At 32.6% G+C, this 144,179-nt stretch overlaps 1 protein-coding gene and 1 long non-coding RNA gene across 4 annotated transcripts; one reads left to right on the plus strand and one right to left on the minus strand.

Annotated features, from left to right (window-relative positions):
- Positions 1-7,323: 7,323 nt before the first annotated feature.
- Positions 7,324-93,620, plus strand: LOC143246322 (calcium-activated potassium channel slowpoke-like). 3 transcript variants are annotated; one of them, XM_076492856.1, is made up of 28 exons: positions 7,324-8,314; positions 27,557-27,618; positions 43,277-43,297; positions 50,263-50,359; positions 51,091-51,202; positions 51,589-51,740; positions 52,765-52,932; positions 54,275-54,366; positions 56,449-56,559; positions 58,163-58,268; positions 59,245-59,397; positions 60,765-60,920; positions 64,584-64,696; positions 66,384-66,542; positions 66,869-66,945; positions 68,705-68,755; positions 69,749-69,820; positions 70,885-70,914; positions 71,623-71,773; positions 72,299-72,388; positions 75,163-75,343; positions 75,738-75,962; positions 76,699-76,882; positions 84,388-84,489; positions 84,908-85,038; positions 85,361-85,555; positions 86,605-86,772; positions 88,866-93,620. In XM_076492856.1, exons 1-28 carry the CDS (start codon positions 7,943-7,945, stop codon positions 88,944-88,946), a joined length of 3,612 nt encoding a protein of 1,203 aa, XP_076348971.1. In that variant the 5' UTR covers positions 7,324-7,942; the 3' UTR covers positions 88,947-93,620. The 3 variants fall into 3 exon arrangements, with proteins under 3 accessions (XP_076348971.1, XP_076348972.1, XP_076348973.1); XM_076492857.1 differs by lacking the exons at positions 68,705-68,755; positions 69,749-69,820 and having other exon boundaries at positions 7,326-8,314; XM_076492858.1 differs by lacking the exons at positions 43,277-43,297; positions 68,705-68,755; positions 69,749-69,820 and having other exon boundaries at positions 7,326-8,314.
- On the minus strand, positions 59,818-70,978 carry LOC143246323 (uncharacterized). Its single transcript, XR_013025915.1, has 3 exons — positions 70,964-70,978; positions 60,771-60,909; positions 59,818-60,323 (listed from the first exon to the last, which is right to left on the minus strand). It is a non-coding gene; the product is annotated as an uncharacterized LOC143246323 (long non-coding RNA).
- Positions 93,621-144,179: the final 50,559 nt, after the last annotated feature.

A 144,179-nucleotide genomic window follows, 5' to 3' on the forward strand; every position in this document is an offset into this window, starting at 1 on the left:
CCTACCACAGGTATCGAAACCCGGTTTCTAGAGGTGTAAGTCTGCAGACATGCCGCTATGCCCCTGGAGGGCAGTGGTGGTTGAATAAAACTTTGACTTTTTACTTATTATTACTACTTACTTGTCCTGTTTTAAAATTGAAAACCAACATTATTTGAAATTTTCTTGAAAAATCTCGTTGAAAGAATGTTAAAAGATTATTTCAGAGCGTATTTGACTGAACAGTTGTTTGTTTAATATAGAGATTCATGTCATTAAGATAAAAGATGAATAGCAGTTTGGCCTTCTTTAATCTATTAAAGGCCGCACGCTAAAACCTCCTGAATAAAGGTGTAGAAGTAATAATCTGAAGTATTTTAATCAAAATAGTATTTAGTTTAATGATAACTCTACGAAGAAAACTCTTCAAATAGTTCAGTGAAAATACATAGAAATAGATAAGACACATATTTACACAAAATGAATAGAATGATGCGTCTTTTTGTAACATTCACACACCGGCTTCTTGCATAGAATACTTTTATTCGTCAGTTACTATAGAAATTATTGTGTAGTCATGTAAACACTTATGGCCACTTTACTTTTGTTGACACGTAATTAGCAAAATCGATTCATCTCTTTTTAATGTAGCCATTTTGACCAGTTTTTCCCGAACTTATTTATAGAAAAGCGTGTTGCTCTAACGCGAATAGATTTTTTTTTTTTTTTGCCGCTCTATAATCAGTGAGAAGAAAATATAATGATCTAAACTATGCTCACAATCGGGTACATTGATCTATCATTGTACATTCTGGCCACAGGTGCATGAACCTGTCACCAGATGGAACAATTGCGTGAAGTAACACGCCTCAACAAGAAAAGATGGGTGTGTAAGTAGAGATCTGGTCGACACATCCTGTAAGTTATAAACGTAAAGAGAAATAAAATACTAACATCAGTAGCTGTTTCAAAAGTTCTGTTCCTATTGATCAATTGGAAATCAATGGACCAATCGCCACCAACTGGCATTATTAAGTGTTCTGACAAAACTCAAGGTTGCTATGTTGTAATGCTTTTCAACTTTCTTTATTCTGGCTGTTGTAACGCATGAGTATTCCCATCAAAATATAGATGTGTATTATTTTATGTAAATAACATTGATTTTCCCATACATACAGTGTTAACATATATATATATATATATGTCATTATAGTGTTAGTACTTGTTATAGTTTTTACTAAGTAAACTTGCGTTAATAATTAATTTAATTTTTTCTTCATTTATTCAAGTTTTATTGAGTGCAAAAAGTTTTGCTTAACTAGAGAGATTAGTGACGTGTTATACGCGTTTTTCAGAAGTTTTAATCTTTGCTACAACATACAGACTTTTTCTGATCTTCGCTACAAAAGCTTTAAACAGTTTAGTAGGCTTATAAGTGCACTGTGAAAAACCATGTTTTCTGTGAATAGTAAGTGTTCTATAACTTTTTAACTTTCATAATTTGAAGTTGACCACAAACTTAGGTGAAGAGCTATGACGAAGATCGCGAGTATTTTAGTTGATGATCAGTGTTGATTAATGACGTGAAATATAATTTCCTTTAGACGATAAAATAATCCTGCCGTAACAAATCAAAGGCGTGAATCTATTTAATTTCCTTTTGCTTATAAAAAAAATCCTGCAGTAATAAAAAATGTGCTTGTGTTTTTCTTATAGCAAAGCCACTTGAGGTTATCTGCTCTGCTTACCAAGGGGAATCGAACCCCTCCTCTTAGCGTTGTAAATCCGTAGTCTTACCGCTGTACTAGCGGGGTGCCAATAAAAAAAATGCATTCTAAATTTATTAGAATCTTCTAAAGAATTAATACAGTCAAAAATGGATAATTTAATTTATATATATATCCATATATTTTTTCATTTCATGCAATTTTATGTCTTCATATAAAAGTGAAATGAGATGAAATCAACTTATTTGTCAGTTTCTAAGTCAAATATCATTCACGTTATATATGTATATATGTATGTGGATTTAATGACACCAACCATTTCAGATGATCTGTTGCTCTTAAGAATTAGATTTGTAAAAGACGTACACATTTGTGGAAGTACACATATTACCAGAATGGTTAATACTTAAAAGGTAATGAGAAAGACTGGTTGGAGGAAGTTGATTGCAATAATTTCTAGCTTTTCGAGTTATATTAAATGATTGCAATAATTTCTAGCTTTTCGAGTTATATTCATTGATTGCAATAATTTCTAGCTTTTTGAGTTATATTCATTGATTGCAATAATTTCTAGCCTTTCGAGGTATATTCATTGATTGCAATAATTTCTAGCTTTTCGAGTTATATTCATTGATTGTAATAATTTCTAGCTTTTCGAGTTATATTAATTGATTGCAATAATTTCTAGCTTTTCGAGTTATATTAATTGATTGTAATAATTTCTAACTTTTCGAGTTATATTCATTGATTGCAATAATTTCTAGCTTTTCGAGTTATATTCATTGATTGTAATAATTTCTAGCTTTTCGAGTTGTATTCATTGATTGCAATAATTTCTAGCTTTTCGAGTTATATTCATTGATTGCAATAATTTCTAGCTTTTCGAGTTATATTCATTGATTGCAATAATTTCTAGCTTTTCGAGTTATATTCATTGATTGTAATAATTTCTAGCTTTTCTCGGGTTATATTCATTGATTGCAATAATTTCTAGCTTTTCGGGTTATATTCATTGATTGCAATAATTTCTAGCTTTTCGGGTTATATTCATTGATTGCAGTAATTTCTAGCTTTTCGAGTTATATTCATTGATTGTAATAATTTCTAGCTTTTCGAGTTGTATTCATTGATTGTAATAATTTCTAGCTTTTCGGGTTATATTCATTGATTGCAATAATTTCTAGCTTTTCGAGTTATATTCATTGATTGCAATAATTTCTAGCTTTTCGAGTTATATTCATTGATTGTAATAATTTCTAGCTTTTCGAGTTGTATTCATTGATTGCAATAATTTCTAGCTTTTCGAGTTATATTCATTGATTGCAATAATTTCTAGCTTTTTGAGTTATATTCATTGATTGCAGTAATTTCTAGCTTTTCGAGTTATATTCATTGATTGTAATAATTTCTAGCTTTTCGAGTTGTATTCATTGATTGTAATAATTTCTAGCTTTTCGGGTTATATTCATTGATTGCAATAATTTCTAGCTTTTCGAGTTATATTCATTGATTGCAATAATTTCTAGCTTTTCGAGTTATATTCATTGATTGTAATAATTTCTAGCTTTTCGAGTTGTATTCATTGATTGCAATAATTTCTAGCTTTTCGAGTTATATTCATTGATTGCAATAATTTCTAGCTTTTCGAGTTATATTCATTGATTGCAATAATTTTTAGCTTTTCGAGTTATATTCATTGATTGTAATGATTTCTAGCTTTTCTCGGGTTATATTCATTGATTGCAATAATTTCTAGCTTTTCGGGTTATATTCATTGATTGCAATAATTTCTAGCTTTTCGGGTTATATTCATTGATTGCAGTAATTTCTAGCTTTTCGAGTTGCATTCATTGATTGTAATAATTTCTAGCTTTTCTCGGGTTATATTCATTGATTGCAATAATTTCTAGCTTTTCGGGTTATATTCATTGATTGCAATAATTTCTAGCTTTTCGGGTTATATTCATTGATTGCAGTAATTTCTAGCTTTTCGAGTTATATTCATTGATTGTAATAATTTCTAGCTTTTCGAGTTGTATTCATTGATTGTAATAATTTCTAGCTTTTCGGGTTATATTCATTGATTGCAATAATTTCTAGCTTTTCGAGTTATATTCATTGATTGCAATAATTTCTAGCTTTTCGAGTTATATTCATTGATTGTAATAATTTCTAGCTTTTCGAGTTGTATTCATTGATTGCAATAATTTCTAGCTTTTCGAGTTATATTCATTGATTGCAATAATTTCTAGCTTTTCGAGTTATATTCATTGATTGCAATAATTTCTAGCTTTTCGAGTTATATTCATTGATTGTAATGATTTCTAGCTTTTCTCGGGTTATATTCATTGATTGCAATAATTTCTAGCTTTTCGGGTTATATTCATTGATTGCAATAATTTCTAGCTTTTCGGGTTATATTCATTGATTGCAGTAATTTCTAGCTTTTCGAGTTGTATTCATTGATTGTAATAATTTCTAGCTTTTCTCGGGTTATATTCATTGATTGCAATAATTTCTAGCTTTTCGGGTTATATTCATTGATTGCAATAATTTCTAGCTTTTCGGGTTATATTCATTGATTGCAGTAATTTCTAGCTTTTCGAGTTATATTCATTGATTGTAATAATTTCTAGCTTTTCGAGTTTTATTCATTGATTGTAATAATTTCTAGCTTTTCGGGTTATATTCATTGATTGCAATAATTTCTAGCTTTTCGAGTTATATTCATTGATTGCAATAATTTCTAGCTTTTCGAGTTATATTCATTGATTGTAATAATTTCTTGCTTTTCGAGTTGTATTCATTGATTGCAATAATTTCTAGCTTTTCGAGTTATATTCATTGATTGCAATAATTTCTAGCTTTTTGAGTTATATTCATTGATTGCAGTAATTTCTAGCTTTTCGAGTTATATTCATTGATTGTAATAATTTCTAGCTTTTCGAGTTGTATTCATTGATTGTAATAATTTCTAGCTTTTCGGGTTATATTCATTGATTGCAATAATTTCTAGCTTTTCGAGTTATATTCATTGATTGCAATAATTTCTAGCTTTTCGAGTTATATTCATTGATTGTAATAATTTCTAGCTTTTCGAGTTGTATTCATTGATTGCAATAATTTCTAGCTTTTCGAGTTATATTCATTGATTGCAATAATTTCTAGCTTTTCGAGTTATATTCATTGATTGCAATAATTTCTAGCTTTTCGAGTTATATTCATTGATTGTAATGATTTCTAGCTTTTCTCGGGTTATATTCATTGATTGCAATAATTTCTAGCTTTTCGGGTTATATTCATTGATTGCAATAATTTCTAGCTTTTCGGGTTATATTCATTGATTGCAGTAATTTCTAGCTTTTCGAGTTGTATTCATTGATTGCAATAATTTCTAGCTTTTCGAGTTATATTCATTGATTGCAATAATTTCTAGCTTTTTGAGTTATATTCATTGATTGCAGTAATTTCTAGCTTTTCGAGTTATATTCATTGATTGTAATAATTTCTAGCTTTTCGAGTTGTATTCATTGATTGTAATAATTTCTAGCTTTTCGGGTTATATTCATTGATTGCAATAATTTCTAGCTTTTCGAGTTATATTCATTGATTGCAATAATTTCTAGCTTTTCGAGTTATATTCATTGATTGTAATAATTTCTAGCTTTTCGAGTTGTATTCATTGATTGCAATAATTTCTAGCTTTTCGAGTTATATTCATTGATTGCAATAATTTCTAGCTTTTCGAGTTATATTCATTGATTGCAATAATTTCTAGCTTTTCGAGTTATATTCATTGATTGTAATGATTTCTAGCTTTTCTCGGGTTATATTCATTGATTGCAATAATTTCTAGCTTTTCGGGTTATATTCATTGATTGCAATAATTTCTAGCTTTTCGGGTTATATTCATTGATTGCAGTAATTTCTAGCTTTTCGAGTTATATTCATTGATTGTAATAATTTCTAGCTTTTCGAGTTGTATTCATTGATTGTAATAATTTCTAGCTTTTCGGGTTATATTCATTGATTGCAATAATTTCTAGCTTTTCGAGTTATATTCATTGATTGCAATAATTTCTAGCTTTTCGAGTTATATTCATTGATTGTAATAATTTCTAGCTTTTCGAGTTGTATTCATTGATTGCAATAATTTCTAGCTTTTCGAGTTATATTCATTGATTGCAATAATTTCTAGCTTTTTGAGTTATATTCATTGATTGCAGTAATTTCTAGCTTTTCGAGTTATATTCATTGATTGCAATAATTTCTAGCTTTTCGAGTTATATTCATTGATTGCAATAATTTCTAGCTTTTCGAGTTATATTCATTGATTGTAATAATTTCTAGCTTTTCGAGTTGTATTCATTGATTGCAATAATTTCTAGCTTTTCGGGTTATATTCATTGATTGCAATAATTTCTAGCTTTGCGGGTTATATTCATTGATTGCAATAATTTCTAGCTTTTCGGGTTATATTCATTGCTATCCAAACAAAAGAAAATATCCTGAAAATGTTTCCAACAACCTTAATTATCTTAATCCTGCTTCCAAATTTAAAAGTTCAATGGAAGAAAATGACAAAAATCTTTTCTTGAATATTTTGATAACCTTAAAAACATGGAACTGTCCTCTTTGTTTACTGAAAATCGACAAATTCTTCAAGTTATGTTCACTTCTTTTCAGGTCAACGGGTCGAAACACTTCATTTTTTTCTTAGAATTTATAGAATGTGCCTCCTGACAACGCTTGAGCATGAAATTAAAAATATGTTTTCTTTTTCCATAACGTTTCTTTACAACTTGCCATCTTAAAACAAGAAAAAGAATTATTTCAGTATAAAGGTGTTGAAATTCGTTTTTCTCATATCAGTACTACTGACAGTTTCTTTCATTTAATGTGTTATTTTTTTTTTTTTTGCTTTTCCAAGGATGACTTCTGTTTCTTAGATGAGCTTTAATAACCTGAAAGTACATTAGTATTTCGAATTCTTTATTTATTTGGTATTTGAATGTAGAACAACATTGTGCTTCTCACTTTCGTCATTAATTTGCCAAAACGCTTATAAAACACAGCTATTTCTTGTTAATTTGCTTATTGGTTCAAAATCAAAGGCAATACATTTCAAGTAAGACAAGCAAAAGAAGGGTTAAGGGAAAGAACCTTGTTTTAAGCCAAAAAGGAGTCAAAAAAAAGGTAGATGGCCAAAGTGAGTTTGTTACTCGGTATATATCAACATTATTTTTCAAAGCAATAATGATCTGTTCATTTTATGAATTACAGGAATTGCCAAGGAAGAGAGACAAATGGAGAACCAGAGTAGTGGATCCTAAGAATTGCGGAGGACTTCATGATTGATTGGCGAAGTTAAATATATCATTACAATTTGACCTATATATTATTATTTTTATATTCCCGTCCAAGATTACGACCTTCTCCACCCTTCTTGAAATCATGTATCTGTCTCTTAGGTCCAGGATAATGTAATGTAGTAGGTCGTCTAATTGATGGGTTGACATTTCCTTTACGTTCCCCGTATTGATTGTTTCCTGTTGCAGAGGATTGGGACTCACAGTGCAACAGTGAGCGGCGCATATAGGTTTATAGTAAGTGCCGGTCTACTCATCGAACAAATGATTGTACATTGGAGTTCTATAAGAACGTATATCGAACGAACAATAGCGACTGTGAAGTGTAAATAAATTGTGCACATTCAAAAAATGTGATTTCACCTTCGTTTAGCCGATTGTCCTTTTAATAGAAACAAAAATGTAAAGAAAAATAATTTAGAAGATATTGCATGGTTGCACAAAAAGGAGGATCCTAACGCATGCGCAGCTGGTGCTCTAACTGCCGCAGTAAGAGTTAGCAGGAGAAGCTAGTTGTTAGTATAGTACACAATAACCCGCGTAACTCTAGTGAAAGATGCGTTGAGTGAATAGCTGATGAAACGTAGTGTCGATACTCGCCCCTCTCTCGAGATTTTTTTTTAATATTGGAAATTAAATAGTTTTATTCATTAGTTTTTCAAAATGCTATCGAACATACAGAACATATTTATAGTGTTAGCGTTCGCGTGCACGAGGTGACTCTTGAAGGCTGGTTCTTACACTTAAAGACTGTTCTAGTTTCTGACTGTTCCGTGTGCTGACTGAGATGTGTAGTTTTCCCACCGGACTGCTACACCTCCTTCAAAAAAAGGAACACCGCCTGGGAAGCTATCTTAGGGAGACATAATGTCAGCGCTGAGTGATTCAGAGAGGTCAGCGTCTGGTATCATAGGGTTTGCACCCACTCTTACTCCCGAAGAACAATGTATGAAGGAAAGAAAATGGTGGTGTTTCCTTTTATCAAGTATTTTCACTTTTCTTTTCGGCTTGATTATCATTTTATTATGGCGAGCGTTCGCTTTCTTGTGCTGTCGGAAAGAAGAATCAGGGTCCAGCAGTCAGGGTTCAACCGTCAAACAACAGAAACATCCACAAGGTCCGTTACCCGGTCAACCGATAGACAAAAGTCACCATGCAACAGGGATCGGTTTCATGACAGAGGCCAAAGACTGGGCGGGAGAATTGATCTCAGGCCAAACAACCACCGGAAGGATTTTGGTAAGTTGATAAACCTTATGGAATGTGCGTTAATAATTAGTTACTTATAAAGTGAAAATAAGCTTCCACAACAAAGTGTCGATATGAGAAAATTAATTTTTTATTGGTTTAATATCGCCTACATAAGAGAGGCATCGCTTTCAAACGAATGATATAACTTTATTAGTAATCTCGTAAATACTAGTTATAATTTCGGGCGGATTTTGGGCTCTTATTCATGATATATTTGGTTTAATGCGAATTTAACTTAAGAATGAATAAATGCAAGATTTACACAGCCTAGCATACGGTATTGCTTTTAAGAATATTTCATAGAAATATGTCTATAACTGATAATTCAAGTATGAATTTTTTACATTGCAGTGGTAAACTCGCCAAACCTATTTCATTGTGGGAAAATCGACAGAATAAGTTTATTTGAACTTTTATAGAAATCATAGAGAAATAGATCTCTACTTAGAAATCGTTTAATCTATAGAACATGCACTATACTACTAGGAACTACATCCAAATGTACGTGTACTTCTAACACTATCTCTGCTCTAAAGAAAAAATTTGACGATTCGTCAAGTTTCGGTCGGCTTGCGTTGACATGCCAGGAAAAGAACATAGGAAAGCGACAGATATTTTTGTTCTCTGTTCGAGTCTCCAAAACATGTTTAATGATATTTGCACAGTTTATTTTTTAGATTAGAAATAGTATCTTCAAATGTATGTTTCATTGGGATATGGCTTTTAACCATAATGAAATTATAATGAAAGTACGATATGATGTGGGTTATTAAATAACGTGTGTTGTGCATGGTAATAACAACAACAACAACAACAATATTCGCTCTGCAACGTTGCAATTCGTTTTTCTACACATATATTTTTTCAAGGACCCTGATTATTTATTCTAAAAATAACTTTCTTATCTTCGGTCTTTTTTCTATTCTTGTTAACACACTGACCACAGCAATGTTTTCCTTATTAATCTTTGTATAAGGGTAAGTTTTATGAGAAATTTTAAATCGCTGTTTATCAAAGCCTCTGTAAATAGCAGTAGTAATAAATAATAATTATTGGTTAATATAAGGAATGAATAGTTACCTAGCTCATTTTTTAGTAAAAATAATGTTGCAGCTTTAGCAATATTGCTCTTTATTAATCTTAAATTTATCTATATATTTAAGTGTTTATAGGCATATGTGTATTATATTTACTACGTCTGTATAGGCATATGTGTATTATATTTACTACGTGTATAGGCATATGTGTATTATATTTACTACGTCTGTATAGGCATATGTGTATTATATTTACATATAGGTATGTGTATTATATTTACTACGTGTGTATAGACATATGTGTATTATATTTACTACGTGTGTATACGTGTGTATACTAGTATGTATGTATGTATTATATTTTACTATGTATGTATGTATTATAAGTATGTATGTATTATTATATTTACTACTGTATAGGCATATGTGTATATATTTACTAAATGTGTATTATATTTACTATGTATGTATTACTATTTACTAAGTATGTGTATTATATTTACTACGTGTGTTTAAGTATGTATGTATTATATTTACTACGTGTGTATAAAGTATGTATGTACTATATTTGCTACGTGTTGAGTTTTATTACTCTTTAAACTTCTGCTGTCCTTAATTTTGTGAGTTTTCTTGAATAACAGATTTTATCTAATATACTTTTCAACATGCATTAGTATTTACTATATTGTGTTTAGACCTTCTCATCTATTTAACACTTTCATATTTTAACTGAAATGTGATAGTTCACATTGTTTTGTCTTATTTGTAATTGTAAGATGAGAAACTGTCCTCCACGTGGACGGCGGTAAGTCTACGGATTTACAACGCTGAAATCAGCGGTTCGATTCTCCTCGATCGACACAACAGATTATCCGATGTGGCTCTGCTGTAAGAAAAACACAAATACAACATGAGAAATTAAATCGAACACTACCATATTATTGTATATATATCATTAAGCATTTTCTAAGACAATATTTTGTGGGATAACAACAAGGTAGAGAATAAATACGAAGGTTACTTTTGCATATTTTCCAATAATTCTAACTCTATTTGTAGAAATTATGACTCCACAACTACTGTGAAACGTTGTTCATGAATGACCATTTGTTTACTAGGCACCAGTCCTTCCTTTCAACAGAATTGAAGGATGTGTACTTCATTTTCGCTGAGTTATTCTTTTCTACGTCTTAACTTCCATGGGTCAGAAGCTGCTTAATGGTTATTGTGATAGGACTGTGAATATGATGGTTTATTGTTCGCATTCCGTTGACACTAAAACACGTCCCGTAATTTCGAGTTATTAGTGTTTCTGTAGGAGTAACGGTGAAATCTAACTATCTGGTTAGATAAGAGCAAGGCAAGAGTTTACCGTTTGTTTGTTTGTTTTTTCGAATTTCGCCCAAAGCTATACGAAGAATATCTGCGCTAACAGGCCCTAATTTAGCAATGTAAGACTAGAGGAAAGGCAGCTTGTCATCACCACCCACCGCCAACTCTTGGGCTACTCTTTTACCAACGAATAGTGGGATTGACCGTCACATTATAGCGCCCCCACGGCTGAAAGGGCGAGCATGTTTGGTGCGACGGGGATTAGAACCCGCAACCCTCGGATTGCGAGTCAAGCGCCTTAATCACCTAGCTACAATGGGCCATAGAGTTAACGGTAGGTGTTACCATTCGTCTAGTTTATCGTTTCAAAATTAGGGACAGCTATGCGCAAATAGCCTTCATTTAGTTTTGCGTGAAATTCCTGGAAGAAACAAAAAAGTAGCTTTCACTCCTAGTTTGTGAAAGTAAAGCTCTAGGAAGTTAAAAATAAAGAAATCAAGAATTTTACAAACGGTTAACAGCATGAGAAATGTACGTATTACTATAGGTAATGAATCAGCTGCTCTCTTATTTATCCGAAGTCTAGTTAGTCATATAAAAACATTTGTTTATCTGTTAAATTATATTAGTTTGTCGCGATTTGTCCTATTTTAAATATTACCAATATGCTCATACCGTTCACTATCGGTAGGGTACACATATTGCGTTATATTGATTACGTTTATAGGTTTGCTTTTATAACATTTATGGTAAAGAACTGGTGCAAAAATTAGGAAATTCTTCAGTAATAAAATTTTTCTTTTGCGTGTTTGAGATTCATAAGGACTAAAATGTCACTGACTGCTAGGATACTCAATTGATGTTCTTGAACACAATGGTTACAGGACCATTTTGTCGTTATCCTGCAAAGATACTCAATTGATTTTCCAGAACACAATGATCACAGGACCTTTTTTTGGTTATCCTGATAAGATATTCAATTGATGCTCCAAAACACAATGATCATGGGACCTTTTTGTGGTTATTCCGCTAAGATACTGAATTGATGTTCCAAAACACAATGATCACAGGACCTTTTTGTGATTTTCCTGCTATTCATAACTAATACTGTTTGTTATTTAACCGTGATTTTTATTGAAAACCTTCAGAATGTTTTTTTTGTAGACGTTAATACATAACTGTTATTCTGGTTCCTTTAACCAATAAAGTCACTTCAAAGCATAAATAGTTTATAAAAATATGTTTGAAGCTTTTAAGATCACTCTGTAAAAATTTTAATCACTCTGCAGTGATGCAGGAATTTGTAGGTTAAAAACAGGAATTATATTAGTATGACAAACAATTAAGACTAACATCTGTTTGCTTTTCATTACCACTTCTTAATTTAACTTCTATGAAACCCTGAATGGCCAGCCTATCAATTTTTAAGAATTAAATATTCATTTATAAGAAGTCCCCCGGTGGTCAGTTATACGATAGAACGCGTGTTTCAACACCTGCAGTGGTTACAGCGTAGATAAACCATTGTGCATCTTTGTGCTCAACAAAAAGTAAATAGAATTATTTATTTGATCATGACTTTCATAGGATATAAAAAATGTCAAATTTTATTTAAAAATTTCCATCTTCCTTGATTCTTATCGAAAATGAACTTATGAAATGAAACGAAAGAAAAAAAATCCGTTACGTTGTTCATTGCAAAATTCTATCCAAGAACGATTCTAGTTTAGACTTTATCGAACGACGTCAGGGCTGTTTAAGAATAATGAGCCTACAAGTAGGCTAGAAATATTTTCCGATACAAAAACCAGAAGCGATTCTTAAGAAATTTCATTCCTCTACGTCTACACAGCCCAGCAGTTTAAAGAAACAACAGCTAAATACATTATAACGCATAGTTTCCTAATCAAACGATGTACAGAAAAACAAAGATTTGTGTAATAATGTTTTAACGTTAATAATAACTTTTGAGAACATTTTCGTTTTTTCATTCTTTTCCTGAGGACAATAAAAGCAGCTGAGAACGTTTTGAGCAACATTCTTAATAGACTGTTCAATAACCTCACTTTCTGATCTCTTTTTTTATATAATAGTAGAAATACTTTTGCTAATCTAGCTATTAACTTTAGTCATGGAAATGTAGTCCATAACTTTTCTAAACTTATTTTCCAAAACTGTTTATGCACTACGTTGTTTGTGGACCCAGGACTTACAGGATCTCTAATAATGTTTGAATCATACAATAAATTAACGGTGTCATCAGTAGTACGAGTAATTTTCATAATTACAACAAGAGACTTTATGTATTTCACACAGAAACGACATATTTCATTTAACCTTTTGTTAGGTTTCTTACGCTGAAACTTCTAATAGAAAAAAATCTAAAATTACTTACTGTTATGTAATATTCGAACAGAATAAAAACAAGTAAGCAATTTTAGGGTAAACTAAACTGCGTCAGGCTGCGATAAGTTAAATTATTTAACTGTTAACTATTCAATTCATGTTCTACTTTTTTATCAAAATTATTCTATATATATATATATATATGTATATATATGTATTTATTTGAAAACATAGAACGAGTCAAAATCTTATCACTTTCAATTTAATTTAGTTTATCGTCAGTTATTTGCATGCAACCATCTTCGGTATTCTTGAAAAATTCGATACATATCGTTGATCATTTATCAGCCTAATTACTTGACGAGCATCCATGTTTAAACAGATTATTGCTTTCACAGAGTTTCATGATCAAATTCTTGTAAATCAAGAAAAAAATCACAATTGTAATTAATTTTTAATTATGCTTAATTAATACATAAAGTAAATTGAAATTAAACAACCTTTATTTTTAGGATGAATTTATTTTATTTATGTTCCTGCACGTTTTATTTAGGTCCAGAACAATATCTGATGACCAGATAGAGCTTAAACTATTTTATCGATCACTTATTGTATAGACCTTCTGATAGCGGTCCTCTTGGGACTGCTGACAAGCAGAAATTTATTGATTACCTCTTCCAGTTTCTGGATTTCCAACAAGTAAAAACTGGACGAAGAATATCAGAAATTCTATATTCAAGGTCAATCAGTGAAACTTTCTCTCCGAGTGCGCTTGATAAGTACTTGTTATATAGAAATATTTCAGAAATGGCGGTATATATAGATGTAATGTGTTTGTTTCTTTTTTTTTAAGTTGATTTGATTTGGTTTGAATTTCGTGAAAAGCTACATGAGGGCTATCTGCGTTAGCCATCCTTAATTTAGCAGTTAAAGACTAGAGGGAAAGCAACTAGTCATCGCCACCCACCACCAGCTACTAAGCTATTCTTTTATCAACGAATAATGGGATTGACTGTAACGTTATAACGCTCTCACGGCTGAAAGGGCGAGCATATTTTGTGGGACAGAATGTTCTACTTGTCTTGTGCCCAGAGCTGAAAAAAGAAACATATACAAACATGAACATATATACATCTTATTTATTGTTATGTGTTTTATTGAGTGGTTTGTGACTGTTGAAATATCTTGTATGGTGAGGTGTATTTTGTAGGAGCGCTGGCTAATTTGTATGTCGGTGTTGTCGGTTTTTTATAGTGTCCTGGTGGATTGTGAATAGTGTGTTATGATTGGTTGGATTATCATTGTTTCTGATTGGCGGAGAGATTTCCTGTAGATTCAACCAATGGCAGCCACAGGTTACTCACCTCTAATCTGGAATCTCTGTTAAGTGAAGGTTTAATAGTGTTAATACAAAGTGATTCTTTGATTTTTCTTGTCTTCCAGAATTTGTCTATGTCGATGATTCTAGTTTTCTCCTAGTTTATTGTGTCCAGTTGATGTGGCATGCTTTGCAATGGCTGAATTTTGTGTTTTCATGAGTCTTGTACTATCTTCATGTTCTTTTGTTCTTGTCGCGAGTCTTCTTCCTGTTTCTCCAATGCATGTATCGTTGCAGGAACACAGAACTTCATAGATGACGTTTTTGCGATTCTCTCTTTGTTTGTACCTGGATAGACCTTAAAGTATTGTAGGATTTCCATCGATTATTAAGTAATGGCACCGTGACTTAGTCTGACTCCTCTTAATTGCATAAAATGTCTATACAAGACTTCTAAAGCTAAGAAGAGAAAAGAGCATTTACACTGGTGCTGTGGCTCCCAATATTCTATATTTGGTCTTACTGTTATCAATGTACAAAATATTACGACACTGTTACTTCTGTTATGAGATTATTTGACAAATGGGTGATAAAGTAGATTATTATGTTTTATGCTTTCTTTTATTCATACTCAATTAGAGATGGACCGTAAGTTTGAACAAAAAAACTACATGCGTGGTGTGATAAGTGAAACAATCATATAGCTCAGTGTTTTATTTAATACGTTAGATCCTTCAATGGCATCAGGTGATGATTATAGGAAAAGTGAAATTTACTAATAAGTTTCCTCACCCAGTGTCTTTATTCTGAATGCGTTGGTTTCTCTTGTTGTTAGACATAACGCTATCCATGTTCTGCCCACCACGGATAATGAAGTCCGATTTTTAATCCTGTTATCATTCATTCTTTCCCCGTTAGCCCCTGGGAGGCTTCTAAAAGCGAGTACAGGAATTATTTCGAATATAATCATAGTAACAGAACGACATCTAATCACTAACTGACATAAACAAAGTGATCAGCTTTAGCGATAAGGTTTGTAGTGGTTGAACCAAGAAAGGTTAAACAAACGTAGTAATACTAAATAATTTCAATTAAAGAATGAAAATACTTAGATAATGTGGAACACAGTAAATCATGTGTACTCTGAATTATTAAAAAAACATACGTATTTCATTAATCTAAGACGTATTAACTTTCAAGAAAGTGTTTGTAAATATAGGCAGTAGCAATTACGTTCACCAAAATGGTCTTTATACTGCTTAGTTAAAATAACCAGAAAAATTAATATTTTGTGTGTAAGGGAGTCAATTAAATACAACAGTATCTCCAAATATTCTGAAAAATTAGCTTTAATGAAGTAGAGTGATAACTTGATGCATACCATGATCCACGATATTTGACAAACAATTACTAACAGAGAAAAAAACGGTCACTTATGCTAACTGTATTGTTTGTCTTTCAAGAAACTGAAATTGAGCCAAAAACAAACTAACAATGAAAAATCGTGAATAGTCTTGACCACAGCAAACAAGTTCAACCAATTAGGATGACGAGAATTTAACACAACTAATTTTCCAGAATGACATCATAACGTTAAGCTATCTTGTTTTTGTTTACTAGTGTGTGTTATATTCTATGACAGTGCGCATGTATTCTAGGCAGTTAAAAACAACAAAAAAACGAAAATATCTTTCTACTATTGCGCCTTTGGGTACACCAACGAAGAGGGCTTAGAACCGAATATAAGTTTATAGAGATTCTTAATTAACCGAAAAAAAGAACCAGTATGGACTGTTGCAGTTATGAGACAAAATATGCAACCTTCACAGTATTCCTATATCTTCAGAACAAATTTGTAAAGAACACCAGAACAAACTTTTAAAGTCATATTTGTGTAATTCTAAACTTTCTCATTATTTGTTTATTACTTTGTTTAGAATTAAGCACAAGGCTACACAATGGGCTATCTGTGCTCTGTCCACTACTAGTATCGAAACCTAGTTTTTAGTGACGTGAGTGCGCAGACATGCCACTGCGTCATTGCGGGGCAGGTTTCTCATTAAATATATATGTAAGTATCTATTATTTATTGAAAATAATGATATCTGGTAAGAGCCACGTACAATTTATATGAGCATTGACGAGTAATACATGTAATTATAAAGATATAGGTACAGTCCTTAAATTAGACCACATTCATTTAGGTCTCCTAGTGGCACAGAGGTATGTTTGCAGATTTACAACGCTAGAAACCGGGTTTCCATACCTCTGTTTGGCAGAACACGGGTATCCCTTTGTGTAACTTTTAACTTAATTACAAACAAATGAACAGATTCATTCAGCCATCACTGTGTTCTAGACCGAGAAACTTACAGGAAACTCCACAATGAACAAATATGACGAATAATCGATACTAATGAACAAGATTTTATGATCACAGTAGTAACTATGTGAGATAAAAACAAACAAGAATTTCAAAACAAATCTCTTTAATAGTTACAGAGTCACTATCTTCTATCTTCATGTCTGGCATCCATTCTGCTGAAGTAGTTACAGAGACAGAAGCCACAATCTTCTACTTTTATGTCTGGTATCCATCTTGCTCAAAAAGAATTTATAATTATTTAAGTTTTTATAGCATTTTATACTTTCGTGAGCTAAGCTACTGAGTGGAATCAACCGATACACATAAATATCACAATATCTGAATGCTGATCAGAGTTTCACTTCGTATCAAGATCAGATAAGTCACTTGCATGAATATAATCGTTCTGACGAACTGTAGAATAATACATATATTAAAAACAGCAAAGTTATCTATATAAAGTCATGAAACTAGGCTTAATAAGGTGTTTTGGCTTAGTTTTTAAAATTCAGGTCATATTCACTTAGCTTTATTGCTACTATTGTTATGAAGCAATGCACAGTTTGAAGTACAAACGACTGTAGTCAACGTTACACTTTACTCATGAACTGGAAGTATCTTTTGAACGTAAAATACATTTATTTCACTAAATAGGTTAATCTGATTTTCTATAAAACTGTCTTACCAAGCTCAACGAATACCACCTTATTAATCTGATTTTCTATAAAACTGTCTTACCAAGCTCAACGAATACCACCTTATTAATCTGATTTTCTATAAAACTGTCTTACCAAGCTCAACGAATACCACCTTATTAATCTGATTTTCTATAAAACTGTCTTACCCAGCTCAACGAATACCACCTTATTAATCTGATTTTCTATAAAACTGTCTTACCAAGCTCGACGAATACCACCTTATTAATCTGATTTTCTATAAAACTGTCTTACCAAGCTCAACGAATACCACCTTATTAATCTGATCGTCGTATAATCATCTTGAATATGACAATGCGCGCATTCATGTGCGTATAAAATAGGTTCATGCGCATATATAATACTATAATTATCTTATTGATCTAATTGTCTATAAAACCGTCTCTCCTAACCCAAATACAACCACCTTATTAATCTAATTGTCTATGAATCCATCTTTTCTGACTCGACTACAACCATCTTGTTAATTTGATTGTTTATAAAACCGTATTTCGACTACAATTATCTTATTATTCTGATTGCTCGATTACAACCAGTTTATTAAACTGATTGTCTACATAATCAATTTTCTGTCGGCTTGAGTACAACCTCATTATTAAAGTGACTGTCAGACTATCACATCATTTTCAAGTTCGAAATGTTACGAGACGTATATATAGTTGCATATTATATACGAAAAATATCCACATCTAAAAGCATTAATAGAAAGAAGTTTTGTTAAGTTGTTGTTTAGCACAACTGGCTGTCTATGTAGTGTTCCCCGTAGTTTTAGTGCTGCAAATCTCCTAATCTGCCGCTGAGTCACTAGGGGCATAGAAATAAGAACAAAATTTCTAACCATTAAAGTGACAATAAAACTTAAGGAAATTTTTCAAACATTAAAAGTTTTAATTTTATTTTATTGAATTTTAAAGTTTAAGCTGTTTATACTATTTTTGATACCTTAAACAAGAATATTAGATCTAAACACCTACAAAATTTTTTAACCACACAACGTCTAAAACAGCTGACAAAATTTAGGTGCATAGATATGTTCATGTATTGATTAAAAGGAAAACAAATCTAATGTTAAAAGCATTATCTTCTCAAATTCAGTTTTGCAGATAAACGTCACAGTGGTTCTGTTAGAAATACATGTCAGTTCGTGAATTTGGCTCTTAATCTTAAATGCTTATTTTGGCGTAGTAATTTTTAATCCAGTTAAATATTATGTAAAACACAGTTAGCTGTAGATATTTTTATTACATTTACTTTGATGAATCAGTTATGGATGTAAAGCTCAAAAATTATTATGCTACAATTTATCTGTCTTCCCTGCTTACGCCATTGGTTACAAGTGACGTGATATCCTGAGTCGCCTAATCTAATCGAAACGATCTTAAATTTTTCCTTTTTTTCCTTACCATTATGCCCCAAGATAAACATAAAACGCACCCTGACTAACCATTGGCTGTAAAATTCATGTAAGTGCTATAAATGTATCTACCAGTTTGGCTGCTAATTTTAACTTTATTCCGTCAAGTCACTTGTTCGATCCTTCTTATTCTTTTGGCCATACCTTTGTTCACATATAATGTGGTTTTGATTAGATATCATGACCTTTGTCAATAAATCAAGTAACAAAGTGACACTTGATAGTAACAAACATTAGTTTTAGGATCACAACCTATTCGCTTTTACTCTTGGGTGAAACTATAGCAAAACTTTAGACAGATAGCTCACGTGACTTTTTGCCTAGGCGTGTGCCAAAATATTGGTCAAATTTGTTGAATAACTTTGCACAGCTGTCTTATATTTAGACCAAATTTGACACCTATATGTAGGTTGTAAATATTTATTAGTGTACCAAATTAAAAAAAAAATCTATAAAAGGTTTCGTACTTTCTGTCCGAAGGAAAAAAAAAGAGAGAAATTGAATCGAAATTATAAATTTCGTATCTCATGTATTTCCTAATAGACTGCCTTGAAATTTGGCATGTAAAATAAGAGTCTAAGGAGACATACCCACTGAATGTATGTGGCAGTTTGGATTACCTCAGTCCGAGATACAAAAGTGTAAAATCGCTAAACTATCACTCCTAGTTAATAACACACAGTGTGTCCGGCAGGTTGTTTAGGCCGCACGAAACACTACCACGTGTTTTGATCAAAGAATCTGAATAAGAAACATGGAAATATTTTGTACCGCATGAATAAAAATAAATAAATAAACTTTGATTAATAACATGTTTCAACAACTCCGATTTGCTATCATAGTTAGTTTATAAATTTCAATGTTTCTATTAATGAGAAAAATATAATACTGCTCTCTTTCTTTCATGTGTTTTTAATTTTCAGCACAAAGTGAGTTCGAAATTTTTGAGTTTCGATTTTGCGACCCGCAAATTACGCGTCAAGCGCCCTAACCACCAAATCACATCGAACACTATTTACAAACACACACACAAAAGGCCTAAATGTATCTTGTGACAAAGAAAAAAAAACGTAGAAAAGCAAAGTAAAATGTTTTTAAGCCTAATAATGTACAACATTTAAACTGATGAAACCGTAATAACCGTAATATGAAAATAACATAATTATTACCCGTTAATTTAAAGAAACGTTAAAGAAACGTAGAGCTAGAAATGTTTCAAAACACATCAGGTATATATGAGTTCGCGAAAGCATGTTTTCTAATAGAGAGAACATTTTGTCCGTTAACATATATCATTTTGTGTATCATTTATATACTCTATAGCGTTTGTCACGTTAGGACTACAAATAGTAAACAGTTGTATGTATGATAAATTGATGATAAATGTTAATATTATGATTTGTACGTGAATATACAATACAGAAAAAACAACACGAAATATGATACGTATGTTAACACTCCGTAAACAGCGAACATTATGTGCATTGTCTTTACTGCTGGTTGGCTGAAAATACTGAATTAAATGTGTGACTCATACGTAAGATGCTCACAACATGCCTGAATTTAAATGTAATATTTAAAACAAATGTCTGTTTTTTCGTATTTAAGAAACATATTAATGGGGAATTAGTGCATCCTAGTACACGAAACAAATCACACAATAACAAAAACAATCTATTTCTCTTGACAGTTATTAAAAAATAGCACATACAAAGTAAAATAAATTACATCGTGATATACCATATAATTGTGAAATTAGCTGTGCTTGTAATATTTATTGAGAAATTCAGATAACTGTTTCACATTAAAAAAGAACAGAAACAGATAAGTATGCTTTATTGAAGCTTATAATGTCATACTGACGGCTACCAAGCAATTATGTCATTCAGTATCAGTTCTAAGTATTCTAGTTAACTAGTTCTTTCCATCAGTTCTGGAAAGTGAGTCAACACAGTTACTTTCTCTATAGCAACCAGGTCCTCACGACCTGTGTGCTTCACGTCATCCGGTTAATAATAGATAACCGTACTCGCTTGTGATACAAGACAGGGAGCTTGGTAACTAGAAATATCTACTTTACAAAGACGAATGACTTTAGAATTTAAAGCAGGAACATTTAAATATTTCCCAAATTGTAGTTGAATGTAGTATCTCATAACTCTCTTGGCCAGTAGGCTTCAGAATAGCGATTACATAATTACACGGAACATATCGTGACCCTAAACGTAACCCTATATGTTGGGCTGGTGAATATTTTTAGGTCTTCTTTTTTTTTAAGTGCTCTAGAGGAATAAATACCAGCAACAGTCACTTAAAAAACTATAGTTAGTCGGTTTTTGTCTTCTCAAGTTTGCTATGATATGATTAATAATACGAGGTTATTACAACATAATAAAGCATTTAGTTAACGTATATCTGAATATGATTTTAAGTTCTAAAAATAAGCTGAGAATGAAATTATTGTGTCTATTGAGTGCTATGTAGTGATCAAAAGTACACATTTGGTATATGTACTAGGTTTTGAGTTATATAACTGTGTAACAATGTAATTAACTATTGCTTGTTTTATTCTAGCTAATAGGCTATAGATTTTTCTTCTATTTTCTTCTTAAGCGTAAAGTTACATATCGTCTGTATTGAACAACCCCGACTTCAACATTTCAAGCCCTCTAGCCTATACTACTGAGTCACCAGGGAGAATGGGGTGGGGTTTAGTATTACTTCATATGTACATGTGTAAATATAAAATACCTTTGTTTCTTTATAATGACTCAAGGAACGACGTGTTTATTATAGCATGTCAATTAAGAAGGAACAAGTTTTAGTCATTTATGAATTCAATACTTGTTCAAAGTTATTTGAAAACGAATTAAGTGACACCGTATTTGAAACACAAAGTGTGTGCTTGATATCAAAAATGCTTTTGTTACACAATGTTTGAGAAGCATAATGCGTAACCGTGTGGTTGCAGTTCATTTGAGAAGGAATATATTTATGAATTAATGTGTTTTTCACAACATTATTCGAAAATAAATTAGACGATATTATATATTGATCATACACTTGATAGTAATCCATGTTTTGCACAATGTACGACAGTTAGAATGGGTAAAATTAGGCTTATAATAATATTTTATATAAGAAGCTTGTACGGAAAGAAAATGTAGTTTTTTGCAGTGAATCTAGTAGCACTGGTTGAAACATAATTTTTACATGTTTACCATTGGCCACTTCTACAGCGAACAAAGGATACAACAATGCATAGAACTACTAATAATGGCTTAATTCTGATGTTACAACACTCTGTGAGAATGCCCTGCTTTAGACTTGATCTTACGTTATAGGCTTAACATTTGAGGTTAGTAATTAAAAAGGAATCTGAAAAATTGTTTTCTTGATTAGTTAATTCCCTGTCGTGTTTCAGCCAATAAACTTTTACGCATTGAAATGTTACAATAACATTTATCAATGCTCATTAATGGTTCAAATTTACATATTAAGCATTACAAAAAGGGTTGCTAAAACGAGAAACACATCGACTAATATTAATGCAAAAACACGAATTTTGTTAAAGAAGGTTAGAAATAAAAATAAAGGTTTAATAATTTTAAGTCACTCGCTAGGTTTAACCACTACTCTTGCTCATACACAGACACTACCAAGTTGTATGTGTAAGGTATGCTTTGGTTTGAATTTCGCGCAAAGCTCCACAAGAGCTATCTGCGCTAGCCGTCCCTAATTTAGCAGCGTAAGAAAAGAGGGAAGGCAGCTAGTCATCACCAGCCACCGCCAACTCTTGAGCTGTTTTTTTACCAACGAATAGAGGGATTGACCGTCACATTATAACACCCCCACAGTTGAAAGGGTGAGCATGTATGGTGCGATGGAGATTCGAACCCGCGACTCTCAGATTACGATTCGAACTCCTTAACCTGCCGGGCCCTTAACGTATACTTTGTCGTTCAAATATTTTAGAAAAAAACAAAAGTTTCGTATGTGTAATACGTATTTGTTTATTTAGAAACTCCAGAAATGCAATTGGTGTAAATATATAATGTTTTTCAGTCATATATACTATTTTATCTTCTCAGTTTTTAGTGGTTATATAATATCCTGAGGACCAAAGTATTTCTCATACCATGTTATAATCGAATCGAAACAATAATATTCAGGCGCAGTTATTTTGTTTCATAATAAACAAAATAAGTAGCTCAAATTTGCCAATAATACGACTGATATTGGTTTACTTAAAGCTCCGTAACAATCGCAGTGTCATTATCTATAGTATAAAGCTTTCATAAAACAATAGAAATATACAGGAAACTGTTCGCCGTCATGTTTACATTGTTGTAAAACATTAAAATCTATTACTGTTGTATGTCTATACAGTTAACACAGTAGTATAAAGCTGTTATGTATTACAATTTAAATACCTAAAACTGAGTTAAAAGATAATTTAAATTTAGAAGTTAAATAAATGTCGATATGTATCCAATTGATCATATTTACCATCAAGATTGATAACGCACAGTTTTTTAATATATATATTTGCAAATTTACAGTTGATATATTATATGAATATAGAAAAAAAATAACACATTTTTCCATAACGGTGATTGCAAATAATGATCTATATAAAAGAGTTTTACAAACTTACAAATAATATTGAGTCTTCTGTGTAGTATGGAGCTTTTTTGGTATCTTATCGAGGGTTCACGATGAGCAAATTAATCTTGAGTTGATGCAAATGCAACTAATTTAATGATGAGGTAGTTATCTCTGCGTTCTTCGCTGTTTACACGTCGAGTTTATCACCACTGAAGTTATATAATGTCTTTGAAAAATTCTAATGTCCAGTGTTAATGCGCTGAAATTAAATAGTTTGCAATGTTCGAAATATATAAACGTTCCTGGTCAAATATCTGAAGTTACCGATTAACAAGAGTTAATGACAGTCATAGCTTCTAACGTTTATAGTATACCAACTGCAGCAAACAAAATGACTCTTGACCCGTCGCGTTGATTACGTTTATAGGGGAGAGTAGAGTTTGTAGAAACTTCATCCTGCACAACAATACTGACGATACACTAGTGTTCAAAGACACACATATATTGTTGATTTTTACATTCGCGAATCTTCTACAACTTTAGTAAATAGGCCTAAGTGTTTTCTTATAGCAAAGCAACATTAAGCTATCTGCTGTGTCCACCGAGGAGAATCGAATCCCTAATTTTATGGTTATAAATCTGAAGACATACCTCTGTCCCAGCGGGGGACAGTGAATAGCCAGGAATTTCACAGTACAGATTTAACAGTGTAAATTATGTACATTTCTAAATATAAATTTATCTTGCTAAGTATTATAATTTATCTCGAACAATACTCCGATTTATTATGCTACATACGTTGCGTATTGCTACGATTTCAAATAGCTGGAAATTCGAATTTAGAGGTTAATTGAATATCGACTTGTATCCAATTTATAACATTTACCAACAAGATCGATACGCACAATTTTCTTTTTTAACACAAAAATATTTTAATATAAAAACAACAATACAATTTATAATAGTTATTATAAATAATGATTTATGTACAAATGTTTTATAAGCTTACAAAGAGTACTGAATCTTCTGTTTGGTCTGGAACTGGATATTTTATCAACGGTTCACGACAACCGAATAATTTTATTTTGATATATCGGTATAGTTCACTTAATGGGTAAGCCACCTCTCGCTTCTCACACACAAGTTTTTCCGATGAAGTTATGCAATGTCTTCGTGGAAATACTAACGTTTGTACTGTTCAAAATTTATAAACGTTCTCGATCAAAAATCTGTAGTCTTCCAATTAATAAACGCATATCACAACTGCACATACATCGTACATTGTCGATTTTTATTCTCGAGAATCTTCTAGAAATTTAGAGAATAGGCGGAAATTTTGCAAATATTTAACACTATAAGTTACACGTATTTCTAAATATATAACGGCCCGGCATGGCCAGGTGGGTTAAGACGTTCGACTCGTAATCTGAGGGTCGCGGGTTCGAATCCATATCGCACTAAACATGCTCGCCCTTTCAGCCATGGGGGCGTTATAATGTGACGGTCAATCCCACTATTGTTTGATAAAAGAGTAGGTCAAGAGTTGGCGGTGCCCCCTCTAGTCTTACACTGCTAAATTAGGGACGCCTAGCGCAGATAGCCCTTGAGTCGCTTTGCGCCAAATTAAAAACAAACAAACAAGTTAAATATATATTTAACTGAAAGCAAACATCGATATTAAAATAAGTGCACGTAAGTTCGTGTATTCTATAGTACATAATACGTACGATAGAAACATGCCCATTTAGTTTCTGCAGTTACAAGTTGTTATCGTATAGCAAGAGTATAAACGTACATATCCCTGGTTTCTTATTATACTGATACTAATGAACACTATTACTGTTTTACGTATGTTGTGTTACTTTAGAACAAACACGGTACAAATACAATCATTGGCTATGTACGGTGTCGAATAACTACAGTAGGTGAAAATAATATTGTTTTCTTTCATATGTAATAGTTTCTTATTTACAATGTTAAGTGACTACTGAACTGTATTTAAGAAAGTATTACAATGTTATAAGTGAATTACAGTAAAACAAGAAACAAAGGTTTGGTACGAGATAGGTGTTAAAAACTAGTTCTTTTGGTGAAACCATACATCCAGTGATGTCAGAGCAGCTTCACGTTTCTTGTTGGTCAAGGCCCGGCATGGCCTAGCGCGTAAGGCGTGCGACTCGTAATCCGAGGGTCGCGGGTTCGCGCCCGCGTCGCGCTAAACATGCTCGCCCTCCCAGCCGTGGGGGTGTATAATGTGACGGTCAATCCCACTATTCGTTGGTAAAAGAGTAGCCCAAGAGTTGGCGGTGGGTGGTGATGACTAGCTGCCTTCCCTCTAGTCTTACACTGCTAAATTAGGGACGGCTAGCACAGATAGCCCTCGAGTAGCTTTGTGCGAAATTCCCAAACAAACAAACAAACTTGTTGGTCAAACAGTAACTTGTCTTAACGCTGCATTTAACAATCTTCTTTCCTCGTATCCAAATCAATAAACCCAAATAATAAGATTCAGGTAACATCTGCACGGCTTTCATTCTTATGTCTCTCATTACGTAGTGAATCGATTCTAGAAAAATAAACTACGCGAAGCCCGAAATTAGCCCACAGCTGAGTTCACATAAAATCAAAATTTCACAAAAACGTTCACGTGGAAAAATGAACAGCGCCATTTTTGTTGAAACGAAAACAAACACAGCTGTCGGTGGAAACGGATACGTTTACTTATCATTCACACGTTTTCTAATTAATTACTTGCTAACCTTGTAGTGGGTGGAGAAATAATTGCAGTTCGTGTATTCAAAATATTGCACAAACCACAGTGATTTTATATAATATTCGTAAAATTTTTGGGTAAAGCTGTACCACAAAAACAGCTTATAGTGGCATTTCGTATTTTCTTCAATGGTTTTTATGCTGTCTACATGTTCGTACGTAGCAGTCTTTACTTTTTTTAACTTATAATAAAATACTTAACTTAAAACGTTTACGTAAAAAATAGATGTATTTAAGCTGTATGTCAAAACATTGAGAAGTTATAATTAAATTACAAATAAATCTACACCAATAATGTTGCGTGCGTGGGGGCCCTCTTCACTTGAACAATTACTTAGGAAAAGAACGAATTCTTAAAGCATATACAAGTCACTTAGATTACATAGGAAAAGCCGTGTCACGCAAGCAGCAGTAATTTTCCAAAACGACAACTTAGAGACGATTGGAAGATCAAATGACCGATGAAGTACTTACGAGAAGTCTTAACGACCCAAAGAGAAGAGCTGAGTGATTCCCATTTTCACTATTCATAATTTGATATTTTGAACATCTACACACAAAGATGACATAGTATTCAAACACTGGAATTTGGTTTAATTAAATCAGAAAATTACATTTTACCCTGAGATAACGAATTTCATGAATTTTGTAGGTATTTATCAGAGTGGAGAGAAATTATTTCATTTGTTATTTTGGATATGTGCTTAATAGTTATAAAGTTCGTAAATGAGAAGTGAAAATTTGTGCCAATGTAAAATTAAAGTAGAACTTTTAAATATTACCAAAACTTTACGTAAGGAAATTCATGTTCAACCTTCGTATCACATGACTCGCTTCTTTTTTTTAATAAATTGTTAACCAGTGAATTTCTAGCAGAGGGCGTTATGGCTTTATCGTTAGATTAGTATAAGGTGGCTTATCTTGGCATGAAGTTTGGTCACATAGATTTATTCTTTAATTTCCTCTCTAGTGAGATGGAAGTAGAGTTCTTGAGTTAAATTATACTGTATGCCAGAAAGAAAATTTATATTTCCTCTATAATACCTATGTAAATGTAGTTTTACATATACGTTTTTCTGCACTAAAACTGGTTTCGAATATAAATTAATTTTGTATTTCGTAATTAATGTTTTATGCGAAATTAATGTTTTGGAAATCGCCAAGTGTAATACCACTTAACATTTCTTCGATGAGCATATAACTTCATTAAATCATAAATTGTTCGTATACTGTTTACCGTGAGAAACCAATTCTCATTTTTACCTAGAAAATGTTATGTTAAAGTTGTCTTTTTTAATGAATAGTTTTTTCTTTCTTGGTAGGTGGTGCTGGTGTTCTTTCTCAGTATAGCATCTTTAATAATATATTTTATTGATGCCTCAACGTGAGTATATGTTTTTTTACGTGCATTTCATGTAGTGTGGTGTTATTGGTTAACTTTAGTGTGTATATCATTTGTAAAGTCCAGACTGCAAAAACCAACTAAGATAATAAACACGAATTAGATATTGTGATAATAAGTGTTCGCCATGTCTTTGCTTATATTGAGGAGTAACTCATTCTTCTGTCAGCATAACCTTTAAACTGTGTGCCGCAAATAGTGTTAATGTTAACATGTTTTTGCTGTTGCAAGTTTTTCTTTGTTTTTCTGGAGTTACACGATGTAACCTTTTCGTAAGTCAATAATTTGCGTCAACACCAAAGCTCGTTACCAAGATGAAATTTCACTGAACTAACTTTCAGATTTATTTTCATTAAATTGTGAGATGTTGACTATAAGTTATAGTTCTAAAGTAATGCTTTCGTTGCCATAAATTAAAATAAAGTAATACGTTTTAAAAATGTAACATATAGGTCATTATCTCACAATCTGCTTTGAGGTACAATTTAGCGTGTAATCTTCAAACATAGAAAAATCTATAACAGCATCAAGTAATGACACAGAGGATTTTAAGTTGTGTGAGACAGAGAAATTTTGAGGTCATAAATTGTAATTTCTTAACTAAGCATTTAATAGTATGTATCAGTTATAAATTTCGATATTTGGTGAAAGTAGAGGGACTCAGTAGCTTAAACAATTAATAGAAAATTGAAATATATCACAGAATACTTTGCGTTACATTTTAAAAAGAGTATTTATTACACCACATTTTAACTTAAGATCGTAGATATTCATGAAAAAATGCATTTTTCGTTTTTGTATAGTTTCAAAAGTTAAAATAAATCAAATTGGGTTTTATAGTTCCGAGAAAGGTAACGTTACCAAAACGTTTTTCGAATATCATTCTATTAACAGTCATGAACACACGTTTGTAAATTTTGTTATATCTTTATTCAAATTTCTCATTAAATCATTCAAATCTTTGTAAGGAATAAAAAAGCAACAATTTAGAATGAGACTTTACACGAATTGTTTATAAAATCATCGAATGTATGATTTATTTATCTAGATACATGTGCATTTAATACGAATATAGTCATGATGCATCTTTACTTATAAACACACGTCGAACGAATCATTAATATTAACATATTGGTTAGCATAATGATCTATAATAATAATTATATTATTATTTATTATTAATTATAAAAATAATTAATTTAATATTGATGGTTTGGTGAGATACTAGTGGATTTACAGCCAAAAACACCGTTTGCACCAAGAATAATGAAAAAAACATTAAATGTGTATTATATTACTAAAATCATGGTGTTCTGTAATAAATCATAATAGGCCAAACAAACATAACCTGTATTTTTGAATAAAGGTCTACTTCCAGATAAAGACTCGACTTATCGCAATATACTGTTGTTTGTATTTTTATTATTAACAATAGCTTTATAATTGTATGCTTAAAATTATGTGAATAATTAGGATAAGATCTCCATATACTTTGATTTTAAAACTAATAGAAACTAAACATTTATTATGTTTGTATATCATTTATATTTATATGAAATATACATTTGTGTATGTATTTAAACACATTGCTTTGCAAAAAGTACCTAGACATGTAGATATATAGGAGTTCCAAGTGGTCACTGGTCTAGTATTATTTGTGGATCTGATTGAGATGTTTAAGAATGTGAAGAAAATATGTAGTGTTGATGGATCATTCGTATTCAGCGGTAAGAATAGAAGGGCTAGTAGGCATAAATATAAATTATGGCAGGGTAGGGGTCAAATTTAGACAATATACTTTTATTTTTCTAACAAGATATTTGGCTTTTGGAAAGGGTTGCCTACAAATGTGGTAGATGCAGCTAGTTTAAAGGAGTTTGAGGTAAGACTTGCTAAATATTTGAATGATAAGAGCTGTCTTTCAGTGTTTCACTTTCATATTAGGTTTTATTATAGTAGAGGAAACAGCCTAGATGTACTAACAGGTCTCTTATTACTATTAAGCTGCATTTGTGTAGTTACTTGTCGCTATTCTGCGAGGTAAACTTCATTTCGACTCATATTTGGTATCATATAAAATTTCATCCGGATGAAAGCATTCAGAAATCTGTGATCTTCCCTCTCGAATTAAATATCCCTTCTTTTCAGAAGCTCCAACCATGTTGTAATTAATCATTCAAAGATACCGATTTTATTATTAATTTGAAATTGGGTGTTATTTGTAAATGTTCTATAGCACAGAATATTTATTTAGCTGGAAAAATACACTGATCAGCTGACCAGCAGACACTGTCATGTCCGTTAGAAAGTGTGAATTTATATTCTCTTCATATCTTTAACAGAAAAAGTACTACAGTTGCTGCTGTAAATCTAATACGTTTCACACCATAACTAGAGAACCGTTTCTACGCTTTTACACTATTACCAGCCAACCTGAAATTTAATTTAAATGTTGTATTATTAATATGTTCAAAGTGTTTCATAAGCATAGTTTATTACGCTGAACAACATTGTAATAATTTCAGTTATCGATTTGTTTACAATGTTAGCACCTAATAATATTTTCTTTCTTTAATTTACGTAATGTATATAATTACATACACTTATAGGTGTATAAATAAATAAATATATGTATACAAAGAGGCATGCGTGTATACGTATATTACTGTACGTAAGTTTAGTATTAAAAATGACTGTGAAAACGTTATGGAAAAAATAGTATAAAGGGAAAATACTACCAGGCTTACATCCTTTATCGTGAGGAGAGTTTTTAGAAATTTCAGCCTGCACAACAATACTGACAATAGAGTAGTGTTTACATACACTTATATTGTTGATTCGTACACTCGAGAATCTTCTACAACTTTAGTGAATAAGTGGAAATTTAACCGTACAGATTATCATTATAAGTTATGCAGTTCTCTAAATATAAATTTAACTTAAACAAACATCGATATTAAAATATATATATATATACTGCAGTAAATCCGTCACACTTTTATATATTATATGTAACAATTATATTTTTAAAGAAAAATAACATATGAGGTTTTCAATGTCTTTGCCGTCTGATTGTAATAAAATAGTACCACAGCCACTAGTATTCACTGCTAATGCGAAAGGACTACCAAATTCAGGTGTCGTCAATACAGAATAAGTTCACAACAAATATTTCATCTTTTTAACAGCGGATTGACATGATTCAGATCGCTTGAACATTTGATTTTCCTTCAGCGTAATTTCTTGTAATAACCAGCCATTCCCAAAAATCTCATTAAACTTTTCATTTTGATAGCAGTGGATAATTCACAATAAAATCAACATTCACAGGAGCAACAAGTATTTTCTGGTTAAGTTTTCCCACCAACTGACAAGTTTTATAAAACTGAGAATAATCTTGCGTAACATTTGACCTAAAGACATGTCTTATAATATATCTTCTAGATACCTAAATGACCTCTCATGGGGAATTCGTTAGCAACTCTCACTATTTCATAATGTTGTGAACAACGACTTTATGAACTATAGCCCAGTCCTTTAAAATTGGCACGTCTGATGATCTCCATTTTCTCATAAGCACACAATTTTTAAAAATTAGCCATTTGAAACTTTCTGCAGTTAATCCTTTGAAAGTGCATATTTAAATAGTGAACAGATCTGTGGATCATTTTCTTGATCTGCGATAGGTTATTTATAGCAAATGAAACTTCACCAGATAAACGAGCTTTCTCATGTCCATCGTTATCACTTACCGAGGAATCATTAGTAGGACAAGAATTTACAAGATTCCCGTCGGACCCAAAACATGCCTGAGACAAATTTATAATATCATTCTCTGAATAGGTGTCTATTATTTGTTTTGGGCTTAATTTCTCAGCCTGAGTTCAAGTCACAGCACCCGAAGGAAATACATCAGGATTCTCCTCAATGACAACATCAAACAGCGGTCGGTTTACTAACCGTTTTGGGTTTGGCAACAACTTTTCTCCAAACCAACTCTTTTCTAAAAGAATAATGATACACCCTTCATCGGAAAAGTAGGTTTTACGCCAGCCACAACTGGTTCTAAATCTAGGTCTGATGCTAAATAAATGTTATGAATAGGAACGTTAACAAAGCCTCCCTCAATATCACAAGCAAAAACTAGCTAATCATGACAGAAATTGAATTCAAAAGCAGTATGCCTATTAAAATCAATAATTGAGTCGACCCATTATCACGTAGAATACGTATGAATATGGGATTGTCAGTGTAATTTGTCATAGACACAGAACCAACACACAAAAGGTATAAATTCCTCTCTGAGTTACATCAGCCTTTATATCAGTGATCAAATCAGTAACATTGGGGGATTTAATGAAGTTATGTCCATATATGCAGACATGAATGCAAGGGGTGTTGCTTCATTTTCTTTTTTCAGAAACCAACAATCAGATATAACATGACCAGATTTTTTACAGAAATAGCACAAAGGCTCTGATGAAGTTTTATGTCAGTATGAGAATTTCAAACTAGAAGAACTATATTTTTGAGAAGAATCCTCAACTTTGGTGGGTAGATTGAACAAGTATAGGTCTTTTTTGAGATGGTAGAAATGTCTTTTTATGAGGTAAGTGTAATAATTTGACGACGTTTGAATTCCTCAATCAACATTAATTGTCCTAATTTGTTAAAACTGTTACCAATATGCATAGAATTACATCATTAATCAAAATAAACCTCTTTTTTTCGGGTGCACATTTCTGTAAGTTTGATATTTTGCTTATGATAACCTTGGAATCTTTGGCGATAAACCTCTGGTACTAAACTCGCATGCTTTAGGAAAAGCTGCTCTAACCTTATCACAATTCATACAATCTTCTAGAGAGATAACAGTTGAAGTTTCTTGTGCTTTACAAGTTAAAACACTTTGTAATAATAATGACCATTTTCAATGGGCTAATTCATGGTTTAAACAACCTTCTCAAAATGTCGCAAGTATTTATCTACTTTATTTTCATTAAATAGTGGTATTTTAATATATCGATTAAGCTCAAAGTTGTCATTTTGCCTTGGTAGATTGAAGTCAAGGCTTTCAACTTAACTTTTGGCTTCAGTGCGAACTTGTTCTTTCTCAGCTTTGATATGAGCTTGTTCTTTTTCGGCTTCGATAAGAGTTTTTTTTTGTTCCTCTATCGCTTTACTTCTATCAAGTGGAAATTCATCAGGTGAGCCAGATCCCTCACATCAATCATTGCCACTCACACTGGAATCGTCAGCTGGTTCGGTCTCGAAACGTTTATTTTCTCTTTAAATTTTGATATAAGCTTGTTCAAGCTCTATTTGTTTGAGTTTTAGCTGGATCTCTTACTCATTTTTATCAATTAACCCCGACTGGCTAGTGGCAATACTAGAGTATCACCCTAATGCTTCCTCAAACAATGAATCATCGTCGACTAGTATTTCAATAATACATTATATTTCATTTTTTCTCATTGATTTTCTTAACCTTTAGTCCTAAAACTCTAGTAGTCTCAAACAACTCACTTTTATTTTATCTTTCTAGTTGTTGGTGGGAGGAGGATTCAATAAAATCTTGATAATCAGATATAATCAAATTTCGTTGCTGTTGATAAATATAAATAGAATTATGATTTGAATTTAGATCGGATTTTGTCTCTGATTCAGATTATGGAAAAGCTCCCTATTTGTTATGTTAGGTACTAAAATTTGAAATAACTTGAAACTGAGTTAAATTGTAATTTGGATTTTGAAGTTAATTAAATATTGATATGTATCCAATTTATGATATTTTCGAACAAGATTGATACAGACAGTTTTCTTTTTTTTTTGATAAAAATATATATTTTGATATGCAAACAATAGAATAATTTACAGTATTAGTTGTTACAAATAATGATTTATGTACAAAAGTTTTACATAATACAAATAACATTGAGTCTTCTTGCTGATCTGGAACTTTCTTGATATTTTATCAAATGTTCACGATAGCGAATTAATTCTGAGTTTATGTAAATGCAATTCACTTAATGGGGAGTTAGCTGCGTTCTTTACTGTTCACACGTCGAGTTTTTCACCACTGAAGTTATATAATGTCTTCGAAAAATACTAATGTCCAGTGTGAATCCGCTGATGTTAAATGGTTTGTAATGTTTGAAGTTTATAAACGTTCCTGGTCAAATATTTGAAGTTTCAGATGTTTATAGTATACCAACTGCAGCAAACCAAGCTGTCTCTTGACGCGTCCTATACGTTTCGTTTATAGACGTGAGGAGAGTTTCTAGAAATTTCAGGCAATTGTAGTACGTAGACAATATGCTAGTGATGACGTACAGACATATATTGTTGATTCTTACACTCGTGAATCTTCTACAACTTCAGTGAACAGGCGAAAATTTCGCGATGTAGATTTATCAATATAACTTACGTGCATCTTAAAATATAAATTTGACTTACACAAATACTGATATTAAAATAGATACATACTAGTAAATCCGCCATATCATATCTTCCAGGACTAAAATATTACATAAGAAGTGGTAGAAATCAGAGATTTGGTTGGTCGAGGGTATTCCATTCAAACTACTGCTTCAAGTTTCAGTAAGAGTTTCATGCAAGGTTTGGAAAAGAACATGAAAAACTGTCACTGTTAATAACTGTGTCGACCAGGAGCAAAATCGAAACAAGTGAAGTTCCAAGAAGGAGGATGTTCGAGTATAGATTGTCAATGACCTTGTGAACACAGATATGAATGTTACCCCGAGAACAATAAGATAAACTTTATCACCGAGAGGTCTCAATGGACTTGTAAATGGTGGAAAAGTGCTGTTTAGAAGACGTATTAAAAACAAAAGAATGAAATGAGCACTGAGTGAAGAAACAGTACAGCTAGCGACCTGTGATATGTACAGTTCGAGTTGTTTGGCAACGAAAGTTCGTTCAACAGCAGAAATGAAAACAGTATCATAGTCAATGTACAACATCTACAGTGAAGCATTGAAAATAATCAATAGGAACGTCGAGATACATCTCAGTCAAAGCTGTTTTTAATATATATCAAACTGATGGAACCGTGGCTGCTGAGAAGTACAATCAGATTATGGAACATGCTTTACCCTCAGGAACACGTATCATATGATAAGAAATTATCAAAGGAATTACCTTAAACATATGGTAAGTGTGTTGAAACAATATCTGGAAGGTAAAGAGACGAATGGAAAATTCAAAGTCGTGGCCTGCCTGACCTGCACAAATTCTAGATATGAATATATTGGCTAATGTAGAGAAAAAATGAAAGGTGACCAAAAACCTTAGCTGATTTGAGAGAACGACAGTTGAAACAATAATCCACATATTTTGATAAATTATTCAAATATACTGATGTCGTATTATGTGTAAAGTAAAGGAGTCAGGTATAAAGTGATAGAATGTTGAACAGTTTATTCGTTATTTGTTTTTATTACATTTGTATCTTATTATAAATTGATCATTCACCTACTATTTCTTGATGTTTGTGTTTCCTGCACTTGTATCACATGTGCGATTCCATAAGTATTTACAGTAATGTACGTGGAGCTATGAATCCTCCTTTCAATAGGAGAAGACATTACTATATCATAAAAAGCTATAAATAAAACTGTTTGCCTTAGTGACCTTAACGAATTACTACTGGGTATAACAAAAACAGCAGAATTATTTTATAGCTATACATAGTGGCGTAGTCAAGATTTCTACTCGGGGGAAGAGGTAGAAAAGCTTAGAGGGGCAATAAAATGATCATTAAAAACAAATGGGATGTTTTTACCAGTTTTATTTATTTTATGAAATAGTACAAAACGAGTTTAATACATAGAAAAGCTGAAAAATAATACGTGATCAATATGTCAGGGTTTTTCAGAGGACCGAGCTACTCATCTGATTATACAGTAATACAAAATATAAAATAAATTGTCATGCTGTATAATCATTTTAACAGTAATGCGAGTTTCTTAGTATGTTCCATAGAAAAGACAAATATAAGATTTAATAGTAGTACCAAAACTATACACAAGACCTAATAGCTCTAAAGAAGTTGAGTGTCAATCTTAACAATACCAATATGTTGTATATTGTATAAAAAAAGGACGAAGCAGAAATTAGCTTCTGCACTATGTAACGCTGTGCTGATTTAAAAGTTGTAAAAAAATGCTTTCCTATTGCAATATTTTGTGCTCTCCTAATATGCTACTTATTTTGTATCAAAATATATAGTGGATAGCTTACTCACGTAGGTAAATATGTAGCTTTCGTAGACTCAACAAATGAAGACTGCGCCTTTAACTTTTTTCATCGGGTAAAAATATGGACTTTTCTTTATCGCATAATATGAGTAAATGTGTAAACGAAGCAAATTTGATTAACATCGAGAAAATTATTAAAATATGAAACATACACTTTTTATATGAATCGTTATTTTTTCGTACCACGTTTATGATTTTTTCCTAACTCTTAAGCTCTATTTCTTAAAAAAACAACACTTGTAGAACATACAGTAAATTTATTTAAACTCTTTCAGTAAATAAATAAGACAAAGCGGGTAAGTACACACAGCCTCCCAGTAACTAAACAGACACATCTAATAATATAATTTGTCTCTTGCCGTCACATCATATGCGAATAACCCGGACATATAAACACATATTATGCATTAGAATTCGTCGTACTGGAGTGAAAACATCCTGGGAATGAACAGTATTTCTAAGAGGTGATATTATTGGATGATGGGAGAGAACCAATAATGAGTGTCAAATCGTCAGAGCACTTCTTGCGATACTGCAGGCCACGGCAATCAGACTGATAATGCAGTTACACTCATATCAGAAAACAAAAGATTATGCTTCATACAGACATCTAAAACCAATATATCGGACTCTTCTTACCGTAAGAAGAGGTGCTAAGAATGACCGACGTAAATGTCTCTAACTGTTTTAGAACATTTACAAATATGTCCCGATGTCAATAGAAATTATCTTCATGTGATGGACTACAGTGAAAGAATAACTAAATAATTCATTCCTTAGTTCGATCAATATTGTACATCGACAACATTGGGTATCGCGTGTGCTGCTATCGCGCCTTTTATCTTTCTGGATACTTTACTGTTTTTCAGCGACTCTAGATTTCGATAATTCTTGAACGTGAATGCATCTGGATGTGAAGTTTATCATCTTATGAGCTTTTATTGAATCGTCTAAAAGCTACAACAAACTGTAACAGTATTTTTTTATGGTGTGAGTAAAATATGGGCAGTTAGACGATCACAGCTGGTTGTATGTAAAGGGAAATGTTACTCTTGCTGGATAGATTATGACTCGTAAACAAGAACTTCTACTTGTTTACACCAATGACCTGCTTGCCACATATGGTACTCTTCTTGCATGGATTCTTCGTCGTGCAGCTAAAGTCTCAAAATGCTAAGAGGAAGTTCCAGCCATCACCACTCTTCCCAATAACTAGGACAATTACTGAATATTAATCCTGTTGGCTACATACAGTCTAACTTTGATCGATTCCTGTACAATTACTGAATATTAATCCTGTTGGCTACATACAGTCTAACTTTGATCGATCCCTGTACAATTACTGAATATTAATCCTGTTGGCTACATACAGTCTAACTTTGATCGATTCCTGTACAATTACTTCAAACAACAATAAACTTCTACGGAAATCATCAAATTTCTTTGACAGAAGTGGAATGTAAATCTACTCCATTATTGCCATGTGCGACTGCGTTGTTTTTACACACTAGAAATCCATTAAATACTAATGGCAATCATGAGCGTTTAAAAATGTTTGTTTGTCTAATAAAATGAGACCGACATTACTTTTAGAGCGGTAGTCTGTTTTAATAGCGGTAAGCTAGATGGATAATAACATAGAACAGTGCTTGCCAACTGGATAAATGGTTCACCCAGTGGTTAATGAAAACAGAATCAGGGTGAATGAGAATGATGGAGTGAAGGGCAGGATGAATGAACATTATCAGTTATATAACAAATTTAAGAGCAAAAAGTCATAAGTTATTATTGTTACTTATTCCAGTTGTAGTTTGATAAATACTTTAGGATTTTTGTCTGTTTCATGTTGTATTCATTCTAGTTGTACGTTGATGTATATTTAAGTCATGTAATGGACTTACTGTTATACATTTTTTAATACCGACGTTTGTTTCAGTTTGATGCATGTGACGTATTTTGTTGAATGTGTATTGCGCAAGTCCTGCCTATTCTTTAAATTTGTAGAAAATTATCGAGATCAAAAATCAAAATATACGGTTTACGAAAACACTAGCGTGTCTTCGAACATTGTCGAACTCTCGAGAATCTTGTCTTGAAATATATAAACCGACCCGCCGAAAGACAGAACAGAATATATTTTAGTCGCTACAGTCTTGGAAGCTAAAATTGTGATAATCGTTTACTAATCGGAAAACTACAGATATTTGATCAGGAATGTTTACATATTTCAAACATTACACACTTCAGTAAATTAACTTCTGACGATATGTTTCTACCTAAACATTAACCATCTTTATTGGTAAAAATGTAGATTATAAGCAGACACTGTGAGGCCAGCCAAGAAAAGAAAGCTAGCTAGCTTAAATGAGATGTAACAATATCAACTTGGAATTAATTTGCTTCCTTGTGTACCTGAGCTATCGATAAAAAATTCAGTTCTAAACAGAAAGAAGACTCAGTATAGTTTATAAGTTTGTGAAACTCTTGTATGTAAATCAATATTTGTAATAACTGTTATTATAAACTGTTTTGTTGTTCGTATATTAAAATATATTTGTGTTAAGAATGAAAATTATATACATCAATCTTGTTGGCAAACACCATAACTTTGATACATATCGAAATTCAATTACCTTGTTAATTAAAATAAAACTTCCTAGCTATTTGAAATTGTAATAGGTAATGTACGTAAAATAATAAATCGGAGACTTGTCCGAGATAAATCGTAACACGTAACAGTCATAATAAATAATTTTGTATTTTAATTTAGAACTTTTTTTGTCTTTTTATGAACTAGGGTGAGTGTGCTGTTGTGAAAATTTTATAAGGGTGAATAATATTGGAAAATGTTGAGAAGGACTGACATATAGTTATACATACAGTTATAGCATAATCATTTACAGATAAGTAAACATAGACAGATTTTAGTTAACCTTGTGCCACTTATCATCCCCCTCATGGCCCGACATGGCCAAGCGCGTTAAGGCGTGCGACTCGTAATCCGAGGGTCGCGGGTTCGCATCCCCGTCGCGTCAAACATGCTCGCTCTTTCAGCCATGGGGGCGTTATAATGTGACGGTCAATCCTACTATTCGTTGGTAAAAGAGTAGCTCAAGAGTTGACGGTGGGTGGTGATGACTAGCTGCCTTCCCTCTAGTCTTACACTGCAAAATTAGGGACGGCTAGCACAGATAGCCCTCGAGTAGCTTTGTGCGAAATTAAAAAAAAAAATTCCCCTCACTTCAAACATGCTCGCCCTTTTAGCTGTAAGGATGTTATAAAGTTACAGTCAATCCCACTATTCAATGGTAAAAATGTAGCCCAAGTGTTGGCTGTGGGTGATAGTGACTAGCTCTCTTCCCTCTAGTCTTACACTACTAAATTAAGGACGGCTAGTGCTGATAACCCTCGTGTAGCTTTGCGCGAAATTCAAAAACAAACAGATGCACGAAAGACCTGTTGAGCAGATATGGCAGATAAAAGATACAGAGTTAAAATGCTACTTTAAATAGTTCTGATTGGATATTTGTAATGGAAAAAATTAAGAAGAAAGTAAAATAAAGAAACTTTCATCGTCAAAAGTGATTTTTTATTATAAAATACGCTGGATGTCTTGGAATAAACTTTCTTAGAAGTGCTTTCTAAAATACGTGGATTGTATGATTTCCAAATTGAAATTCTCTTCCTTCTAAACATCCTAAGTCATGTAAACATAAAATGAATATATTTAAAACATAGAATATAAAACTTTTATAAAACTTTTTATTGTGTATAAAGAACTATATGGGATAAAGCATAATATTTACATACATGATTGTTTGTAGATAAACACAAAGCTACCCCATGGGCCATCTGCGCTCTACATATCACGGGTTTTAAAACTCGGTTTCTAGCAGGAAAAATCTGTAGACATACCGCTGTGTCACTGGTGGGCTACGTATATGAACTTATTAATCTAAACACTATTATGATAAAATCATGTATTAGTCATTTGTTAATCCATAGGCGGTTTTGTAATTGTGATGAATGACAATAAGACTACACAATTTTAAGTTTTGTCCTTTGGATAAGATTTTAGTTTGTATCTACTAAAATACTGAATACATTTCTAAAGAAGTTACAATTTCATTTTATAGGGAACTGGTTTGGCCATGTTCGGGGTATTGCGTTTAATCTTGAGCTCCTTATCTAAGATAAAACATTCGAATGCTGGAAAGGGTTCAGAGGAAGATTACTGAAATTTTACGTTGGATGGAGGGGTTGTTACATGAAGAGAAGTTAAGATTCTTAAAATTACTTTATTTTCAAGAAAGAAGAGTTAGAGGTGATCTGATTGAAGTGTTCAAGATTGCAAAAAAACTGATAATGTTGATGCATCAACAAATTTCGTATTTAACAGTAAGAATTAAAGAACTAGGGGATACAAATATAGATTTTGGCAAGGTAGAAGTCGTCTTCAGTTAAGACAATTTTATTTTTCAAATAGGGTAGTTGGCTTATGGAATGCGTTGCCTTCGGATGTAGTGGAGACAAAAAAATTGAGTGAGTTTAAAAGAAAGCTTGATAGATATAAGAATAATAAGGGTTGGATTTAATTTTTTTTAATTCAATAGGTTTAGTTTGGCTAAAAGAATGGGACAGACGAGATGGGCTAACAGACCCCTTGTTGTCCCTAAACATTATGGGAAGGTATTTCATCTATAACTTTAGATGTTTTATGATTAATTAATTGCAGTTTATATATGAATATAGAGTGTCTTAGAAGGTTATTATTTTATTTTTCAAAAATTACATAAATCAAGTATTTTCAGAAGGCACCGTACCGATACTTTATATAACACCCGTGGGATGTATAAGACGTTTTAACTCATACTCTAAATACTTTTTTGCTTAGCTTTTGAGTTTATTTAACACGAGATTTCTGTCGTTCTTAAGGATTTTGTTTAATGAAACATGATTAATATCAGTTTTGTCTGTAACATAATATTGTGTGTTAGAAAAACTAATAATAGCAAATAACGTATTTAATTCATAACAAGTACAAACATGTTTGTTTGTTAATTTCTCTTCTTCGTAAATATGCGAATTTCAGCGATGATGTGGAAGTGTAATCTATTTTGTTTCAATTCATTATACGCTCCCACTAGTTTCGTAGAATTCACAGTTCATCATTGGTGTTTGGAAGAACAAAGAAAGTAGGCCTCATGTAGTGGTTTAATGTAAACTGTTTGTTTGACTTAAATGTACGAATATGTATAGCATAAATTTTTACGGTGACCAATGATTCAATTTCTTATAGTTTAATTTGAGAACAAGTATTTTTAAGATTTTAATACGTTTTGTCTCTCACGTAACAAATCTATGAACTTTTCTTTAACATTGCAGTACCGTCAGTTGAACGTGTTTTATACATAAAAATTTGTAAAATTTCATAACTCGATCTGGAGAGATGACTTGTATTTTATCTTCTAAAGTCGTGTTTAATTAACTCTCCACAATTGGAGATTTTTCTTCAGTCCTCAGGAATTTTTTACTCTGTGTTAACCCAAAACGCACGCCCTGTCACTTGTTTTGATTACTTGCAAGGCGTTTATTGTTAGTTGCTTTCTTTTCTAATACAACGTGTTACTCATGTCCTCACCGAGGTACTGAATTTCGTATATTAGTGTTTAAGTCCGTAAACCTATTATTGATACATCGGAGTACTTCGCTCGTACTCCATGAAATGTTTCACTTAATACAGACAACTACAAATGACTAACTATCAATTTTTTCTGTTCAGGTGTTTGTTTATAATTGGGCACAAAGTTTCACAATAAAATATCTTTGTTTTGATCAGCGTGGATATCGAAAGTCGATTTTTAGCGTTATAAACCCTAAGTCTTAACACCGAGCCACCATGTCGCTAGTTGTGTTTAGACCTGTTATTTTAGATTCTACCACAGTGAATGTGATAGTTTAGTTAATGAAAGTCGAATGTACCTATAACTATTATGAAAAGCTAATACTACTTTTTATTTCATTTTGAATTGGAAGGGAGAGAGATGATTGAAAATTACATTTATAGATTACTTTTAATATTTAGTATTGTTTGTTTGTGTACGAAACAAGTTACCTATGGTCCGTCTATCACGGGGAACCCCGGACTTTAGGATTTTAGCATTTTAAAGTAGTAGAACAACTTCTAATCTATTGGGAGACATTAACTAGTAAAATCTAACTTAGCATGCGAATTTGTGAAATTTTGTTTATAGTGAAATAACTTTTAGGAACAATATTAAAGAAGTTTTATTTTTAAGCATTAAAACTGTGGTTAGTCAGTTAATAAATTAGCAATTCAGACTCCTGAAATTATTGATAATTCGAAAATTCAGTAATTTATTCATGAATTTTAATACTGTTAGTATACTGTTAGAGTTGTTCGTTGTTACTGTTTTAACATGTATTATACGTTTCTTACTAAATCCAAAAGTAGACCTAAGAGTTCAATACATAAATATTTTGTAACTGAGATTTCAACTTTAGATTTTATCCAAATGTAATTTACTTAATTTAATTGCCTTATGAAAAAATTTTCCTTGTGTCTTAAGCCTAAAGATCTTATTTTCTCTTGTGCCACAATCACTGACTTTTTAAGAACTTTTCCATCACATTTCGTATTCTGTGTTCATCTTAGTGTTTTCTCAAAATTTGTTTTAATATGTAGTTACCAAAGACATAAATGAAATAAATAATTAAGAAACAGTTTTCAAAAAGTAACATTTTTAGAAATACTGCATTAGAAAATAGATACATAAATTGACTAGAACGTATATTTGGTATATATATGTCTACAGTTCAAGAAGTTCAAGTTTCCCTGTTCTCTTTGAATGAGGTAAATTAGTTAATTAGTAAAAGGTCTAACGGTTAATGATCTCTGTCATAAATCAGGGATATTTGGGACATGTTCTACTGTTTATGGAAGTAAAATATATTTAATACTATAGTACTAATATTTGCTCTGTCATTCAAGATATTACACGCTATAATAATTTGGATGCACAAATGTTGGCTGATTTTATTGTCTTCTAATTTTCAAAAAAATGTAGTGCAAATATATCAATTTACCAACGTAACAGAAGCGATTATTTTGCGAAAATAAAACTCTTAAGGAGAGATATATAGAAATAAGATTGCTGATTCATTTTTAAACTAAATGTCTATTTGAAAAAGCAAGAAAAGAGAAGAAAATTTAAAAATATATATACATTTCTGTACCCTAATACACCCTCACAATCGTACGATATAACTAACTCTCCCAGTAATAATGGCCTATTTTTGATTTTCTCTTGTTGTTTCCTTTCTTTCGCTTTCCTTCTCAGTACTGGAGATCCTGCCAATGGGTAAGTAAGTTTTTAGATATGTGATTCCCGTTTACTTAAAATAATCTTTTATCGTTAAAATTAGATAGAATAGTTTGTCCATAGGGAGCGCGCGTGTAGATATTTATTATCTGGTTTTCGGCAAGTGGCGTATTCAAACATCAAATATTGTTAATCTGTACGTACATATACGTATTTTAACAACGTTAGAACGAAAAAGAAACGTCCTTGTAACTCTTTTCAATTAAATGTAACTATAGTAATGTGCCAGGCTTGAACGCAGTTCACGATTTTGTATGCTATAAAATATTAAGCTAGTAATGGTCTATACGACTCTATATGTAGTGTTATATTGTTGATAATATTTTCCTATTCCAACTTACACAGATTATACACATTGAAACTCAGTAATTACGAATGTTGCTTACAATTATTACTGTTTTATTTATCCTGTATTTATCCTAAAACCACTTTTCTGCTATTAATTTATTCTCGTCTTCAGGTTCGGTTTTGATAAAAACAAAAGAAACAAGAGTGAAAGAAGTATGTACAATTGCTGTATTTGAACATACGAACACAATATCAAATTTCATTAGGATGTTTTATGAAGATTTCAGCCAACACAACGACCAAGCTATAGCTTCACAATATAAGCAATAATCAATAAAGCGATTGGAGGTTAATAAATAAACTATGTTCTATATAAGTAATCACAGATAATAACTGCTTTAATCTTCTTTTTGAAAATAAATTTAATTAAAGTGTTAATTATTGGTATTTTGAAACACCTGAGAATTTGAAATAAGATTTTAAACACGAATAGATAAATATTAACTCAAGTAAGCCTTTCTTTGTACACATGCAGCTATTACATTCTGTCATACCTTTGTACTCCATATAATACTGTACCTTCCTTTATCACACTGTACACATTTGTTGAAAATATTGCAAGTGCTTGTTTCTCAAATGTGGCATTAATATAGTTTACTTTATTTTGTTATACCTTTATGAAATATTTACTTTATTGCTTATCTTCATTATTAAACTGTAGCACTGACTGTTTGTATAATTTAGCTAAATGTAATACGTAGACACTAGTATATTGCATCATTTCAATTTTCAGACAAGCATTTCTTTAAACTTTATTTTCCATTTAAAAGCAATAAAATTTTGCTACAGCGTAAAGTGTGTTGGGAAAATATACCCAACATATTACATGAACAGAATATGTGTCTTTGAATTTGTTCAGAACATTTAAGCTGCAGCTACAAGACGTTAGCGTATAGAAAAATACATATTCCTATAAATTTGCTAGAACAAATCATAGTCTTTTTACTGAAGAAAAAATTATGTATGCATATTTTAAGATTTTCATAAGTTATCTTCCAAATCACTTACGAAGGCTGTTGTATAACTTTTGTTGATGAAACAGTACATTTTGCAATAAGTACGTGTCTTTACTCGTATTTTAAGCTATATTTTCAATTTTTAAATTTAGTTGTTTACTGATAACACTTTGCTGACCCTAGATTTGGAATTAACAAACGCAAAAGTAGTTCTAGAACACTTCGAATGTTCGTGAATGACAGTAATGAAGAGAATCTCCTAAAGGTCTAGAAACAATAATGCGTTATAAATATGAGAATCAGTGAAATATTTAGTTCGATTTCAGTTATTTCAGTAATTCAGGAGCTAGTGAAATATTCAGGTCAGCGTTAAAGCTGTACAAGTTTGAAGTAATTTGATTTGTAACTTAGCCATAGAAGCACTACCAAGCCACAAGGTAGTGTGTCGTGTGGCTAAAATAACCCGCTGCAGGAGTGATAGCAGTAGTTTAACAATTTTTCACCTCGGACTGTGATAATCCAAATTGTTGCATATTTTCATTGAATGTGAACTATTAGGCCACGTATCTTACTTTATCTAAAATCATGTCCTAAGATGAACAAAAATCAAGGATGGTTAACTATTGAATGAGTATTTGCTGTAAAATTATTAACAATGCTATAAGTTTAGCTACCAGTGTGGTCACCAATTTTGACTTATTTTTTTAAATTGCACACTCAATCCTTTTTTAGCTGCACTTTTGTCACACATAGGGTGTTTTTAATTAGATTGCTATTAACGGTTGAATTTATGCAAAGTGGAAAAGTTATTTGTGAACTATGACCTGCAACTAAATATTATTATCCTTTAGCAATCATTAAGAAATGACAACAACTGATTTGTTCCCGACACCAAATTGTCTAAAAGAATCCTCCGAACGATAAAAGAAGTAAAACGTGTTATAACATTATAATGGACTGTTAAATATATATATACAAGTCCAGTTAACTTTAACACATTATGTGAAAGGCACATCAATTTAATATAAGGAAAACAACTTTATATTTCCATGTTTAAAATGTTTTGTTTGTTTGTTTAGAATTATGCACAAAGCTAAACAATGGACTATCTGTGCTATGCCCACCACGGGTATCCCGATTTTTAACGATATGAGTCTCCAGACATATCGCTGTATCACTGGAAGGCTTTTAAAAGGTTAAATTTTGTATTATGAAATATGTCTGTGCATGTTTCGAAGTTGTTATTTTTTGTATTCTTTTCTTTCTAAATCTTTTGGCGAGTTAGGAAATAAAGGTGTAAAATCTGCTTTTTTGCTTTAAGTGCCAAGACGAAAGTTTGTCATCTCTTCACTAAATATCCTATTATCCTTCAACTCTACGACTTTTGGCAGTCAACCATGTGACCATAATACTCTCACATTGGCAGTCAATTACCCACACGTGTTTCATCTAGAACTTATTACGTGAAAAAAGCGTTGAACTTGTTCTTACAATTGACGAAGGTACTAGTCGATTTCACCACTAAAATGAATATAGATTCTTCCTCAATAACACCAGAAATAATTGAAAAAGACCTAATGATTGTTATGCTAAAGTAAAACAAATAAATTCATGTGCACTCAATTTATATGAACCAGAGAAAGAGTCATTACTCTTTTTCATGACTTTAAAGATCCCAATTAAATATAAACACGTTCACCCATTGAGCATTCTATGTATTGACTTTTTCAGGAGCCTGGCATGGCCAAGCGCGTAAGGCGTGCGACTCGTAATCCGAGGGTCGCGGGTTCGCGCCCGCGTCGCGCTAAACATGCTCGCCCTCCCAGCCGTGGGGGTGTATAATGTGACGGTCAATCCCACTATTCGTTGGTAAAAGAGTAGCCCAAGAGTTGGCGGTGGGTGGTGATGACTAGCTGCCTTCTCTCTAGTCTTACACTGCTAAATTAGGGACGGCTAGCACAGATAGCCCTCGAGGAGCTTTGTGCGAAATTCAAAACAAACAAACAAACAAAAGACTTTTTCAGTAATTGCTTTAATGTTAAATTCGCAAGAACAATACGTACGATTCTCACATTAACGTTTAAAACAGTGACAGCAGTCACAGTAATTTTTCAGAGACGCAGGTAGATGCTACATGGCCCATATAATGCTTCTTTATTTGTTAAGTCTGTGTCGAAAAATTCACTTGGAAATAAAAGGATTCAGAAAAATGACAAAAAACTTACAAACTAGCTTTACGATCAGTTTTTAAAAGGTTTTACTTCTTGAAACGTGATAATAATAATTAAAATTTTAATTCTGTAGTGGAAAAAACTTTTCAATGTTATTAGTTTAAATTAATGAACATTATTTCTCGCTAGTTACTATTTAACTGTTTCAATTCTTTTTGAAATATTAAATGATGGCTTTTTCGATCTTTGCTCCACAATACGAAGACAATTCATAAGATCATCGCTAACTAAAAATTAACGAAAAAAACTACGTTGGAGAAATTACTTTTCTTTTATAGGTACTTTTTCTCATATCCTTAACGAAGCTTTAGTATTATCACAACAGGGATATGAATATCTCAAATAAAAAACGTCAAAAATTAATTATTATAATTCATTATTGCAAGTGTCGTTAGTAAGTGACTGCAATCCTTGAGATTATATCGTTCGTTACTTTTGCATCAGTAAGGAGCCCGGCATGGCCAAGCGTGTTAAGGTGTGCGACTCGTAATCTGAGGGTCGCGAGTTCGTATCCCTGTCGCGCCGAACATGCTCGCCCTTTCAGCCGTGGGGGCGTTATGATGTGACGGTCAATCCCACTATTCGTTGGTAAAAGAGTAGCCCAAGAGTTGGCGGTGGGTGGTGATGACTAGCTGCCTTCCCTCTAGTTTTACACTACTAAATTAGGGACGGCTAGCACAGTTAGCCCTCAAGTAGCTTTGTGCGAAATTCAAAAACACACAAACAAAGCATCAGTAAGATTCAAAAATGACTTCAGTTCTCCATGTGCACTATAAGGGATGACATTACCAATTCTTAATTATAATGCTTGCTCTTCCAGTCTAGAACAAAATGATAATAGAATGACTACAAAATATCTTTTCTTTGCAATATCAATGCTTTCTCAAGACGGCGGATATAGGTATTAAAATGTTAATTAAAATAAAGTACAGAACAACATTAACCTTTAACCTGAAGACGACCTAAGAAGGTAGAAATGTTGTTCTATACTTTAGTTTAATTAAAATTTTAATAAATACCCATGCCAGCCGTCTTGTGTGTGTGTTTTCTTATAGTAAAGCCACAACGGGCTATCTGCTGAGCCAACCGAAGGGAATTGAACCCTTGATTTTAGCGTTGTAAATCTGTAGACTTACCGCTATACGAGCGAGAAGGCTAATCGTCTTGAGAATACATTTTTATTTCAAGTGGCCTTTCTTATCACAAAAAATACCAATGGTGTTCGTCCCAACATGGCCAAGTGGTTAGGGCGCTTGACTAGTAATCTGAGGATCGCGAATTTGAATCCTCATGACATCAAACATGCTCGCCCTTTCAGCCATGGGGATATTATAATGTGATGATCAATACTACTATTCATTGGTGAAAGAGAAGCCGAAGAGTTGGCGGTGGGCGGAGATTACTAGCTGCCTTTCTTCAAGTCTTACATTACTAAACTAGAGACAGCTAGTTCAGATAGCTCTCGTGCAGCTTTGCGCGAAATTCAAAATCAGTAAATGCTGCTAATTTTCCATGTACACGTATTACGCGATACGAATACAAATTATCCATTTTTTTTCTTTCTTCATCTCACTCAAAGTCACAAGTCAGTCGAATTCCGTGATTTTTCTCCCTGCGGTTGCCTCTGTTGTTCGTTATTACTTCCAAAGGCTCATTCTTCGCTTCTTCATACACCACTGGAGCATTAACGTCACTGGAACATTAGAACAATCGCTGAATCACTGATAACAGAATACTGCATATATGATTAAAAACGACATATGTAATATCTTTTCATTTATGGCCTTGATTTTAAACAGCAATATTACATACTGGGTCACTACTTTTGTATTCCCCTCCCCAAATATATATATATAGGATTTTATTGTACACCTTTTAAGCAAGATTAATATCAGAAAAACAATCAAACACTTTCATTAACGTAAAGTCAACGATCTCTATAATACATTCCTAAACATATAATTGTAAAAGAACATGAAATGTTTCATTTCTCACCTGTTTTGATTTTCTATAAGATTGTGTAAATTGATTAATGCCTCTCAATCATTACAAGGAATCTTCAACTAGGGTGAAGTTCGAAAGAACGCCATAAACAATTTATAAGTTGATAATAAAGAAAAATTAAAATTCCTACCTTCTTATGAGTTTTAGTGTAATTAGTTATCTTAGGGCTTAGTTAAATAATAGGGCTATTATTATTTGCTACCAGTGTTTAAAATATGATTGAAATAAAAAAAATAATAACTTTCTTACATGAAGAAGAGAAAATAATGATCTGGTTAACTCTTCTGTTTCAATTAACCCTACTTTTTGTACCTTAACACAATTTGAAAGTTTTAGTGTTTTAATGTGCTAAGTCTACAAGACTTCCTTATCTGCACGTACAGTTTGTTATTCTTCTATATTCTTTAAGTAACTAACATTACGTACTTATAAGCAAACCAGCGACTGGCTCTGCATCTTTCGAACCTTAAATCGAACCTTTTAGTTGAATATATCAGATTCTGTGTTAAATACATCTACTTATTAGAACTGCATTTCGTTGTTATGTACCTTAACCTTCCTATTGCTAAGATATCACACGAACGTGTGTTTCTTATATGATTTTGTACTGCTCTTGTTTGTATTAAGCAATATATATTTTTGGTGTGCAGAAAAATCATATATTGATAAAACTCTATTTATCATCATAAGACGCTTGTACAAAATCTACACACGTTAGTAAACGACGTGACCTAGTACAATAATGGTGCGTATAGAAAGTACCTTATATTAGTAAATAGTATAACTTAGTGTAATAATAGATGGTATATAATATATTCACGTTGGTAAACAATGTGACCAGGTTCAATAATGGCGTGTACATAAGGTTTTGTTTGTTCTGTAATTAGGCACAAAGCTACACAATGGGCTATCTGTCCTCTGCCTACCAGGGGTATCAAAACCCAGTTTTTCTCGGTATGAATCTACAGACATACCGCCGTGCCACTGGGCGCGTAAATAAGGTACCCATGCTGATAATCACAGCTTTGTCAATTATATGTTTAGGTCAATTCATCACAGGAACTTCAGTTTACTGAAACTTGTAAAATGAATTGGTAGATTTGATGCCATAAATGTTGTATTTACTTATTCAAAGAATGCAGCTGAATTATCTTTGTTTTTGTCTTAAAATTCTGGTGTATATGTTTCTAAATTTCATTATATGTTTCTTGTTTAATGCATAAATTTGTTACCATACAGGCATATATAAGCTCAGTTATGTTATCGTCTTTTCTTTTTTTACTTTGACTTATTTCTGTGATAACCACTGTTGTTTCAGGTTTTCCTGTATTAACAGATCAAACACTTGTTACTCTGGTAACACTTTATGAACCGATATAAATTTACTTCATTTCCTCTCTTTCAGGGAAGGGGTAGAAAAATGTGAGACGTGGTCAAGCAACACAACACAACAGATAGACTTAGCGCTAAATATATTTTTTATGGTCTACTTTTTTATACGTGTAAGTATATACGATAGACATAGATATGGCAAATGCTCGAATTCGTTTCAAATTTTGTTGTCCATACATGTTATTATACAGTCTCAAAATTACTTTGTATTTCATTCACTTCGTATTTGTATTTTGTTTTGCTAACATTCTCTATTTCGTGTTTTTATTTGACATTGTGTCATCTCTGGTTATTATGGAAGTCACTTCACATCGAGCGTGTGTTTGTTTTCTTATAGCAAAAAGACAGTAGGCTATCTGCTGAGTCTACAGAGGGGAATCGAATCCCTGATTTTAGCGTTTAAAATCTGTAGACTTACCGCTGTACTAGCGGAGGACACATTTCACCTCGATAAACCAAAATAACACAAATCTTTTGGTGTTACCATTGCAACTTAATGGTTTAATTTTTGTCACAAATATATAGTGTATCAAATTATGTATAGTGTCTATGTTGTTATTGTTTTAAGGTTCAAGTAACAAATACTAATGTGTTGATATCTTAATATCTATGATTACTTGTAAATTTCATTACTGTATCTATGTGTGAGTGTGGTAAGATATAATGACATTGCAATTAACCTAAAATACACATATAAATATTTCTTATATAAAAATCTTTAGATATGTAGTCACATTTAACACGAAATTTGTATCTCTAGAATATATGATATGTATACATACCGTTTTCTGGCTACCTCTGGTTAATGTGAATTAACTTTTAGTAAGTATTTTTTTTCTAGTTTATAGCTGCAAGTGATAAACTATGGTTCATGCTTGAGTTGTATTCCTTCGTGGACTACTTCACCATTCCGCCGTCCTTTGTCTCTATTTACCTCGATCGTACGTGGATAGGTTAGTCAATTATTTTCCTTTGTTTAAATTTCTTTATTGTGACTCATAATACTAATGTATATTTGAAAACTTATGTTTGCGTGAAAATTGAACTTAGAATATTTTTCATTCAGCTGTTTCCACATTTTTTCTTCCTTATTATTAGTTACTTTTTATGAATACAAATTTTTTGCTCTTTTATTTAAACCAAACGTTCTTCCAATAATCATATTAAAATAATTTTCCCCTTAAAAGGATCATAATTTTTTTTCAAATGTTCAACTTCAAATATTCATTTAAGGTTATTTTAAAAGCCTTAACAAACGATTAAGCGCCAGTGATTGCGATTTCTGATACTTCTAAACTATTTGTTTTGGATAAATCGTCTATTGTTCATTGTATTTTAGGCCTACGGTTTCTGAGAGCGTTACGACTGATGTCTGTACCCGATATCTTGCAGTACTTAAACGTGCTCAAGACCAGCAGCTCCATTCGTCTGGCTCAGCTAATTTCCATAGTCATCAGCGTTTGGTTAACAGCCGCTGGTATAATCCACCTGGTGAGTTAAATATATGTTAACTAATTAATACTACTGTAATGATAATAATTAAAATGTGAAATTACTCTGAACCCTAATTTTGTCTTCCAGCTCTTTCTGTAGAACATCATGAAGCCTCATAATGTAAGAATTTCTTTAAATTTCGATACAGTTTATCTCTATATTATATATATATTGAAAGTTTCATTTTTATTTTTGTAATTAAGAGCTGGTAAGATATTTTTCTTTCTTAAAATGATATGAAAAGTTACCTTGAAACTGGTAAGTTTGGGAAGTTTGAAGGGGAATACCATTTATTCATGGGATTACAAAATTTCAAATTCCCATCGATTTTAAATTTATTTTAGATAACTAGGACTTGAATAAAAGATCAAAATATTTGCCAATCAGTTTTAATTCAATACCGCCATTCTTGTCTTCAGTGATCTTAGCACAATATCACAGCATCCGATCTACACTGTTTCGTCACTTAAACAGAGGTAAATGACAATTATGTGTAGGGCAAAGGATAGGATGATAATATTGATATTTAAAGACGATTAAAATGTCTATTTGTTCTAAAATTAATGATTGTGCTAATAGTTTCTCTTACGATTCCACTTCATTTTCACTAGCCCCTGATTGAAATCATTCTTTTATATTTTCTTTGTTTAATTGATTGGATATATTTAGCTTTTTCTAACAAAGTAGAAATATTAAAACAGAAAGTTCAGATGCTCAAAGATGCAACAACAACAAAAAATTCAGCATTGTTATATTAAGTTTCAAATACATTACAAAACTAATTTATAAACCCAAAGCATAGACATACGAAATTCTACTATAAACCTACATTAACATTTATCTCTCAGACATAAAAGTTACATCCAAAAAAAAAAAAACCACTGGTTTAAAGAAAGCGACCCAAAATACATTAAGCTGTTATAGCTATCAACTGTTTAATAAATAATATTTTCGATTGTGCTGCTAGACAGATGATATCAGAGATTTTGATAGATAAGTAAATAAAGTTTTTATTTTGTAGCTGGAGAACTCTGGGGATCCATTAGATTTCGATAACACTCACAATTTGTCCTATTGGGAATGTGTATACTTTCTTATTGTCACCATGTCGACTGTTGGCTACGGTGATATATTCTGTGAAACCACGCTTGGAAGGGCATTCATTGTGTTCTTCATCTTAGTAGGCTTAGTAAGTACGAACTTACAGACTTTTTATACTATTTTGCCTGGTATGAATTTACTTGAGTATAAAAAAAAATTCTGACTTTGTAAACAAATTGTCAAAGCACGTCTTGCCATAAGAATTTAATAGTACATTATTATAAAAACAAAATTCCATGTTTTAGTTTTACTTACTTATGTTTTATTTCAAGAGTTTGAGATTTATAAGTAAAGTTTACAGACTGTGAAGATATGCTGATATTAAACCCTGTATGCTAAGAATTACTCTGTGTTTTATCGTATAACTTTCAACTGTTTTTAATAATAATAATAATAAACACACAGCAGCTTACATACGTGTGTATATATGTTTCTACGTATATGGGTGTATAAATACACGAATTTATAATTTGCAATATTATTTCTTCAAAACTCCAGAGATTTTTTGAAGCATTTTCAAATATCTTGGACAGTCATTTTAAAAGAAACATTTATGATTTTTCACTTATTCTAGTGGCTTATTTTCTATCTTACTTATTAAGGTATTGAAATAACGTTGGCAATTTTCGATTGTATTATAATGTTTTATATTTTAGTTTAGTGGCATGTTGTTCACAATGTTTTATATTTAAGTTTAGTGGCATGTTGTTCACAATGTTTTATATTTTAGTTGTGTGGCATGTTGTTCACAATGTTTTATATTTCAATATATTGACATAAGGATGGAATAAATACGTGCTTGTTTACTTTTTACATATTACAATGACATAGTTAAAATTGTATTTTCCGAAACTATCAAGATTGTATAAGTTTCGCCTGTTGGCAGAAAACAATATTATGTATTGTTTTACCATTATAACTTACAAGATGGTATGGATTAGAGGTAAATCAATAATATCTGCTTAACCGTTTTTACGCGTTCTTGCTTTATTATTTCTTTTACTTTTCTTGCATATTGATTATAAAACTTTCATCTTGGCTTGATTGGAAATTCATGTAATAAGAAAAAGAGTTACGAAGTTTGCACCTTTTCACTCTTGCACACGTTTAAATATTTTTTGCACTCTTATCCAGTAGTTAATATAATTATTATCCTGCCCTGTAATAGTTTTATCAGTAGCATGACATTATTTTCTTTCAATGTCCCTCCAAGTAGATGAATAGTTTTGTACATTATAAATTTTTAATTTTGTAATCTTTTTTAGACTTTTTCATTAGAAACGCTCTTAAACAACATTTTGTTTTCAATAAGTAATTTCACATCCTGCTTCCCTGTATGTAGTAGTTGATTGAGTTTGTAATAGTTATATTTTTCAATGGATGATGCTTGAAATCCCTTTCATTATTTTTCATGTTTTTCATTTTCATAGGCCGTCTTTGCCAGTTGCATTCCAGAGATTCTAGAGTTAGTTGGGACTAGACCCAAATATGGTGGTGAATACAGACGGGAGCATGGGAAAAGGTAGACACTGTCAGGCCTCTCCATTCTAGCCTCGTGCTGGCATGCTTTTTTATCGCTAGAGGGTGCACTAGTGGAATAAAAACATTATACATTTTGGTGTCTTTTGGCATCTGAGTGCAGATTAGGCAGTTATTACCAACCACGTGAAACAAATAATCTAAATGATGCTTAACTACACTTATTTGTGTTGTTTCAGTGAGAAATACTTGTCACAATTATATTACTAAGAACTGAAATATTTTATCCATTTTTCTTTATAAAATGTTTCTTGTGGTTAGTTAAACTCAATTGGCTAGTCTGCACAAATTGCTTTCTCACCGCTTGTGAGACGTTTATCACCGTGAGAATGTTATGCCTGTCACATGTAAAATGCTTTATTTCCAAACCCAAAAAGGTAAGGACACGCTCTTAATGCCTGCATATTAGTGGAATTATCGTGGTTGGAGTTTCAAAATATTCAGATGTTTCTGCCATTAGTTGGGTTGCCGATGATCTCTTAACGTTAAAACATCCTTTCTCTTTCACATTCCTTTCTTCGCTACATTGCATATGTGTGGTTTACTCTGCCTGTACCACCTGACATCTCTCTCTTGCGCACGTCTCGTGGTTGCCCTTCGGTCAATTGCAGGCAGTGTTTGCTAGCTGCATTCCGGAGATCATCGACCTGATTGGCTCCCGACCAAAGTATGGCGGAACGTTCAAGTCTGAAAGAGGAAGAAGGTAACTTTCCCTGTATATATATATATATTTTTTTTTTCTTAACTCTACGATGCAGCTTCTCTCCTTCGACCTCTTCACCATGTTTTAAAGAAATTTATCGTATTACTTTAAATATGATTTAAATACAGCATTTCACCAATCAGATGCATGTAAAGAGACATTAGTGGTAACCACAAATAACAACCAGGTGACTGAAAAATGATAATTTTTATTTCTGCCGGTAGCTGTGTGTATATCAATTTTTCCAAGTCGAAATGACTTTAGAACTTGAATGAAACATTCGAGTTTCAGAAAATTGTAAAATTTCAAAGGCTTTTCTTACTATAAGATAAAACGTTTCAGATTAAAGGCTGTCACATGTTTCAACACAAGATTGTATTTTCCTCAGTGGTTACTAAATGTTCTGCGTTAGTGCAAGTGATTAAATACAGTTACATTAATAGTACGTGATATTCTGTTGATATACCAATTCTAGTAGTTGAATTCGCATGATTTGTATTTCCTATGGCACACCAAGACTTGAAATGTATGCTTAAATTTCTTAATATATTTGGCCAAAATAATACTATTTTTCTGTACTATAAAACACATTATTTTAAAAAAATATTGTGAGTTCTGCTTTCAAATGTTCATTACTTTGATAATTTTTCACATTTTAAGAGGACAATGTCTATATAAATGGCTATACTACTCCAACTAAAATGCACATGCGTAAGAATAGTTGTAAATAAACAAAAAAGTCTTTGCTCTCTAAAACTCTTCTCTATCATGTTGTATAACTCCTGTACTGGATATTTTTACAATATTTTTCTTAAAATTTTCTCTCTTCTATCAAGGCAAAGTGTAAAAAATATATTTTAGGTTTTTCTGAACTAATATCAACTTCTTTTATTGTAAGTGACTGTTATTTAATAGGTATGCTTCTCTTAACTAAATCTTACTTTTGAGTTTTCCAGAAACGGTGAATTGAATTTTAGCGAACTTAGGGTAAACCTCACTGGCTTTAACTGACAATAGTTTTATGTACTAAAGCTAACTCATCATTAACCAAATTTAAAAATGAATAAGCCATTGAATTTTTATCTGAACTGAATGTTAGCCTCATTGGCCTAGCTGGTAGAGAGAAACTCTTATAGCTTTATAAACTAAAACTAATTCATCATTCTCTAAATTGTTAAATCAACCTTTTGTAGACATGTAATTAAAATGAGTAGAATCCATAAACGAATGTAAGAATTATAGTTATATATGTTAGTAACTTCCTATTGGCTGTTATTCACGAAAGTTGTGTACAAATCTGACTTTTGAATGAATTAATAGTTAAACTGTTGTCTGATGCTGTATTTTTCTCCTAACTTCAAGGCATATTGTGGTATGTGGTCATATTACCTATGAATCAGTTTCACACTTTCTCAAAGATTTTCTTCATGAAGACCGAGAAGACGTAGATGTAGAAGTCATATTTTTACACAGGTATTCCTTTCTTTAAATTGTAGTTTAGATATTTCATCGAAGAGTGATTCCATTTTTCGACGAGTACCAGGTGCTTTTTATTTTGTTTAGGAAGAGGTATTACGAATAAAGTAAATGCTGCTTCAGCATGATGTTATAAGACCCTCTTAAGTAGTTTCAATGTTATTATTTATTCCATTAATTAGAAGATGAAACATTATGAAGTATAAAAAATTACTTAAGCTTAGCGTAATACCTTTAATGTTAATTATATTTAATTATACACTACAGTAAGTCTTAAATGTGTTCATTTACAAAATAAGTCCAAAAACTTTGTGATTTTGAGGCAGCATGTTTTATAAGGCCAAAGATATAATCCTAAAAGCTGACTAATACTAATATTACCTTCTGCAAACGTTTTCACTTGCAATGTAAAAAATAGAATAAATTAATGAAAACTTGGTGCTGATTTCTATTTATAATTGTTAGCAAGTATAAGTATTATTATTGTTTTTGTCTGTTAGATTGTTAGTTAGTAGTAACAATGTAAAACATAAAACAAATTAAAATTGGATTTGGTTTTTATATATATACATAATAACTAATATAAAAGTCCGTAAAAACGAAACATTGTTGAATGATTAACAAAGATTAAGGAATTTAATTAAAACGATATTTGTCTGTACCTCCAAAATGCACCTACTCTTCATTATTTTATCAGTCTCGAAGCAATTACAATATTTTCAGTAAAAACTACATAGAAAAATGAAATGTTGTCATGTGTAATCTGAAAAGAGACTTAAATAGCGCTTTTAAGCCTTTTAACCTTTCACCGTATTTGAGATCAGAAAGTAGAAAATACAGTGCGGACATTTCGATACAAATTTTGAACTCCTTTGACTATACAAAGAATAAAAGGTGTGAGGTAGTAATTAATGTTTTTGATAAGGCTAAGTAATTTATATATGCGTTCGAATATCAAAAGAATATTTATTAAATAGCATTTATTCACCACTTGAAACTTTTTAAAGTGACTTTATAGCGTTAATGATACTAGGCCTATTTGTAGTAGGCATTAGGCCTAATAATAAACGTAACGTAAGGCCTAACTAAAACATTACTTGGTAAATATTATTTTGCTTTTGATTACAACTCAGTGTCATAAAACTTCCTAATTAAACTATTTTGTTGTAACTCATCGGAGTTATAAAAGAAAAAACAGAGAATAAAAATAATTTTTTCTAACCAATCAATTTCTATATTGAGCATCCAACATTAACACCGTAGTTAGCCTAAAAACAATCAGGTAATAGTTTTGTTTCTAACCTACGATGTATATTGTTGAGCGATACAAAAAGAAAAAAAAACAAACGTAGAAAGCGTTCTAGGCAGAGTGCCAACAGTCTTTATAGTTAGTGATTATAGTTGCAGTTACTTAGTTCATTAGAGGTAACAAATAAAACGTTGTATATAATACGGGAATATGAACTTATTAGTCCGTATAAAAGCTGATATAACTCGAAACTACGGTTCTCTCTAGATATGGTGAGGAAATTGTTGTCAAATGTAATGGAATGTCAAGTCACATTTAACATCTTTGATTTTTTTTCCGTGTCTTATTCAGAAAGCCACCAGATCTGGAGCTGGAAGGCTTAATAAAGAGACACTTCACGACTGTGGAGTTCTTTCAAGGTTCAGTTATGAACACAATCGATCTACAACGAGTAAAAGTGAGTAAACAATAACATATTTTATGTTTTATGATAAATTTTTTTAAAAAATAGGACCACTGTTCTCTGAGTTAATTATGAGCACAGCATTTTCTTTACTGTTGTTTCAAAATTAATGCTTGCACTGGTTTATTGTATCAGCGAACAAACTATGAAAGATATCTTTGATCTTATAACCTGGCTTGTTTGTTCGTTTTGAATTTCGCACAAAGCCACACAAGGGCTATCTGCGCTAGCCGTCCCTAATTTAGCAGTGTAAGACTAGAGGGAAGGCAGCTAGTCATCACCACCCACTGCCAACTCTTTGGCTACTCTTTTACCAACGATTAATGAGATTGACCGTCACATTATAACGCCCCCACGACTGAAAGGGCGAACTCGCGACCCTCAGATTACGATTCGAATGCCTTAACCCACCTGGCCATACCGGGCCCTATATAACCTGGCATAACTTGATAGTTGCAGTGTTCAATACACAATCTGCAGCTTCGAATCTTCTCATCGAATATTCTCGCCTTTTCTGCCGTGAAGATGTTATAATGTGACGGTCATTTCAATTTCTCATTGGTAAAAAATAGCCAAAAAGTTGATAGGTGATTGGTGCCTTCTCTCTATTTCATAGCTTCTAGCAAAGTTAGCCGTCAATTAACTTTGCGCGAGATTCAACAAAATAACAGCTTACTCTTAAAATATATATTAATCGAATGTTTTTAATTTTGTACACTTTTATTATTATTATTATTGCTTTCTAGTAGCACAATGGTATGTCTGCGGATTCATACAACTAGAAATCGGGTTTCGACATTCATGGTGGGGAGAACACAGATAGGCCTTTGTTTTGCTTTTTGCTTCACACCAAACAACAACAATTATTGTTATTCTAATTTAGCAACAAAATTTTATGGTATAATTCTTAAAAATGTATAATTAGGATTGATGATATGTGATTTTGTTTCTGCTTTTAATGATTCCTTAGGTTCATGAAGCAGACGCATGTTTGGTGCTGGCAAATAAATACTGTCTCGATCCCGACGCTGAAGATGCAGCTAATATTATGCGTGTTATTTCCATAAAAAACTACTCTGATGAAATTAGGGTTATCATCCAGTTGATGCAATACCACAACAAGGTTAGTCGTGCTTGAACAATTAACAAAACAACTAATTATCTAAAACCTATTAATTCATGCTATATATAAAGGTATCAATAGCCAAAGTAAATTCTACATGAATTTATATTTATCGAAAATGAACTATTTTCATTCTAACATAACAGAATTTACCGAACTCAGTTACGTGTCTTAAATTACCTCGTTCTGAGAATTGTTCGATATTGCCAAGGTTCAACTGGTCATAGCTGTTCTTATGATGTTTTACGTACACGTCTTTCTAACAATACTAATAATTTATTTGTTAATCGATAATGTCAAATGTGTCTTCTTTTTTAAAACTAAATTATTAATAGTCTTTGTCATTGACAAAAATGTGTAAGAAGGCAAAGTTATGGGAATTCGATATTTCAACCAAAAATGGGTGCATGCTAGACAGAATTTGATTCTCATATGAAAGCTATTTTATTAGTTATCATTCTGTTTATGTTTTCTTAGTTCCTAAAAATAATTTATTCTGGGAAATGATTAATATACATGGTATCAAGTTGCTTGGCTACTGTTGCCTGTCGATAAATGGCTCAGGTCCTTGTCAACATGAAATGTATAGAAAGTCGATTTTCTGACTTGGTAACCTATATTCAATATTCTTCATTGTCATTCTCTTTTGTTGATAAAATCTAGCACCTAATCAGTGTAGAGTTGTGCTGATTATGAATTAATCAAATCAGATCGTATTTGGAAACTATCTTACAAATTACGAGTTCGAATCCCGTCATCGAACATGTTCGCTCTTTCAGCTGTGAAGGTGTTATAATATGACAGTCAGTACCACTTTATGCTGGTAAGAGAGAAACCCAAGAGTTGGTGGTAGGTGGTGTTGACTGACTGCTTTCCCTCTAATTTATCACTTCTAAACTGTGGACGTATAGTGGAGATGGTCTGTGCTAAATTTAAAAAAAAAACGAAAATAAAGTGAAACAATTAAGCTCTACACAGATTATTTTCGGTTATAAAAAAAAAACAGTTATCTATTAGAAACTAGCGTATTTGGTTAATATACTTTTGAGTTGGTAACATAGAAATCTGGATGCCCTAAAAGTAATTCGATTGCTGTTTCATCACAGAAATATTTTCATATTTTGACTGAACTGCCAAAATTGTCTTTATTATAGCCCAGTTTTCTTCTCATTTAGAAAAAATCGATGAGGTACTGTTATCCACAGTGTTTTTTTTTTCTTATTTGTTAATAAACTTATTTTAATTTGGCGAATGTTTTACTTTTTTTAAATAACATTTTCTCTATATTCTGTAAATTCGTCACACACACAATTTTTTATTATTAGAACTTATGATAAGCCTCTCTACGTTTAATGTTTAATTTTTAGGCCTACCTCTTAAACATCCCGAGTTGGAACTGGAAGCGAGGTGATGACGTCATTTGCGTGTCGGAGCTGAAATTAGGTTTCATAGCGCAGAGTTGTTTGGCTCCAGGATTTTCGACCATGATGGCGAATCTATTTGCTATGCGATCTTATAAAACAGTAAGATTAGATTAAATTTTTAGTATCTCGTAATACCGTTTTAAAGACGTCTTGAACTCATAACATCTATGAATTGCAATGGAGCCAACGAGAATAATTCGTTTTTAATTATATAAAACACGTACAGTTTAACTGTCTATGTCAATTTAAATGTTAAATTACTGCATTATCTGTGAATCTTTAAATATATATTTTCACTACTGTCTATATTTTTTTCATTTAATCACATAACAGAGTTTTATCTTTGGCAATGGTTGTTCAATATTATACCATTTTAAACACACTAAAATATTGACTGGAGAACCTTACAGTAAATTTACTTTCTACCTTTAACTAAAGTAGTTTATAAACATGTTATTTACTCACTATCAGTGTGTTTTTCTGAGACTTACGATTTTAACATTATAACACGATAACGTGCTATATATATACAGTGAAAAATCTGATGTCTAAATCAGATGGGAAGTCACATAGGTAAAAACTGGTCTAGTATTAAAAAAAAAAAAACTGATGAAACTTGGTTGAAAGGACGGTAACCGTTTGTTGTAGAAACACAAGGATAGAGGACGAAGTTTAGAAATTCCTTCGTCTTCGTCTTTAGATCCTTTTGAAACGTTTTTTGTGCTTGTGTTTCTGCAACAGACGGTTGCCATCCATTCAACCAAATATCCACCTAAATAATCTGTGAAACGATGAAAAACTTATAAGTAATAGGAAGAATAAATGTTGCTGAATTTTCGGAAAGAAGAAAAAATAGTAGTTGTTATTATATGAAGTATTGAAGCACGGTATTTAACAGGTTACCAGTTCTTTGTTTTGCTTTCCTGGCTTTGAAGAAAGCAATTTTTTGGAGAAAATAATGTTTTAAAATGAATAACGATTTATTTTTCGTTTTTATTTTACCAACAATCTGGAAGTTTTTAAGAACTTAGTACACTAACACGATTGCGTGGTAAATGCGGAAAGAGTTTATCAAAAGTAACACTTTTACTCATAAACCTAAAACTATTATAGATTTTTGAGTTTACAAGAAGTGCAAGAACTAACATCTAGTTAGTATAAATCACATAATGTAAAGTTTTGCGCTGGGTCAGTGGCAATTTTACAAACTTACAATACTGAAACCGGTGGCTCAGTAACTCGTGGTGGCAGTAGCATATAGCCTAATGTGGCTTTACTCTTAAACAAATATGCAAACTGAATTTGTAAGTATATAGAATAAGAGCCTAAAAATTGTATCATACTTGACAATTTATAAATTTCTTCACACAGTACACTTCACATTTATTTTAAAGAAAACACAATTCAATGCTGCAGATTTTCATGAACTGATATATAATACACATATATAGATACACTTTGGTATTTTTCGCGTACGAAGTATGTGAGCTAAAGGGTTAATTCTGTAATGTTTGTTGGTAAAGATATTTTTAGTTGGAGATTACAATACTAGCCATTTTAAAAACACATAATTATATTCTGCAATATTCGATCGACTTCATTTGCATAATAAAGTTGTTTAGTCTTTAGGATGTTTAATAGATAAATTACTGTCTTAGAAATTAAATTTTATCTGTGTTATTATTATTATAATTGAAAAGCAAATATTATGTTTGAAATTAGTTTGTGTAACTTTATATGCAAGTTCTGAAGGTGGCGCAAGTGATTAATACACTTCTCAATTTATAGATTTTGTAACTATCTAAACACAGTATAATTAAACGAGACGTTAGACTTAAAGTTCTCCATAAAATTTAAAATTTTCACTGCCAGCATTAAAATAACAACAACAACAAAAATAAACACAACACAACTGCTATTTCTCTTAGTGGCATGAATGTGCAGATAACACTGTTGAAACGTTTGATTGTTAAAAATAACAAAATATGCTTTAAAATGGCTTTCAAGATAACCTGTATTTCATCGTTATTCGCCGCTAAGGGAGGTACCTCCGAAACGTGAGGCGATGAAGTTTCTTAGCGAACGCTGGGCTTAGTGCTTGCAGAGCAAGAGCTTAATGACCAAGGGCTATGGATTCTTATTTTATATCTTACAAATTCTGTGACGTATACTAATCGTAGCGTTGGCGGCAGGAAGCAAGGAATTCGACTTGTATACTTAGTAGAAGCAGTGACCTATTTCTTTTTATTTGCAAATGAATATTTATTTTTGAAAGCGTGGTGAATTACAGAGAACACTATTTAATAAAAGTAAAAATTCTCTCTTTGACTTCATTTGAACTCTTTGAGCTCATTTCGCATAACTCAGCTTTGTGTTAGTCGTTTCATTGTTGCTTCCAGTTGCTTATCACACGTTGTCATCTTCTTAAAGGTAACACATTTTTCACACCCTTGCATTCTGTGTGTTAATATTAATATCATTCTCATTTTCTACATCCTTGTATCAGTTTCTATTTTTTAAACGTCTACTTAAACAAGAGTGACTACAGTTTGTCTTGGGTTGACGTTGACTGAATTCAGTGTAGTTGTTAATCCACAACGTAACATTTTGTTCAGTATAAATCAGTAATTATTCTTATGTAAATTAGAAGGTAAAGTGAATGTTAATTTAGTTAAGTAATGTCAAGTTGCTTTATTTTGTTGTGTTTGTGAGATATGAAATACTGTTTGAGCCAAGCAGAATGTTTTGTTGTTGTTTTTTTACCAAGCATTTTTAGACGGATACTCTTTACACTAGAAAGTCTTTTTAAAATATCATGAGAAAATCCAACTTTTTAAAACCAATATTCCAATAAAGAATAATATTAAAAACAGTGTAAACAGAAATAAATAGTTTTTTTAATGCACACTGAAGTTACGTCGGTGTTAACTTATTTTATATGAATGTTTAACAAACTAGCACTCGTCGAATTAATATAAACCAGTGATAAATCAAAATATATATATTCAAATAATATTTTTTTTTTTTGCATGCTCTGATTATACTCTTTGAACTGACGCTATTTGAGATGTAATACAGTTATATGAACTGACACTATTTGAGATGTAATACAGTTTTATGAACTGACGCTACTTGAGATGTAATACAGTTATATGAACTGACGCTATTTGAGATGTAATACAGTTATATGAACTGACGCTACTTGAGATGTAATACAGTTATATGAACTGACACTATTTGAGATGTAATACAGTTTTATGAACTGACGCTACTTGAGATGTAATACAGTTATATGAACTGACACTATTTGAGATGTAATACAGTTATATGAACTGACACTATTTGAGATGTAATACAGTTATATGAACTGACGCTATTTGAGATGTAATATAGTTTTATGAACTGACGCTATTTGAGATGTAATATAGTTTTATGAACTGACACTATTTGAGATGTAATACAGTTATATGAACTGACGCTATTTGAGATGTAATATAGTTTTATGAACTGACACTATTTGAGATGTAATACAGTTTTATGAACTGACGCTATTTGAGATGTAATATAGTTTTATGAACTGACACTATTTGAGATGTAATACAGTTTTATGAACTGACACTATTTGAGATGTAATACAGTTTTATGAACTGACACTATTTGAGATGTAATACAGTTTTATGAACTGACACTATTTGAGATGTAATACAGTTTTATGGCTGCAGACAGTGGCTTCCAATTGACTGATAACATTTTGATTTATAGTCACCAGATATGGCGTCTTGGCAAAACGACTACATGTGTGGAACAGGTATGGAGATGTATACTGAACATCTTTCGTCCTCTTTCACTGGCATGAGCTTCCCTCAAGCGGCTGAGTGAGTACTTCCGGTTCCAGTTTTCATATAATGTTTAAGAAATGTTTTGTTTAATACGTTCATTATTCGGTTTTATTCAATGGTCATTATTCGGATGCGTAGTTCAACCCTTGAATTCATTGCAATAATTTTATTTAAAAGAACTGCCTCTAAATGGTTTTCCTGCTACATGTATTTTGCAAGTCACCAGGTAATTGGCCCGGCATGGCCAGGTGGTTAAGGCACTCGACTCGTAATTCGCGGGTTCGAATCCTCGTCACATCAAATGTGTTCGCCCTTTCAGCCGTGGGGGCATTATAATGTGACGGTCAATACCACTATTCGTTGGTAAAAGAGTAGCCCAAGAGTTGGTGGTGGGTGGTGATGACTAGCTGCCTTCCATCTCGTCTTACACTGCTAAATTCGGGACGGCTAGCGCCGGTAGCCCTCGTGTAGCTTTGCGCGAAATTCAAAACATACAAACAAACAACAGTTTCTGCTTTGAAACTGATTTGGCTTCTTGAAAGTATTCGAATTTAAATTGCATAGGCTTCTAAAAACTAATGATATTAATTAGGGTATTTTTATTTTACTTGTAAATTTTATAAACTGTGATAACAATCAGTTTTTGGTTTTCAAAGAGGGGTGATGGGGCCTAAAATGCTCCAAAATACAAACTAGTTAAACTGGGAAATAGTTGTATTTACAAATTTATTTTGTTAGGAAGGTTTAATCGGTGCAGACAAATATTCCGAATATAATGCATGTTATATCAGTATATGGGTCAGATGTGGTACAATAAAAACCTACTTAATTTATGATGTTACTAAATTCATTATGTTAAGGTTTCTTAAATCATTTTTGTATCATGTTGATATTTTTGTTGCCCGTATGTACCCTGAATCCAAAACATCGTGTCTTGTTCTAGCGTTATTTATTTTTGTTTGAGAACTTAATGAATTTCAAATGTGACACAATAATACAGTTATGAACAGTAAACATATGAAAGCTTTTAATGCAGAGCAGAGTAGAATTAATAGAACTTAGATTAATCGAACATCAATGTAAATCTGAGATTAGCGGAAGCGCTATTTACGGTGTCGTATTACTTGATGATTACTCTTAGCTATGTGGTTAAATTTTACTTTTAATATACGTTTTATTACCCGTGTTTCCTAACTTAAAAAAGGTGACACATAAAAAAATGTGAATGATAATAAAAATAACATACATAATAATTTCCCTAATTTTAAAGAATCTCCCTTAATAATAATTTATACAGAACACGAATCGAGATGTCTGAAAATGTAAAATAAAAACGTTTTTATACCATATGTCACAATGTTTATTTTGAGGAATCATTACTTTGTGTACGTTGTTGTATGTGATCGTACAGGCGAAGAAACAAAAGCTAAAAAAGCAATAACTGCTTTGTTCATGGTGACACATGTAGATAAAGTCTTTTAGGACTAATGTACAAAAATATCTCAAGTAGAAAGGTGTGTATTTTCTTTTGACTGAGCCCACCGGGTGGAAAGTAGAAAGGACTTTCTCTATAAGTATCTCCCTCAACAGGGCGATTGCTACCCATTTCACCTACGTTTTATTCATGAATAATCCAAGTTATATTTAAAAGTATCTCCCTCAACAGGGCGATTGCTATCCATTTCCAAGTTATATTTAAAAGACGTTGTTGGTTCATCCACAGATTGTGTTTTGTGACTTTGAAACTCCTGCTCTTGGCTATCGAATTACCTGCTGATGACGGATCAGATTACAAAATTGCAATCAACCCAAAGAAGAAACTTAAGATTCAACCCAACACCCAGGGATTTTTTATAGCACAGTCAGCTGATGAAGTTAAGAGGTAAATCTAGATATCTTAACCCTAATAAGTTCTGCTTGAATATTGATTATCATATTTGTTCTGACAACTGTGTTAGCAAAAGTTTACTTAAAAAAACATCAATAATAATACATTAGTGAATATGTAAACAGAACAAAGAAACAGTCTGATATGGCGATCTTGGAAAGTAACGGTTTTTAATGGATTTTTTCTATTGAAAAGATTTCATTTCACTGTTTGTTGAAAAATTATTTGCTCTCTTTTTATAGAGAATTTTAATCGATTTCAGCGCCTCAGCGGGAGGATCATTTTGATTACGTGTATTAACTATAAAAGTTAATTTTCAGGGCATGGTACTACTGTAAAAACTGCCACGAAGACATTAAGGATGAAAAGCTGATCAAGAAATGCAAATGTAAAAATTGTAAGTGTTTTGGATGGTCGTCGTGTTTGTGAATTGTTGTTCTTCCCTTAACCTCTCTCACAGTGGTGAAAGTCCTTCTCTTGTTGAGTTTGAACTTTCAACTCTTTCTTGTTCACGCATAAAATGTCAACGTTCTCTTGCATTTCTCTTTTTCTTTTCTTCGTCTGAGCTTAATTAATCCTCATTAATTAACGAACCATGCTTTGCTATTTGTTGCGTGTTTGGGACTATCGTAACAACTAACGTGTTCTGTGCTGTTTCTTTTTATTTTACAATGTGTATTAATACGTGTATTATAGACATATCGAAACGCTTTATCATTTATGCTTTCACCACAACTGGAACCGTACCAGATAGAAAACGGTAATTATATGGATAAAAAATGAACAGACTAATTACATAACGGTTTTGTTTCGCTCTTTATCGTCACGTTATCATCTGTAAATTAATAAGAGAAACCTTGGAGACTGATTTTATACATCTGGTATGACCTACGGCGCTGTGAGAAATAAACACTTGTGACCATGCATGGGGACCACGTGAATAGTTTATGCTTGCAAAATGATGCTGGCACTTTATATATTTTTCTCGTGTTATCGAATTTAAGAATAATTTCGTGGTATGTGTTACTGAGGAACACTGTATTGTGACATTATTTCATCTAATAATTATTGTAACTCATATTTAATACAGTAAAACGTGTTTCTTATTTACATACAAAAATAAAAATTCATTCAGTCAGCTAATAAATGTTTCAAATACATAGAAAGCATTCTGGTGTGAATAAAGTATTCAAAATCGAAACCCCAAAAGACCGGCACAACACGAAACCGTCAAAGTAACGAGACATTACTGTCAACCCAGTCACCAGGCGCCACTAAGTGATCGATCAGAAGTTGGATATAGCTTCAGCTTTTGTCTGTAGAGTGGGACAGGATATATATATATATATATATATACACACACACACACATAATGAACACGCACCAAATCGTTGTTATTCCGTTTATTTTAACGAAGTATATTCTATATCAGACGCAAATCAAATATATAATGTATCATCATAGTGGTTTAAAGATTAGCGTTAAAACTGCGTTTGAGCATTTTTTTTCTGATGATAAAATAAAAAGTATTTTTAAACGTTCACACTGCTATTCTTACCCAACAAGTTTTAACTAGTTTAGCCTTTTTAGTAAGTTAGATATACCTTGAAATTAAAGAGGCATCATAAACTTTGAATATTATTATGTGTTTTGTAACCGTATGGTGAGTAGTCTTTTCATGTAATTCTAGGAGCGCACTAATACAACATTTGTCATAACATAGATAATTACCAATAGTTTCTTTTTGAGTTTAACTACTGATAAAATATATTTTATTACAACTTACAGCTTTTACTGTGAGTAAGATTAGCTTTTAGAACAGATACGATATTCATAAAGTACATAAGTTTATACCTGTTCTCCAAATTGTAATAAAGGATATATAGTTACTGTATAGTAAAAACTTTGTGGCAGTATCGTTATATGTTACAGGGGGTCTAAATATTCGATATGAAGAATAAAAATAAGAAATAACGTATAATTAGTACCAAGTTTGATTGACTCAACAGAAATTGGCAACACTTTACTCTTTAAAGCCATCTTTCTTTAGATCTGCCCGTGAATTGTTGGAGTGAAACAATGTTGAGGGTAAACATAATTTTGTTCTAATATTCGTATACCTTTCTAACTGTTTTGTCTACCTTTTACCGCTACAGTGGCTCTATTTAGGAAAGGAGTAAGAGCTATTCAAGTCGTTGGTAGAGCAAGTATGTATACATTTTTTTTGTTCTTTATAATAATTGTTTCAAACAAGCGACACATAACGTTTGGATTATAGTTGTAATAAAATCACCAAAATCTGCCTTTAAAATAATTTCACAAATCGCATAAAATACGTAACATAGAACTGATTTAGTTTAGTCCTGAATTTCTTGTCATTATATTTTTCAAAAACTTTGAAAACATATTTATGCATCTACGCGTTATTTTAGCAATGAAATTATGAAAAAGTAAATATGCATTTTTAGTGATGTTAACTAAACGTAACTAGGAAGCAATAGAAATAGAAATGTTTAACATTTTAGAAATCATGTGCTTTTAGTAAAAAAAATAATTTAATTTTATGACCTTTATTTGCTCCATTTTATTATTTTTTAAAGTACCCATTGTGGAGTATCTTAAAAAAAACGGTTTTATAAGTTTTATTTGTGGGGAAATAATGTGAAGTACAATGATTTATCGAGAACTTTCCAGACATACATTGCAGAATTTAATCTGATTTGCTTGAACATATATTGGCAAGATAAAAGACAAATGTAGTAGTTGAATGTTTTTTTTTTTTATTTTGTTATATATTACTTGGGTACTATGTTTATCATAAGCAAGCTTTATGTGCGTGTATCATGCTGAAGCACGTTAATATTACATGGTGTTTACAAACTATGTGGTTAGTTATGGATTATTCTGTGTATTTCACCATACGCCTTTTATTTTTTGACATAATTAATATGCCTGACTTGATATTTTCTATGCATAATATATTTTTCAAATAAACTTTTACCTATTTTAACATTTGGTTGTTTTTATGTATCCAGTACTTCTTATAATTACTGGTTTTCATTTAAACATACTAAAAATTGACTCGATCGTTTTCTTTTTTGCCTTACTCAATTTGATTGCATTGTTTTGTTAAAGATAATTATAGAGACCGTTTTTTCCGTTAATTCCATTCTTTTGAAATTTCAACCATTTTGTTTTAGATGTATCAGTTCAAAACTCCACCTTTCCAACATTTATTCCGCCAGAAATACCCAAGGAAGTCATTTTAGGAGGTACCAACATTTATAGCAAACTAGTCAATGCGTGTGGCACATATCACTGCACAACCTGTTTACTTATATATATTATATTACATTGCACAGTACATCATTGATATTAACATTTTGAAATGTACTGTATACTACATTGAAACTACAAGAGATGTTGTAAAATAATTTATGATGTTAAATTGTAATTGCACATGCATTTTGGAATGTTTTTTTTTAAGAGATGTTTCGCAAATTTTGCTGTAATATGATTTACTGCACCCTCTTGTGGTTGCTTTGCACATTGGATGAGGAGAAAATAAACATTAATAACGTGATTCACGTCACGGTTGAAATGTGTTTATTTCCTTAAAGCTGGGGTATATGCCATTTCTAACGTAGCGTTTGCTGATAATTTAGTTGTTTTATTTTATATTCTCACTTATTATTTCCCCGTCTTTAGAAATACTGTGACTGTGAATATGTTATGTTCGTCATTAATTTAATGCATGATCGACTGCGAATGTTCCTAAATAGATGAACTAACACAAACATTTTTCCACTGCCAGAACTTCATTATGATTTGTATTATTTTTGTTATATTTTTATGTAATATCAGTTGACTTTATTATTAGAAATATTACACATAATAACAATAATAATAATAATATCGTCGAAATTTCTTACGATGTTTCACTTTTTCTCACAGATGCAGGTTCTTTTTTTAATAATAGCAATACAGTTATGAAAAAAACAAAGTAATTTGAGATCTGTCTTATCAATTGTGAAAGCATTATAAATCTAGAAATGTTATACAGAATAATTTGAAATGCACTCGGGTACTTGATAAATAAACCATTGATTGACTTACGCTTTAATTTAAAAACGTATACAGGTCTGTATAAATGTGATATAATCTGTTGTAATTTAAACAAAAAACAACAATATTTAACTTTTTTTGTATCAAACATTTTAAGTTCATAAGAGCAGGTTAGTAATTGAATAAACTGAGAATTAACACCATTTAGGTCAAGAATTCATAAACTTTGTGAATTTTTCGAATTACAAAACATTATCCTTTATGCTTTCAGCTGAAATGATAAAAGAAGAACAAAACACTAGTAAGTGTTGATTTCCATATAAAGTATTGTTTTAAACACATGTTCTTACCTTATCAATATTTCCTGATTCCAAAATCGGTGTTGGAAAAAAATAACATCTCTCAGAAATTCACTGAATATATAATGCACTTATTCTTTTCTATCATATAGAGTTTGTTATAACAAGGCAAAAACAAGCAGATTGAACCCGCTATTTTGAAGTAAACAGGACATGGCTTCTATTTAGCATGTAATAAGGTTGAATTATCTAAGGTTCGACCACGCAAAAGGCTGCTGAACATGCTACGTGCATTTAGCTGTGGTAACGTTAGAAAAGTGATTGTTAGTCCCACTATTCGGTTAAAAGTAGCCGTGTAGGTAGGTGGCAGGTGCCACTGTATCATCCTTCCTGGTAATCAGTTTCGTCCACGTGCTACAAAGCGTGAAAATACCAAAAGCCATTGTGAAAATAAAAAAAAGTAATAATTCTAAGATTGACAAGACACAGGCACAGATTCAGTCCAATATTATTATATAAGAGGATTTTTTTCTTAATTAATTAATATTTTTTTCTATTTTACAAAAAATACTTAAGTGTCGATACTTTATGCTTTGTAAACAGTTTGTAGTTGTAAAGAAATTTCATTTTTATGAATAAATGAATTTTTTTTTATTGGAAACTGAATCTTTTATTCCCATCGAACTAATTACGTTTTCTCTTCCATTCAGGCAATCAGCTGCAGTTTCAAGCCAATATCAGTAGACAAAGTGTTACAAACCGCCAGCATCATCCAAAACCTCTTTCTGCCCACTCACAAAGCAACACTGCCAACGCAGTGACGTCACCAAGTCGTCGTCTGGGTAACGTGACATATGCAAGGTATGAAATGTTAAGTGGATGAACACTGCAATTGCCATACTTGTAGGATTGCGCATTGATGTACTTAACCTATCTTTCCAGTGAATGCGATCTTCTTTACAGCTGATGATGCAGAGTGAAGCGTTTTATATCTTATAGCGTAAAGTTCTACTATGTTTCCAAAATAGTTATTTGAGCACCACTGATTAGAAGATAGGATTTCTACACACGTATAGAAAATAGTATTGTAGAACATTACATTAATTCATTGTCAATTTGATGAAAATGATATGTAATTTATTTTTACTACATTCATTATATTTAGTGTAGAAATCAAAACAAGAGAACGTGGAATTGAAAATTCCTTAGTTTGTCTTGGGAACAAGGACTGTTTACATGACTAATCTTCAGACTTAAAGAAATGTATTCTTTCCGAGCTGTTATCACCACCCTTGCACCAGATTTTTACTTGAATGTTCTTGTGTTTCAAGCTTTGTTTTCAGTGTGCACTCACGGCTACAGAATCTGCCTCCCGTTTCTTTCCAGTCACGTGCCTTCTACCCAGCAGCTCTCTCGGACGGCCGCGCCCGACTTGTACTCGAGCTTACATCTAGCGTATGAAGTAAAAAAGCTCATGTATGCTACTCTTTCTGTCAATCATTAGTTTTCTTTTATTTCACGTTTATTTCTTGCATAATAAGAACAGAAGGTGTAGCTATCCCTTACTTTGAAAAATTAAAAAAATGAGATCGAAAATTTATAAACTAAAACAAAACAGTAATTATAATTTTTTGAAATAGACATTACCTTCTGACCTCTTCCCATATTTGTGAACTGTTTTTTTCCTATGTAATGTAAAATATTCTTCATGTCGCATTATTATATTTATATAAAATGGATGTCGAAATCAAGTTTTCATATTTATAAATGTGTGTAATACAATTATTTATCATTTAATTTCCCAATTCATTTTTAAAGTTTGTGCATGTTCACTAGCTAATGCATGTTGTGTTGATGTTAACGCTTCACTTGCACGTCTTCACCAGTTAATTCAATTATTCCAAAGTATTAACTCTAAGGGTCACTTGTACAAACAACAACCGGTATATTTACTGAAAGGAGAGGATATTAAAAGTGTTAAAAATGTAATTTCGTTATAAATCATCACATATAATTTCAGTTACATTGATTTTATTGGTAATAATTACTTACGCTAACCACGGAACTGACATTAAAGACGACCATATTAAATTCTTACAGTGATCATTAACATCACAAGTTATTTAACTAAATATTTAGGGTTTATTTATTTTTTTAATGCTACATTGGTCGACAGAAATAGTATTATTGTTACGTTTGATGGGCGAATTGTTCGAATCTTTGATCTTTACTAATCTTTAGCCACGTGATTTTTCTTGCGCATTAAATATAAACTTTGTTTTTTAACTCAAACTACATAATAGACTACCTGCACTCTGTCCACAATGGGGAGTCGAACACCCCGTATTTTAGCGTTGGGAGTCCACGAACTTACTTCTTGTCCACCGAAGGACAGCTTGTTATGAAATAAATTGCGAATATTTTACTATAATAATCTGTAAGCTTGGAGATCTAAATAGATTCAAACTGGAAATAAAAAAATTACCAAATTCAAAATTTGAAATATTTTAGTATGAAATATATAAATTTTGAATATAACTTGTTTTATAAGAAAGTGGAAACATCGTAATAACAAACAAAAGACGAAGAAATCTTAAATTTTGGATAACGTAATTTTAAGAGTTAGAAATAGAAAGGCTAGTATTACTGTATTCACGTATTAAGATCCAACCTCGTTATTAAATGAACGTTTTTATCAACTGGTTCTGTATGAAAACACGGGTCAAATTCAGAAAAACTTGAATTTTTCTTGTGTTCCTTCTAGTATGTGCTGTATAGGAGTACGTAAACACAAGACCTCCTTGATGTTAAATCTTCTCTTCCTACGTTAACTTATCTATTTTTGCACATATAGAGCTGCCAAAACCTACTGTGGCTAAGAATAAAAGGACGAGTGGTTTTTGGTTGAATTATAGAAGACTTTTCTTTGTTTAGTATTGCTCTGTTAGACTATTTATTATAAACATTGGCTAACATCTGTGTGAACATATTGGTTGGCATTAGCATTATGTTTACTAGAAAATGTAATATTGCAAAATTTAACAAAAAATGAATATATAACACTCTAGACAATATTGATATATATGTTGTTTATAATACTATTACGCTTTCGCCGTTTTTGTCTTTTAATTATGCAATTGACTTTTAAGACATCCTTTCGGTTCATTTTGTTTTAAAATTCTCTGTATAAATAGTTGATAATACATTTTTATTTATTTTCATCCTTAAGTGTAGTTGATTAGCTTTCATATTTAGTTTTGTTTTGAGTTTACTTACTGATTATAACTGTTATTTTATTATAAGTTACAGCTTTTACACTAAGGAATAATACTGTTGGATATTAATTTAAATATCTTCTTTACCGTTGAAAGTTTTGTAGTTGAGAATGATTCCATCAGAGATCAAAACGCCGTACTTGTTTGCAAAGCATGTTCCCCTCCTGTAAAAGCTATAACTTGTAATAAAATACAAATATATATATATATATGTATAATTTAATTCAAATTAATTTTACCATGTCACCACCTGCATTTTAAACTGTTAATCATAGAAAAATAATATTCATAACAGATTCAGTTTTCACATTGATAGGTAGCTGAGAATTAGTTTAACTGGTGAAGTATTATGTTTCAATATATCTCGTGTTAACGTTAATAGTGAACAAATGTAAATAATAAATATTTAACCTCCCTTTCAACTCTTGTTATTTTACCGAATATTATTACATACTAGAATTTGAATCGATAAGGCCTAGTTTATTCTTTTGGAAGGAAATTAATAAATTTATGATAGTTTTTTTTAAATATATATAGTGCTACATTTCTCACTTTTAAAAACAAGACAATTCTACGATATAAAAATATTAAGAATAGCCACTAAAGAAAGACTTATTTAGAAAGAGAGATATTTTTATATTGAAATTATTCTAGGTTACAAACTGTTTATTATGAAAAACAAACGCTAAAAACTCTCGCCTTTGTTAATATACTTTGATAAACCGAGTTTTGTTTCATTTAACTGTTATGACTTTAAGGAGTTAGTTATGTTAAAAATAGTATATATTGTTCTTTCAAATCTGTTTTGGGCCCCTAATATTACGCTCACAATAAAACACAAATTCCACATTAAGTGGTGTATATAATATACAGGGAGTGATTTCAGGTGATACGGTTGTTAGAATAACGTGTTTGCATAATTAAGCTGTGATGATTTTTGGTTGTAATACTCTCGATACTAATACTGCATCTTAGGCCCACCAACCGTCCTAGCGGTAGCAATGGAGCCAATAACTCCAACAACGATAGGCCATTTCCTGTTGGGCTAGCCGACGACCAGACCGGAGATTTTCATTTCGACAAAACAGAGATGAAATATGATTCTACAGGCATGTTTCACTGGTGTACGGCACGTCCAATAGAAGAATGTATTTTGGTAAGTGTTTTAGGTTAAATTTTAATTCGGAGATTTTCATTTAATTTTCTGAATGACTGACTGACTTACAAAAGATAAAAATTGAAACTAACCATTGTCTTGATGTTTCGCAATTATTTTAATACATAGGTATATATGAAATGATGAATGTATTTCTATGTTTCATAAGCAAAATAAAAATAACTAAATAATAATATATATTTTTTATTTCTCTTCTGAGAACGCACGTGGATGATGTGATATTAGAATTAATTAATTAAATATATTGAAAACAGTCAGACTTGGTATTTTTAATTCATTTTTTTTCATTGTAATTCGTAAACTAAAGTTATAGACAAACCTATCACAACTTTTTGTTGAAATTCTAATGTAATGTTTGGTCATCCTTTTTTAGGATCGAAATCAAGCAGCAATGACAGTTTTGAATGGACACGTGGTTGTTTGTCTTTTTGCTGATCCTGATTCGCCTTTGATTGGACTCAGGAACTTGGTAATGCCTTTGCGTGCCAGTAACTTTCATTATCATGAATTGAAACATGTAGTAATCGTGGGAAGTGTGGAATATCTGAGACGAGAATGGAAGATGATTCAAAACCTGCCCAAGATTTCAGTGTTAAACGTAAGGTGTATTAACATTTTCGTCAATATATGGGCATATAATTTCATGTTAAACGAAAGCAATTTTGTTTTGATCATGGAAAAATGCTAGTATCAAACATGAAAATTATTAGCTTTAACATACTATTCAAACTGTTAACCACAAAGACATTTGTTTTGAATATGCCAATTTTCTAAGTTACTTGTTTCCTAAAACATCATCATAATTTCTTCAAGACTTTCATAATTTCGTTTCGGGAAACATATGAAATAATGCATGAATTTTAAAACAATACTTTTAAATCAGTTTTCAACATAAATTAATTTGTTCAAAAACATGTCAAAATTGATTTGACCATTTAAAACGTATTTTAAAAATCTTCTTTAAATTATTATAATAATCTGCCTTAAATAAATAAAAATTAAGAATATCTTTTTAATAATCATTAGTAGTTGTGCTTATAATAGTTGTTCGATAACTCGTATTTACCAAAAACAAATATCATAAAAGGCTAAACTTTATTTCTCTTAGAAAATTTGAACATAAAAACATTTAGTATTTGGCTGAATGAAAATAGTAATTCGTAATATTCAAGTGCATTTATGAAACAAAACTTGTTTGCAAAATATATATGCTATGGGAACCCTTATTGTTTTGATATCTCTTACCAATGAAGCTTATATTACGATGCAACGCGTAATAAGTAGTTGAAGAGATCTCGGTGAAAAGTCTTTCTAACTTTCTTAATCGTTAATAGGGGTCGCCGCTGAGTCGAGCTGACCTTCGAGCTGTGAATATTAATCTCTGTGATATGTGTGTAATTTTGTCGGCTAAAGTACCCAGCAGTGACGACCCAACTTTAGCTGATAAAGAGGCAATACTTGCGTCACTGAATATCAAGGCAATGACTTTTGATGACACAATTGGAGTGTTGACAAACAGTAAGTTTTTAGGTTATTTTGTTCTATTCAGAAAAAGCAAATGATAGAAATACTGCCAGCACTGAAAACTACATTAATAAAATATACAATTACAGATACGAAAATTATTTTAGAGTATTCCTGTGATTCAAAGTTTAAGGACTGTGGACTAATATAAAGGACTGCTGTCTGTTCTTGCTATCTAACCTGTTTTTCACAGATGATGAGTCATGTTACTTTGTCTAATCTTTGACTGTAGTCACAAATAGTCCTGCTTTTATTTGTTCGAAGTTGTAGCCTTTCTCCTCTCGACCATCTATCAATCCCACAATGAGACAGCGGTAAATCTTTGGATTTACAACGCTAAACACGTATCATCTATTTCTATCTCCTGTTTTATCTCAACAATACTGTTTAGCACACACTGAACTTATATACAACCAACGAAAACATAGTGATCTACTGTTTTTAACACACTTGTTAGATATACATCACTGTTTTCATTTAAGTAAAGCGCGAGTGTTAAATTTATTTACTTTGAGAAGCGATAGTTTATCGCAGATTTGTTTACTTAACTGTGCGAATCATGCGTTGTGTAGTTCAGTTGTAGTAAATTGGCGATTGTTGTATTATTGCATCATGTTACTAGGACCGTCTACGTTTCTCTCAAGCATTATTATATCAAAATATCTGGCAGTATGTGAAGAGTTTCAGACCTCAATCGGACTAGTCATAAATGCATGTCCAAAATGTATTTCAAGAAAATTAGTTAGAGATATTGTCAAACATATCTAAACTACATGTTTGTAATTTTAGCTGTAAATAGCATACAGTGGCGTTTTTAAAGGGAAATTATAGTAAACTGTATTGTAACAACAAAATAGGGAATAATAATCTGTACTGTCCATTATATTCTAAAGTATTTAATAAATATGTGAGAACATTTGACGAAAAGAGACAATTATTTAAAACTCTAGATACAGTTGTGGCAATCAGTGGTGTAACGCAAGTGAACTTATCACCTATTGTATTGTAATAACAGAGCACAGAAGAGTAATTAATCTTGTCAATTCTAAAGTAACTGAACCGTCTATGTGGACTTTGACGAAAAGAAACGTTTATTTAAAATTCCGGATACAACTGTGGTGATTAACTATGTAACGAATACGTATTTGTGCATACGTATAGTTTGTTTTAATACATATTGTTTTAAAACAAGTGAACAATGCTGTTTGGGTGTTGTTAACATTTATCGCCAATAAGTCAAAGACACGTAGTGTAAAGATTCCGGCACATGGATAAAAACCTGACAACATTGTCTGTTACATTAAAATTTGAAACTTAAACTATGCAATGTTTAAGTGTTGGTAATCATTGCTTGTACTTTTCAAAAATTACATTGAACTTTTACCATCTTTGAATGGAACATACTTCATTTAATGAAGCGTGACATGCTCGTCTGCTGAATGTAATGTTTTCGTACAAAATTAGATTCTCAGAATACACTGTCACTGTCTGCCAAAATGACTGCTTAAACACAGGCAGAAACTAAGAGTTCTTGATCTGTTAAATTTTTACCAGACACAAGGATTATTTATGAGAAAGTAATTTTACTTAATAACTTATACTGGAATAGTTGCTTTTAAATCGTCTGTAAGAATTACATTTAATGTCAATTAGTCTTAATTATGAATGATAGGCAAACCAAAAGAAAAAACAACAACAAACAAACTTCTTTAACTACTATGTCTTAGTTAACTGTTGGATGTTTTGCTATTTGGGGTATTTCCGGCCCTTATCTTAGGAACACCTATTAAGTGTGTGTTAGAAAGTTGTTTTATTATCTCAACTTGGGAAATGGCCTCATAGTTTGCGTACTTATATATTGCAATAAGTAAATACATAGGGTGAGTGTACGTCGTTACGGTAATATTTTGAAGTTTTATTTTTGTCATTAGGTATAACTTTAATTGTTGTTTAATAGTTTATAAATATTTAAATGAATTATTAGAAAAATTGTATTCCTTTTTTTTTTTGTACTAGTGCACCTTTAAATCCATCAGAGTGTACAAAACTTATTTTTAGACTTCACGTGAAATAATTGGTTCGTTTTGAATTTTGCGCAAAGTTATATGAGGGTTAACTGAGCTAGCCATCCCTAATTAAGCAGTGATAGACTGGAGGCAAGGCAGCTGGTTAACACGATTCTCATGCGTTACTCTTTAACCAACGAATAGTAGTATTGACTGTAACCTTATAACGCCCCTACGGCTGAAAGGACGAACATGTTCGAACTCGTGATCCATAGTTTGCGAGTCGAGCAATCTAACCTGGTGAAAACAATAACATTGGATGAATGTTGAGTTCAATAAAATGCGTGAGCGAATAATTTAGTTCCAATAAAACAACACAAGCTAAATATTTGATGTGAATACAAACAACGATATTTTTATTTTGAACTAAGAAACAACAATAAAAAAGATGAAAAACATCATAACGTTATTTTATGAGATTGTAACGAAATAAATTCTATTCGTATTTTAAGCATAAAATCGATTTTTTTATTTTATTTTTTACTTATTTAACAGCGCCACCTTTTTAAAGTATGTTTTAATAGATATTAACCGTTAAGTGACAATGAGGCTTGTTTGTTTTGAATTTCACGCAAAGCTACACGAGGGCTGTCTGCGCTAGCCGTTCCTAATTTAACAGTGTAAGACTAAAGGGAAGAGATCTAGTCATCACCACCCACCGCCAACTCTTGGGCTACTCTTTTACCAATGAATAGTGGGATTGACCATCACTTTATAACGCTATCACAGCTGAAAGGGCGAGCATATTTGGTGTGATGAGGATTCGCACCCGCGACCAATGAGGTTAGATTACACAATGAGGTTATATTACACAATGAGGTTATATTACACAATGAGTTAATCCTTCTCATTATTAGTAAACCTCAAAAATATGGACTACTTCTTGAAATAACTGTTGGAGTTTTGAATGGGAGAAGACTGAAATATATATGTATATAAAACGATAAAGCCCTATAACCCTAGCACTATTGAAAAATGGACTTCTTCTTCAGGGGCAAACTGGGAATGGTGATGTAACTATATGAGTGATACATAAAATGTGCTGAGTTACGTCTTGAAGACCACCTGAGCTTCTAGGAAGTGTTTTCGTACATATATATATATATATATATACTGTACAGATGTGTCTCATTTCCGGTGTAACACTGCTGGAAACCGAAGAACGTTATATTACAAATGCGTTAGAGATGTTTTACTTTACATATGGTTGGGAGAAACTGTTCTTAAGTGTTGCTCAAGTAAAATAAAGATGACATATGGAGGCTGATTGGAAAAGAAATGTTAAACGGATCAATCTATAAAGAATGGCACGAAAATTATCTAAATAGTGTTGTAGATATTAGTGGAAAAACACTGACAGCTCGCGAAAGAGAACAGATTAACGATCTTCGATCACTGATTTCACGATCTAGATTTATTCCACAAGGTTGAACAGTATTTAGATTAAGAACCAAATAACCTTCGTTTTTTCTGCTTACCAGCTATAGTTTAAAATTCGGTTTCACGGGGCTAGTTAAAGTCTTGGGTAACAGGAATGTATTTTTAGGAATGAATAGAAGAAACTCGTAATTGTTAAAACGTTCTCTAAGAGTCTACTGGGTATGTTCTACATATTGGTGATTGTATTTTTACGTTATATAAGGTACATAGTATTTTGTGTTTCACAAAATTTTTCTTTAAAAATGTTAATGATTCTTTGTTTGTACTTGTCAGAAAAAGAGTCAGTAGTTTTTGTAAACTTGTAGATTTGACAATAAGCTTTAATACATGAATAACAACCATTCATTGGCGGGATGTAATTCAATTTTACATGAACAAGGATATTTTATAGACTTCTGCATTTCAGAAAATATCAGTTTAAGGCGATCGTTCACTTAGGAGATGAAAATTTTTTGTTTTGTGTTTCTTTTTCTTTGAAATGCGCGAAACATTTCTGGGCTTAAAGTGTTACGTATTAGCAAGAAGAATTATCTTTAAAATTTTAGTATCATGAACACGATAATGATAAGTACTGTAGACGTGGAATCAAAATAGGGATTTGCAGCTTGAGAAAGTAATGTGGACACTATTTGTAGCCTAGTTTGTTTAGTTTCTTTTTAGAGTCTCTAGTCGTAAGCTTGAAAATATTGTCTCTGTATTTTAAATCAGTTTGTTTCTCTATATTTTTGTGAATTTTAATTTCAATTTTAAATCACCTTGTTATTCTGTTTTAGGATATTTTCCAGCTGAGTTCTGTTTGCTTCATAGTGAATGTACTGCGGTTTGTCTGTAGGATGTTTATACACATTAGTGTGTAAACTTCGTTCCTTTAAAAGACAGTGACGTCAGGAAAGTTAATGTGGGTAGGAAAGTAATTAAAGGTAAACTTAATTGTTTTGTAAAAGGTGTTGGCCTATCAAATTTTTAAGTGATTCAAAACCGGCTGTTCAAGTGAAATATATATCATCTAGGTAATGCTTCCATGTTTGAGGTTTTACAGGTCTTATTTGTAAACGCTAGCTTTCAGTATGACCCATACAAATATTGGCATAAATGAGGTCATTTTGGCACTGATTACAATATCATTAATTTGAAGTTATTGTTCATTATTAAATTCGACGTTGTTCAGAGTTAATACTGGGAAGATTGTTTGATTTTGAATTTCGTGCAAAGCTACTCGAGGGCTATCTGCGCTAGCCGTCTCTAATTTAGTAGTGTAAGACTAGAGGGAAGGCAGCTAGTCATCACCACCCACCACCAACTCTTGGGCTACTCTTTTACCAACGAATACTGGGATTGACCGTCACATTATAATGCCCCCACGACTGAAAAAGCGAGCATATTTGGTGCGACGGTGATTCGAACTCGCGACCCTCAGATTACGAGTCGAACGCCTTAACCCACCTGGCCATGCCGGGCCGACTGGGAAGATAAATTAGTGTTTGAAATTTTGATAGATTAGAGAGGGTTAAGAAGGACTTCAGAGTTTTTAGTCCTTTATTACACGTAAAATCAATTACGGAACACAGGTCATTTACCTTTATAAAGTGAAAATAAATACAATTAATAGTATGTAGGACATACCCAGTAGCCTATTGGAGAACTTTTTATCAACCACGATTATTCTATCAGTACTGAAAAAAAAAAAAGATATTCCTGTTGTTCAACACTTCAACCAACTAAGTGATTCTATTAACGATATTAGGTTTGGCATGGCCAGGTGGTTGAGGCACTCGACTCGTAATCCGAGGGTCGCGGTTTCGAATCTCCGTCATACCAAACATTTTCGCCTTTTCAGCCGTGGGGGCGTTATAGTGTGACGGTCATTCCCACTATTCGTTGGTAAAAGACTAGTCCAAGAGTTGGCGGTGGGTGGTGATGACTAGCTGCCTTCCCTCTAGTCTTACACTGCTAAATTAAGGACGACTAGCGCAGATAGCCCTCGAGTAGTTTTGCGCAAAACTGAAAACAAACCAAACTATTAACGATGTTACTCTCATCGGTGCTAAAAATGATTTTAAAACTAAATTTGAGAGAGATAAAAGAAGAGTATTGGATTGATAATTTAAACTCTGTTCAACCTTGTAGAATAAATCTAGATTTTGGAATCTGTGATCTCCGATTATTGGTTTGTTCATTTAGTGAGAACTTTTAATTTTTCTTCATAATATTTCTAATACTTACTATTTATTTGTGATAATTTTCCATACCTGTCTTTAGACATATATCTACTTAAGATTTTTTTTCCAGTCAGACTTCATGTGTCACCTTTATTTTACTTTAAAACACTTGAATATAGTTTTTCTTGACCGTTAGTAAAGTAAAACTTCTTTGACAACTTTTTATATAACGTTCTAGTTTCCGGCCGTGTTGCACTGGGAAAGATACTTTCTTGAAGCTCAGGTGACCTTAACGACGTCAGTCATATATAGTTACGTCACCATTCCCAGTATAGTATGATTCTGAAAATGAAAGTTCTATCTTTCAAAAAAACTCGGGATATGGTAATTTTATCATGTTACGTTAAGACGTTTTGAATCTACGTGTTTTTCTGACATTATTTACAAATACATGCGCGTATTCTTAATTTCGGTTAGAGCTATGCCATTTTTAAAAATAATTTCAACCGTGTACACTTTATGTGTTCAATCTACAACGTATTTATTCAAATGATCGTACTGAAGAATGTTTTTATCTGTATAGTAAAAACGAAGCTATGCTTGAAAAATTGCAAGTCGTATTTTACAAAAAATGATTTCATTTGTAGTATATGCTTGTACAGAAATTTATGTTTATTTATAGAAACAAGGAAGAGAAAAACATTTTTCAAGTGTGAAGACATAGTATGGTATTATTATACATATCTGACAAATACTTATTAAGAAGATCAGTAGATAAATGCGAAACAAACACATACCATATGCAGACTTAAAAATCATACCATTTGAAATAAATGTTTTGATTTTTAATGAAGTATTTCTTTATAAGCAGAATAAACAAATCATTTCGTTTTTCTTTCACTACTAATATTTTCAAAAAATATAGAAATCTTCTGATCCAACTATATAGATTCATCGCATAAAATCTTCGAATCTGTAACACTGCTACATTGAGGTGGTTTAATAGGAGAAAAAATCTTCGGAGATTGTTCGCACTACTTCTTTTGGTTTGGTTTGAATTTCGCGTAAAGCTTCATGAGAGCTTGTTTGTTTTGTTTAATTTTGGATTTTGCGCAAAGCTACACAAGGGCTATCTGTGCTAGCCGTCCCTAATTTATCAGTGTAAGAATAGAGGGAAGGTACCTAGTCATCACAACCCACCGCCAACTCTTGGGCTACTTTTTTACCAACGAATAGTGGTATTGATCGTCACATTATAACGCCCCAGCGGCTGGAAGGGCGAGTATGTTTAGTGTGACGGGGATTCGAACCCGCGATCCTCGGATTGCGAGTCGAGCGCCTTAATCACCTGGCCATGCCGGTGTGTCTTTTGAAATACAGAGCTTATTTATTTTTAAAGGAACTTTAATATGACACCCAGCTTTAATCATGCGAAAGTATTTATAATAATGTGGCAAAAACCCAATTTAATGACAAAATTATGACTGATCTTAATTAAAGTACATGTTGTGATTTATTGCTAATTTTCGGTTATTTGATGTTGTTATTTGTTATTAAGCACAAAGTTGAACAAAGGGTATTGAAACCGGTTTCTAGCAAAAACCTCAGGCATACCACCATGTCACTGGGAGGGGTGTTCGAATATTCTATGTGTCAAAGTTTAATTAATAATATAAAACTCAGTATTATAACCTATCTCTAAAAAGCTTTCATTTTATATTCGTCCTAATTTGCATATAAGTGTAAATATTTTTATAACTTTCATTCCTTTATTATGGTTCGTTAATAAAAAAAGTTATGTGATTATAATTACTGAAGATATACTTATCACTAGGTACAGTTGATCAGGAAGGATTTTCTCCTTTGGGTAGCCCCATTACTCTCCAGAGGAAGGGGTCTGTTTATGGTTCTAATGTTCCACTCATCACAGAACTAGGTACGTAGAAGTGGTTCCTAACTCATTCATTATCCAAGAGCTTATAATCAAGATAAAACATAGCAGTGTTGCGAATTGTAAGAAGAGATATAAAGTCAAAATGAAGCTTTCCTTAAACTATATACACTGAAGTATGTCCCACTGTATACTTCCATTTAGTTTTCAGTAATAATTTTATCCATCTCAAGAGTCTGGAGACATTTCACCAGCTAGACAAGTTTCCAATATTTATTGTAGATGGTAAATATCAGTTAGTTATACTGAAGGTAAGTGGTAGAAGATACCTAAAGTGCAATACTTTAGAGAACAAGATATGTCTTACGTTGAGGTAATTACGAGTTATATTCAAGATTCTTTATTAAGGTATCACTGGACCTACACGGCGTGCTTGTAATGCTTTGCTTTTATTCTTTCTTAGTGAACGACTCGAATGTTCAGTTTATGGACCAAGACGACGACGATGACCCCGACACAGAACTTTATTTAACACAGCCATTTGCATGTGGGACAGCCTTTGCTGTCAGTGTTTTAGATTCCCTGATGAGCACAGTACGTTATTTCTGAGTTTTGTTATCTTTATTAATGTTTCTGGGATTCTACCCTTATCACGTTTCCTTCAACTTGTTTACTTTAAAACTTTTCTTACGTCACCACTCTTTTTGTTTGAACTGTTACAATACATTACTAAAATAACTAGGGTTAATTTTTTTAAATAATAAAGGATTTAATTTTAAAGTTACCTTATCCACATAATTTTTAACACTATTTTTTTAAGTCTTACTAGACTTAGTAAATTATATTGTCTCTTCTGAATAATATACAAATTGTTGAGTGAATTTTTATAACATAAGCTATTTTATCTCATTTTCAGACGTACTTCAATGCTAACGCCTTAACACTGATTCGTTCGCTAATTACTGGAGGCGCTACTCCTGAATTAGAACTAATTTTGGCAGAGGGCGCTGGTTTGCGAGGAGGCTACACAACACCAGACACTGTAATTAATAGAGATCGCTGCAGAGTTGGACAAATATCACTATACGATGGACCTCTAGCCCAATTTGGAGTAAGAATTTATAATATTTTTAACATTATAAATTAAGCCCCAAGTTAAAGTTTGTTTGTTTTTGAATTTCGCGCAAAGCTTCACGAGGGCTATCTGTGCTAGCCGTCCCCAATTTTGCAGTGTAAGACCAGAGGAAAGGCAGCTAGTCATCACCACCCACCGCCAACACTTGGACTAGTCTTTTACCAATGAATAGTGGGATTGACTGTCACATTATAACGCCCCCACCCTGCCATGCCGGGCATCATGTAAGAGCTCTTTTACCAAGTTACTATTCCAGGTCAGCTTACGAAATTGCTCGTGTGATTCTCAAGTTGTAATATACTAATATCATGGAAACTGGAGTGTTAACCTTGGTATCAAACTGTAGTTTCTTATCAGCACGTCACCCAGTGGCTTAGCGGTATGTCTGCGGACTTACAACGCTAAAAAGCGGATTTCGCTACCCGTGGTGAGCAGAGCATAGATAGCCCATTGTGTAGCTTTGTGCTTAATTAAAAACAACGACAACAACTTATCAGCATTATTTACTAATGGGATATTGGAGTGAAAGAAATATATAAAAACAAAAATTGCAATTTACTTTGCGAAATATTTAATTTCTGCTGTTAAAACCAAAACCACAGTTGCATATCTGTAATGATGAAATGTTTAATTTATCAAAGTATAAATTAATTGAAACAACATTTAGTATAGTTGTTTTAAATCAAACACAAAGCTACACAATTGTCTATCTGTGATCTGCTCACCACGGATATCGAAACCCGGTTTTCAGCGTTGTAGGTGTGCAGACATTCCGCTGTGCAACTGGGGGGGGGGAGATTTGATATAGGTTGGGAATTAATGGGTTCTTTTTAAGTAGATTATAAATTTTCAGCAGCATTGAAATAGAATATTGTGTTCGGTTCTTAAAGTATATTTTGTCTTTTCTACTGTTTGAGTTCTTTGTTTTCACTCTTGTACAAGGAACACAACATTATCTGTTGAATCATTTTTTTTTTGCATTTTAATGTTACATTTTGTGCTGTTAATAATTTATTTCAACTTAGGAGGGAGGAAAATACGAAGATTTATTTATAACTGCACTGAGAAATTATGGTATGCTTTGTATCGGTCTTTATCGGTTTCGCGATACCAGCTCCGGCTGTGAAGCATCTTCTAAGCGTTTCGTCATCACCAATCCACCAGCTGAATTTACACTGCTGCCATCTGACGTGGTAAGTAAGCGTTATTATTAAAACAAGTTTTTTTTCGTGTTTTTTTTTTAATGCAAACCATTAGTTTTACTTTGTTAACAAATGACGTCATAACTTAAGAGTAAGTTATTTTATTATGATGGAGATTGCTTCGTAAACCAACAAAACCCCAGATCTCTGAAACTACCACACCGATTATCATAACTGGTAATATAACTAGGCAAAAACTCGGATTTCGGAAACTAGGTAGTATTTTTATAGCTGAGCAATAAATAAACCAATTAAACTTTTCATAAAAATGATATGTTTCAGATTTAACCAATAAAAATTACAAAAAATAAATTTCAAATATAAAACAATGAAAAAAACAAGTTTAAAAACATTTTTGATGTTTCTTGAGTGAAAATCTCATGAGTGTTGCAACAGAAAAATCAGGCACTTTCTTTGATAACTGCGTCTAGAAATACTTTAATAAAAGCTACCCTGTGACGTAGTGCTGTGATAATAGCTCATTTTATATTAAAATTTCAATAAAATCCATTTTCTCATCATTAGTGAACATTATTGAATATCACTTATAGGTGCATTGTTATAGGATTGTAAGACAACTACAGAAAAGGCCAAAGGCCCAATAGCCTTCCGCTGGAACTGGCAGTTATACTTGCCTGGAGAGCGGGTATTTACATTGGCATTAATTAATTGACATATTTATATATAGTATATAAGACGATTTACTTCTACCCTGTTGCCTGCTCTCTCTCTTTCAGACAACATACCTTTCCAGTACAAATAGTTCATTGCAATAATAAATCTTTTTTTTTCCCTGTAACTTCAAATTTTTGGTTCGGTTTATCCAGAAACACATGCAAAGAATTTTAGTTTTTTAAATTTATTTTGATATCTGATCTCTATTACTAGTACGAGAGATCTTATTATTAATAATAAATACAGTAATTTAATAATAAATGTTCTCGAAATAATGAATCTGTAATTAATAAGACAGAAGAAACTAACCAAAAAGTGCAAAAAATATACAGTATAACTATCGACCTAAAAACACCAGAGAATGTGTTTTGTATGAAATACATTGAATACTCGCTAAATTTTGGCCACACTTGCTTCTGAAGTGTGATAAGGACGTTGATAAGTTTCTATTCCGAATGATTAACATGTTTATTCTCTCGGATTCGGTAGGACGCACCACGAAATGTTGGTTACGTTAGTTATCGGTTAATATCGTACTTCATTACCCCAAGTGGTTCAGCGGTAGGCTTAAGGGGCTCATAACACTAACAAGAGGGAATCGTCAACTGCCGCGGCACTTGATTTTTTAAAAGGCAGTATTAGAACAAATTAATCTGAGATACCGTTGCTTCCATTTTATTAACTTTATCTTTGTGCGACGGCAACACCAAGCGTAAAGCGCGCATATACGCGATTCGATTTTACTGCTCATCAGTATCCTTACCAGCCTACCCTCAAATTGAAACAGTTTTAGGGAAGATTAGAATAAGTTGTTGTATGAGACTTTGGGCGTGGTCAGATACATCAGTCTTGAGGGCCTCATGAGTTCCGAACTGTAATCAGATCCTAAATCGGTCAGAAGATGATGAAGGTATGAGCCAAATGTTTCGTACTTGGAAAAAAGAACAAAAACGCAGAGCCGTTCAGCCGCGGCTAAAATTCGAGATTAAAAATTTAATAACACACCTTAATGGTTATTTTCTACTGCGGTACGTGTAATATTATCCTTTCCGTGAACTGGTACAACAAAGTGTAGAGACATTAGAATCTTAACAACTATAATTTCGCTACCGTAGACACATTCATTTTATATTTTTACACAACGTCAAGGTTCGTCCGCTTAGCTAATCCAGTGCCGTGTAAAACGTCTTCATGTATCTTTTGAAAGCAATTATGAATTAAAAACCATTATGATTTTCAAACTCGGTAATTCTATGTAAATATGTTTCGCTAATTCCAATCCAAAATGCAATTAATTAATAAAGATGAAGCTATTTATATCTTTTTTGAAGAACATAACTGAAAACTTTCACTAATTCTTGCATCTACGGATATTTAAATAAAATTAGCTAATTATTTCTGTATTTTAGGTGTATGTGCTCCTACAGTTCGACCCTGGCATGGAATACAAACCCAATAGAGGAGAAGAACCGAAAGATGAACGTTCCTGACTCTTGTTTTGTAGCGCCTTGACAGACGGACCTTACTCTTTCATTTGACCAGAAATTCATAAGCTCACGCGATGAGTTAAGAAGTTCACATGTGTTTTTGTTGTTTTTTTGTATTATTAATTCTATAAACAATCGTTTCAGGTTCTATAAAACAGAAGATATTTAACAAAAAATGAACCTTCCAATTTTGGGGTGTCTTTAAAAAATGAATTAATTTGTGTAAGTCAGCACAACAGATGTACAAACACTGTGGTCTGTAATTATTGCATTATACTTGTAAATATGAAGAATTGCACTGTGAAGTACATGTGAATGTTTTCATTCAGCAAAGTGTAACACGAGCTTGGAAGCTTGTGGTTCTTTATTTTCCCGGTTTTTTAATATTAAAAGTAGCAATTATTCAACATTGTCTTCCAATAAGTTATGCATGTGAACTTCTGTTTTCCTTCATTTGTTTCGTATTTTTAACAACTTTGTGCATTTCTCTGTTCTACTTATGTTTTAAGTTCAGTTGAAATGGTCAAATATAAAGAGTAAGACGTGATTTCTTCAGATTTAATGATTGTAAGTACGTTTGATAAATGGTTTTTAGAACATTCCTAACCTTACACAACAGGCGGATAATTGATTGGCGTAAAAAAATCGGAAAATAATTAACAGCGAACATCAGATTGAAATAGCAGAATTATAACTCTGTACAGTCAAAGCCTGTTACATAAATCTGAAGGGGAAAAAATCGTCAAGGACGCTACAAGAACAAATTTACACGTTTTAAGAACAAAAAATAAATGCTTGCTATAAGAAACAAAATGTGCTTGTATTAGTAATAGTTTACCAGAAATGAAACCCTTTCCACTGATCTTTGCAACATTATTTACACGTTACTGGAAACTGTGTGAACGTTATATTTATAAAATGGCGAACCTTATTTTGATCACTACACTGGATTAAACGTCTAATTGTTGTAACTAGTTTGTTGTTTCTATAAAATGAATAGGGCTGCGTCTCTAGAGCACTTTGTTGTTTGGTCTGTAAATCTGATAGTTATATTATTCAGTAACTCTTTATACAGGATGATTTTTTTCTAGATTTGTTATCTCATACTTCCCTCATTCCTGTACCACTTTTCTTATAGCTTCTCATCTGTGGTTTGGTTTACTGTGTTATATTACATAAAGTAATTCACCACATGCAAATGTCGAGATATGTGTTTATTTTTCAATACTAATGCAATAACGGCGTCTATGTGTAAACTCAGACGTATTTATGTGGTTCTCTTTATACTGGGTAACCACGTGCTTTGTGCGAGCCCAGCCATCATGGCCAACTTTGTTTATATTGTGTTTAGGTAAAACAGAAAACCTATTTAGACATATATGCACGGAATGAAGAGGACTTTTATCTATATACGAAAAAAAAATCTGGATAGATATTTTCTCTTCGATTGCTCTAAGTGTGTACGTTCTCTGTATATAGAGATGTATAGATTGTACTCTTCTAAACTTCGGAGTTCAATATTGATGTATATATGTAAGTGTTTGTATGTAACTACATTGGCAAATGTATGTCCTTACGTCTCTCCATATATAAATAAAATGTAATTACTAAAACAAACTTGTTAACATTGGAACAAATTTGCAAAAATCGAAAATCGTTGCCTGTTGTTGTATTATTTTGTTTTTGTTAGATAATATCGATAGAATAATTTTCATAAATAGCATAATATTACCACAAGTTGTAAGAACATTCCATTAAATGAAAGATGCGTAAACGACAGTTTTCCCACCATTCGTAGCTATGTTTAAGCTGTTATTTGGTGTTTATACTCTGGTGAACTGTTATTTAATAACATTTGTAGAACATCGACTATGTATTTTATGATAACTGTTATAACTATCTTTATAGGATGTTTAACTGTTTTATGAGAAAAAGTGATGCAGTTAATAATATTATAGAATAACTTTTTATTTATAATTGATGTTAACAACGTCATCGTTATAAGTCTATTAACGTTTCCAATGTTACAGTGGATTAATTTAGGCCTATTGGTAAGTGTTAAACAAAGGAGTTAAAAATAACACGATAGAAGTAAGTGTTACTCAAAACTGTAAATACACGTAAAAAAATATTAAAATAAAGGGTGTCCGGAAACGGTGTAAAAATAATTGTTTACTTGTGTTCCCGAATTTATTCCTACAATTTTATGACGCCCTCTATATTAATTGTAGAAGCAATGCGCTTCAGCTAGTTTGAGCCTCTGCTGCATAAAGTTTAAAACAATGGCGGATTATGTCAATCCTTTAATACTTATAAGAAAGTATTTAAAGTCTTTATGGTACTTAAAATATAAAAACTGTTTTCAAAGTAATATATACTTTATACTAAAGTCAGTATCAACCTGAGAAAAGCTAAAATACATTTTATCTTAAGGATGTTAAAAACACTTTAAACACAACGTAGGTATGTACAATAGTTCTTAAATTTCTGGTACCAACATTGCATTTAAAAAGTGGTTAACTTGCGGTATGTTTTTATATTCTAGAAAGTTCAAAGTTTTAAATAAAATGCTGTTAAATGATTCATTTTCCAAAACATACGTGTATATCTATCCGGGCAACTTATATTAAGTAAATATGCGTTTGTGAAAACGAATACCGTATTTAAAGGCACCTCTCAGAGGTATTTATTAGTAAAACAAAGAATAAAATATTAAAACAACAAACTCAGTCTTCATTATTTCTCTCATTGTTTTAACCCTAATAAACATCAGTGTTGTGTAAAGAAGTATTTAATAGTAGTGCCTGTGCTGTGCCGAGACAATCTCTCTTAGTAAGTACTTTATAATTACAGTAGTGTAGGGTGTAAAGTAAAAATGGCATTAGTATAAATGGTACCAGTAATAATAAAAGGTAAGAACACAATGGTATGCTAAAATGGCATTAATAATTACACTGGTAAAAAAATTGTATAAGTAGTGAAACGAGAATAATTATCTCAGGTCTACGTAAAAGTCATACACATATTTTATTTCGTGTATTTTTTGGCTTATTGTAAGAAGTAGCACCATTTACTCCTCTTTATATTATTAGTGGTGCAATTTTAGCTGGTGCCATAATTATCAGTTTTATTTTTTTCTGAGATCCATAGTATAGGAACCATAAATATTGTGTGCAAGATGTGTCCGAGAAGTTGAGATATACTAGCATTTGGTGATGTAAAGTTCAAATTATACAATTAAACAAATCTTGTGAATAACTAGTTAATTTTTAGAGGTAAAAGTTCTTTGATGAATTGTGGTCTATGCCATACAGATAAAGTTTTGTGTATGAAGTCAATAGTTAATTGTTGAATTAAACTTTGAAGTAGATATGTATATATATGTTTAAGTTTGGCGGTATGTGCATTAGGATATTACTAAACGAGTTTAATGTCAAAGTGGTTAGACAACTTTATACTCCAGCGAGAAGTAAAAGTTCATTGCTTTATGGACGATAGAGTTTATATTTCCAAGACAAAATCTGTTCCTGAGGTGGTCGGTCATTTTATTTTTTGTGTACCATGTTATCAGCTTCCTATCCTAATGCTAATACTTTTAAGGATAGTAGAGCAGTAACCACATTAAAACATGTTTATGAAGAGAGACGGATGTTATGAAAATTAATCGTTAACTAGACAATATTTTAATATGTTGAAGAGAATCCGGTTTATGGTAAATAAAGTAGTGATAAAAACGTTTTCTTCAACGTATGTGCTTGTTTATGAAAAATAACAAAAATTGCAAACATTTAATTTTTGGTTGGCTTGGGTGAAGTGAAAGTTAAGGGATATTGCATTTAGTTCCTAAGGGCATGAAACTGTCGTTAGTGAAATTAAAATGGTTGTTCAAAATTCCAAGTGAATCTGTTGTGAGTTATATTAAAAGATGAAGAGATAACTATTTAGTTTCGTCATGTTTTTGTTTCAGATTTAAAACGATCACGTTGTACTTTGTAACACTCATTGGACTCCAATTGGTGTTAAATTATATTTTAATTAATAAGAGGGTTTTAATCATTTGGTTGCTCAGAAATATTGTTTTACAATTTTCATTAAAAACTAACTTTTGAATGGCCTTAATATTTGAATACGTTACGTGATATTAAAATATTTTCATATGTTCAACTATAAGCTACTCATGAAACACTAATATTTCAAACATTTTAAAAAAAGGTTCTTTCTATACTGATTTGTACGAAGAAAAGATACTTTTATAATTATATTGTCGAGGTTTGTGCATTATTCGATTTTTTAATCATCTTATAACTAGCAATAAGTTTCTAATAGAACCCAGAATTCTAACATGTGAAGTGAAGATATTTTATCCTATATTGGGGAGATTTTGTCACAATATAGCATTATAAATATAGACCGACTGAGCTGCTACAGACATGTAAGAAGACAGAAAAGTTATCTTTATTAAACTGTGTACAGCCAGATAAACACTTTTGAGAAAAAAGTAACAAACTCGAAACACAAATGTAAATTTTTGTGTAGGAAATTTTGAGTCTTGCTGACAAAAGTATTAGTGAAGTAAGATCATGCTTGACGAATGTTTCAAAGAGAAGACAGTTTGGTGGATTATTATAATCTCAATGCACTCTTTGTTGGATCAATAAAAGATGTCTCAAATGTTTATTTGTCTCGTCTAATAATATTTGTGTATGTTATAAAGGTAAACACACAAGATAGAAATTAGTTTTCAAACCTTATCAGAAAACTTTAGTTCAATCTCGTGAGTTCCGAATGCAATTTATATTAGCCAAAGATCTACAGTTTTTGTTCAGTTATCAACATGTTTAAAACTGTTTCTTTAAGTTATCGAACTATGTATACAAATATGAAATATTTTTACAACTGTATTACATTTGTACATTTTTACCTGCCTTGAGAATACACACGGAACTATGTTAGAGTTGCCGAACGATATGTATATATGGTACTTTTACATTGTTATCACATTCTTACGTTTTGCATCTGCCTAACGTAGTTTTGAACTAACTGGAAATCAATTGCAATGTTTTATGTTCACTTAGCAAAACTAGCTACGTAACTTAGTTCAGTTTAGTCACAAAACGTTTGTTTGTTTGAATTTCGCGCAAAGCTACTCGAGGGCTATCTGCGCTAGTCGTCATTAATTTAGCAGTGTAAGACTAGAGGGAAGGCAGCTAGTCATCACTACCCACCGCCAACTCTTGGACTACTCTTTTACCAATGAATAGTGGGATTGACCGTAACAGTATAACGCCCCCACAGCTGAGAGGGCGAGCATGTTTGGTGTGACAAGGATTTGAATCCACGACCCTCGGATTACGAGTCGAATGCCTTAACCACCTGATGATGCCGGGCCACAAAACAGTCACTACAAAGAAAAGAAAAATAATGTTTATTCATTAAAAACATTAACATATTCAAATTTCGAGCTAAGTTTTGAGAAAGTTTGTCGTCAATCAGTATAGCCTGTTAACAGTGTATCTGCAGCTTTACACACACAAACACATTTATATATATATATATATATATATTTAACACACAGCTTATAAATAATACCAACATAGGATACAACCACATTTATGTTACTCTTCTGTACAATTTCAAAATATACACAAATTTAACATAATCATTATCATTATCAACTAATCTGTTCTTGGCATGGCGGCTCATCAAAATAAGCAAATAATAAGTGTAATTAACTATTTTTAGAAATTCAATACATATATATTTGAAACATTTTAAGGGTATTGTAGCTTTGCAATGTGTCTCACTTAGATTGCCTCTCAGTGGATCAGCGGTAATCTTAAAAGTTTATATTCAGGGTTTGATTCTCGCAGTGGATGGAACGCAGATAGCTTATTATGTGGTTTTGCGCTGAAACAACTAGCATTTGGTAAGGGAATAATTATACAACTACACAGTTTAAACATAATAAATATTTATAGTGCTCCTCATAAGTAGTCCACGCACAAGTGCAGTCACTTTGTCGTTCACTCACAATCATACATGTAATTTAAACTTTTGCCATGATCAGTTTCAGAAGCAAGTTGACAGTTCAAACTAATGATAATTTCTCGATACTCAAAATAAATAAAAAGTCTATAATTGATAATGACTAGTTAGCTGCCTTCCCTCTAGTCTTACTCTGCTAAATTAGGGACGGCTATTGCAGATATAGCCCTTGCGTAGTTTTGGGCAAACTTCAAAACAAACAAAGAGAGAATTCAAAGGAAACGAACGATTCATCGCGAAAGCAAATTTAGAAAGGTTTTTGTGAAGGTGTTTCGAAGTATGAAAGATTCACGGAAATTTGTGTTTGAATTTATGGCAAAGGTACTTAGCTTCCTTCTGTTGTAATCCTTAAATAGAACACATCGTACAGTAGACGTTATTGCGTTGTTAGAGTATGCATCTAATAGAAATCCTGAGAAGCAGTTGGTGTGCTCAAACGAAACTTTTGAAGTACACAAATGCGGCTCAAGACACATCAAAAACTTTCAAATGAGAAGCTTATTAAAACTCCAAGAAAGAAAATAGTATTCCTCGATCTTCAGTGATTTTCTCATTTTCGTAAGGAAACTAAAACAAAAACTTGAGTTCCTGAAGTGTTGTAGTAGTTACAATAAATCTTTGTCCTCGACTAGCTGTTTACAAAATATTTCTAAAATGGGAAGACGAGATAAAAAAAAAGTCCAAAATCCAGCATGTATTTTTGGATAACGACTTTGATACGAGAACAAAATATGGCGAATATAATTATGATTGCTGTTAAGCACAAAACTCCTGTCCCCCGCTGTTACAGCGGTACGTCTATGATTTATAACGTTAAAATCAGGTGTTCGATTCCCGTCGGTGGACTCAGCAGATAGCCCGACGTGGCTTTGCAATAACATATATACACACACACACAAAGCTCCAAATATTCTGCCTAGCGACAGGTATGCAAAACCGATTTGGAGAAAAATGAGTCCTGGGGCTTACTACTAATTCATCAGATCGGGAAAAAATAATTAAGAAAAATGAAATATCCTAGCAGAGTTATCCCTAGATATCTAAGTCTGATATGTGAACGTTTAAAATGATATAGTCATCTGTTTCGGTTATTTATTCTTCACGAATTTACAAAATATATTACTATTATAAACTATAATGATGTTCTAGTCCTAACCACCTGAATACAAAGATACAATATCAGATCATTTACTATTCTGAGAATACCCATAAAAATCATATTTAACAGCGCACTATCGTTAATGCGTCTATTGAAAATAACTGAGGTAAAACTTAAAAACTTTTCTTAGACGTTGTTTTTGTCTTAGAACGTTGCAAGAAAAATGGTTGGTTAGATAGATATACAAATGTGTATTTTGGGAAAAAAATTGTATATCGCTGAAACTTTATTATAAGGACTGCTGAATTCTGTAGCCACAACACATGGATTACGTTCCAAGTAAAGTATAATTATAAATCAGCTATCATTTTGGCTTTTTAACCAAATAATTTGAAGATTTATGTTTAAAATATTTTCCTGTACATGTTAATAAAAAATAATCAACAGGTGTGATTCTTTTTCTCAACTGTTATTGACTGCTCAAGCAATTTCTACAATCAAAGAAAGGCAGGTAACGAATGATCTTCAGACAAAAACGTCCTCAAGCAACTTTGCAAAAAATAGCAAAGCAAAACAACATCTATTGATAAACTCAATGATGTGAAGAAGACTGATGTTTCCCAAATTTACCATATTTGGATAGTTCCATTTTTAATCGAGTTTTAAATATTTTACCAAAGGAAGGCGTTCAGTCCTTGAGATGTGACAAAAGCAAGTTTGAGAACAGAAATAAATGTCGAAATGAAAATGTTTTTAACGTTATGAAACGAAAAAGGTGCTCAATCTCATAAAGTTACTACTGTCTATAAGTTATCGAAACGATTACAAAAATAATATCATTATCAAAATGAATAACACTGAAAAAAATGAATAAAATAAGCCAACTATTTATAATGGATAAAATAAATAACCTCACGTAAGACCTAAGAAATTAAGGATTTACAGTTTTATGCTATATCGCATCAAAATGTTTTTTGTAACTCTTACACCTTCGTAGAGTAACAGCTGTCTGAAAATAGACATTACCTGGAATGGAAAAGAAAGTAGCTTTTATAAGTACCGAATTATGAAATATAATGAAATATATTTTATTTACCCTAGAAATAACGAGCGAATCTGTAAACCCCAGCATAGACTCCATCACATTTTAAGCATATTTTTTGAACTACCAATGCATTGAATTACTTGTGAGCTCAACAGTTTATTGGTTTCTGGATCCCTAAAAGCATATGAGTGGAGAAAAATAAAAATATCATAATTATCACAATTATTCAGCTAATTACTTCTGTAGTTCTCTTTGCATTTTACATATAAAATGAGGGCCAGGTGGGTTAAGGCGTTCGACTCGTAATCTGAGGGTCCCGTTCGAATCCCGGTCGCACCAAACATGCTTGCCATTTCAGCCGTGGGGGCGTTATATGTGAAGGTCAATACCACTATTCGTTGGTAAAAGAGTAGCACAAGAGTTGGCGGTGGGTGGTGATAACTAGTTGCCTTCCCTCTTGTCTTACACTGCTAAATTAGGGACGACTAGCACAGATAGTTCTCGAGTAGCTTTGTGCGAAATTCAAAAACAAACAAACAAAACAATAGAAAATGAGTTATTATCATCAGTTCTTTTGATCAGTTTTTAAAGCTGAATCATAAATAGGTAAAAATAAAAAATGCTCAATATGAAGCAATACATGGATCCCACATATGATGAACAGTATAAACATAAATTGGTTAAAGCACCTACTTAATTTTATCAATTTTTCTTCTTTGTCTGCTTAAGGACTATTTCAAAGTTACTTAAAAATTATATAACCCCCAGTTTAACTTAATTCGTTTGAACACAAATGTAGAAGAGTTAATAATGCAACGATCGTTTCGTTAAATTAAATATTTCAGGTACCACCGAAAATATTTAAATATGTTCAATGAAATAACTGAAAATTATTGGTGAGGTATAGTTATTTAATTTCTTATCAAATATCAAATTAGTGTGGTAGAAAAGCTTCTTCAGTTTCATTTGAAATTATCTAATATTTTCATATAGTTTGGTCAAGTCAATAAACCTGGAAATTCAAATTTTTTATATCTTGAATTATAATTATATTCATGTGACAAGATAAATTTTGATAACTAATACCAACAAAAATAATTATAATTTGTCTAAAAGTAATAACTAGCATTAAATTATTTTTCCCATAATTATTAATTAGTGTGATTATTTTTCACACAAGAGATGGAATAATATCTATCTCAATCACTAGATGGCATTGTCAGAATTTTGTTAAATAAATAGGTATGTTCTGCATTGAAGTGGGCAGGTTTCCTTATTTGCAAAAGGAGGTGTAATGGATAGCACAAATGAACATATTTACTTAAACTAACAATGTTCATTTTGATAACAAAACTAAAATAAAAAACAATTCAAACAAATTTGGTTAAACAGTAAAAATTTGAGAATGAATTGAAAAAACTGTTTCAGTTGGGATGCTTTTTTTTTTGGAATTTCGCACAAAGCTACTCGAGGGCTATCTGTGTTAGCCGTCCCTAATTTATCAGGGTATAGAGCGAAGGTATCCACCGCCAACTCTTGGGCTACTCTTTTACCAACGAATAGTTGGATTGACCGTCACATTATACACCCCCACCGCTGGGAGGGCGAGCATGTTTAGCGCGACGCGGGCGCGAACCCGCCACCCTCAGATTACGAGTCGCACACCTTACGCGCTTGGCCATGCCGGGCCAATGTTGGGATGCAAGAGCATAAACTAAGGAGTGCGAAATGTTACAAATATTATACAAACACTAAAACTGCTAAAAAGAAACAAGTTACACATGGCCTCTAATTTTTACTAGAGATGCCAGAAAGGGGAAAAAAAAGTAAAAATGTTATCGGTGTATTTTCAGATCAAATCAAAGTTATTTTGAAAATTATATATATACATATATAGTGTGTGTTTTTTTATAAAACTGTACATTACAAATGCACTGTCGAAAATACTGATAGGGAACCGAATCATTCGTGTAATTACAACTGAGGTCACTTCTGTCATCTTTGCTTTTGAATGGAGTTGCAATGATCATTAAACTACAGCACATCCTAAGAAAATGTAAATAAATATTTGATTAAAATGTGCTTAATTAATAAATTGGTGAATTGATTAAAAATCATGTGAGTAAAAGTTTGTGAAAAGTAGATTTTGCTTTTTATTTGGGCGTTTATTTTACTTGAAATATTTACATTTAGGAAGTACTGCAGTTAATTACTAACACTCTATAAATTATTGATTTGTTAAGCTAGATATAAGTTGTTAAGTCATATACAAACAACTTCCCATTTTCAGTTCAAGTGTTTCGCGATCTGCATTTGAAGAAATTAAATAATTATTCATTATTGTAAACAATTATAAAACGATTCAGATGGTTGCTATTGTCTAGAGCAAAGTTTCATGTAGAACTCAGAAAGAGGCAAATCGAGATATATTTTAAGCTTAATAAGTATAAATGTATGATGATGTGTCACATTTGACTAATGATGTTTTTATTAAATTCTTCTCAATTGATCTATAAGGGAAATTAAATAAGACGATTATAAAGATAGCATGTGTAATATATATTTTTATCTGTCGTTTGAACTCACTAATGAACTAAAAGGAGTGTGACAAAACATCTGCAGTCTATTTGATGGTTCAAAATTTATTAGGCTTAAGGAGCTAAACTAGAGAGTCTTTCATTATCAATGAAGAGATTCTATTCATTAATAACGAGACTTTATAGTTGCTTAGGAATGAAATTCAAATACACTTTTGTTTGTTTTGAATTTTGCGCAAAGCTACACAAGGGTTACTTGCATTAGCTGTTCCTAACTTAGCGGTGTAAGGCTAGGGGGAACACAAATAGTCATAACCACCACTGTCAACTTTCTAGCTACTCTTTTGCCAACGAATAGCGGGATTGACCATCACTTATACCGTCCCCACGGCTGAAAGGGCTAGTATATTTGGTGTGACAGGGATTCAAACCCGTGATCCTCATTTTGCAAGTCGAGCGCTCTAACCACCTTGCCACGCCGGGCCCAGATTTCTATCATTGCAGATTCATTGAAACTGTCCAGTTGTGACATTAAAACAATTGATGGGTGGTAACTTACGGCAGACAAAAAGGAGATATAGACGCTATTATGGTATCTCTAAGATTAAACACCTATAACGGAGGTAGTAAGGAAATTATGAAAAAAAAACAAAATCTAGACAGCAATAAAATTGTACTAAAAGCTCATTTATACATACTGTTTGAAAATGTCAGTTACCTTACGTATTACGTTTCAGTACAAATGACACGTAAGCATTCTTTAAACAAAATATATCTGTTTGTCAAAAGCGTTAGTGTTTTATTTATTTCTTTTATCATTATAAAATAAAACCTGACCATGAAATAGATTAAGATATTTTTGACCTACACAATGTATACTCAATTAATCAAGTTAATATCAAATTGAACAATAAAATCTAAACTTTAGGCTTGCTATTCAATGGTAGTAAATAGTTTTCACTTCATCAACTGCTCTTTGGACTACCTAGACAAAAACTTGAAACGTTATAACTCAAACGATTTCGAAAGAAATATATATATATATTTTAAATCAAGAGCAAACTATTTAATCATAAAACTTTAAAGAAAATTTGCGTAGTACACCTACGAAATGGACATTCATTATTATTAGATTAAGTATTAGTTGCCCTATACATCAAGTTAGGTTTGTTTGTAATTTCGCGCAAAGCTACAGAAGGTTATCTTTGCTAACTGTTCCTAATTTAGTAGTGTAAGATTCCAGGGAAGGCTAGTCATTACCATTCACCACCAACTCGTGAGCTACACTTTTACCAACTAATATGGGATTGACTGTATTTTATAACACCCCCATTGTTGAAAGGGTGAAATGTTCGGTGTAAAGGGGATTCGAACCCGCGACCCTTAGATTGCGAGTCGAGCGCCCTCATCACCTGGACATGATTACCGATGATCAGTATAAGATGTCCGTATTGTTGCCGAGTATGGGAGTTGAAATTTCTGCTCTAAATGACCACGGCACTATTTTTTACGTCAGTATAAAGTGTCTTGTCACGTGCCCAGTATACAGCAGCGTTTCTATGAACCGTGGAAAAGGAACGTTCATGTTCTTCTTTTCCAACAAATGTATGATATAATTTGATTGCATCCCCATATACCTATCTGTTTAAACATGGTCTTGATTGCCTCGTCTACGAACAGTAGACGGTCTACGAAAAGTGTTAAAATGTATAACATAAGATCTACCTCGCCTTGTTTTAGCAGAAGCCTGTTGCAGTATATTGAATTGTCGAATAACTGTACAGTATACTGCAAGGGACAGCACCACGGAAACGATCTATGACGATTTGGTTTTGAATTTCGCGCAAAGCTGCACAGTAATAGTATTACATTTTCTGTTTTATATGTCAAACGCCTAACTTAGATGTTTCCATCGTTGACAACAATTAAAGGGATTAATGTCTGGTGTTATGTATTACCACCTGAGACTCTTTATATAAGGGTTTTAAGAATAAGCCATAATTCAAGGATTTGTTTGTTTGTTTTTCGCACAAAGCTACTCGAGGGCTCTCTGTGCTAGCCGTCCCTAATTTAGCAGTGTAAGACTAGAGGGAAGGCAGCTAGTCATCACCACCCACTGCCAACTCTTGGGCTACTCTTTTACCAACGAATAGTGGGATTGACCGTCACATTATACACCCCCACGGCTGGGAGGGCGAGCATGTTTGGCGCGACCGGGATGCGAACCCGCGACCCTCGGATTACGAGTCGCACGCCTTAACACGCTTGGCCATGCCGGGCCCATAATTCAAGGAACTTAAAAGATGTTTTATTGTATACCTATATATGTCGGATATTATTAACCTATAAGTTAGTTTTATATATTATTCCATACAACCAGAGATTATTGCGACATTTCTTATTTCCCTCTGAAGCGAAGACACTAATAACTATTTTTCATACAGTGCACAACATTTTCATATAATCATTTTTTAAATTTAGCCTGACACTTTTTAAAAGTATAATCATAACACATTCGTTACATAAATTAGGAAAGTTTTGATTTATTATGTGAACATTAAAGGAAATGAACAGTACTGCATCTCTAGTATGTTTCTAAAAGACTTATTCAAACCATTAAGAATGCTTTCATAAAGCTTGTATCTATTGTCGTGCCTTTGATGAATTTTGTAATCCTTTCACTTAAATTGGTAATACGGTTTAGACTTAATACTGTTAAGTTATACAAAAACCTAAAACATATTAAGAACTAAGCTATTTGAGAAAAAATAAAAGATGGAGCTGTCAGGTTGTTCTTAAACAAAAAATCATTTATAAGGTCAAGCTAAAATGGAAATATACTCGTCGAACCACATTATTCTCTGTTGATGTGCTCATATAACTTATATTAACCAGCAACTCTTTAAACACCATTATTTTTATAGCTCCTGCATAAACTAACTTTATTAAAATTTATGTTGTTCTCCTACTCAAGAACCATTTAATTAAGTCTATTCATACAATGAAAAGCTTAATAGTTTAATTTCATATTGTTCAAGCAAAGTAGTTTTAAGTTACGTACGTTTACATACACAACTGCTTATAGAGTTTCGTTCTATGAAATTTACACTTAATCTTTACAAGATTACCAGCTGATGCCTGTTGAAACAATTCAACGGTGAATTCCCTAAAATAGCGATGAATAAATATGAACTGTGCAGTCAATCCAACCTTTGGATCAGAGCACATATCCAATATGAGTGTCTAGTGGGCCGTTTACAACGTATTTTGTCATTTCGTGTATTATTTCACAAGAAAAGTTGCAATGCGTTTGTTTTTAACCAAAGGAGAATGGTTACTATGCATTATTGGCAAAACGTTTATGGTTCGATGCAATGGTTGCATCCAGCACATTAGAACAGTCACGTTCACTAAGTAGCCATGGTTGCATCCAGCACAATAGAACAGTCAGGTTCATTAAGTAGCCATGGTTGCATCCAGCACAATAGAACAGTCACGTTCACTAAGTAGCCATGGTTGCATCCAGCACAATAGAACAGTCAGGTTCACTAAGTAGCCATGGTTGCATCCAGAACAATAGAACAGTCAGGTTCACTAAGTAGCCATGGTTGCATCCAGCACATTAGAACAGTCAGGTTCACTAAGTAGCCATGGTTGCATCCAGAACAATAGAACAGTCAGATTCACTAAGTAGCCACTCCCAAGCTGATACTACAGTTTTCTGTCATTTACTAAGCGCGGTAAAAAATCTCCACAGTTACAGAAATGAGCTCTTTTAAACAGTTGCTATTTCTGTATGATGTATCAATGAAAATATTCAATTTAATTCAAATAATTTTATTCTACACGGTACAATAAAATCACGCATTTTTATAATACTGGTGTAATATATATATAAATCAAACAACAATCTTTATATATTTTTTCTCTTCATGTTTCTACCTTCTAAATATTTTTTTCAATCAGTCGACCAAAGAAATCCCATTTTTCCCACAAGATTCTCTCACGAGGAAGAAAGACTTTGTTTCTAATCATTGTTTTTCTCAGATTGACCACGAAGACTGACAGATGGGTGATGACAGTGATACGAAGGCTTAGGAACTATATATTTTCTACGAATAACCATTTATGAAGTACAATGCGTGACAGACAGAAATTTGTCTATTTTATATGTATATATGTATACAGATTGCTTGAAAAGAACGTTAATAACTTCTGATGTGATCGCATTATTTATTAATATAAATTTGGAATTTAGTGCTTTGACGAAATGCTTTATAACTTATTTATGTAGAGTACTTTTTATAAATTATAAATTAATTTCTATGTATTTGTTCATGGTATTTCCTACATTTTTTATAAATAAAATTATGTTGTTATTAAGATTATAGTCAATGTATTTTTGAGCCTTATTTATATAAAGAACATTATTTTCTTGCAAAACTAAACATAAAAATAAGTATGACAAGATCGTTATGTCAAAAGAAACCTGAATTTAAACAGGTTATGTCTTAAAGAGCAAAAGTATTTATAAGGATTACAAAATAGAAAATATTCAAACTTTGTGTTTTCGTCTCGAGGAACTGGCACATTGGTATCACAAAAGCAAGGGTGCATCTTCTTCCCGAAATGTGTTTCTTCAGGCATATCCATTATAAATCGTCATTTTATTGTATTCGAATAATGACGCTAATCTTTAACACAATGCGTGTGGCAGTTATTGAGAGGCGTTACTTTAGAAATCTATGTTTTATAACGTACATATTCATAGAAATGCCATAAAGACTAATTTCATATTGTGCTATTGACACACAGGTCTATATGCTCTATGTGGAATCTTTGAAGAAAGTAGAGATTAAAAAAAGCATCAAACGTTTCGTTTTTTTTCCTATCTTTTATAAGGAAATCATTTTTTGGAATATAACTAACTTAAGATACTGGATAGAAAAAAGAAAGAATGCTATCTATTGATGTATCTTATTACAGATATTTGAATTTTAAACAATGCCAACTTTTGTTAATTGTATTCACGCGCATTTATTTAACTTTATAATGACCACTGTGGTACATAATTAACCACATCGGATTTAAAAACACTTTCTTTTATTTAGATATACACCAAACTGCTTGTGGGTCCGTGAGTTTTTTTCCTACACAGTTCCTAATAATGTGTGAGCCACATAAAGAACGTAAACAAAAAATATTTGTGTTTTTATGCAGTTAATACCACTCGTTACTTTGATGGTGTTGGAGAGGGGGCGTCCATGTATTTTGCAAAAAAAAAAGAAATATTTCATCCAATGTGTTTGGTTAGAACTTTATCTTGTGTGCTGTAATAGAGAAAAATTGGAAAGTTCTCATTATAATGTAATGTTGGAACCTTACTGGTGGTGAAGGGTATAAAGAAATATGTTATTCATTGAAAATAATTTACATGTTGCTTTTCGGTCAGATGAAGGAAAAGCGTATAATTTTTGTTTATACCCTTTATGCACTTAGTTCCTGATTGCCAACCCTGTCATACTTTAAATATACGTGTTTACCCTTCGCCGTATATCATTTTTAAATGGTTTTATTTGGAATTTCGCTCAAAGATATACCAGGACTATTTGCGCTAGCCATTCCTAATTTAGCAGTGTAAGACTAGAGGGAAGGCAACTAGTCAGCACTCCACACCGCTCAACTTTGGGCTACTCTTTTACTAATGAAAAGTGGGATTGACCGTCACATTATAACGCCCTTACAAATTAAAGGGGAATGCATGGTTGATGTGACGGAGATTCGAACCCGCAACCCTCATATTGCGAGTCGAGCGCCCTAAACTAGGCCATACCCCGCCATTTAAAGGGCTTTGCAGGTCTCAGAACTATCACCTCGTTCACTATTTAAGAAATTTAGTAAATTAAGTTACGACTATCACAAACATTTGTATTTTACACAATTAATTCAGATTTCTTCTTTTCACTTTCCTTAGTATTTTATCCCTGTCAACTAGATAACTAAATGTATATTACCAACTATACAACTAAATGTATGTTACCAATATATACAACTAAATGTATGTTACCAATTATACAACTAAATGTATGTTACCATGTAATTTTATAGAAATGTGAAACATAGTCCAACATACCCAAAAAATAAAATAATATCTCAAACCTCGACAGATCACAGACTGTCATATGTCAGTAGCAATTCGTGGCAAAGGTATTTTTATTTTACCACTATCTTAAAATGGCGTTGAACCAGGAGAAACTAAGAAGACAAGCCTTTATTTATATACAACAGGTTGGAGAGATGTCAATTAAAATCACGATTCAGAGAGTCGTCACATATTTAGATCCCCGCTCGATGGCCCGGCATGGCCTAGCGCTCGAGTAGCTTTGTGCTGAACTCAGCAATAGCTCGATGTGGCTTTGCAAAACAAACACACACATATTTAGATCCCCGCTGAACTCAGCAGATAGCTCGATGTGGCTTTGCTATAAGAAAACAAACACACACATATTTAGATCCCCGCTGAACTCAGCAGATAGCTCGATGTGGCTTTGCTATAAGAAAACAAACACACACATATTTAGATCCCCGCTGAACTCAGCAGATAGCTCGATGTGGCTTTGCTATAAGAAAACAAACACACACATATTTAGATCCCCGCTGAACTCAGCAGATAGCTCGATGTGGCTTTGCTATAAGAAAACAAACACACACATATTTAGGCCCTGTGTCAACCCTTGTAAAAGCAAAGTTTGCTAAAATATGCACAGTTTTTATCCTAAATTAACTCCTGTGGTGATTTGTTAGAGACCATTTCAATCTTTTTTCAATGCTTGCTAATATGAACTTTTAACATATTCACCTTTATTTCACCCACTTGGCATAAGTCATAGTTTTAAAAGCCGAGTTGATTATCGACTCCAGATTTATACAGAAAAGATATTTTTGTTTTTATAAGAGAGGTTTTATTCCTGAAAACTGCAGTATTTCATGTGACCCACTAAAAATGTTTTTAATACATTTTTATTGTTATGCTTAACCAAACTGTTAACTTCTTTGACACATAAATGCACACAATGAGCAGTCTGTGCTCTGCCTACCGAAGGGAATCGAGCCCATAATTTTAGCGATATAGATTAATAAGCTTATAAGTGACCCACCATTTTAAGTCCTGAGGTAGCCGAAACAATGTGATTTAATAATTTCAAGGAGGAATGTTATATATTGTTGATACTGTGGGTGTATCCTGTTCTTTAAACTTACTTCCGCTAGAATAAAATAGTACCGTTACCGAATAAAATATTGGAAATTGAAACAGTTTAAATACAAAGTTCTACAACCTTCATATTGACTGGTTTAGTATTAAACTTAATTCTCTGCACATTAGCAATAGTAGCTACAATCAAGAGTGCAACACGAATCACTCAAGGGTAAAATATTAAAAAGTCTTTGTTGAATTGTAGGGTTTCCACAAGTACAGTAATATGGATGAATTAAGGAGAATACATGCGATGGTGTTTCCTGCAATGTCTCCGGAGGATTGTGATGAGATGCCTATCAACAAGTTGAGTAGACAATCATGGAACTGAGGGTCATCTTTTCTCTCACAGAGACAGTTTAATGGCAAACTGATTTGAAATGGTTACATCAGATGGCATTGTTAATACTTCCAACATACTGAAGATACATTTATTTGTCTCTTCACCAGTTAATTGCAGCAGCAGTTGAAGGCATTGTGATAAAGAATGTATTAACATAAAAGTACCATAGGCATGAAGGAAGTAGTACTTGCTTTAACTGTAGCATGCATAATAACTGGCTGTAAGTATTAGGTTGTCCAGAAATAAATGTCGTTTTTGAACTGCAAAGTTTGGAAAAGTATAAACCAGTGTTGTAAAATATGCTTTAATCAAAGTAATCACATTTTGCTTCAACACACTTTTGCCAACGTGTAACGATACTGTTCATGCCCCTGCTGTAGAAATCAAAACCCCCTGAAAGCTTCTTCTGCAGCTGCCTGGTTTTGAAAACATTTATTGTTCAAAAAGTTGTCAAAGTGCTTGAAAAAAATGAAAATATGTAGGGGAAAAGGATGGGGAATAAGATGGATGAAGCAGAACTTCAATTCACAATTCGTTCAATTTTTTGAAGCATCATCTTTGACAGGTCTTATAACTCTGATTTTGTTGATCTTCAGTCAGCTCTTGCGGAACCCACTTATCCAACTTCTTCGTCTTTTTAATTACATTCAGGTGATTGGCAATGCTTGACTTGCTTGTGCCTAGCTTTTCTACAAGCTCACGTACTGTTGTGCGAGGATCTGTCTCCACTGCTTCCCTTCATGTGTTTTCATCTAAGAACGGCTTCTTTTCACGACATTCGTGGTCTACAAGACTTTCATCTTTATGTCAAAACCCGTACGTTTAGTAACAGATCTATGACCGAATTCTTAACTGATGTTTTGTTTAGTTTCAGTAGCTTTTTGTCCAAGTGTGAAGTCGTAGAGGAAAATCATACAAAAGTTCTTCTTGTCCATGCTGCCTTGGGGGTTGCGAAACTTACTGTGAGTAGAGTTGAAACAGCAGACAATTAAAACACTTTCTAAGCGACAAACGTTGCATTAAACGACCCAACGATAATTGATAATAAAATCTTAGAAAAGTTACACTTGAATTCAATTTTTAACGATGATCAGATATTCTGAAAAACAAACTGAAAGGTTAGGTTTTGTGATGAGGGTTGGTGGAAGTATAGCTACATAAACTTCTTCAGCAAATATCTGATCTTGCAAGTAAATTGTCAAAACTTTGTATTGTGCCACTCTGGAAGATCATGCCTGAGTGTCTGATTGGTATATACTAGTGTTTACAAAGTGCAGTAAGAAATTGTAATATAAGTTCTGAAATATGACTTTGATGAATATTTACAATAGAATAGTCTATTTCTTCTTGTTTCTTTCATCTGTGAATACTTGTTCTGTGACATTGTGTTAGTTTGTGAAATCCTAACTCAGCAGGTGACATCTGCTAGTTTTACCTCAGCAGATTTCTGAAATTTGGCTAGTGATATTAAGTTGGTTGTTATAGAAATCATAGAACCATTAACTAATGACGTCATGTATTACGAATTATAAGTTGATTGATGAAGAAAGAAGAAATACAAGAATGTTTGGAGCTTTCACATGTTTGACTGACACGCATTAAAATAATGTGTTTGGGTTAAATAAATGATTGTGATATATGCAAATGAAAAAGTTAACCCTTATGGCACACCCGAAAGGCACATAAGACTGGTACTTCACACAAATTTCCTGTGGCACAAACTCATGAAAATGGTAGCATATTTTACCTCGATGGGATGCTGGTCCATCTTGAGTTAACCCTAACAACCCATTGGTGCCCATCATACAGTTGGAAAGAGAAAGAAACTGAGATAAATTGTCTTGCTCAAAAACACAATACTTAAGCCAGTATCTAACTGTACCCTTTTGATTATACTTACAAAGCACCTACAACTAGGCCACGCCACCCCTACAAAACATATGTGTGTCATCTAATCAAGCAAATCATGAATTTTATATTAAAATACCGAGATAGAATATATTTGGTGGAAACTGCAGTAACTGGCTTGAACTGCATCGAGATAAAAAACATGAAATGGTATGTGTGTCTTTAATGCAGAGAAAGAATACTTCATGTCTGGGCTCGAACGTGAATATTCCATAGCATGTGTTTATCAAAATATCAACTGAAAAAACCAATTACCTAGATCCACTGTTTTTATTGTTTGAGTAAATTAATCTCTTCTACTTTTGGTAACTAAAATGTTCATAGGTTGTATAATTTATTCAGGAGAGGCGAAATATAATCAGATGTTAATTCAAATTGAAAGAAAATTAAAATTACGTGTTGTAATTCAGTACTATGCTCAGTTGCCTATTAATTTGTTTTTAAATTATGCTGATATTCTTAATAATTTGTCTCAAGTTTTAAAACAAAGTAGTGATTATACAAATAATTTATTATATTGTATATTATGTTATGAAGTAATTTGTGTGTAAACTACGTGAATGTTACTTGGTGTTATTTTTTGAAGTCAGATATAGTTTCCCTTGATATTTCAGATTATGTTTAACTTCTATCAGAAGGCGAGTCGAACACCTTAACCATCTGGCCATTCCAGGCTTACTGATGTATACGTAATGGTGAAAGACGTATGTGTACATAAGTCAACTGTATTTGAGGAATGGTCGCCAGGTACGGAGGCCCGTAACATTAGGTACTTTGTTTCACATGACGCTACATGAATGGCATATTTTCTATAATTTGAGGCCCGGCATGGACAGGTGGGTTAAGGCGTGCGACTAGTAATCCGAGGGACACGAGTTCGCATCCCGGTCGCAGTAAACATGCTCGCCCTTTCAGCCGTGGGGGCGTTATAATGTGACGGTCAATCCTACTATTCGTTGGTAAAAGAGTAGCTCAAGAGTTGGCGGTGGGTGGTGATGACTAGCTGCCTTCCTTTTAGTCCTACATTGCTAAATTAGGGTCGGCTAGCGCAGATAGCCCTTGAGTAGCTACGCGCAAAATTCAAAAACAAACTGTAATTTGAAATAAAAAAAACTGTTATGGTGTTATAGTGGTAAGTACATTTATCATGAATGACACAAGGTGAAGCGTCTCCACTAAATCTAGATCTACCCGACTTTTTCCTATAAATATTAAGATCGTGGATTTATTGGTTGTGATGTTTTAATCTTTCATTGATGATTGAGACTCTTACCTATCACAGGATGAGTTAACTTGGAGTTTTTAATTTTTTACTATAAAAAAAAACTGTTATTCTTCATTACTCATTATCTTGATGTAAAACGTGTGGAAAGCATACTTAAAGACTGTACAAATGGAAGATGTGTTGCTACTAAACAAACTACAAGTGTTAAGCACCTAGTCAGCGACACCCAAAAATTATTCAGCTCAATAGGCCTTCAAGGTGGTGTATGATGACTTTAACTTACTGAAAGATAACCGCCATACCATACACAAAAAGTATTTCAAAAAGTCAATACTCCAATCTAACCTTAGGACGAGCTACAGGGCGCATCATTGCATTGCAGTTCCAGATGTCGCCCGGAAAGGAAGAAATATTACCAAACTTTTCTTAAAGTTATAAATGCCCCTACTTCGCAATATAATGTTATCAAAAGTAGGAATTCCTAAACTGAGTGCCACAACAAATTGTCAGGGGAAACACAGCACATAACAAAAACATAAGACTGTTTAAAATATTCAGTATCTATAGATTCATTGGTTAAGGTCCTCGATCGGGATGTGAAATGTGTTTGGGGTTTTATGCTGAGAAAGTCTGGTAACCCCTGCTCTGAGTATCTGAGTGATGTGCACTAGATTGTGAATCACAGTATATTGAGTTAGTTGCTTAGTTTAATCCACTAAAAATGTCAGCTGTGAGTTCAGTCACTTCTATACTTCTAGTCACACTGTAAATATGCTAACCGACAACAAACATTTAGTATCTCCAGTGAACACTTAATGGTCTGTATACTTGAAGTATTGATTATATAGCTAGTACATTCACTGTAAGGTTGTACTGAAAGGTGTATAGACAATCTGAAGATTTTTATCACTTTCAAGCCCGAAGAGACCAAACTGTGAAACGCGTGCAAAACATAACATATTATGCAACCTCTATTTGTCTTTATTGTGTTTAAATTTTAATTTATTTTCTACCTTTGTATATTTAATCTAAATTACTGCTGCTTTGTTTTTAATAACAGTTTTTACAGTGAATTTCAATAAGTATAGGATGTTATAAGTATGTGGTCGAAACTGTTTACGAATTAATTCAACGTTACAAGTGCAATATGTAAACTTAACTTTTATTTTGACCAATTAATTGCAAGATAGATGTAGAACGAGAAAAAGCCGCTCTGTGTATAACAAATAAAAATATACCATAAATATTGTTTTACACGTTTATCAGAACAAAGAATGCAGCTAATGTGAATACACTAAAAAAAAAAGGGAATATATGAAGTCTACAAAACTCTAAGTTGAAAACAGTGTACAAGTTGTTGTTAAATGTTTAACCTACCAAGAAATACTAGTTTGAGTATCATGAAAAAGAAATCAGTATAACCGTCGCATTTATTGTTGTGTTAACGGTAAGCACGTTTCCAACGTTAATGTAGCCAGGATTCGAAAGTTAAAAACAGAAAAAAAATATAGAAGATAAATGAAATATATCACAGCAAACCTTTTCCATTAGAAATAATATTTTCATTTAAACTGGGTAGCATGTAATATGTAGTAAGGTATTAGAATGTTGCCTTGAAACCTATAAAGCAGATGTGAATTTGCTATTTCTGTTCTTTCCACAAACATGATATTTAGATATTTCGTACTGTGGCAAACAATGAAATTTTTATAAGTAAAAATCCAATGCTTTTGTTTACTTTATATGGAAAAATAAGAATTTCAGTTTATCTTAATTATCTGTGACTTGAAGCTTGATTTTTGAATATTCCTATGACATACTGATTAATTATGAGAATATAGGAGATAGGAAATTTTAGTTTTGAAAACATCAAGAAAAAATGTCATAAGCTAAAAAACGTATTTCCCACTTTCAGACAATAAAAGTAAAATTATTGTTTTCACCTTTGTTTTCTAACTTTCGTGTCTTGGTTTTCATTGTAGCATAATAATTCAAACTTTCTAGGTTATTCTCAATCGCTCCCCAGCGGCACGGTGTGTCTGCGGACTAACGCTAAAAACCGGGTTTTGATTCCCGTTGTGAGCAGAGCACAGATAGCCTGATGTGTAGTTTTGTGCTTAATTCAAAAGAAGGACAACAACAATATTCTGAATCACTAGTTAGTTTTAAAAAATTAAGAAGTCATGATGAAAACTTTCAGTCATAGAACGGAATCCAAAACCGAATCTTCTAGTACTGAATAAGATTTGTGTACATAATAATATATCAATATAATGTTCAGTGCCGAAATCTTTATTATTGAATTGTAAGATAAGCAAAGTTAAGTTTTTGTGTTTATATATAAAACAAAATAACATGTACGAGAGATTTTCAATGCGTGTTTATTGACTTATAGACGAATTACTTATAGTTTAAAAAGTTATCTCCGTACTTTTTGTATCCGTTTGAACGACGCGAAAAATACTTTAGTTGTAGTTACAAAAGAAACACTAAAGAACGAAACTGATAAACCGAGCCTCCACTACTTTAAATTCACCACATGTCTGGTGAATTTTTGGTTAAGGACAAAGATAAGTCAGTCGTTGTTAAAACCAGACGCCCGAAAGACTGTCTTTTCAATCTTTGTATCGTAGATAGACAATCGAATTTCATAGCTTTCGCAGTAATTGTTCAGAGGAGATAAAAACGTGCTCTAAAGTTTTTATCTACTTAGTAGCAAAATAAAAAGATTTTGATGTATAAAGAAATGGAACAAAGAAAGTTATGTTTGCATTCATTTTATAAACTCGTTTAAACATAAGATGTCACTCAGATCTTAGTTTTATAAAGCATTATGTGTTACTATTTAACAGAAGAATAATTAGTGTTGATGAAACTAGTATTTATGTTTTGTTCTTTAGTACCTAATTTAGCAATGTAAGACTAGAGGGAAGGTATGTAGTCATCACTACCCACCGCCAACTGTTGGGCTACTCTTTTACCAACAAATAGTGGAATTAACTGAAACATTATAACGCCCTCACGGCTGAAAGGTCGAGCATGTTTGGGGGGGGATGGGGACCCTCTGATTACGAGTCGAGTGTCTTAACCACCTGACCATTTCGGGCGGAACAAAATATATCATCAGAACTACATTGTAATACTACTTGGTGTTACGTAGGTAGTGTGATGTCACTGAAAATTAATAGTTTTTGGTAAAGGCAGGCAATTGTATTTCACAAAGTAAAATACTCTAATTCAAATCATAAAGATATATACAAATCGAGGTTTGGGATATCCAGTACTTTTGTATTAAAAGGTATTGGAAAATATATTGATCACATAGAAAGAGGTTTGTAAAAAGTCGTACCTCAACTGTTGTAGCGTATTATAATATGTGAGAATTCCTTACACAAAGATAAATGGCAAAAGCCATCCACTTGTGCCACACAACAGTTCGCAACATGGTGAAAAACGATTCAATTCTTGAAACGAGGTCAATAAGGGTATGGGTCCACCAAATAAGCGTTTCACTTACACCTTTCTTCAACCGTCGCATATCTCTAGCAGCTGGAAAACGAGACGTGTATTCGTGCTAGTCGATACGAAGGCACACTAATTACGATACCTCACAAAGCGTCTATGGACGTGTGTGCAATCTGACTATTGAAATCGCTATTGAGAAACTGCTTTTTTTTTCGTACACTAGACGGATTATGGAAAGCATGAAGGGAGGAGTGGTGAGCATTGTACATAGAAACATTACGACGGAGTTTTTCGCAATTAAATCTACACTACAGTGTCAGATAGAATATAACAGAATGTGATGAATCTTCAAAGTCGTTTTAATACAATGTGTACGATCATATTTAATATATTACATTGTATTTACTTAAAAACAATAGTGTTTTATTTTTCTCCTTAAAATATTTTCTAAAGCACGTTGACAAGATTCACTTTATTAAGGTTACTTACTGTATTACTTGGCCAATTATATGATTAAACTCATGTGGCTAGTATTAAAAAGTAAGAGCGTTAATGCTTCTTTAATGCCGAATATTTGATGAAATAAACGTTGCACTGACAGTGAGCTGCTTGAAATGCAGTAGAATTATATTTCTTTGAATAAGTTACGTCAACGTATGTGGTGTCAAAGAAATACCCATATGTTCCCCATTGGCACAGCTGTATGTCTATGGACTCACCACACTAGAAACCGGTTTTCGATATCCGTGGTGGGCGTAGCAAACAAGACCATTGTGTATCTTTATGCTTAACAACAAACAAAGAAACAAGTAAAAATATTCATATGTTATTTACTTTGTGGGGCCTTCAAAACGAAGAAGTTTTTAATTAAGCATTTTCATGTTTTCGTGATATGCTTGTTTGTTGCACTGTGGAAACCACAGATATGAAATACCGGCTTTTGCTGTTATAACCCTTCAGACTTATCGCTAAATAGGCTTCGTGAAATGAGTCAATTTTGTAGAGCATAGGTGAAACTGAACACTAACAAAAAAAGCCTAATAAGTATTTCTAAATTGCTGGTAATATATCCATAAGTGACCGCTAGGGCACGATATGGACAGGTGGTTAAGGCGCTCGACCCGTAATCTGGAGTTTGCGGGTTCGAACCTCCATCACACCAAATATGCTTGCCCTTTCAACCGTGGGGCACTATAATATGACGGTCAATGTCACTATTCGTTGGTAAAACAGTAGCCCAAGAGGTAGCGGTGGGTGGTGATGACTATCTGCTTTCCCTCTAATCTTACACCTCTAAATTAGGTACGGCTAGAGCAGATAGTTCTCGTGTAGCTTTGCAGGAAATTCAAAAAGAAACAGTGGTCTAGTATACGGTTGAATTATAATGCTAGCTTACAGTAAGGAAACAGTGGTCTAGTATACGGTTGAATTATAATGCTGGCTCACAGTAAGGAAACAGTGGTCTAGTATACGGTTGAATTATAAAGCTGGCTTACAGTAAGGAAACAGCGGTCTAGTATACGGTTGAGTTATAAAGCTGGCTTACAGTAAGGAAACAGCGGTCTAGTATACGGTTGAATTATAAAGCTGGCTTACAGTAAGGAAACAGCGGTCTAGTATACGGTTGAATTATAAAGCTGGCTTACAGTAAGGAAACAGCGGTCTAGTATACGGTTGAATTATAATGCTCGCTTACAGTAAGGAAACAGCGGTCTAGTATACGGTTGAATTATAAAGCTGGCTTACAGTAAGGAAACAACGGTCTAGTATACGGTTGAATTATAAAGCTGGCTTACAGTAAGGAAACAGCGGTCTAGTATACGGTTGAATTATAATGCTCGCTTACAGTAAGGAAACAGCGGTCTAGTATACGGTTGAATTATAAAGCTGGCTTACAGTAAGGAAACAACGGTCTAGTATACGGTTGAATTATAAAGCTGGCTTACAGTAAGGAAACAGTGGTCCAGTATACGGTTGAATTATAAAGCTGGCTTACAGTAAGGAAACAGTGGTCCAGTATACGGTTGAATTATAATGCTGGCTTACAGTAAGGAAACAGCGGTCTAGTATACGGTTGAATTATAAAGCTGGCTTACAGTAAGGAAACAACGGTCTAGTATACGGTTGAATTATAAAGCTGGCTTACAGTAAGGAAACAGCGGTCTAGTATACGGTTGAATTATAATGCTGGCTTACAGTAAGGAAACAGCGGTCTAGTATACGGTTGAATTATAAAGCTGGCTTACAGTAAGGAAACAACGGTCTAGTATACGGTTGAATTATAAAGCTGGCTTACAGTAAGGAAACAGTGGTCCAGTATACGGTTGAATTATAAAGCTGGCTTACAGTAAGGAAACAGTGGTCCAGTATACGGTTGAATTATAAAGCTGGCTTACAGTAAGGAAACAACGGTCTAGTATACGGTTGAATTATAAAGCTGGCTTACAGTAAGGAAACAGTGGTCCAGTATACGGTTGAATTATAAAGCTGGCTTACAGTAAGCTGCTATTCCGTTATGCCTGTTATGCCATTACTTTTCTAATATTACAATATATTTACATATTTACAAACAAATCTTGATATCTAAAGAAATTATTAAAATAGTAAAATATGTATTTTTGAAAGTTATATAGAAAATAAATGTGTGTGTGTTTTCCTTATATCGGCTATATGAGTTTACCGACTGGAATCTAACTCCTGATTTTAGCGTTGTAAATTCCTAGCGCCTTATACATGTAGAATTTACAAATTTAGATATTACAGATTTGTTTGTTTGTAGTTAAGTACAAAGCTATACCATAGGCTATCTGTGCTGCGTCCAACACGAGTATCGAAACCTAGTTTCTAGCAGTGTAAGTCCGCAGACATACCGCTGCGCCACTAGGGGCTAGAAAATGAGAGGAATAAGTCATAAGTTATTTTGTGCATTTTTCCTAATATAACTTTAAAGTGTAGAATTTATTACACTGCATTATTTGTAAAATCAACAACTATATATATATATGTATAAACATATATGTGCCTTGAGCAATTAGAAAACAAGAATGTTCGCTTCCTTATCAGTATGGAAATCATTTAAATTCCCAGAAAATTTGAGAACTATTTGGAGTTGTATTTACGTCGTGGCTTATACTTTACTGAAATAGAATTAAGTTAAAAAATATACAACTCCTGATTAGTCGTTACTTACGGATAGAAAATGCCATCTGTCGGTTTAACAAAGAAATCTTTTCGAAAAGCTTCCAAAGCGTTGATTCCTTGTTCTTGAAAGTGGATAATTAACATCTACGGATGTAGTGTGGTATAGGTTCTAACAATTCTGATAATACGTCAGTATTTTCATTTATGTTACTTTAGAATTATTAATTGGCTATCGCGAAATAAGCGCTCTATCAATCCATATTGGTAGAACTATGCTACACTATTTGCAGTCGTGAAATGGAGGTTATTTTAATACAGAATTATTTGTTGTTAAATGTGGTCATCGTATATGATTCAGAACTAAACTTGCTGTTAACTATTACGTTTTGTTAAATCCTAATTAAAATTAGTTTCTGAAAAAAAATTACACTATTACTTCATTTAGGTTTACGTTAAGCTTAAATCAAATTTATTTTTTTGCTGCACAGAAACCGAAGCATCTGACAAAAACGTAAAATATATAACTTATTGTATATATTAAGCCTTCGGGACGCTTGCACGAGGTACCTGACAAACCCTATCAGTACATCAGATTGTCTCCGTCTGAAGGCCTTATCTGCTGCATCTCTTCACGTTTGGAAGACACGAGGTTTTTACTGAAACATTCGCTGATATTTCCTTTCAGTTAAATAAAAAAAAAAAAGTGTGACAGTTCCTGTTTAGGAAATATTACATTCTTCCCCAGTTACGATAAAACACCACATGTCAGTTTTTGTTTAAGAAAGAAAACGTTGATTTGTGGAAAGATATTAAGATGGAATTAAAGGCATTTTTTCTTACTGTCATCTTGGATGCTGGGTATTATTATTTCTCAATATAATCGAGTTTTTGCTTATACAATTCAAAACTTTAGAAAAAGTTTAAAATCACCATAAATCCGTACTACGATAAAACAAATACGTGCCATAAAAGTCAAAGGTTTTTCGGTTTTTTTAATGATTAAAATTTGTTCCAATGTTAGTGGAATAGGTGGATAAAACAAAGAACTATAATCATGAAAGATCGTGCCTCAAGAAAATTTCATTGAAACTAGGTGAACATTACTCCAGTTTCCTCTTTTCTTGAGAACAAAAATGTTTAAAGTTGGTAACCGTCATATCTCAGGAAAGTGGGGATAAGAACTGACGTTTTGTTTCTTTATTGAATTTCACACGTTTCTCGATGCTTAAGTAGTTCCTAATTTTGAAGTGATATATTAGAGTGTGTTTTTCTTATAACAAAGCCACATCGGGATATCTGTTGTAGCCATCGAGGAGAAACGAACGCCTGATTTTAGCGTTGTAAATCCGTAGACTTACCGTTGTCCCAACGAGCCACGATAGATTATAGAGAAGGCAGCTAGTCGACACCACCCACTGTTAATTTTACCAACGAATAATGAAATTGATCGTCACACTCTTACGCTTCCAATGTTGAAATGGCAAGCATATTCGGTGACGGATGTTAATCCCGCAGTCTGCAAATTTTGAGTCGAATGCCTTAAATTGTAAGCTATGTCACCTCCTAAGAAACAGACGCAAACAAGATGGATAGTCGCGCACAATATACACGAATGAGTATTTGATCCTATAGTCTATATAGTGTAAACTGTATCTACTTGAATACGGATAATTAAAAGTGCTTTCACTTTAGTCCACGGCTAGTGCAGCGGTAAGTCTACGGATTTACAACGCTAAAATCAGGGGTTCGATTCCACTCGGTGAGCTCAGCAGATAGCCCGATGTGGCTATACTATAAGAATACACACGCTTTCACTTTATGTTTATCTGTTCTTACTGCAGTGTTAAGAGATACATTTTATTGAAGAACTAATTAAAATCTGTCAAAGAGAAAAAAATTAGAATAGAAGCAAAAAAAAATGAAGATACTGAAAAATTACTTGTATTTCATTATTACCTAGGTGTATTGAGCGCATGACCTTTTGCTTAAAATGTTAGGGACGCGGATTGGTACGTTGTGGAAAGGCGTTGAATTTTAGAGCTGACTTAGTGAGCTCAAATCTGTGATGCCATAAATTGTCTCCTGGTGAGTCAGCGCTAAGCTCACTTTGCTAAAATCCACTAGTCGATTCTCAGCGATGCACCATTAGTTTGTTGTGTAACTTTGCGCTAGAAATGACAACTATCTTGCTAGAAGATGGCCTAAGTAGTTTTGCCATAAATTCAAATATTAATTTCCGTGAATCATTCACACTTCAAATTACTTTCCAGAAATGTTCTTAAACTTGATTTCGCGATACCCTTAGTAACGCAAATACACGCTTCTTAGTGACACAGCGGCATGTCTGCGGACTTGCAACGTTAGAAACCGATTTCATGTATCATATGTATGGTGGGCAGAGCACAGATAACCCAGTTTTGTGTTCAATTACAAACAAATAGCACAAATAGTTTTAAAGAAACAATATTAATAACTCACCAGCTACATTTGTATTTTGTATATTTTGTAGAAACACAGAATCTACCATATGTTTGATTGTATTATTTAAACCACTTGCAATGTTATTATCCCTATATATAACCAATGTTATAAGATATACGCACACATGCTAAGACCAATAAATGTTTACACTTAGATTAAAATGAAATGTTGTCAAAATTAATGATATTTGTGCTGAGCCACTTTACATTTAAATGTAAAACTGTTGTTTAAAGGAAACATTGAGCACAATAACAAGGCATAAATACAAATAAAACTAAACACTTAATGTAGCTAATACGGAACTTTATGGTGAAAGTCCAAGAATTTTAACTCGAGCTAGCGCAGTATTATTACAGCAGTTTGTAACCTGAAAATTTACAAAGGATATTCATCTTATACAAAATGTATCAAAACAAGAAGTTTGACAACAGTAAAGCACTTTAGTATAAACTTTAACTCTGGCCTTATAATTATCTTTTCTTTGATCAAGCTCTTCGATCTTCGTAAAGAATACGAGCTCATGGTTGTATTCGTAGAATAAAAATAAGCAAAAAAAAAAAAAGCTATTTGCCGCGATAAGGGAGAAAATATGCCTTTCCTTATCTTGCTAGGATTTCAAATACAGTTGCTTTGTATTATGTATGGTATTTTTGTATGTGATATTCTACGTAGAATAAGCTGATATTTTAAAATGTTATTTCTAATTTATATTAATAAAAAATTGACACAATTTTATTTGTTAAAGTCAAGTGAAACGTGAAATAATTCAATCTATGTAACAAATGATAATTTTTCAAAGGAAGAAATCAATGCTCATTAGGAGTTTTAAAAACCATTGTTTAAATAGCTAAGATAAATGGGTTTTAAAAACAATCACGACCTTGGACACCTCTTTTAGGCCATCACTTGAAACCAAATGAAACAGTTCTCGCCATTATACAAAATTCACGACCAAGCATCAAAATTCCATAGTTGACCGACTTCAAACAAAACTGTACCGAACATTCTTGATGTGAAGTACGGTTTATATATCCTAACTTTCAAAGTTACTTGATCCACAGACTTCACCCGCTGCAACAGACTTTACAGATGGTACTCAACTACAAAAAACAAGACAGAATACAGAAAACTAATTGCGTTTGTTACACAGTGGACACTCATGGGACGCTTGGAAACTACATTGTTACAAGATACTGTTTGTTGGCCTAGAAGTCTATTTGTTGGATTAATTACTTGATTGGTTGTGAAGCTAGAGCTATCACTAAACGAAATGACTCAGTGAATCTGAAAAACAAAAGAAGCAGAAATTATCATTGTCAACCATATTATTCTACCGCTTAAGAAATTTTGTTTAATGTTTTTATTTCCCGTGAAAGATTAAAAAGAATTTTCCGAATTCTTGTACTTGTCCTGAACATTCTAAAGTTAAAATACACTAATAAAAAATATTGTTTTATTAAGTCCAGTCTGTTTCAGGTTACAAATGATTTAAGTGATGTTGGGCAGCTGAAATTGACCAGGCATGGTACTATGGTTGGGCGTTCGACTCACAACCTAATTGCTGGTCGATAGATCGAGTCCTCTCACCAAACTTATTCGTTTTTCAGCTTTGGAAACGAATAATGTGACTTTCAACCTCATATTAGCTGATAAAATGTTGATGATGGACAGTGTCGACTAACTAATTTCCCTCTTGTCTGTCACTCAAAATCTGGGACAGCTTCGTATGATATTCAAAAACAAAATTAACGTTTCCTGTTTATCCCCTCAGTGGGTCAGGGGTATATCTTATGGCTTATAGCATTAAACATTGGATTTCGCCACTCACAGTGGAAAAATTGTAGAGAATCGACTTTGTGGCTTTGTGGTGAACAACAAAAAAGTTGTTTCTTCCTTGTGGGCCAACAATAAGTTTAAAGTTTGATAGATTCCCTGTGTTGGACAAAGCGCAGATAGCCCATTGTGTTGCTGTGTACTAAAAACAACATTGTCTAAAATATTTGGCGTAGGCTGCCATTTGGCGCTAGAAATTTATTGTTTGTCAACCATCTATGTACATCCGATTTCACAGCTATATACATGTTCCAAATTTTATACGTTGAACTTCAAGGAATTATATGTTGTGGCATTATTATTTCAAACTTAGCATGAGCATTTTTTACACAGTGTTGCATACTTATGACACTAATCAAATTGTATATAAATATATATATTTAAGTAATTGTATATAAGATATTACGTTTAAGTTAATGTAATTATAAAAGTTGAATAATATTTGTTAATCCGAGATTATTAAAACTATAAACTAAAGATACCACGTATTGACTCCCTTTATAAAGTGGAGTTGTTTGGTCAGAAATACTTTCGAGAAACTGTCTTTTCTTCGTGTAACCAGTTGCACGGATATTCGATTTTGTGAAAACGTTAGAATCACGAGCCATTCCAACTTTATTACCAATAAAGCGCTTTTGTTCTTTGAACATTTTGCGTTGTTGTTTGTTTGTTTTCTTTCATGGCTAGTCCAATCACATTTTGCTGTCTAATAATTTGTTTGTTAGGTTTAAGTAAGCTAGAAAAACACAGAGTAGACGTTATACACAAGCATACTAACTCATACTCTCAGCGTTGACGTTGTTTCACAGTGACATGGCACTCATGAGGTAGAGGGTGTACGTTATACATAAATATACGAGCTAACACACTCATGATTGATATAGTTTCACAACGACATGGCTTTTGTAAGATACATTTTTATGCAGTCAAGAAAGTTTACATTAATGATTGTTCAGTAAAGAGCTTAAAACATTATTAAAGGCGTGAACTTTTGAAGACGATTTTTTGTTGTTGTTCATATCGAGAAGAGTTAGAATAAAGCAACTATATTATTAATATTATTCGTTTTCCACCGTAAACAAAACATCTAAATTACGCAAACATAAAAATTAAACGTCAAAACTATGACCTTTCTTAAACACAAAATACGAGCTCAACAAATTAGCTAAACCATTTACTCTTCCTGTATTTAGACAGTTTCTCGGTTTAGCACTTGAGCTTTTATATCAAAACAAAAATACATCATCTGTGCTGAAGTTTTATTATTCTGGTATTTTTGCTCAATGTTGCATTTACTTGCTTTTGTAAATTTGTTTGTTTGTTTTGAAGTTAAACATAAAGCTATACAATGGGCTATATGTGCTCTGCCCACCACTGGTATCGAAACTTGGTTCCTAACGTTGATATTCCATAGCCATTGCGCTGCGCAACTATGAGTGCCTTTTTCGAAGCAGGCAGTACGTGCTCTTGTTTATAATTACGCACAAAGCTCCACAAAGAGCTATCTGTGCTCTGCCCACCACAGGTACCGAAACCTGGTTTTTAGCGTTTTAGAAATACCGCTGTGCCAATGAGGGCTATGCAAATTGTTAGTAGTGCAAATGTAACTGAAATGCACTTGAATGTAAATAATTAGAGAATGCGAGTTCTGCAATAATCATATGCTCTGTTACCAGATGCGTTTGCCATTGTTGTAAGATGTTAATCCATGTGGTAACTGATCATAAGAGCATTGTTAGATAAACATGTGCTTCATTCACTCGATTAATACGGGTATCTTGAGTTTGATCGAGATTACTGAATGAAACACTGAGCAGAAATAAAAATTATTCTGGAGATGCATGCTGTGTTTTGGGTTTAAAACGAGCTTAACGCTCCAAGATGTGCTTCGCATCTTAAGAAATGTAAAATTTTATCACCTGCCACACGAGCCAACCACCCAGTATTTTGATGTGGAGTTAAGCAAAAAAGTCATTCAATATTGGTTTAAATTGTTTTTGATTAGTTTGGTTTGTTTTAAATTTCGCACAAAGCTACACAAGGGCTATTTGCGCTAGCTGTCCCTAATTTAGCAGTGTAAGACTAGAGGGAAGGCAGCTAGTCATCACCACCCACTGTTAACTCTTAGGCTGTTCTTTTACCAACGAATAGTGGAATTGACCGTCACATTAAAACCCCCACGGCTGAAAGAGCGAGTATTTTTGGTGCAATAGAGATTCGAACTCGTGATCCTCGGATTACGAATCGAGTGCCTTAACCACCTGGCCATGTCGGGCCTGTTTATTGTTAGATAAAAAGCAAACGTTCGGCACAATTTTCGAAGTCTAGGCCACTAGATCATATCTATGACCTGAGCAGAGATCATGAAAGCCGACATGGCTTTATGTGTGAAGTAAAACGATGAAACATGCTTGAAATATTCGAGATGTGTTTCGAATTTGATGGTTTAAGTGTATCGATTGTGTTAAACGGTGGGTCCAGGTCAGATGAGAGAAGAACTTGTTCAAAGATAACAATATCGATTTAACATACCAGCTGAGTCAGAGATTACTGCATTGACATCAAAACATAGAACAAAAACGGAGAAAATAGTATCGTTATATTCAAAAAGGGAATTGGAATAATATTAAAGAAAATATTAGTTTTAATATATTGTTAACCTAACAACACAATGAAGACCAAAGATGCAGTGTTAAAATTGAAGTGATTCGCCGTACATTACAACATGATTTTCCTAACGATTCTCAAATTAAAAATATCATTTCTGCAGTAAAGAGTGCATATAATGTGGATGGTATAATAATGCCCAGTATGGTACCACCATGGTATAATAGATTTATCATGTCATATTATCATTAATGTTTAGTTGCTGTTTATTTTTCGTATAAGAAGTTACGCCTATCTTCATTAACCGAGATAAAGATAACACTAAATAATCGGTTTTCGAAATGATACCGCCCTCTGTTGACCTTACTAGGCTCAGTACTAAAAAAATGCTGTGCTGGCTCATGTCTCAGGTGTTAAAATAATGTTGCCAAATACTATAAATTAATTCAGTTCAATGAAACTAATTATTTTCTATCTGTATAATTAATTAGTGTACCAAAATCTGCCATTTTACTTTTAACCTCATCAGTAATTTTACTGTAAAAACTTGTTTTCTCATTTGCAAATAGGGTCGTGAATTGTTTTTATAAGTGAAAACTTTGAAACATTTCAAACTATTATGTTTGATGATGCAGACAAAATTCTCAGTTATTAAAGACTCGCATAAAAATTTTCTTGTGATAAAAAAGAAAACCAAGTTCATGCAATGTTTAACATATTTGTCATTCAATTTATCTACCATTCAACATCTTATTATTGAGTTGTCTAAACTCATTGTCTGAAACGAAAATACAAGCACACAGCTATATATATATTTACTTCAAGTTATCTATTTTAGAAACATCATCAGAGTAAATGTCTGTTATATATTTAGTTGTAGTTATATAAAGACGAGATTCACAGTTTAAAATATTTTTGTTTGCATTTCTATTGAGCATTCTATATATACGAATATATATATTTGTTTGTTTGAAGGTAAACACAAAGTTACATAATAGGCTATCTGAAAACCTGTTTTCTAGTATTGAAAGTCCGCAGACGTATTGCTGTGTATTTGTAAAAGCTACAAATTTTTCTTCATTAAAGAGAACACATTTTATATAAAGGGTAGCGTTAAGTTACACAGCATATACAAATTTCAAACGATATGTAATTAAATTTAATTTTATGGAGAAAAAGAAACTAATAGTCATAAACAAAAACACCCAGCATCGAAACAAAAATCCTTAGGTGGTCGATTATGTAATGTGTTTTGGAAGGTGAGACCCAAACTGCGTTTTGGGTACATCGTCTTTTCAGTTTAACTTCAACTTCGTGGTACTTACATGGTTAGAAGACAAGAAAAAAACAAACAAAGAAGTACCTCTACCATCTTCTGCTGCCTACGGCCAAATGTGGGAAAGTGGTTGCTTACGAAAATAAATAAATAATATAAAAACAGTTATAATGAAATTTCTCCTTGAAATTAGTTTTCTAATCTTCAATAAGATCCGTATATATATATATATCAAGATATTACTATGGTAAGCCCAAACTAAGTTATTTGTTTCAGCTTATTATAGTAAAATCACAACATTTTAGTATATATATATATACTGTTTCGTTTCACTGTGTGGACCTTTGATGGTTCCAAAGAAATCTATATAGTATGTTTGTAATTACGCACAAAGCAACACATTGAGCTATCTGTCCTTTGCCAATTACGGATATCGAGATCCGATTTCTGACATTAAAAGTCCGCAGGCATGTCGCTGTGCTACTGAGGGCAATCCATATAGTAACATTTCTTATATAGGAAAGGTGATACAACTGTATCATTCTACCTACATAAGACATGAAATGTAATTCCAATGTAATGAAAAGTAATTCCAATTACTTCCTTCAGAACAAATTTTAGAAATTATTTTTATTGTGCGTGTGCGTTATGATTTTGTTTAAATCACTTCGTACAAAAGTTTCTATATTTGTTGAAAATAATTTTTAAAATATGTAATGAAAGTTCTCTCATCAAAACCATTGAAAATCACTTCGTATACCAATATATTAACAACAGATATTAAGAACTGTACATTGTTAAACGTTTTACAGTACCTAAGAGGTTGTGAACCTTACAAGTACGTAAAACCGGAAAAGTTGAGGTTAAACTCAATGGATGTTGTACACCAACGTAATTAGGGTTTTACTTCTGTCGGTACCTCACAAAAAACAGAGTACACAACATAATAACCCACTTTAAAATTTGTTCTCTTGTGTTTGTTATTTGTTAACCTTTACTTTTACTTCTCATCTATGTCCATAAAATTATGTCTAACTTTATGTGTATAAATATATGGTATAAAAGTGAAAAAGAAGGAAGGATCATAACATCTATACCTGATTTATCAAAGAATGCGTCAACATCACAACGTATCTTATCCAATAGATAGGTCATGTGTGTGAAAAACGTGGCCGATCGGAACATAAACACTAAAAACAGGAGTTGTGCATGAAAACTTCACTTAATTATGGACGTTAAAGTGAAAAAAAGACATAAAAAGACGAACGAAATACTGAATGATTTATGCTGTAATTAAAAATTCATGAACTTATCAGAGTGGTTGCTAGTACTTTGGATCCTCTATAAGAAAGTTTATTTAGTCAAGACAAATGTCCTGATTACCAACAGACTGCGGAAAATCTAAGTTGAGATAAAAATATTTATCTCTTATTATTGGGCTATGTGGATATCGAAGTTGGTTTAAAGGTATCTCGTTTAACCAATAAACACTGTAGAAATCTCAGTTGAGTCAAAGGATATTCTTTACTGATCCTTAGATTATACAGATATGTAAGTTTAAGCAAGTGTATTAGTTCACGATTGGTCCAGCCCAAGCCGAACGGTTACCGTGTCTTATTATAGGTGTGAAGGTTCATGGCTCACGTCTCATTGCCGCGAAATATCCTTCTACACTCTTTTTGGCCGTAAGTGCTTTCCAGGAGTGACGTTCATATGTATTCGATTATAGAAGCCCAAGAGTTGGAGATGAATGATGCCTTCCCTCTAGGCTATCAGTTCATAAATACGATGTACTATCGTAAATAGCTATTGTGTAGTTTTGCGATATTGTCCAAAACTAAACTTTTGTGATCAGTAGATTATAAACAAATCTAAAGTGAGTCAAAATTGAATATTGTTGTCAGTAGACATTGTTAAGATTATAACTAAGTTGAACTTTCACATAACAATTTAGTACTAAAGTGTAGTCTTGGTTAACATAGTTAAATTACTGCGCAATCATGAACAGTTAGAAGGAAATACAAAGAGATATTTGAATTAATATCAATAACGAAACAAGCCAACAAATGCTTTATTTAATATTTTGTTGAGAACCTGAATAAGTTATATTTAGTAAATATCTTGTTCAGAGACAACTGCATATTCTCAATCGTTTACATATAGTTTTATGATCTCGTTTACACCTTATTTTTCAATTCATACAAAATCATTTACTCCAATGAAATAGCTGGAAATCTACAGCCAAGGATACTTTAAAATAATAAAGCGCTGTAAACATAAAAGAAATTAACTCTAATAAATGATGCAAATGCATCAATGTTGTTATCATGAAACGAAATACATTCATCGTGTTTCATTATCGAGGGATTTTAGTTTTACACGTAGAAACGCAACCATCGTCAAGCGGTCAATACTACATATTCTGTGGACATCAGATAAAGTTTGGTTTAAGAGTAGCATTCGTCAACGTTAACATTAATGAAAAAGTTTGACTTCGTACGGAATCATTATCTTTACTGTGATAATCCACGTCAATTAATCATTTGTACACAGTTTCTTAGATTACTTCCGTTGAAATCTTATATAACAGTAGGCCTGCTGGGCAACAATACATACACTAACCAATGATATATGGAAGAATTTGCGTATCACTATTCAAATATTAAATATTTCAAGCCAGAAATATTAAAAACGCAGCAATTAATTTATTGCAATAAATATCTATATGTACAGTAAAACATATTACTAAATTTATTTTTTATGGAAGACTACAATAATAAATAAACGTATAAAGAAATATTTTATATGAAACAGAATTGAATATGATAATTCTAATTTAATCAAATTTCGTCTTATTTATTTATATCAATTGTTTGTTTGTGTTTGTTTTCAACTTGTTATCGATAACCCAAAACACCTAAGAGAATAGTATCATAGTATTTGTTTATGATTCAAAACTTTCTTTCGCAATGTGAATATTTATGATCATTGGGTTGAAAAAAAAATCGAATTTCTCATTTTTTAACTGCTTTCTTATTGGTATCAATTGTGGAAAAACTAGTTCTCACCCCAGCACTCCGTCGCACTAAACATACTCGCCCTATCAGCCGTGGGAGCGTTATAATATGGCAGTCAATCCCACTATTCGTTGGTAAAAGAGTAGCTCAAAAGTTGGCGATGGGTAGTGATGACTAGCCGCCTTCCATCTAGTCTTACACTGCTAAATTAGGGACGGCTAGCGCAGATAGCCCTTGAGTAGCTTTGCGCGAAATTCAAAACAAACAATCAAACTCACCCAAGTGTTTTATTTTGTTGAAAATTAAAGCAATATATACGTTGATACTTCAAACTGGTTATAATTAAATTTCTCGATAACAATAACATAATGTCACATTTTTAATAGTTTTATTCCTCTCTCTCTTTTCAGTTTAGTGATAATCAATCGATGAGGTTTTATTTAAAAAAAACGACTTAATTCTATATTTCAGAAAACAAGGTGTTTATTAATACGACAATTAAAAAAACTAAAATTAGTTTTTCTGGGGAAGTTTGTTTTTTATTATATGCGTTCAGTAAAGATGATATAATTGTTTAAAGAATTTTGATATCGTTCGAAATAGCTCCTTCTTAAAACATTTAAGGACTTGAAAATAACAATCACAAAAAAAGGATGCAACAGTTTTAACTCTAAATACCACTTCAAATAACAGACGTTAATTTGTCAACCACTATCAATGAACCTGTCAACCGGTTTTTTACGATCTGCTCGCCTACCAATGTCTGATTCTGATTCTACGGCTTCATCAACTAACATGATTTATTTCTCTAATTTGTGAAACATGACTGACAGAGGACTTATCTACTTTACTAACAGGTTTGTGTGAAATAGCTACTTTAACTAATTGTAGAGACAGTGTAGAGATCTTATATTTCGTGATTGATTTTTAATAAAAGGGTTGAACTGATTAACCTAATGCGATAACTTGAAGAATGCGACTTATTAGGCTTAGTTCCTTGTCGAGAGATTATGGTATACACGGTTTGGTTAAAACTCCTTTAATGTATGAAAGGTATTTTTAACAACTTTATAGAAGTAAGGAAGTACTTTTTTACTATTAAACCTGAAATATAATCAAAATTGGTAAAGTTTGAAAACTATTTTTAATCATACATTAAATCACCTGTAAATCTTTGCAAGACTTTCGAATGAAAGACTGGTATCTTTTACGTCGTAATGTATTGCCAGTTCACAATATAAAGGAAAAACTAATAATGCTTTCTGTGTGAAATTTACACCAGTAGATGTTGAGACTGTACAGAGATATTTTTCTCAGTTATTAGACAGGTAATTTCACAGGAGCAGTGTTCTCAAATACGAGATACGGATACAGAAGAATTTAAAAATAAGAATATACATTGATTGAGATGAAACCTAAATAACATACGGAGTTTAGAAAGAATGTCTTTCTTTTTGTTTATTCTTTTAACTATGAAGCTATAAAGTATAGTGGTTCATCATGCTTAGTATACCGGGCTGCGGTCAAGAATCTGTTATTCGTGACGTAACACTGCTAAATACATTCTACACATTCGTTGTAAAAGTGTTATAAAAGTAACAATCAATCTTCTATTCGATGCGAAGAACCAAAATAACCCTTTTGTTGTCAGGTGTTGCTGAATGATGGCTTTTCTTCTGGTCAGTACTTTGGCTCTGCGCATAAGGTAGTGCTCAGAAATAATTTTTTAATTCAAATAAAGGTTGAGATTCAAAATTTAAAACAAGTATTTTTGTCTTTTTTTTAGTTGGGACTTTAAATATTTATCCTTCAAATCAAGATGCTAGAGCAATATTCAAAATTTAATGTTATTTCTTTGAGTTGTGCCTTAAACAATTCCCAGAATGAATAGAATCTGAGTTTCCTTCTTTTTTTATATTTTTTGCATGAAAAAATATTATTAATAATGCGTAGTTTGCGTGTTGCGTTTGTGTATAGCAGTTTAAGGGTACTTAATTGTACTTGACCACACGAAGTAGAGTAAAACAACAACAACATTATATTGTTTTATAAGTAATTTTAACTGTAATTCTGTGACAGATAAGTGAAAATAACCGTTTTTATTAGAAAACTTTTGGAATTATGGCCGAAAACATCGTTAACAGTGAGGATATCTAACTAATAAAGCAATGCAATCTAATCTTTATAAGAAGAAGTGAACATTTAAGAAGCACACTAAAAAAATCATTTTATAAGACAAGTAGAGATTGATATATATGTAATCTAGCTAGCTATAGTAATATAGAAAGTTTTAATGGTACAAAAATATTGAAACAATGTCAAACCTACAGAAACTCTATTAATTAATATTAGAAAAAAATTAACCCTATACTTTTAACTATATTACTATAGTTATCTAGGTTTTGTATATATATACCGCCTCCTATTTGTCTTAATAAAATGTTATATATGTTTGTTTCTTTTTATTAACTATGTTTCTGTGCACCAGTAATACTAAGCATGGGGCCCGCATATTCAATTTTATTCAATGAAACCAAAAAAAAACCCGTAAAAATTTAAAACTTTGTGTATTCAAGATTCAGACAATTAGGTGTGTTTTTTTTTAATTTTGCACAAAGCTACTCGAGAACTATCTGTGCTAGCCGTCCCTAAGTTAGCAGTGTAAGACTAGAGGGTAGGCAGCTAGTCATCACCACCCACCGCCAACTCTTGGGCTACTCTTTTACCAACGAATAATGAGATTGACCGTCACATTATAACGCCCCCACGGCTGGGAGGGCGAGCATGTTTGGCGCGACAGGGATGCGAACCCGCGACCCTCAGATTACGAGTCGCACGCCTTAACACGCTTGGCCATGCCGGGCCTCAGACAATTAGGAAAATAATTGTGATGTGTGCAGTAACTATGTATTTATAATAGAACACAGTCTTAAATAAAAGTACTCTCCTCACAACAAGAACACGACTTTTATTAGGACTGTACATGAGTTGGCCAGGTGGGTTAAGGTGTTCGACTAGTAATCTGAGGGTCGCGAGTTCGAATCCCGGTCGTACCAAACATGTTCGTTTTATCAGCCATGGGGGCGTTATAATATGACGGTCAATCCCACTATTCGTTGGTAAAAGAGTAGCCCAAGAGTTGGTGATGGGTGGTGATGACCAGCTGCTTTCCCTGTAGTCTTACACTGCTATATTAGGGACAGCTAGCGCAGATAGACCTCGTTTAGCTTTGCGCGAAATTAAACAAAAACAAAACAGACTGTACATGAGAGTTTGTTTATATATTTATTGACGTAATTTTTAAATGTAGCACTGAGAAACTGGAGTACTTTGTACATTGACTCATTTTGTTACAATGAGTTGAGTATAACTAAAGAGCACTTTTCTCGAGCAGTACTTCCAGAAAAAACAATTTAGAAAATATTTACTTCTTATTTTTTCAATGACGTTTGAATAACACAATTAGTAATGACTAGCACGTACCGTCGTCCGTAGAATAGCGCTTCCGCTAGTACTTCGTAATTTAGATTGATAACAATTTCTTCATGGTCTCTTTGAAAGGAATCATGAGCTTAGCTTGTGTTCGCTTTTATAGTACGATTTTAGACAGCTATGATATTAGTTTAGGTAAACTTGTATTAGGTTTGCTCAAATGTAATGTAAACGTAATGCATCGTGTTTTTATTGCAACATGGTTTATGTTAGACTTTGAAATAACATAGCATGGCTTTAGCCTCAGTAATTGCATAATTTTTCTTGTCAGATGGTTGTTGACAGGTGACATTTTATGTAAGATTCTGAAGACAGTATGTTATATGACCACACAGTATTGTTTATTTTACATAAGTCTACGAAATACTTTTTTTGGTTCTTTTCAGAAATGTATTATTTAATGAAAAAAAGAAGGGATATTGTTGTTTTACATATGTTTTCCCTTTAGATATTTTTATATGTTCTCTTTTAAACACATAAATTATTTGATCAGGTGTTGACATTTTTGTCATAATCTGTTTAGCCTTATAAAGACATAAGTTGTAAGGCTAAATTGAAATCCAAAAATCATCGACTGAGTAAGGATGATGTATTTAAAGATAAGTTTCCAAGTTTTGGTTATGATATATTAAGAAAAGGAAATGTTTTGATTTTTTATCGGTTCGTAAGAAACTTGTATTAAGATGAAAGAAAATAAAAAACTTAACAAGAATTGTATGTGATAGTGCTTTAAGTACAACGTTATTAGTTGCTTTAGAATTGAGAAATAGTGAAAATAAATAAATAGTTATATAGTTATGTTGTCTAGTTGTGCGGAAATGAAACATAGTATATGACACAAAGACATTAACATGAGTTAATAACCTAACAAGTCTAAAGTTTTTTAAGTATTTAATAGTTGGGAACAAGGATCACAGTATTTGTAGTAAAATCTTAATATGTTTTTAATTCTTAAGTGCTTTTCTAATGTTTAAGTGCCTCAACAAAGAAGTGTAAGTGTGTTCTGTAGTGAACAATTGTTGTTTCCTTATCCTCGTTTTTCTCCATATCAGGTCCGTCGATGAGTTTGTGAACGTGTTTATTATGTTCACTTTCCTTAGGTGTGAAAGTTTTGATGTTTATGTATGGTTGGTTTTGTTTGTTTCGTTTCGAAGCAAATCCACATTATGTTATCTGCTGTGTTTACCGTGAGGAATAAGATCCTGGATTTTTACACAGTAATTCTACAGACTTACTGTCATTCTACCAGGAGAATGTATATGTATGTACAGAAGTCCGCACCTACCATTAACTGAACCTTTTAAGACTGATATTCCGGGTACTGTTTTGACTTGTGACATACTTACCCTATCATTTATTGTGTCCACTCTGATGGCTGTGATTATACGCTATTGCCTTTGTAGCTTTGATTATGAATAAACTTTTGGAAAAGAGGGTAAGGTCTTGGACGATACATCGTGAGGAAGTTTCCACAGATCCTCAATTCCCAAGACGCTCCACTGCAGATGCAGATGCAAATCATAATTATAAAATAATACATATAACATACTGTTTGTGTACGTATGTTTCTGAGTGTGTATATGTTTTCATGAACTCAGCGTATATTTTAATAGTAATATTGCAGTGTGATAAATTTAAAATAAACTCACTTTGGATTATCTATACAGATATGCACGAACCAACACTGTCACATTATCAGTTTATTGTGAGAGAAAACTCATCTTGTGACAAAGCTGTTTGTTCATCGTTAAGTACAAAGCTACACAGAATTATCTGTGCTCTACTTATCAAGTTATAGAAACGCGATTTTTGGCACAGTAAGACCTCAGACTTATGGCTGAGTCATCGTGGAGGGAGCTGACTAATTAAAATTGTGTACAAATTGAAAAAAAAAAGAATTATCTGTGTTAGTGTAATAACAATTTACAGACTTTGAATGTTGTTGTTCAAAACTGAACAACTTTTGCAAACAAGTAGGATGTCAAAGTGATTGGAAAACTGGAAGTATTTTTTAATATATTTAACTGAAATATATCCGAACTTAATTCACTGTTATTCTTGTCTGTGAAAAGTCAATATGTTCTGAAGCTAAGCATCGGTCTATAGATTCGCTTTTGTCGCAGTTTCATAGGGTGATTCGAAACCCATTGAGAGGCAAATAATTCAGAAATTGAATGGTATAGAAAAATTACTGTTAATGTTGTTGTGAGTTGACCTTGTCACAATAAGACTCAAGTAGTTCAAGGTCATCTTCAAGATCGTGCTCATCGAAACTTTCATTAATATGCGTCATATATCAAACGTGACAATACAAAGTAAAGCGTTTGAACCTAAAATTACCAAACTCGTTTCAAAGGAACAATACTTAAGGGTATAAATACATCATTTCACGTATCTAAAGATATGTAATACAATATTAAAATCCCAAGTTGTCATACTATCCTATGTTTAGGGTGTGAGACAAGAAATTTATATAACTAGATTATAGCACTTTTGAATGATACAAAATGTTAAAGTATTATAAAAACCGTCTACAAAAGTTAACACAAATAATGTGATGGTGGTGGTGTCATGTCATCTCACCAGATAAGGTAGCGTTAACACACAAATACTATACTGCAGATTGTGTCATGTCATCTCACCAGACAAGGTAAGGTTACACCACAGATACTGTGTTCCAAATGATGTCATGTCATCTCACCAGGCAAGGTAAGGTTACCACACAGATACTGTGTTCCAAATGGTGTCATGTCATCTCACCAGGCAAGGTAGTGTTAGCACGCATATACTGTGCTGCAGATGGTGTCATGTCATCTCACCAGGCAAGGTAGTGTCTTCAGACTTGATTGAATTCCTGCTCATTCAGCCCGAATTACAAAATAAAGATCCATACATTCATATTCCTCGAGGCCAGGACAATCGCCAGATTTGAATCCTTTTGAGACGTGTGGTTTATTCTTGACCGTTCGTTCCCAAACAACCAAACCTAGTTACACTCTCATTCAAGCTACCAATAATGGAAAGTAATCCCACATACTGATATTTCAGATGTTTTAAATGTGATTTGCAGCTGTGTTTAATACTGTATAGAACAGGTTCGTTAAATGATATTGGCGATCTTATTCTTTTGCTTCATATTGTTGTTCATAAATAAAATAACATTACTGCTGAAGTGGGTATTGATTTACTCATTGGTAGGCTGTGTATGTATATAACATTAGCGGTCACTAAATCTTTGCTTGTTTTCAGTGCAGTTTCAAAATTTTATCGAATTGAATACATCGTTGTTAAGTACTTTGTAAAGTCCTAAGAAATCAAAATTACCACAAGTTTTTGTCAGAAAGATTCAAGTTCGACTCTCGGTGCCTTCTAGCTTTCCTAGTTAACATCACTTTATTTTATTAATGTTAATTTATGAACATTCACATTTACCTAATCCTAGTTTTGGTCTACAGTTATATATACGTATATTTGTATTGTGTGATACCGGGAGCAACTTTGTAATGTTTTTTCTCTGATACCTCTCGCTATTAGTGTTGTCCTATGTGTGTTTAGTACGTGAATTTCTATATACTTTGTAATCAAATGTTAAATGTACAACATTTTTCTCAGAGTAAAGAGTAAACTATCTTTATATTTTTTGATAATGATAATTTTAAAGTAAAATATACATACATGCAATTACGTTCAGACGTTGAAAGACTTCAATGATTTTATTAATAGCTTTTTTTCGTAAACAACTTCTGTCTTTCAGGTTTATGTTATCAGAAATAAATACACACAAACATACATACATACACTACTGGCCAAAACCTTAAGGCCAATGAACATAAAGAAGAAATATGCATTTTGCGTTGGTAGACTCAACCACTTATTTGAGTAGAGCTTCGAAAGATGAAAATAAGAAAAGGGAAAATAAAAATAAAAAAACGTTTTTTAGCATTTAATAGGGAAAATGTGAACACAATGAAATTAGCCTAAATACTAGCTGGTCAAAAGTTTAAGACCATACTGGAACTAAGCGTTAATCGGTAAACACGTAACGAAATTTAGTCATTTGTGTTCAAGCATTAGCGTTGTCAACATCTCCAACTGACATCTCCTGCGTTACACTTGGTAAAAACATGGCAAAGGCTAAAAGTTGACAGAGTTTGAACGTGGCAGAATTGTCGAGTTACAAAAGGAAGGTCTCTCTCAATGTGCCATCGCTGGTAAGATTGGGCATAGTAAAACTGCTGTTGCAAATTTCTTAAAAGACCTTAAGGGATATGGAACGAGAATTTCAAGTGGTCGGCGTTGAGCAGGAGGATTCGATGGGTTGTCCGGCAAGACACCAGCCGATTGTCGAACCAGATTAAGGCTCTTACGAACACTTAATGTAGCTCAAAGACAATAACACGGCATCTATGAGAGAAACACTTTCAAAACCGTAAATGTCTTGAAAGGCCACGCCTCCTTCTACACCACGAAACAGCTCGGTTAAACTTTGCTGAGATGCACCAAATATGGGACGTAGAATAGTGGAAGAAAGTTTTATTCTCTGATGAGCAAAAATTTAACGCGGATGGTCTAGATGGCTTCCAACGTTACTGGCACAATAAGAATATCCCACCGGAGACATTTTCTACACGACACAGTGGAGGAGGTTCCATGATGATCTGGGGTGCTTTCTCCTTCCATGGAACAAGGGAGCTTCAGGCTATACAGGGGCGTCAAACAGCAGCTGGCTACATTGGCATGTTGGAGATAGCATCCTTATTGACGGAAGGCCCTCGTTTGTGTGGAAATGATTGGATCTTTCAGCAGGACAACGCTTCAATCCACAATGTCCGCAGGACAAAGGACTTTTTTTCATGGCGAATAGCGTTATTCTTTTGGACCATCCAGCATGTTCGATCGAACTGAACCCCATTGAAAATGTTTGGGGGTGGATGGCAAAGGAAGTCTATAGAAATGGACGTCAATTCCAAACAGTGCGTGCGGCCTGGCATTGCGGAGCGTGTTAAGGCGTGCGACTCGTAATCTGAGGGTCGCGGGTTCGCATCCCCATTGCACCAAACATGCTTGCCCTTTCAGCCGTGGGGCGTTATAATGTGACGGTCAATCCCACTATTCGTTGGTAAAAGAGTAGCCCAAGAGTTGGCGGTGGGTGGTGATGACTAGCTGCCTTCCCTCTAGTCTTACACTGCTAAATTAGGGACAGCTAGCACAGATAGCCCTCGAGTAGCTTTGTGCGAAATCCAAAAAACAAACAAAAGCTTCCCACTGAAATTTAGCAGTGTAAGACTAGAGGAAAGGCAGCTAGTCATCATCACCCACCGCCAACTCTTGGGCTACTTTTTTACCAACGAATAGTGGGATTGATCGTCACATTATAACGCTCCCACGGCTGAAAGGGCGAGCATGTTTGGCGCGACGGGGATGTGAACCCGCGGCCCTCAGATTACGAGTCGCACACCTTAACACACTTGGCCATACCAGGCCGAAATTATGTTATGTATTTCTGTTTGTTTATAATTACAATTAAACACAAAGCTGCACAATGCCATCTATGTTCTGCCCACTACGGGTATTGAAAACCCGGAATATAGCATTGTAATTTCTCAGACATACCGCTATGCCAGTAGGGGAGCTATGTTATGTTTGACACTGGTATAAGTTAATGTTACCACCTCTTTCGTTACTTATAGATGCATTATTTTCCAAACATAAAATATTAATTGTATACCAATATGTGATAAAAAAAATTGTTACGAAAATGTGCTAATGCCATTTTGAACAATCGTTAATTGTTCTGCACTTTACCCTTACACTTACTTTTTCTTTGTCTTATAATGTTAAAAGCTGTGAGATAAGAGATGAAAAATTACACGTGTGGTTTTACGACCGTAGAACTAATGAAAGTTACTACACATAACAGAAGAAACAGTTTGACCATTGTGCTCAAGATTTCTATCATTTCAAATTTTACGAGTATAGTAATAACATTGTTTTCTTTTCCCCATTAATGTTTTCCGAAAAGTTGGCTTTTCAACAATTTCCCTATGGCGAAATATAGGATGGAAAATTTTCATTGTCTTTACTAAATTTTTGTTGTTGTTATTAGATCACGCTTTAAGAGGGGAATTTGGATAGTTGATATGATAGTTTACAGCACTTTTGTCCATTAGGGTGATTTATAATATTCGTACAGTAGACACATGTTAAACGAATAGTATATCTAGTTTCTGTAAACCACGACATTACACAAAAAATTATAAACATAGAATAACGACAGTGCGATCCGATTTCTATTTTATTAAAAAAAGAATTTGTCGTAAATTATCAAAACGTAAACAGCAGTCATAACAATAAAACAATCCATAAACTATCTTTCAGTTTACTTTAATATATAACAGTAAATATATTAAGTGTGTTGCCGAGTAAATGCTGAGTGTGAGGCCCAGAATACAAAGACTTCCGTCATTGTTTCATTTTCCATCTTCCCCACTTTTGTAAACTAGTCCTCTGAGATTTTGTCCAAAATTTTCACGCTCTACTAAGTAGTTTTTGTTTACCGTTTACAAACACAGGTTTGTAAGTTGCAAGGTGAATATTGTAAACTTTTAGTTTAGTCAAGTATGTAAGAGAATATATTTTCAACATGTCCCACACTATAAATATACAAGCTCATTACCATTTTACGTTATACTGGGTCACCCAAAATGTAGTCCTCTAAAACATAATACTAATTATTTTTTTATGTTATGTTGACCTGAACCAGACTATTGTACGAGCTGTAACGGATTTAATATTATATATTTATTTTAATATCTGAGTTTGTTGTACTTTAATATATATTTAGAAATGCATGTAACGTACGTGGTTAAATGTGTATTGTGAAAGTCCTGTCTGTTTTCTAAATTTGTAGAAGATTCTCGAGCGTAACAATCAACAATGTACGTAAAATGCTTGTGATTGCCAGTATTATTACCAACTGAATTTTCGAGAATCTCGCCTAATGAGTATAAAGAGTAGCCATCGAAGCACGCGAGGAGACAGTTTGATATTATTTGTCCGCTACAGTCAGTAAAATATAAATCTTGGAAACTGAAATTGTAATAAATGTCTATTAAACGGAAAACCACAGATATTTGGCTAGGAACAGCAGTCAATTAACTTCAGAGAATTAACTATTAAATATTTTTGTTTGTAAAAACAAACAACTTGCGTCTACTCAGTGAAGCAGCTAGCTAGCTTCTCCGTCAAGTGAATTTTATCTGTGTATCAATATTGAATTAACTCCTTTTCTGAGGGTCGCACGTTCGAATCCCCGTTGCACCAAACATGCTTGCCCTTTCATCCGTGAGGACGTTATAATGTGACGGTCAATCCCACTATTCGTTGGTAAAAGAGTAGCCCGAAAGTTAGTGGTGGAGGATGGTGATGACTACTGCCTTCCCTCAAGTCTAACACTGCTAAATTAAGGAAGGCTAGTGCAGATGCCTTCCTGCAGCAGCTTTGTGCGAAGATTCAAAACAAACAAACGTTATAGTTTTTAGAACCACACATGAAATTATTACTCCACAGTTTTATATATATTTATTCTTCAATCACTGTCTCAAAAACCACCATAGCGTTGGCCTAACGTAAATAGATTTTTTGTAAAGTAATTTATGATTGTCAATAAGTGGTTCACTGATATTTGTGGACCCTATTAAAAAAAGAATCTCTTACTTAAGGATCTGTCTTAAGCATTACATCTTAAGCGTTACCACATGTGCAACAAATTCATTGTTTTAATTGGACTGGACATGTAATTGGAAGCGTTATAACGATGTTTCCATTTCCTTGAATTTGCATGTACACTAGTTTCTTCAACTTAGTAATTTTCCTTTAATTAAACTCAGATAAAACTGATAAAATCTCAAATGCCCTTGCACTCATATATCGCTTTAAACTGACAATAACGGAATTACGTCTCGACTAACATGTACAGCTTAAGATAACAGATCCCATTATTGTAATATGTTTTCGTGTGACGTGTTTTAAGTACATGTTAACGGGAAATATATTTATGAGAAAAAAAAACATACCAAGGCTATCTTAGTGACGTGATTTAAAACGAATTAAACTAGCAGGAACTTGCTTGTTTTGATCTTAGCGCAAAGTTACACTAGCGCTATCTGAGTTAGCCGTCCTTAATTTAGCAGTGTGAGACTAGAGTGAAGGCAGCGCCAATTCTTGGGCCACTCTTTTAATAGGGGGATTGATCGTCACATTATAATGTCCCACGGCTGAAAGAGCGAGCATGTTTGCTGTAAAGGTGATTCGAACCCGCAATTCTTAGATTGCGAATCAAGCGCCCTAACCACCTGGCCATGCTGGGCTTTAGCAGGAACAGTAGAGAAGACATACAGATAGAACATGAACCTGCAAGCCTCCAAAAACCCGCTAAAAATTTAATCCAGTTTTATTTACCATTATCTTTTCACTGAAGCTCTCAACCCATTTTCATAACACATTAAACTGTTAGTATTAAAAATAAAGGATATAGAAAAATATAGTGGTCCATACTTGAACCATGGTCAACTAGATTTGGAATCTGTCCGATGTTCACTTTAGCAATTTCATAAAATCGTCAAGTCTCCAGAACCATATACAACTTACTCATAGAGGCTGATATGGAAATAAACATGCGACAATTCTAAGTTTTGTTTAATGTATTACGCTGTTTAATGATGTACGTAAATGCGTTGTTTTGATTTGTTTAGTGTAAAACAAGCAAGTTAAAACGACCCCTGTGTGTTTACAGCGCACAGTAAAGAATAAAAATGTATAACTTTTAGTATATTTTGTACTGAATTTATTTTTGACCGTTAAATGTTATTTTAATACATTTCTTGAAGAGATTGAGTTGAATTTAGTTTCTTTAATATTTTGTTCTTAAGATGAGGCTACTATATGTTTTTAATATTATCAATATTTTTCATCATCAAACTTTCAGGTAAAAGAAAACATCTTGTTCATACTTGTCATTTTTGACCCACTATATATATATTTTCCGTTTATATTAAAACGAAATAAATTTGTTACAATGGGCATGTTATTTCTATTAAACACTATTTGTATGGCAAAAGCTTTTATGACAAAAGTTTCCGTGGAATTTTTTCGTAAAATATGCAATATAAAGATTTAACCTCACAGTTAGAAATGATTATCTTTTTCTAAAGATATTGAATTCTAAAGTGTCCATTATACCAGTTAAAAGTAGTTATCAGAACTGTATACAATATTTAAAACTATTCCTTACACATCTATTGTTGTTGTTAGCTTTTTTTGAGGGGGAAAAGAGAAAATTTATACAAAGAAAATTGCATGTAAACAAACATTACAACGGATGTACATGATCTGTGTAAGGTTTAATTTCTTACTATTTCTAAACTTAAGACGACTGTAAGCAGTATGGGAGTGTGAACGCACTAAGTATCACAAACAATCTTAAAATACTATAACAAAGATTTAAGGTAAGGATAGTTAAGTTGTCAATAGTTATTCATTAATCAAATCAGTACGAGTCTCAAAAAAATTTATTATACCCTAATCCAACATCTTTATTTATTAATTAAATCAGTACGGGTCTCAAAAAAATTTATTATACACTAATCCAACATCTTTATTTTTTTACACTTGAATTTATGAATAAATATAAAGAAAAAGTTGTGGGCTTGGTAATGAAAAGCACAATATTTTATGATGCGATTGTTGTAATTATATTAGAAGAATACATATACATATAAGCGTAAAACAAAGATAGCTTTTACTGGTAGGAATATCTGTAATATTAATGCTAGAAACATTAATGAGTTGAGACGTGGGTCAGTTGCCACCGTATGGAGTTAAAATTCTGCATTGACATGATTTTTAATTAATGTATCAGTGGTCGAAGTATGTTACTGTCTTTTTACGAATATATTTAAATGAATTTTTAATTAGAAGAAACATATAAATTGATAAATAGTAGAAATTAAGGAATAAAAATGTGTTACTGTACTGCTTTCCTAAATGAACAACGTGTATTCTATATACAGGTTAAGATGAAGATTGTCTGAGAATGAGAGCTTATATCTATAAAGCTATTTCAAATGTGCAAATATTTAAGTTATCAATCTAACTTTTATCCGAAATCTAAATTATTCAGTAAAATCAAATATTTATATAATCTAATATAGAAAATTATATCTAGGTTATGCGTGTGTGTGTGTTTTCTTATTGCAAAGCCACATAGGGCTATCTACTGAGTCAACCGAGAGCGATCAAACACCTGATTTTAGCGTTGTAAGTTCGTAGATTTACCGCTGTATCAGCGGGGTATATGCTAAGTTATGCAGGATTTTTTACGTGAAAATCGAAAACTCTGCTACAAAGAGAAATTCATCCAGCGTAACTATCAAAATTGGTTCAACGTAATACAGAGTATGTCTGGTTATATACATCTGTTCGAATTTTTCCATATACAGAGCGAGCTGAAAATCAAAATCATATCTTAAAATACTGAGTTCAATGAGCAATTTAAAATAACTAGGAATATTTAAAAACTTTTAATAATACAAAATATTTAATGTGAATTGTACAATAATGAATAACAGTATAGTTAAAATAAACGCTTAGTAGTCAACACAGGAACTCAGTTGTTGTAACATCACGCTGCTGGATACCACAGGATATGTACGCATTTATGCTCACTAAGGTATGTTGTTTAATTTCAATATCATCTGTAGAAATTAAAATTTCCTTGTTTGGATAGTTATGTAAATTGTGGTTACTGAATTTAAAAAAAAAAAAAACCTATATCACAGAAAAAAAAGGTTTAGTTTGAATTTCGCGCAAAGCTACACGAGGGCTATCTGTGTTAGTTGTCCCTAATTTTGCAATGTACGACTGGAGGGAAAGCAGCTAGTCATCACCACCCATCGCTAACACTTGGGTTGCTCTTTTATCAACGAATAGTGGGATTGACCGATACATTATAACGCCCCACAGTTGAAAGGGCGAGTGTTTGGTACTACAAGGATTTGAACCCGTGACCTTCGGATTATGAGTCGAGTACCTTAACCACCTGGCCATGCCGCTCCGTAAAAAAAGAAATATACTTTAGATATGTGTATGGATATGACAGGTACTTTTGTTTTCAATGAGTTAACAACAGTAATTTAAACATAGCAAGTATGTCATATCCATACATAATATTCATACTTTCAGAAGATATCACACATTCACGTATACATCTATATAATTCCATAAAATAATTTTGTACAACAGCAACAAAGTCATTTTAATTTAACTTTTAGATATTTTACTGTGTTTTTATGAAGTTCTTTCATCAGCACAAATTTCACATAAAGCCAGAAATGTGGGTCTGTTTTCCAAAAATAATTTCTACTGTAAAACAATTAGAATCTTCTGTGTTTTCTAGCGAAAAAAATCACTTTTAGAAACTCAGTCTAAAATTACTTTTTTGCATGTAGTTAGGCCTCCCAGTTTTTTGTGTTATAAATATAAAGGTGCAGATTGTGAAATGTTATTAACATGTGTTTAGGTTATTTAGGCTAGATTATCTTGCAAACATTCAGTGAGATGCACTGATGCAGACGATATTTTTGGGTATAACAATTAAATACGTTAACAGCCAACATTTTGTTTACAGTTCTTTTTACTCTTGATGATATGACACAATATTTGTTTGTGTGCATGCAGTGATGTATTCCTTTGACATTTCGTTTCAGCATTCGAAATATGGAATGAACGTTGCAACAAATAACTTTTAGTTACAAAATTCCAAATTAATTGTCTAGTTTTGATGCGCTATCATTTATTATGCAACTATAATTTAGTGCTTTTTATTCACTTAGTCACTTTTCATTTATAGTGCAACGTGAGTGTCATTCTGGTAAAAAAGTTCCAGTCAGTTAAATTAAAACCACCTCAGACCGTTTGAAATGAAGTTAGAACATTTCATTTATATCAAATGAAGTTGAAGCCATGAAGTTAAAGCTTCTGCAAGTTACATCACGTTAAATTAAGTCAAATCAGATTAAGTAAAGTGAAGATCAAACTAATCTGGATCATATTATGCTAGATATAAACGAAATCAAGAACAGACAATTTATAAAAGACTTTGAAATTGTGTTTATTTCATTCAGACATTTGCGCAAACCTACACCAGTTGTCGCTGTTGTTGAAATGATAGACAAAAGAGAAGTCAGTTAGCTAATAGTATCCACCACTACCTTTTGGATTACTCTAATAGAATAATAAGATTGGATTGTAACTTTTTTTTTCTGGTAAGGGGACGTGAGCCATGGACCCTTGAATCCGCAGCCCGGCACACTAATCACCAGGCCACGTCTGGCCAGCTCTGAAAATAACTTTAGTGTTTCCAGAGAAAGATTTTGTAATTCAACTAACAGAAGATCTGTAAATGAACT

This window comes from Tachypleus tridentatus, chromosome 3 (genome assembly GCF_004210375.1).
Source record: "Tachypleus tridentatus isolate NWPU-2018 chromosome 3, ASM421037v1, whole genome shotgun sequence".
Lineage (NCBI taxonomy): Eukaryota > Metazoa > Arthropoda > Merostomata > Xiphosura > Limulidae > Tachypleus > Tachypleus tridentatus.

Bases quoted from the DNA above. Each gene is read 5' to 3' on its own strand.
- LOC143246322 (XM_076492856.1), top strand. From the start codon at position 7,943: ATGTCAGCGCTGAGTGATTCAGAGAGGTCAGCGTCTGGTATCATAGGG. The intron at 51,203-51,588 runs GTTAGTCAATTA...ATTGTATTTTAG, and splicing joins CCTCGATCGTACGTGGATAG to GCCTACGGTTTCTGAGAGCG. The intron at 60,921-64,583 runs GTAAGATTAGAT...TTTGATTTATAG, and splicing joins CTATGCGATCTTATAAAACA to TCACCAGATATGGCGTCTTG.